Source organism: Bufo gargarizans, chromosome 3 (genome assembly GCF_014858855.1).
Source record: "Bufo gargarizans isolate SCDJY-AF-19 chromosome 3, ASM1485885v1, whole genome shotgun sequence".
Lineage (NCBI taxonomy): Eukaryota > Metazoa > Chordata > Amphibia > Anura > Bufonidae > Bufo > Bufo gargarizans.
Window position 1 is genome coordinate 166,510,562 of NC_058082.1, and position 144,179 is coordinate 166,654,740.

A 144,179-nucleotide genomic window follows, 5' to 3' on the forward strand; every position below is an offset into this window, starting at 1 on the left:
AACAAATTCTGCAAGGCCCCAGATGTAGGGTATTGCCAAAAATGGGTGTTTTTTTTTAAAACACAGAATATTATTGCAGTATTTCAAGCTTGTATTTCACACTGACAAATGCTGAAAAGGCCCCTGATGTAGGGTATTGCCAAAAATGGGTGTTTTCTTAATAACATAATATTATTGCAGTATTTTAAACTTGTATTTAACACTAAAAAATGCAGCATAGGCCCCAGATGTAGGGTATCGCCAAAAATGGCATTTTTTTTCAACCCAGAAAATTATTGAAGTATTTTAAGCTTCTATTTCGCACTGACAAATGCTGCAAATGCACAGGATGTAGGATATTGCCAAAAATGGGTGTTTTTTTAAACCCAGAATATTATTGCAATATTTTAAGCTTGTATTTCACACTAACAAATGCAGCATAGGCCTCAGATGTATTGTATTGCCAGAAATGGGTGTATTTTTAAACCCAGAAAATTATTGAAGTATTTCAAGATTGTATTTCACACTGACAAATGCTGCAAAGGCCCCAGATGTAGGGTCTTGCAAAAAATCTTGCAAAAAATCTTGCAAAAAATGGGTGATTTTTTTCTAACCCAGAATATAATTGCAGTATTTTAAGCTTGTTTTTGACTGTCACAAATGCAGATATGCTGTGCTGGTGCACTGAACTTGGATAAAATGGCCGCCGAAGCCCACCTAACTAACAGACCGATAAAAGTTATTTTTCTATGTAGATTGCTGAGTTAACAAGCACTTCTGATTAATGATTCTTTCCTATTCTCTCCCTCAGAGCAGCAGCATCCTATCCCTACTCTAGTAACAGCATAGTGACGTGCAGCGCTACGTGACTGCACTGGCCAATCACAGCCATGCCATTAGTAGGCAAGGCTGTGATGGCTTCTAAGGGCACACAAGTTAAATGCTTGTTGATTGGCTGCTCTGCAGCCTTTCAAAAAGTGCCATTAACTCGCCGAACACCGAACCCGAACCCAAACTTTTACTGAAAGGTTTGGGTTCGGGTCCGGGGTCCAAAAATCCTAAAGTTCGGTATGTACTTTATAGTTTGGATTCGCTCAACCCTAGTCATAGACACAATGGACAGGAGGGTACCTGATTGACGTTTCTTGGTATTGTGACCTGTGAAAGAGGTCAAGAGTAGTAGCTAAGCTGTGATATCACCTATTGTGAATGGAGGATCCTGTGTTATTTACTGTATATACAGTTGTGTTCAAAATAATAGCAGCTTTTATTTCTATACACACAAATGCATTAGGAACACTACACATTCTATTCCAAATCAAAACATAAAAAAAAATAAGAAAAGTGAATAATAAACTGTTCCCAAAAAATTGCAGTGTTTGTATTCTTCTTTACAAACTCAAACATTCACTATATAAACTGAAAAATGTTTGAAGATTTTGATTTCCTTTGAATCACTTAATATTTAGTTGTATAACCACTGTTTTTGAGAACTGCTGTACATCTGTGTTGCATGGAGTCAACCAACTTCTGGCCCCTGTGAACAGGTATTCCAGCCCAGGATGATTGGACTAGATTCCACAGTTCTTCTCTATTTCTTGGTTTTGCCTCAGAAACTGAATTTTTGATGTCACCCCACAAGTTTTCTATTGGATTAAGATCTGGGGATTGGGCTGGCCACTCCATAACGTCAATCTTGTTGGTCTGGAACCAAGATGTTGCACGTTTAATGGTGTGTTTGGGTCGTTTCAAGGGCATTTCCTCTTCAGCATAAGGCAGCATGACCTCTTCAAGTATTCTGATGTATTCTAACTGATCCATGATCCCTGGTATGCGATAAATAGGCCCAACACCTTAGTATGAGAAACATCCCCATGTCATGATGCTAGCGCCACCATGCTTCACTGTCTTTACAGTGTACTGTGGGTTGAATTCAGTGTTTGGGGGTCAGCTGACAAACTGTCTCCAGCCACTAGACCCAAAAAGAACAATCTTACTTTCATTAGTCCACAAAATGTCTCTTTAGGCCAGTCAATGTGCTCTTTGGCAAATTGTAGCCTCTTCAGCACATGTCTTTTTTTCAACAGTGGCACTTTGCGGGGGCTTCTTGCAGATAGCTTGGCTTCACATAGACGTCTTCTAATTGTAACAGTACTCACAGGTAACTTTAGACCTTCTTTGATCTTCCTGGAGCTGATTGTTGGCTGAGTCCTTACCATTTTGGCTATTCTTCTATCCATTTGAAGGGTAGTTTTTCGCTTTCTTCCATGTATTTCAGGTTTTGGTTGCCATTTTAAAGCATTTGCGATCATTTTAGCTGAGCAGCCTATTATTTTCTGCACTTGTTTATATGTTTTCCCCTCTCCAATCAACTTTTTAATCAAGCTACGCTGTTCTTCTGAACAATCTCTGGAACGACCCAATTTCCTCCGAATTTCTGAGAGAAATGCACTGTAACCAGCATGTACAACGTTTGCTGCCTTCCTTCCTTAAATAAGGGCAATAATTGCCACCTGTTTTTCAAAGAATGAATGACCTCACTCATTGAACTCCACACTGCTATTATTTTGAACATGCCCCTTTCAATAAGTGATTGAATTACAGAGAATCAGCAGCATGCATGTCATGACTGCTGGGTTTCGATTACTCTACTACACCTGCTAGTAAATTATTTGCCATGTAGAAATATAATTTCTACCAAAAACAGTGATTGATCAGGTTAGTGATGTCTGACTGCTATTATTTTCAGCACAACTGTATATAGGTGAAAACTGTCAATGTAATCCTGTCTGTAATGATTAGGAGATGACTGCAATAAAGTTATCTGTATAGACCAAGAAGTGACACCTATTATTAGGCCTACCGGCCACTGCATTTTTTCCAATATAGATGCTGACATGGGAAATTAAAAATAATATCACAAAAAATTCTTTAAATTATGTTTAACCTAAAAACATGATTAAAGCAATAGGTGATTTTCTGATGACACGTTCCCTTTTACTTACCCACACATACATGCATATATACTTACATACTCCCCTCAGCAATAACACAATGGAGTCCTTGTCTCAATGAGAAAAGCCATGTAAAGTTGCAAATGCTACCCTGAACCCTCTATGCCCCAGCCTACAACATCTGAACATCAGAAAAGGGCATGCCCACAGGGTATAGTAACCCCTTGCTGCCATTTGCTCACATTTGTGTGGCCAGGAAATATGCTTTACAAAAATGTAATATGAAATATCTAAGTGCATTTACCAATCTACTTGCCTTTTGTGAGTGCTCCCCTGTGCCATGCAGCCAAACAAATATTTTCTTATTTTAGCATATGAAATGCAGCGTGCTTGTGTAATTTCCTGAGTAAGGTAAGAAGCTTGCTCTCTTGATGGAAAATACTTGTCTTTATACCGTATGTTTGCCACTGGGAGATTAAATTGGATATTTTGTACAGAAAAAGATACAATGCGGAAATAATAATTGACATTCCATTATCTTCCATGAATACTTTGATTTACTTATAATGTTTACTTTGTAGCAGTAACGACTTTACTGCTAGATTATTGAATGTAATTGAGACTGCAATTAACCAACATTTTGACATGATAATGCTATGTTGTCACAGTGCTTGAAGCATCACACAAGTGGTAGTTGGAATACTTAAAAAATATGAATGCTGATAAACTGTAATTGCTATTGTATTATCAAATCAGTGCATAGTACACACTATTCTATCATTGCATGTAATCCCTAGATGACAGTTGTACATGTACAGCAGATGTCTCTTTAAAAATGCATTTTATGCAACAAAATCTGCTGAGAGTAAAGGCACCTTAAGCTGTAGTCTTATGGAGGTATGTCTGAACTATTAAAATATAAACGTATTTATTCCGTAAGGTGCAGATTGTAAAGGAAAAAACTTAAATAGGATGATTTACAGTTTTTTCATTGCTTCATCCTCCCAAAAAATTTAATAAAAAGTGATCAAAAAGTCCAACACCCCAAATGTTATCAATAAAAACCCCCAATTTTTTTTTTTACCCTCACACAGCTCTGTAAATGAAAATATAAAAACGTTATGGGGTCAGAATATGGTGATGCAAAACCATATTAAAACACAATAAAAACTATATAAATCTGGTATCGCTATAATTGTACTGACCCATTTTTACTGCATAGGGAACACCATAAAAATGAAACCCATAAAACTATGGCACAATTGCATTTATTTTCCCAATTTCACTCTATTTTGCAGTTTTTTTCCAGCTTCCCACTGCATCATATGCAATATTAAATGGTGACATTAGAAAATGCAACTTGTCTCCCAAAAAACAACAACTTTCAAATGTATTTCTGAATGTAAAAATTAAAAAGGGCATAGAGTAGAAAACGGAATCTGTCACCAGTGTTATAGTGTCCTAACTAAGAACAACTTAAACTAGTGACAGATCCCCCTAGGAAAATGCAGGATTACTTTCTTTAATTGGCTAAAATCTTGCACTAAACAGCTCCAGCGCATGCACCCTGCTGCTAATTCAGTTGGAAAAAATAAACTGTCAGCCAGTGGCAAGGGGCAGAGAAAGACAGAAGTTCATGAATATCAGGACTCGGCATTTGCTGACACTGTTAGAACCTAGGAGCTTAAACAGCTGACAGATTCTCTTTAAAGTTTAGGCAGGATTGACTGCAGCTAGCTAGAACTGTATCTTTTTAACGTTAGCTGTATGTGGGTGATTTGGAACAGATTTATTTGCCTATGTTTATATAGATCTGGTGTATTGCATGGCACTTTATCAGAGTATGCACTTGTGTATGGAAAGCAACCAGAATACAACGAGTCGTGGAGGTGTTGCCTTGGGTTTGATTCAATTCACAAGTCTGAATACTAACCACTAAGCCACTATTTAAATTCACACAAACTTTATTTTTTGTTGCTTCTAAGTGGTTGCTGATTTTGAAGTCAGTTTTTTTTAAGTTTTGCTATTAAAATGAGTAATATTTATGCAAATAAAAACATAATAAGAAATATTTACTTATTATTTACTGATATTGTTCTACTAAGACAATAAATATGTAAACTCTTAATTTACTTTTATAATATTTCATCATTGATAAGTTTATCCAGGACGTACCATGATGTATGCTACAGTGTTCTTCAGTGGCATTCTTTATTCACTGTTACATAAGTAATCGACATTCAGATGCAAATGAAGCAAAAGAGCAAACAGAAAGCCCAAGATTTATTAAATAATTCTTAATTCTGCAGTCTTGTTTGGAAATCTAATTTTAGTGGAAGTGGAAACAGGAATGAAAGTAATAATAAGCAGAAGTCCTTATAAAGATTTACACTAATATTTATATACACACACTTTACTCTGCACTATTTGTCAGTATTCCATTTTTGCAACTTCTAAGATTTTGCCACACAGTGTGAACTATATATTCCTGAGAGAAATGACTGACCTGATGATTTTTGTAACAGTTTGTACTATTTCTACAAATAACACTTGAACATTAGCAGAAAAACCCTAAGCTAAACCTAACTAAATACATCAGTCTGTCACTGCCAATAATGAGGTTAAACAGATGTATACAAGTGGGAATGCCGGTTCTGCACTTATGCCCTCTTTCTATGCCTTAATCTCTTAATCCTTGGATTGTTTTCATGGTTTCATGGTCAGACCAATATTCTTGTCATTTTAGAATGTCACAAATGCATATATAAATTATATGTTTCTATCTATCTATCTATCTATCTATCTATCTATCTATCTATCTATCTATCTAGCTATCTATCTATCGCTATCTACACTGAGCAAAAATATAAACTCAGCACTTTCGGTTTTGCTTCTATTTTGCATGAGCTGAACACAAATCTGTCTAAATCTGTGTTAGTGGGAACTTCTCCTTTGCCGAGATAATCCATGCCACCTCACAGGTGTGGCATATCGAAGTGCTGATTAGACAGCAGGAATATTGCACAGGTGTGCCTTAGACTGCCCACAATGAAAGGCCACTCTAAAATGTGCAGTTTGATCACACAGCACAATGCCACAGATGTCGCAACATTTGAGGGAGAGTGCAATTGGCATGCTGACTGCAGGAATGTCTACCAGAGCTGTTGCCTGTGCAATAAATGTTCATTTCTCTACCATAAGCCGTCTCCAAAGGCTCATGCAAAATAGGAGCAAAATCGAAAGTGTTGTGTTTATATTTTTGTTCAGTGTATTTATATCTATCTATCTATCTATCTCACATCTATCTATTTATCTATCTATCTCTCTCTCTCATGTCTATCTATCTATCTTCTATCTGTCTATTTGTCTTTCTATCTATCTATCTATCTATCTATCTATCTATCTATCTATCTCATATCTATCTATATATTTATCTATCTAGCTCATATTTATTTATCTATCTCATATTTATCTATCTATCAAATCAGCTTTATTGGCAGGACTAAATACATTTTAGCATTGCCAAAGCAAGTGGGAAATAATTGGGTAGGATTGAGGGATGGGGACACATCCAGGGTGGGGATAGGAGTCCATGGTATATCAGGCTCCTCTCAGTCTATGGCAGGCAGTAATATAGTATGCTGCTATGGCCACTGTGTTCTCCTCTTCCCCCAGCAGTATGGAGCATCTCTCTTCCTCCTCATTGGATGTGAAGTCTGGGCAAAGATCATACAGTATCCTGAAGTGAGAATCCCTCACTGCTGAGTATTTGGGGCACCGCAGCAGGAACTCTATCTATCTATATCTGTATCTATCTATCTATCTATCTATCTATCTATCTATCTATCTATCTATCGTCTGTCTATGTGTTTAACCCAACATGTTTAAATTTACTTACCGTTGCCTTTCTTTGTACTAGACTACCCAACTACTTGGGAATGCAGTTAAATTTTTTCAAAGCTGAAGGGAAACTACAATCACATTTTTTTATTTATCACATATTAACATGTATGTGAATATTCTATGCCATTTGTTTTACAAATAGCAGGTGGATGATTGCCTTCATTTTTTAGAATTTTTAGCATTGCAGCCTTGCTTGACTTTCATTCATTGTGAACAGAGGGAAGGGAATGGCAGACTCAATAAGGGCATCACACATTACAAAGTGCAATGCTCTTCTGTGAGCATCTTTATCAAGTCCTATCAAGAGAACAATAGAGTTGTCACCCTGTCATCCCAATTCTGAAATCTACTATTGTACTAAAAGATAACATTTCCCCCCACAGCAGCAATATACTGACATGGATTACCTTTCTATGTAGGATTTTTATCTCTCTTGATGACTGTTATAGAAAGAGATAATGGTGTATTTAATTTTCAATGGTATAGTTCTGCTGAAAATAAAAAAATCTGAAAAAATGTTTATTTTTATATGAATATTTATTTAAAACAATAAACCTTTCTTTTTTATGTAATCTATTTTTATTGAGTATTCGGTGAACATAAAATTAGACAAGTAAACACATCACATAATTTAAAGGGTACAACCCCTGTAGGCGATTTGACAATCTTGACTAAAGATAAGGTGTTTTTAACTATACAGCAATTTAAGAATAAGTGCTTTTTCTTACAATAGCAGCTGCACACGTCTGACTCCCCAAACTTGGGGAGGGAAAAGCATGCAGTCTCTAGGTTCAGGTGAGTTGCTGTTGTTCCTAGATAAGTATACTGTCCACTTTGAGCAGATAAAGCTAGTGATCCACATAAACTGAGTATATGAGAAGCAAACATGTAAAATAAAAACAAATAGACCCAAAAGAAAACTCAGATTCCACGACCCGTGGCAGGACCCCCCAGGCACTACAATTAGTTTAAAGGCCACATATTCCGATACTAAATTTTTTTTTTATATTCCTTATGTAGGCCAAGCCTTGTGAACGGTATTATAAAGTTAGAGAAAGAAACAGAAAAAAGAAAGAAAAAGTCCCTACAATGCAGGGGTGGACTGACAACTCATGGGGCCCCTGGGCAATAGGAGATTATGGGGCCCCTGTGTCCCTGCCCACCCTTAAGTCACACCCACACACAGCCCCACATCGCATATCGCGCCGCCCACATCACCTACACTAGTACTGAATTTCTCTTCACTATGTTTCTAGGGAATTTTGCCAACAGGGCGAACAATACAAAAGTGCCCCCCCCCCCCATCACATTTAAAGTGACCTTACTTTCTAATGAAGAGAATAAAACACATTTTAAAAGAATCAGTTACGCAACGTAAACCCAGTGACTTACAGGCGACGTCTCCACAGATTTCAGTTTGCTCACTTTCCTTTTCTTTTGAGTTTGTTTCCAGAAGCTCATGCGCAGACATCTTCGTCCAGGGGTGCACAGCCCCCTCTGTCACATAAAAAGACACCAAAATTAATAAATTACACAGAGTAGATGAGGTCTGTTACAGATTTTGCATTAGGGACCAGGGAATTCAGCTGATACCTTTGACTTTGGCTTGTTGTTTTTGCAGTCCACCCTGACCATGTATAGCAAATAACCCCCTATATAGCTGCCCCCTTTAACACTGCTGTCCTGTAGTGTCCACCAATACTATGCCCGGTGCTGCCCCATGTGCCTACATTAGTTCACTTTCAAACTGCTGAGAACATGATAACATAATAAGTCGTGAAACTTTTTTGATCCCACCGCTCACTGCACTGCAGTGGTCTCATGTCTCTGTGGAGGGGGACATAGAAGTACATAGACCAGCGAGGATACGGGAAGTAGTGGAAGAAGTGCGGCAGGGATCAGAGATGTATCCCAACTTTTTATTTTTTCACATTCAAATCAGTTTCCAAAAATGAATTCTACACGGCTAGATAAATCCTTTTTAACACAGAGCCCACATTAGATCCCAAAATTAATGCAGACCTCCAGACCAGATCTCAAAATTAATCCAGATTCCAGATCAGCCCTCAAATTCATACAGACCCCAAGTCAGCCCCAACTCCATTTAGACCCCAGAACAACCCCCAAATTCATATAGATCATACACTGAGCACCCCCATCCTCCACAGTATCTCCCCTCATACACTGAGCACCCCCCATCCTCCACAGTATCTCCCCTCATACACTGAGCACCCCCATTCTCCGCAGCATCTCCCCTCATACACTGAGCACCCCATCCTCCACACAGTATCTCCCCTCATACATTGAGCACCCCCATCCTCCACACAGTATCTCCCCTCATACATTGAGCACCCCCATCCTCCACAGTATCTGCCCTTATACACTGAGACCCCCATCCTCCACAGCATCTCCCCTCATACACTGAGCACCCCCATCCTCCACAGTATCTCCCCTCATACACTGAGCACCCCCATCCTCCACAGCATCTCCCCTCATACACTGAGCACCCCCATCCTCCACAGTATCTCGCCTCATACACTGAGCACCCCATCCTCCACAGTATCTCCCCTCATACACTGAGCACCCCCATCCTCCACAGTATCTCCCCTCATACACTGAGCACCCCCATCCTCCACAGCATCTCCCCTCATACACTGAGCACCTCCATCCTCCACACAGTATCTCCCCTCATACATTGAGCACCCCCCCATCCTCCACAGTATCGCCCCTCATACACTGAGCACCCCCATCCTCCACAGTATCTCCCCTCATACACCACGCACCCCATCCTCCACAGTATCTCCCCTCATACACTGTGCACCCCCATCCTCCACAGTATCTCCCCTCATACACCGAGCACCCCCATCCTCCACAGTTTTGCTATAGTTGTCTGTTATTATTTTCTCAGCTTACAAGCTCCTCTAGTCTATTAATTTGTTGTACTTTGTTCTTCCAGAGGTCAATAGTTGGGGGTTTGGGATCTCTCCATTTTATAGGGATGAGGAGTTTGGCTGCAGCTACTGTAGCATGCTGAGTGAGGCAGCCATAGAAAAACCAACTCCAGTGTCAGTGATTTATTCAAAGAATATAGCTTTCTCCACATCCTTCAAAACTGTATTATCAACGGGCATGTCCACCATATGTGTAACATAGTACCTTTTTCTTTCCCACACCTTCAACACCAGTCGTTAGGTGAGAAACCTAACGTGAATAGAAAATCTGGTGTTTTATACCATCTCATGATACCCTTAAAATAATTTTCTTGGAGTCTTATACAGCTAGAATAGCCACAGGCATGGCAAGAATATACTCAGTGTCTTCTTTTGGAAAGGTCCTACCCAACTCTTCCTCCCATTGCAAAATATAGTAAGGCTTGGAAGGAGCTTTTAGGAGTTTTCTAGCAAATTCTTGTATATTAAGGAGACCAGTTTCTTTGGAGGCGTGGGAAACAATGTTAGGTTTTCCAACCACGAAGGATCAGAAAGAGGCAAGGAAACTACACCCCTCACCTTACAGCAAGTTTGTGTGTAATCTAAATTATGTAAGGAGAGAGGTAGGGAGACCAGTTTCTTTAAGGCTAGGTCTACACGACGACATTTGTCGCGCAACATTTTGTTGCACCAATGTTGCGCGACAATTTTTATAATGGCAGTCTATGGTGTCGCACTGCAACATGCGACATGCTGCGACTGCGACGCGACAGTCGCAGAAAATCCATTCAAGATGGATTTTTCTGCGACTGTCGCGTCGCAGTCGCAACATGTCGCATGTTGCAGTGCGACACCATAGACTGCCATTATAAAAATTGTCGCGCGACATTAGTGCAACAAAATGTCGCGCAACAACTGTTGCGCCCTATCTGTCGCGCGACAAATGTCGTCGTGTAGACCTAGCCTAAAGGCGTGGGAAACAATGTTACGTTTTCCAACCACAAAGGATCAGAAAGAGGCAAGGAAGCGACACCCCTCACCTTACGGCAAGTTTGTGTGTAATCTAAATTATGTAAGGAGAGAGGTGTGCCCAAATTAAATGTATTAAATAACTCTAATAGGGATAGAGAAGTCTTGTTATCTAGTAAGGAGGCAATCCTTCTTTCCTTCAATTTCAGCCATCAGCTTCCCTCTGGATTCCATCTGTGATCTAGAAAACTAGGAAGAACTGTCAAAGGGGCCAGTTTAGAAAGACCTTTGGTAGACTGAGGTAGGAGGGAGGTGAGACGACAGACTTTTATAATTCCCTTGATCATATCATTGATCCCTATGTTAGATTGTACAGGTAATACATTCAGCCTTAAAGGGCTTCTGTCACCCCACTAAACAGTTTTTTATTTTTTTTTGTACTTATAATTCCTATCCTGCGATATTGCTATACCTTATGCTATTAATAATTTTCGTTCAGTAGATTTAGCAAAAAACATACTTTTATGATATGCTAATTACCTTTCTATCAGCAAGTAGGGCGTCTACTTGCTGGTAGCAGCTGCAGAAAACCACCCCTCCTCTTGTTGATTGACAGGGCCAGCAGTGATCCCCTCCTCCAGAAAGGTAATTAGCATATCATAAAAGTAAGTTTTTTGCAACATCTACTGAATGAAAATTATTAATAACATAAGGTATAGCAATATCGCAGGATAGGGATTATAAGTACACAAAAAATAATAATCTGTTTAGTGGGGTGACAGAAGCCCTTTAAAAAGCTGTGTAAATGGGGACCCATCAAGTACCTTTCAGTATCTAGGTAAGGTGTAACCAAGCTGTTATTCGCCAATAGTGTTAAGCGCGAATATTCGAATTACAAATATTTATCTTGAATATCGCAACTTGGAGAATTCGAGAATATTCACCATTTTTAACATCTGAAAACATGATTCTTCCCTGCTTCTTGCTTGTGGGCCAATGAGTCATTGGCCCAAAAGCAACTTAACCAGGGAGGAATCATAACTTTAGATGGGAAAAATGACGAATATTCTAATAAACGAATATATAGCACTATATCGAATATATTTGTTTTTTAGAATATTCGTCTTTTTTTTTTTTTCAAGCTGTACAGTTGGTCCACTTCAGCATACTCCTCCCCGAAAAATGTCCCCGTCACTATGGGAACGCCTGTGGGTTAGAATATATAATCGGATCTGAGTTTTCACGATCTCAGTGAGATCGTGAAAACTCAGATCCGATGGTATATTCTAACCCACAGGTGTTCCCATGGTGACGGATCGGATATTGCGAATTCGAATATGACCCCTGCCGCTCATCACTATTTGCCAATAGTGCCCATCTAGCAAGTTGTATGAATCTATAATATAATGTTGGATCGGGTATAGCGATACCTCCCTGTTTCTTCTTTTGTGTCAGGTAACAGTGGGCCAATCTCAGTCTTTTACTACTCCACAAAAAGGTAGTAAACACTCTTCTAAAATTAATAAAAAATGTGTTAGGTATTTTTATTGGGAGAGACTGCAAGATATTTAAAATCTGGGGAAGAACATATGTGGAGAGTAGGTTTTTCCTTCCAAACCAAGAGACATAAGAAATCTGTAGAAAGCTCAGGTACGTCTTGATTTTTAGAAGGAGCAGTTAATAGTTTAAGTTAAAAAGACGTGAGGGATCCGACGGTATCATGAGTCCTAAGTACTTAATGGCAGATAGAGGCCATTTAAATGGGGATGAGATTTTCAGGTTGGCAAGAGATTTAGGGTCTACTTATATGTTCAAGGCTACAGATTTAGAGTCATTCATTTTGATGTTAGATACTTTGCCATAGGTGTCAAAGATCTGCAATATTTTTGGAAACAACTCAGCTGGATTAGAAACCATCATCAATAAATCATCCGCAAAGGCTGCGATTTTGTGTGCGTGAACTGTTTGTGTCCTTTAATGTGTTCTGTTTGTCGTATTTTGAGCAGAAAGGTTTCAATACATAGGATAAAGAGTGACAGGGATAATGGGCAGCCCTGATGCGTTCTGTTTGTAATTTGGAATGAGTCAGAAAGTGTTCCATTTATCAATACTTGGGTGGACAGTTGAGAATAAAAAGAAAAAATAGCTTCTATAAATGATGGGGGAGAATCAAATTTATTTAACGTCTCCCTCATGAACTCCCACTTCAACCTGTCGAAAGCCTTTTCGGCATCTGTACCCAGAAGGAGAAGTGGCAATTTCCTATATTTTGCTGCATATATTGCTTTGTTACCCTCCAAACTTTATGCTTCCCCTCCCTCCCCGTCACAAACCCAACTTGTTCAGGATCTATCAATTTGGATATAAATGGGGCTATTCTGTGGGTAAGAAGTTTTGACCACCATTTAAGATCACAGTTTAAGAGAGATATGGGTCTATAATTACCACAATATTCTGGATCTTTACCGTCCTTATGCAGGATAGTGATATGTGCTCTCAGAGCCTGTGCTGGTAGGGGTGTTCCAAGAAGGAAAGAGTTACATACCTCAAGAGAGCGGGGGAATAGGTGTTTTCTAAACTTTTTGTAGTAAATGATCGGCAGACCATCGGGGCCTGGACTTTTGCCTGAAGGAATGGAGTTCAATACATTCTCTAGTTCTGCAGCGGTAAATGGGAGCAAGAGGGAATCTTTCTCTTCAGTAGTCAACCTGGGGGAACTAATGGAATCAAGAAATAAAGAGATTAAAAACGAAGTTGACTCAGATGTTTTATTAGTGGATGCTGGGTTGTTGGCAATATTGTATAGATTAGTATAGTATTCCTGAAAGGCCTTGGCAATCAATGGGGTGGTAGTGGCTTTGTGAGGCCCTGCTGTACAGACAGAGGAAATTAATGCTTTCTCCCTTCTTTTTTTTATAAGTTGCGACATTATCATGTTGCCTTTATCTCCATGGGCAAAGTATTTGTACAGTCCTGATCAAAAGTTTAAGACCACTTGAAAAATGGCAAAAAAAAAAATCATATTTAGCATGGCTGGATCTTAACAAGGTTCCAAGTAGAGCTTCAACATGCAACAAGAATAAATGGGAGTGAGACGAATCATTTATTGAGCATTCAATTTAATGAAAAGCAGGAATAAACTGAAACAGGCTGTTTTTCAGCTGATCAAAAGTATCTTAGCACTTCTCAGACCGTTGTTCACACTCCGTAGGTAGCTTAGTGGTAGTTTTTTTCCCGTGCCACGCTGAGATACCTTGCCGGTGGTGCAAAAGGGCTCTGATGTGTTCCTGACTGGAATACATTGGCTAAAGTCTCAGTTCTTAACATCAGCTTGAGGGGTTAGCCAGTGTTGTCAGTTGCATATGATTGTGGTGCACCTTTCGCAGTGATTTATGTATTTTTATATTTGCATCCACACATTATCCCATCTTGAATAGGATGCCATTGTGGTGCATGTGGTCCGCTGCCTACGTCCTCCATTGTATGCATTTTTGCTGGAGATTGCCGTTAGCAACGGATCACATGCGGAGGAATTACTCCCCTGGTTATAAACAAGCTACCGTAGCTACATGGCCACTTTATTTCAGTTATTTTTCTTGAATTGTTTAGAACGTGCCATTGCGTACTGCTGGTAGCAGGTGCGCAGGTCCACCTAAGTCATCCAATAGATCTGAAGTAACTTTGAGGATTACTGGCTCTCAGTTAGATGTTTAATGTCTCATAGTGCACAAGGCTGCCATTGTAAGGTATGCTGACTAAGCCTGTCATCTGTCTCATGGATATATTGATGGCTTGCATATACCTGGCTTTTGGCAAATAGCCTTTGTGTGGTTGTTTATTGTGTGTCATAGATATTAGGAGTCCAAGAAACATCCAGCTATCCTCTTAATGCTGTTTCCAAACCATTTTGATGGGGTTTCCATCAATTTCTAACTTTTTTTTGTGAACCAGACACCCTCCTCTCTTCCGAGCAGGGGGTGCCTGGGGTTCTCCCATTGTGCTCTGTAGAACACACGAGCATACCAATGTGTTCGGCCAGAGCACACAAGCACTTTGGTGCTCGATCAACACTGCACCCTAAGTCCTGAAACACTTGTATCTTAGTGTCCTTATATAGCAGCTCTTTTTAAACTCTGGCTGCTTGCAGCAATGCTGCAGAAATAGTTCAAGATGCCACAAATAACATCCCTTGGTGGATTTCCTGGGAGAAGATAGCGGTTACCGCCTGAGGGAGCGTGTCTGAAGGGGTCTCTTCCGGAATACCCCTGAGGCGGACATTTTTCCATCTACTTCTGTTCTCCTGGTCCTCTAACTGTAATAGGGCCATATTTAGGTGCATTTGGTGAGAGTGTAAGAGTTTACATAGACTCACTGTGGTGGATGACTTGTTGCTGTGTGTCCTCCAGGGCCACGACTTTCTGCCCAACCTGCTTTATCTTTGTCTTGATATCCACAATGTCTCTGCAGAGGGGACAATACCTTATAGAGAACTTTCTTGAAGAAGGAGCGAGAGAGTGGTAGTTCTTCAGCTTCCCCAGGCCCTTTCTGACATAGTGCAGGAACTTTTTCCATCTGAGTCATCCCTCGTGGCTGTGAGTCTCACAGCGCCCTGCGCCATCTAGCTTCTGCACACGGGAGAGGATCTTCTTTTCTTCAGGAATTTCTCCATGTCAGGTTTGTTTTTATCACTTCTAGGTATTCCCTGACAAATTTGGGATCTGTCTCGAGCTGTTGTCACCATGGTGCATGCGATGTAGGATCGTCAGTGCTGTGGAAGCAGCAGCGTTAGTGAGGAGCTCTGGGTTCAGACAGCCATCACAACACGCGGCTAGCTCCGCCCCTAAAACAATAACCCTTTCTGACAGAGGTTTCCCTTTAAAGAGTTTGTCCCATCTGGACAACTCCTTATGTAAATGTTATTGTTTATTTGTAGAAATGCTCTTCTTTTTTATGTCCAAAGCTGAACAAACACATATTAATCTTGGAAGATCCAGCTCATCTTAGTAGATTCTACTCTCAATCTAATGTACATGACTACCACAAACATGAGATTCTCAGCAGGTCTCACTAATGGCCTGCCTCCACCTTCGGCACATCCTGGCATACACTTAGAGCAGCCTTGAGGCCTTCATTAGATGGCTGCCATGTGCAGACACTGACACCCCACAATCTTATTTGTGGTGATGCCGATGGCTGAGAGAAGGAGCCCCCTGACTCTAAAGCCACTTAGATACTGCATTTGCTATTGACTAAGGCATCTAAGGTGTTAAATGGTGATTCTGCCAATCCAGCTCATTATAGCAGGAGCTTGGCTGTCATGTGAGAGCTGAGCTACTGCTCTTTGCTGCATGCGAGACCTGCGCGGCACTTAGACTAGGTCGCCATAAAAAGGCAGCACATTAACATAAGGCCCCCTAGTGACAGCCGTAAAAAGTCATATTGGTGGTCAGTAAAGGACTAACTGCAGTGAATCTCACCCCCTCAAACAAAAATAGCTCATTATCAAAATAGATCATCTTCAATTATAAGATTTGTCCAAACGATGCGTTACCCTTGTTGATTCATTCATGTTATTTAAAACTTTGAAAAGGAAATGGAAAAAACTATTCATGTTTTATACTTTTTATTCTATCTTAAAGAGGACCTTTCACTAGTTTAAAAAGTAAAAACGAACTATATCAGTGGGCAGAGCTGCGCCCAGGCTATGAGCTGTGCACTGCGATTGGCCAGCGCTGCAGCAAGGGACAACCCTAATACAAAAACTCCGCCCAGTACAACAGAGGGAGCTGCAGACACCGGAGCCTATACCGGGCGAACGGAGCGGCGCCCAGACATACTAGTAAGTGCAGGGGGACCCCTGGGCGCCGCTCTGCCCACTGATATAGTTCGTTTTTACTTTTTAAACTAGTGAAAGGTCCTCTTTAAGTGCTGTACTATGATTTTCATGCATTTATTTGTACAGCACTTAGTGTATATTTTACATCCATTTTCAGGCAGTACTTATTGATTCGCTAGATTCCACGTACATCATTTCATGCTGGAACATAACTAATATATTTCAGATGGTTACGCTCTCGCATAAAGTTACAGCCTAAGGGCTCATGTACACAAACTTATTTTATTTCCATGCCCATTCTGTTATGTTTTTTTTGGAACCAGTCGTTTTATTGGGTCCGCAAAAAAAACTGAAGTTACTCCGTGTGCATTCCATTTCCGTATGTCCGTATTTCCGTTCCGCCAAAAAAAAGAACTTGTCCTATTATTGTCCGCATTACGGACAAGGATAGTACTGTTCTGCTAGGGGCCAGCTGTTCCATTCTGCAAAATATGGAATGCACACAGACGTTATCCAAATTTTTTGCGGATCCGTTTTTTCCGGACCGCAAAATACATACGGTCGTGTGTATGAGGCCTAAGTTATTTGTTGTCTTCCAATATTCCTATTTCCAGAGGTCTTGACTCTGTTACTGAATTGAGAGTATGGCTTTCTAGACAAGTATTCACCTTGGAATGGATCAGCATACTGCTTGAGTGGAGGGGGGTTAACATGTTATTACAGATTCTAAAGCTGGACCTGCATGGTGAACATCGCCTCAATGGATTTTCTATACTCTGCATTATCTTGTATGGTTGCATTTGACACAGTCCCTGTACTGCAGACGGCTAGCAATTCATTCATAACTTCTAGTAGAAATAATAAAGGGATGGCACAACATGGAGCCATAAGCATAGAGGCTCCAGAATTGTTATTACATGGGGAATGCATGAACCTATTAAACCGGGCATGTCAGGAGCGATGAAAGGTCCTCTTTAAGCTGTACTACAGTAAATATGGTCACTGATCGTATCATCTAAGTTTCTGTTGAAATATTAATCTTGTTACAGCTTAGTGATTCTACATTACAATGTCAGCAAAAGTAAAGCAAATTTCATAATAATTAACAGAGGGTAAATTTGCTCATTTGCTGGAGGACAGCGAATCATTATGGCATATAATATATATTCAGCATGCATGTGCATATACTGCCCTACAACTACTATTATGATGATTCCGTTTTGAATATGCATTTCAGCAGTCGCCTGATTAAGTAAAGGTTGCTTTGTGATTTCAGTTATTAACATAGATTATTCTGCTATGAAATGATTGACAGAAAAAGCTAGAATGATTTGCATTTTATTTTTACAGGCCATACAAAGGCAGACGAACTCCTGTGTGATTGGCGTGGCACAGACCTGATACTGTACATGGTAGAGAGATGCAGCAGGTAGCTAAAACATATAAAACTGCATGAGATACTATGTTTCCAATATTTAGAGAAAGGGATGGTTCTTCTAGAGCAGGGATGCCCAACCTGCAGGCCTCCAGCTGTTGCAAAACTACAATTCCCAGCATGCCTGAACAGCATACAACTATCAGCCTACAGCAGGGCATTATGGGAGTTGTAGTTTTACAACAGCTGGAAGGCCACAGGTTGGGCATCCCTGTTCTAGAGCAGGCATCCTCAAACTGCGGCCCTCCAGCTGTTGCAAAACTACAACTCCCAGCATGCCCGAACAGCCTACAGGTATCAGCCTACAGCAGGGCATTGTGGGAGTTGTAGTTTTAAAACAGCTAGAGGGCCGCAGTTTGAGGACACCTGTTCTAGAGGGTTCAGAGAGTTTTAGGAAGACTTCAGGTCATGTCTTGTTATACAGGTGCAAGAAAAAGTATGTGAACCCTTTGGAATGATATGGATTTCTGCACAAATTGGTCATAAAATGTGATCTGATCTTTATCTAAGTCACAACAATAGACAATCACAGTCTGCTTAAACTAATAACACACAGAGAATTAAATGTTATCATGTTTTTATTGAACACACCATGTAAACATTCACCGTGCAGGTGGAAAAAGTATGTGAACCCTTGGATTTAATAACTGGTTGAACCTTCTTTGGCAGCAATAACTTCAACCAAACGTTTCCTGTAGTTTCAGATCAGACGTGCACAACAGTCAGGGGTAATTCTTGACCATTCCTCTTTACAGAACTGTTTCGGTTCAGCAATATTCTTGGGATGTCTGGTGTGAATCGCTTTCTTGAGGTCATGCCACAGCATCTCAATCGGGTTGAGGTCAGGACTCTGACTGGGCCACTCAAGAAGGCGTATTTTCTTCTGTTTAAGCCATTCTGTTGTTGATTTACTTCTTTGCTTTGGGTCGTTGTCCTGTTACAACACCCATCTTCTGTTGAGCTTCAGCTGGAGGACAGATGGCCTTAAGTTCTCCTGCAAAATGTCTTGATAAACTTGGGAATGCATTTTTCCTTCAATGATAGCAATCCATCCAGGCCCTGACACAGCAAAGCAGCCCCAAACCATGATGCCCCCACCACCATACTTCACAGTAGGGATGAGGTTTTGATGTTGTTGTGCTGTGCCTCTTTTTCTCCACATACAGGTCCTTCTAAAAAAAATTAGCATATTGTGATAAAGTTCATTATTTTCTGTAATGTACTGATAAACATTAGACTTTCATATATTTTAGATTCATTACACACAACTGAAGTAGTTCAAGCCTTTTATTGTTTTAATATTGATGATTTTGGCATACAGCTCATGAAAACCCAAAATTCCTATCTAAAAAAATTAGCATATCATGAAAAGGTTCTCTAAACGAGCTATTAACCTAATCATCTGAATCAACTAATTAACTCTAAACACCTACAAAAGATTCCTGAATCCTGAGGCTTTTAAAAACTCCCAGCCTGGTTCATTACTTAAAACCGCAATCGTGGGTAAGACTGCCGACCTGACTGCTGTCCAGAAGGCCATCATTGACACCCTCAAGCAAGAGGGTAAGACACAGAAAGAAATTTCTGAACGAATAGGCTGTTCCCAGAGTTCTGTATCAAGGCACCTCAGTGGGAAGTCTGTGGGAAGGAAAAGTGTGGCAGAAAATGCTGCACAACGAGAAGAGGTGACCGGACCCTGAGGAAGATTGTGGAGAAGGACCGATTCCAGACCTTGGGGGACCTGCGGAAGCAGAGTCTGGAGTAGAAACATCCAGAGCCACCGTGTACAGGCGTGTGCAGGAAATGGGCTACAGGTGCCGCATTCCACTTTTGAACCAGAAAGAGCGGCAGAAGCGCCTGACCTGGGCTACAGAGAAGCAGCACTGGACTGTTGCTCAGTGGTCCAAAGTACTTTTTTCGGATGAAAGCAAATTTTGCATGTCATTTGGAAATCAAGGTGCCAGAGTCTGGAGGAAGACTGGGGAGAGGGAAATGCCAAAATGCCTGAAGTCCAGTGTCAAGTACCCACAGTCAGTGATGGTCTGGGGTGCCATGTCAGCTGCTGGTGTTGGTCCACTGTGTTTTATCAAGGGCAGGGTCAATGCAGCTAGGTATCAGGAGATTTTGGAGTACTTCATGCTTCCATCTGCTGAAAAGCTTTATGGAGATGAAGATTTCATTTTTCAGCACGACCTGGCACCTGCTCACAGTGCCAAAACCACTGGTAAATGGTTTACTGACCATGGTAGTACTGTGCTCAATTGGCCTGCCAACTCTCCTGACCTGAACCCCATAGAGAATCTGTGGGATATTGGGAAGAGAAAGTTGAGAGACACAAGACCAAACACTCTGGATGAGCTTAAGGTCACTATCGAAGCATCCTGGGCCTCCATAACACCTCAGCAGTGCCACAGGCTGATTGCCTCCATGCCACGCCGCATTGAAGCAGTCATTTCTGCAAAAGGATTCCCGACCAAGTTTCGAGTGCATAACTGAACATAATTATTTGAAGGTTGACTTTTTTTGTATTAAAAACACTTTTCTTTTATTGGTCGGATGAAATATGCTAATTTTTTTTGATAGGAATTTTGGGTTTTCGTGAGCTGTATGCCAAAATCATCAATATTAAAACAATAAAAGGCTTGAACTACTTCAGTTGTGTGTAATGAATCTAAAATATATGAAAGTCTAATGTTTATCAGTACATTACAGAAAATAATGAACTTTATCACAATATGCAATTTTTTTTAGAAGGACCTGTATAGTGTTGTGTGTTTCTTCCAAACAACTCAACTTTGGTTTCATCTGTCCACAGAATATTTTGCCAGTACTGCTGTAGAACATCCAGGTGCTCTTGTGCAAACTGTAAACGTGCAGCAATGTTTTTTTTGGACAGCAGTGGGCTTCCTCTGTGGTATCCTCCCATGAAATCCATTCTTGTTTAGTGTTTTATGTATCGTAGATTCGCTAACAGGGATGTTAGCATATGCTAAGTCTTTAGCTGACACTCTAGGATTCTTCTTCACCTCATTGAGCAGTCTGCGCTGTGCTCTTGCAGTCATCTTTACAGGACGGCCACTCCTAGGGAGAGTAGCAGCAGTGCTGAACTTTCTCCATTTATAGACAATTTGTCTTAACGTGGACTGATGACCAGCAAGGCTTTTGGAGATACTTTTATAACCCTTTCCAGCTTTATGCAAGTCAACAATTCTTAATTGTAGGTCTTCTGAGAGCTCTTTTGTGCGAGGCATTATTCACATCAGGCAATGCTTCTTGTGAAAAGCAAACCCAGAACTAGTGTGTGTTTTTTATAGGGCAGGGCAGCTGTAACCAACACCTCCAATCTCATCTCATTGATTGGACTCCAGTTGGCTGACCCCTCACTCCAATTAGCTCTTCAAGATGTCATTAGTCTAGGGGTTCACATACTTTTTTCCACCTGCACTGTGAATGTTTACATGGTGTGTTCAATAAAAACATGGTAACATTTAATTCTTTGTGTGTTATTAGTTTAAGCAGACTGTGATTGTCTATTGTTGTGAATTAGATGAAGATCAGATCACATTTTATGACCAATTTGTGCAGAAATCCATATCATTCCAAAGGGTTCACATACTTTTTCTTGCAACTGTATGTCTACTTCTGGAGACAAGGCAGAGTCCTTGAGACTCATTATTTGATGATCCCTTTAGGGTTGAGAGACTGATGGAGTCACAGAGATACACTATCCTGGGGGTGTTGGTGATTCAGACAATGTGGGGGCTAATTTAGTAAGATAAAAAAAGGAACCTATGGGCTACCATCCCTGATGATATGGTTAAAGGCAGGCTGATAATAGGGATGGGTAAGATTTGCCAGCTTTATTATAAATGAGACATAACACTGTTCTAATCTCTAACCCCAACCTGCTTTTCACACCACTTTTGAAAGTAGTGAAGCTCAGGAAATGTCGCAAAATTACATCAAAAGTTGCAAAAAAATGAACAAATTTTGCATGCTTGAAATATTTTTACACTACAAAACTGGTGCAGCAGATTTGCTAAATGTTCCCCATAATGGGGGACCAGCAAGACAGCTACAGTTTCATGTACGTTTTGCCTTTGCTTCCTCCCTGGATAAAGCAAAGAGACTTATGGGGTCATTTATCAAACTGGTGTAAAGTAGAACTAGCTTAGTTGCCCATAGCAACCAATCAGATTTCACCTTTCATGTTTCACAGCTCCTTAGCAAAATAAAAAGTGTAATCTGATTGGTTGCTAGGGGCAACTAAGCCAGTTCTACTTTACACCAGTTTGATAAATGACCCCATTAGTTAACTAGGACAGTTTTAACTAAGGATTTTTAATGTTCAATAGATATCTGCTAAAAATGAAACACAAACAGGCAGACCCTCTTTCTTTTGCTAATTTCTTTTTTTTTTCATTCACCAAGTTACAAATGTGACCAGATGCCTGATTGTAAATAACCTTTATGTACTACTTAGTATTTTGGGTACAGTGGTTTCATGATGCTTTGCATGTGTCACGATAAATTTGCATACATCATTACAATTACTTACACTATATAGCCACAAATATGTGGACACCTGATCATCTCGCATATATGATTACAGTAAAAAAAGAAAAATATATATGCATTTCACTGGTGCACTTATTTGTGGCAAAAGCGTTCAGTGGCCTTTTTCAGTACCGTAATAAAAATATATACGCACTTTACTGGTGCATTTATTTCTGCTGAAAGCATTTACTGGCCTATTTCAGTACAAAAATAAAAATATATTCTAAGTTCACGTCGGCGGTTATTTGTGTTGAAAGCATGGCTAGGAGTCAGCAGGGTGATAGCAGTGGGAGGTCGGGAGCCAAACAGTGCCTGGGGTAGAGCACCTGCTTCCCAGCAGCCTACCTACCTGGGAAGTAGCAGGGGTTCATAGAAGTAGTGGCTGTAGCAGTCAGTCAGTGCGGTGGTTATATGTGGTAAAATCTTTATTGAAGTATTTCGGACGAAAAACAAAATGTATTCAGCTTTCAGCGCTGCGGTTATATGCGGTTAAATCTCCATGATGTCTCCATAATAAATCTGCAGCGTGGGGGCCCCGTGTGGCTTCTACACACTTTCAAAATAATCCTTTAGCGGAGTGAATAGATGCCAGGTGACCGGGATGCTCCATGACCTTCCCGGGAGCAGCTGTTCATTTCTGAGACATCCGTATAGTGCGGGGGGGAATCCGAAGACCCTTTCCATCTCCGTGTTCCGTTATGTGCGTTAAAATCTTTTGTGACTTATTTCAGTGGAAAAAAATAATTGTATTCATGTTAAGCGCTGCACTTATATGTGGTAAAATCTTTTGTGAATTATTTTGGTGGAAAGACAAATTGTATTCAGCGTTAAAGAGCTTCTGTCACCCCCCAAAAGTCATTATTTTTTTTTAGGCTAATTACAATCCTTATACTGCAATTTTTCAATATATAGGGGTCTTACTCTTTTCTGTTGGCTAGTTTCTTTAAAAACGACACTTTTATAATATGTAAATTACCTCTCTACCAGCAAGTAGGGCGGTTACTTGCTGGTAGCCGCTGCATCCTCCTTTAAAAAAAATTGCATATTATAAAAGTGCCGCTTTTAAAGAAACTATCTAACAGAAAAGCGTAAGAGCACTATATATTGAAAAATCACAGTATAAGGATTTTAATTAGCCCCCCCCCCCCAAAAAAAAAATGACTTTTGGGGGGGTGACAGAAGCCCTTTAAGCTCAGCACTTATATGTGGTAAAACCTTTTGTGAATTATTTCGGTGGAAAAACAAATTGTATTCATGTTAAGCACTGCACTTATATGCGGTAAAATATTTTGTGAATCTTTTCGGTGGAAAAATAAATTGTATTCAGCGTTAAGCTCCGCACTTATATGCGGTAAAATCTTTTGTGAATAATTTTGGTGGAAAAACAAATTTCATGCAGCGTTCAGGCATGCAGCTATATGGTAAAAGTCAGTTGGCCGCTGCCTATCTGCGCCATCGTCCATCCTCTTGCAGGTCTGACTGGGGGGGGGCCCTCTGCGCTCACGTTCCACTGCCATAGCTGCTGGGGAGGGGAGGGGTGGCAGGAGCAGTACCAGCTCCATCAGCAGCAGCCTGAGTCTACAGTCGCTGATGAGTAGCTTTCTTCACCCACATTGTGAAGAAACTACGTTACCAGCAGCAGCATCAGGTAGAGCTAGAGCAGGACCTGAACCACTCTGTGGTCTTCTCATGCTTCTGCCATCTCCACACTGTCACCTTGCCACTCTATGGCCTCCTGATGCTGCCACCACCTCTAAACAAATGTCACCTTGCCACTCTGTGGCCTCCTTATGCTGCTGCCGCCATCTCCACACTATGTCACCTTGCCACTCTGTGGTCTTCTCATGCTGCTGCCATCTCCACACTATGTCACCTTGCCACTCTGGTATCCTGCTGCTGCTACCATATCCACACTATGTCACCTTGCCACTCTGTGGCCTCCTCATGCTGCTGCCATCTCCACACTGTCACCTTTCCACTCGGTGGTATCCTGTTGCTGCTAGTGCCATCTCCACACTATTTCTGTGAAGGTTCTCATTTATCCAGGTCATGGTATATCTGTAAAGAATAAATCAAGGCAACTGGACGTACTGTAGATTTCTTGAAAACGTTTCACTTGTTCTTCCAACGAGCTTTCTCAATTCTGAGTGACTGTACAAGAATTCTCTGGGAATAAATATGTAACTGAATCAACATCTGGTAATTATACCCAGCATGGGGTCAGAGGTCATTATACCCAGCATGGGGTCAAATGTGTAGATTCCATTATCCTAATTGGAGTCAGTAGGTGACAATGACCTCCCAGAAAAAGGTGTCAAGACTTGTATGTGGCAGACAATAGATGTCTAACCCCCTGCCTCTATTCATGTCTGCCACATACAATGCTGTCTTGACACCTTTTTCTGGGAGGTCATTATCACCTACTGACTCCAATTAGGATAATGATTCAACACCTTTGACCCCATGCTGGGTATAATGACCTCTGACCTCATGCTGGGTATAATTACCAGATGTTGATTCAATTACATATTTATTCCCAGAGAATTGTTGTACAGTCACTCAGAATTGAGAAAGCTCGTTGGAAGAACGAGTGAAATGTTTTCAAGAGATCTACAGTAAGTCCAGTTGCCTTGATTTATTCTTTACAGATATTTCCACACTATGTTACCTTGCCACTCTGTGGCCTCCTGATGCTGCCGCCACCTCCAAACTATGTCACCTTGCCACTCTGTGGTCTCCTGATGCTGCTGCTGCCGCCGCCATTTCCACACTGTGACCTTGCCACTCTGTGGTCTCCTCATGCTGCTGCCATCTACAGACTCTGTCATTGTGCCATTCGGTGGCCTCCTTATGATGCTGCTGCATCAGCCACCTCCAGACTCTGTCATTGTGCCACTCGGTGGCTTTCTCCTGATGCTGCCACCTCCAGACTCTGTCATTGTGCTGCTCGATGGCCTCCTCATACTGCTGCCAAATCCAGACCCTGTCATTGGGCCACTCTGTGGTCTCCTCATGCTTCTTCCTCCTCACCACTATGTCATAGGTCCACTCTGTGGACTTCTCATGCTGTTCCCACCCTCCCCACTTCATGACTGGTCCACTATTTTGGCTGTCGGCCTGGCTGACATTTATTTGACCTTTCTTCTGATCTGTCAGAAGGAAGGAAAAATGAGACGCACAACGGAACCTATCTGTGTAGCAGCTGTAAGGCCTGTATGGTCCCATCAGAATTGGCTTATGATTTGGTAGCCAAAAGCAGGCGTGGGTAGAAAACACAGAAGACATGCAAATATTCCATTCACGTGTCATCTCTGTTTTACATCCACTCCTGTTTTGTTTGGCATTAGCAATACTGATGGATTATTTAGCAAATGCTGACCGAGTGAAGGCGTATGCTTCATATACAGGATCTGTTTTTTGGGGGTTATTGTTCTGATGGATCAAATTAATCAGTGACTCTGTCCTGGGGGCTCTACTTGTATATGCGTTTAATAGAACAGGTTCTGATAACATCTATGTGGAATCAGCTGTCAACGGTGTAAAAGGAGTGCGTTTCTTCTTGGCAGTAACATCGACCTGTAAGGCTGAGTTCAAACTGCAGTTATTTTGTCAGTTTTGGCCATGTGACTGCCCTAATAAGTGAAGTGTGCAGTGATTCTAAGAGCGACGCCTGTTGTCTGAATGTCATACGGACTCGCAGTATTATTTCACTACCAAAACAGACTCCCTATGCGTGTTACTACAAGGCACAGTGTTCTACACCACTATAAAGGCTCTCAGCAGCCAGGAAATAGCAGTTTTTAACGTAATTTGCAGCAAATTTATTCGGATCAAACCAAATTTTTCCAAAAAAAAGTCGGTGAACCAGTGAATCAAATTTTTGAAAAATTCGCTCATCTCTACTGGTGGCAGTTGAAGACTGGAACTGAGTATGTGCGTCCACGCAGCAAGGTGGACAGAGAACCAAGGAAAAGAACAAACAGCAGATGGCGCTATGCATATATTTTGTTGAATAGCTCAGTGGCTATACAACATTTTTTATTGGATGCAATTACAAAAGTATTCAGATCCAGGTGCTGGTTTGAAAAATTTAGAATATTTTTCATTGGACAACCCCTTTACAGACCTTACATCCGCCATACATATATACGACGGTCTGAACAGGGTTAATTGTCACGGCAAGTGGGGATAAGAGGAACACCAACAAAACAAACAGCAACAGGTAAACAGACTAGGCCCCAAAGCTAGGGAGGAGGGAATGGTAAACTCCTAACAATCCCTGATCCTCTCTCTGACTGCTGACAGTATGAGCAAGTCCTGATGGTGAACAAACTCATACGCTGCAACCTAACCCCCGCTGACACTGTAGCAAACCCTAACTTAGGGAGAGGGGAATGAAACAGCCGGTACCTTCCACCGTGAAGGGACCAGCATCTCCCTGAGACCTAGCAGCAACACACACACAATAAAGAAAACAGGAGGACTTAGCTTGAGAGGAGGTAGAGGATCCACAAACAACCAGTATAGAACTCCAGAAGGAAAATATCAACCGCAAAGTCAGCAGTAAGAGGCGGACTTAAATAGAGCCTCTTAAACAGCTAACGAGCAAAACCTGTGGAGAGGTGGGATCCAGCCCACAACAACAAACAGAAAGGAAACACAGAAAAACCTGTCAGATAGACTCACGTGCTGCAAGTCTATCTGATCTTTTCTGATCTCTCAAAGGGCAGGCAGTGACAGTACCCCCCCCTTCTACGGGTGACCTCCGGGTGCGCCCTGTGAAAAGCCTTCAGAAGGCGACTAGCACTGACATCAGTCGCCGGAACCCACATTCTTTCTTCTGGCTCGTAACCCTTCCAATGTACGAGGTACTGAAGGGAACCACGAAGAATACGCAAGTTAATTATTCTGGAGATCTGAAACTCCAGATTACCATCTACCAAGAGGAGGTGGCAAGGGAGATGGTTCAGCAGGTTCCACATAGTTTTTCAGCAACTGGATTAATGGCAGAGATCTTGCAAGGACCAATAAATCTTGGGCCCAACTTCCAAGAGGGTACCTTCAACTTAATGTTCTTAGTTGACAACCACACCAAATCACCCACACAAAGGTTCGGACCAGTCATACGTCTCTTGTCAGCCATACGTTTATATCTGTCGCCCATTTTTTTTTAAAATTCATTTGAATCTTCCGCCAGATAGATAGTTATACTAGAGGACTCAGTCCTAGAAAAGGTACCAAACTGAGGGTCAAACCCATATGCACCTAAAAATTGTGACTTATCAGTGGACTCCTGTCTACGGTTATTTAATGCAAACTCAGCCAAAGACAAAAATGAAGACCACCATTCCTGATTCTCGGAGACAAAACACCTCAAATAAGTTTCCAGATGCTGATTAGTGCGCTCAGTTTGTCCAATCGACTGAGGGTGGAAAGCTGAAGAGAAGGACACAAATTGCAGAACCTGGACACAAATTGCATCCCCCTATCAGACACCACATCAGAGGGAATGCCGTGTAATTTCACGATGTTATCAATAAATACCTGAGCGAGAGTTTTGGCATTGGGCAAACCAGATAATGGTACAAAGTGAGCCATCTTACTGAAGCGGTCCACCACCACCAAAATCACAGTCTTCCCAGAGGAACTTGGTAAATCAGTGATGAAGTCCATGGACAAATGCATCCACGGACGAGATGGAATGGACAAAGGAAGAAGAGATCATGATGGCCGAGTGTGAGCCACCTTAGCGCGTGCACAGGTCTCACAAGCTGCTACATAGCCCTCAACACATTTACGCAAACCTGGCCACCAGAATCTCCTGGGAAATAAGATCCACTGTGGATCTACCCCCAGGGTGTCCCGCAAGGACAGTATCATGCTGTTCTTTGAACACCTTGTGTCGCAGTTCTGAAGAAACAAACCACTTCCCTGGAGGACAGGAATCAGGTGCCTCACCTTGAGCCCCCAACACTCCTGCCTCCAGCTCAGGATAAAGAGTGGATACCACCACCCCATCAGCCAAAATCGGAGTGGAATCCTCCAAATCTCCCCCCTAGGAAAGCTATGTGACAAAGCATCCGCTTTGACGTTTTTGACCCCAGGACGATAAATGACCACAAAATTAAATCTGGTAAAAAAACTATGATCACCTGGCCTGCCTAGGGTTCAGACACTTTTCTGATTGCAGGTAAGCCAGATTCTTATGGTCAGTAATTACTGTAATGAATAGCTCCTTCTAGCCAATGATGCCATTCCTCAAAGGCCAATTTGATGGCCAGCAACTCTCTATTCCCAACATAATAATTTCTTTCGGTAGCAGAAAGTTTCTTTGAGAAAAAAACACACAGGCGCCATTTGCTAGGAGAGGGACCCTGCGACAAAATTGCTCTGACTCCCACTTCTGACGCGTCAACCTCCACAATGAAGGCTTGAGACACATCGGGTTGCATCAAAATGGGAGCGGAAGCAAAACATTCCTTTGTGGCAGAAAAAGCCTGTAATGCCTCTTCCGACCAGAGAAGTCAGCACCCTTCCTAGTCATATCAGTCAAAGGTTTGACAACCATGGAATAATTCAGGATGAACTTTCTGTAGTAATTAGTAAATCCCAAAAACCGCATCAGAGCTTTCTGATTCTCTGGCCGGTCCCATTCCAGTACCGCACTGGCCTTTTCGGGTTCCATGCGAAAACCTGAGGCAGAAAGTAAGTAACCCAGAAACTGCAGCTTCTGGACAGCAAACACTCATTTCTCCAACTTAGAATACAATTTATTCTCCCGAAGGATCGATAATACTTGTCTTAAATGATCCTGATGAGTCTCCATGTGAGTAAATTAGTATGTCATCGAGGTAAAAAACAACAAACCTCTCCACCAAATGATGAAAAATGTCATTGATAAAGTGCTGGAAGACTGCCGGGGCATTGGTCAAACCAAAGGGCATAACCAGGTACCCTCAGGGGTATTGAAGGCCGTCTTCCATTTATCCCCTTCCTTGATTCTGATCAGATTATAAGCCGCTCTTAAATCCAACTTATAAAACACCTAGGCACCGAGAATCGGATCAAATAGATCCAGAATCAAGGGAAGAGGATAAGGGTCCCGGACAGTAATGAGATTCAGTTCCCGGAAATCTAAACACTGTCTATGGGACACGTCTTTTTTCTTTACAAAAAAGAAGCCCGCTGCCATAGGTGATTTAGATGGTCTAATATGACCTTTTGTCAAACTCTCGGCAATATACTTTTGCATAGCTACTCATTTGGGTTGGCAAAGATTATATAACCGAGATTTTGGCAATTTAGCTCCGGGAATAAAATTGATCGGACAATCATACTCTTGGTGGGGGGGCAACTCTTAATCTCCACCATCCGTGAATATGTTCGAAAAATTATATAGAAACGGAGGTAACACCTTAGTGGATACCACAAAAATAGATGCGCCGAGACAGTTGTCCATACAAAAATCACTCCTGATTTGTCTAGTTTGCCAATCAATGATAGGATTATGTTTGATCAACCATGGTAAACCCAGAACCATAGGAGCAGGCAAACCCTTCAGAACAAAACAAGAAATGGATTCAACATGATAATCACCCACCCTCAAATAAATATCCTGCACAATATGAGTTAGACATTTTTGCGAGAGAGGAGCGGAATCAATAGCAAACACTGATATCTCTTTGTTTAATGCACTAGTTATAAAACCATTATTTCAATAAGATTAACCCCTGCTCCACTTTCAACAAATACTTCTAACTCAATATTTTCAGAGTCTAGCGCCACCATGGCAGGCAGGAAAAAATGGGAACTGCAGGTAGAATACAAATATACCTGTTCTGACTCCCCATTCACACTACAAAGAGTAAGGGAACTTGTTTTTTTCCTTTGAAAGAACCCCCCTGAAATGTCCTTCTTAACCACAGAAATAACAGTCTTTTCTGCACTCTAGAGTTCCTATAACCAGGGTAAGAAGAGATCTGACCTAACTGCATAGGCTCATCTCCAGTCCCTGGTTCCAGTGTCACTGTACCCCGAGGGACAGGAGGGACAGATTCCCCATATTACAAAGCCTCCTGCCTGAGAGGAACCTTGCACCTCTCCCTCAGACGTCCATCAATCCTTAGGGCTAGGGACATGGCCGCCTCCAATGAATTAGGGTTTTCATGAAATGCAAGGGCGTCTTTTAGTCTCTCAGACAGCCCCTGACAGAACTGACTACGGAGTGCAGGATAATTCCACTCCGAGTCAGTCGCCCATCTTCTGAATTCAGCACAATATGACTCAGCAGAACGTTCTCCCTGACACAAGCTACACAGCTTAGATTCGGCCAGAGAGACCCGGTTAGGGTCAACATAAATCAGCCCAAGGGCTCTGAAAAATTTGTCCACCGATCGGCGGGACTGAGAACCGATCGGCAGAGAAATACCCCAAGACTGAGCATCACGTTTTAGCAGAGAAATGATAATCCCCACTCTTTGATTTTCAGCATCAGATGAAATCGGACATAAACGAAAATATAATTTACAAGATTCCCTGAACAGGACAAAGTTATCACTTCCCCCAGAAAACCTATCTAGGAGAGCGACCTTTGGTTCAAGGCTGACCTGGTTCGCACCGGTGTTGTCAGATGCCACAGATCTCGACACAGTGGAACCGAATTGCGGAGGTCGGCAACCTCCAAAGACAATCCCTGCATGCAATCAACCAAAGCATCAACAGCATTCATTTTGCACAGAGCAAGGGAAAAAAATGACGGTATAGGCGGTTTATAATGTCACGGAAGGTGAGGGAAGGAAAGCAAACCAAACACAACTAACAGGTAACAAAAGACCAAGTTAGGCCCCACAGCTAAGGAACAGGGAAAGGTTATAGTGAGAGGCGGAGATAAATAGCATCACTAACTAATGAGCAGAACCTGTGAGGAGGTGGGATCCTGCCCAAAACCACAACAAAGCAATCTGTCAGAAGGGCTCACGTGCCGCAAGTCTGACAGATCTTCTCAGATCACTCACAGGGCAGGGCATGACAGGAAGTGACACGCCGGGACAGTTGTCTATACAGAAATCACTCCAATTACTGATCTGTCTTGGTTGCCAATCTATGGTAGGATTATGTATGGTCTACCATGGTAAACCTAGCACTAGAGGGGCAGGCAAACCCTTCAGTACACAACAAGAAATGGACTCAACATGGGAATCACCCACCCTCAAATGTATATCATGCACCATATGAGTTAGACACTTTTGTGAGAGAGGGACGGAATCAATAGCAAACACAGATATCCCCTTGTTTAATGCGCTTGTTTTAAAACCATGACTCTGAACGAACTGATAGTCGACAAGATTAACCCCTGCCCAACTGTCAACAAATACATCCAATTCAATATTTTCGGAGTCTAGCACCACCATGGCAGGCAGGATATATCGGGTACTACCGGTAAAAGACAAAAATACCTTCTCTGACTCCTCACCCACACTGCCAAGAGAACTAGACCCATTAGTTACAACCTTTTTTTTTTTCTTTTTTCACCTTGAGGTTTATTATAAGGACATACGTTAATAAAATGTCCTTCTTTACCACAGAAGAAACAAAGTCTTCTCTGAACCCTGAAGTTCCTATTACCAGGGCATGAAGAGAATTGTTCCAATTGAATAGGCTCATCACTAGAGTTGAGCGAACACCTGGATGTTCGGGTTCGAGAAGTTCGGCCGAACATCCCGGAAATGTTCGGGTTCGGGATCCGAACCCGATCCGAACTTCGTCCCGAACCCGAACCCCATTGAAGTCAATGGGGACCCGAACTTTTCGGCACTAAAACGGCTGTAAAACAGCCCAGGAAAGGGCTAGAGGGCTGCAAAAGGCAGCAACATGTAGGTAAATCCCCTGCAAACAAATGTGGATAGGGAAATTAATTAAAATAAAAATTAAATAAATAAAAATTAACCAAAATCAATTGGAGAGAGGTTCCATAGCAGAGAATCTGGCTTCCCGTCACCCACCACTGGAACAGTCCATTCTCAGATATTTAGGCCCCGGCACCCAGGCAGAGGAGAGAGGTCCCGTAACAGACAATCTGGCTTCATGTCAGCAGAGAATCAGTCTTCATGTCATAGCAGAGAATCAGGCTTCACGTCACCCACCACTGTAATAGTCCATTTTCATAAATTTAGGCCCAGCACCCAGGCAGAGGAGAGAGGTCCCGTAACAGACAATCTGGCTTCATGTCAGCAGAGAATCAGTCTTCATATCATAGCAGAGAATCTGGCTTCCCGTTACCCACCACTGGAACAGTCCATTCTCAGATATTTAGGCCCCGGCACCCAGGCAGAGGAGAGAGGTCCCGTAACAGACAATCTGGCTTCATGTCAGCAGAGAATCAGTCTTCATATCATAGCAGAGAATCAGGCTTCACGTCAGCCACCACTGCAACAGTCCATTGTCATAAATTCAGGCCCAGCACCCAGGCAGAGGAGAGAGGTCCCGTAACAGACAATCTGGCTTCATGTCAGCAGAGAATCAGTCTGCATGTCATAGCAGAGAATGAGGCTTCACGTCACCCACCACTGCAACAGTCCATTTTCATAAATTTAGGCCCAGCACCCAGGCAGAGGAGAGAGGTCCCGTAACAGAGGATCTGGCTTCATGTCACCAGAGAATCAGTCTGCATGTCATAGCAGAGAATCAGGCTTCACGTCAGCCACCACTGCAACAATCCATTGGCATATATTTAGGCCTAGCACACAGGCAGAGGAGAGAGGTCCCGTAACAGACAATCTGGCTTCATGTCAGCAGAGAATCAGTCTTCATATCATAGCAGAGAATCAGGCTTCACGTCAGCCACCAATGCAACAGTCCATTGTCAGATATTTAGGCCCAGCACCCAGGCAGAGGAGAGAGGTCCCGTAACAGAGGATCTGGCTTCATGTCACCAGAGAATCAGTCTGCATGTCATAGCAGAGAATCAGGCTTCACGTCAGCCACCACTGCAACAATCCATTGGCATATATTTAGGCCTAGCACACAGGCAGAGGAGAGAGGTCCCGTAACAGACAATCTGGCTTCATGTCAGCAGAGAATCAGTCTGCATGTCATAGCAGAGAATGAGGCTTCACGTCACCCACCACTGCAACAGTCCATTTTCATAAATTTAGGCCCAGCACCCAGGCAGAGGAGAGAGGTCCCGTAACAGAGGATCTGGCTTCATGTCACCAGAGAATCAGTCTGCATGTCATAGCAGAGAATCAGGCTTCACGTCACCCACCACTGCAACAGTCCATTTTCATATATTTAGGCCCAGCACCCAGGCAGAGGAGAGAGGTCCCGTAACAGAGGATCTGGCTTCATGTCACCAGAGAATCAGTCTGCATGTCATAGCAGAGAATCAGGCTTCACGTCAGCCACCACTGCAACAATCCATTGGCATATATTTAGGCCTAGCACACAGGCAGAGGAGAGAGGTCCCGTAACAGACAATCTGGCTTCATGTCAGCAGAGAATCAGTCTTCATATCATAGCAGAGAATCAGGCTTCACGTCAGCCACCAATGCAACAGTCCATTGTCAGATATTTAGGCCCAGCACCCAGGCAGAGGAGAGAGGTCCCGTAACAGAGGATCTGGCTTCATGTCAGCAGAGAATCAGTCTTCATGTCATAGCAGAGAATCAGGCTTCACGTCACCCACCACTGCAACAGTCCATTTTCATAAATTTAGGCCCAGCACCCAGGCAGAGGAGAGAGGTCCCGTAACAGAGGATCTGGCTTCATGTCACCAGAGAATCAGTCTGCATGTCATAGCAGAGAATCAGGCTTCACGTCACCCACCACTGCAACAGTCCATTTTCATATATTTAGGCCCAGCACCCAGGCAGAGGAGAGAGGTCCCGTAACAGAGGATCTGGCTTCATGTCACCAGAGAATCAGTCTGCATGTCATAGCAGAGAATCAGGCTTCACGTCAGCCACCACTGCAACAATCCATTGGCATATATTTAGGCCTAGCACACAGGCAGAGGAGAGAGGTCCCGTAACAGACAATCTGGCTTCATGTCAGCAGAGAATCAGTCTTCATATCATAGCAGAGAATCAGGCTTCACGTCAGCCACCAATGCAACAGTCCATTGTCAGATATTTAGGCCCAGCACCCAGGCAGAGGAGAGAGGTCCCGTAACAGATGTTCTGGCTTCATGTCAGCAGAGAATCAGTCTTCATGTCATAGCAGAGAATCAGGCTTCACGTCACCCACCACTGCAACAGTCCATTTTCATAAATTTAGGCCCAGCACCCAGGCAGAGGAGAGAGGTCCCGTAACAGAGGATCTGGCTTCATGTCACCAGAGAATCAGTCTGCATGTCATAGCAGAGAATCAGGCTTCACGTCAGCCACCACTGCAACAATCCATTGGCATATATTTAGGCCTAGCACACAGGCAGAGGAGAGAGGTCCCGTAACAGACAATCTGGCTTCATGTCAGCAGAGAATCAGTCTTCATATCATAGCAGAGAATCAGGCTTCACGTCAGCCACCAATGCAACAGTCCATTGTCAGATATTTAGGCCCAGCACCCAGGCAGAGGAGAGAGGTCCCGTAACAGAGGATCTGGCTTCATGTCAGCAGAGAATCAGTCTTCATGTCATAGCAGAGAATCAGGCTTCACGTCACCCACCACTGTAAGAGTCCATTTTCATAAATTTAGGCCCAGCACCCAGGCAGAGGAGAGAGGTCCCGTAACAGACGATCTGGCTTCATGTCAGCAGAGAATCAGTCTGCATGTCATAGCAGAGAATGAGGCTTCACGTCACCCACCACTGCAACAGTCCATTTTCATAAATTTAGGCCCAGCACCCAGGCAGAGGAGAGAGGTCCCGTAACAGAGGATCTGGCTTCATGTCACCAGAGAATCAGTCTGCATGTCATAGCAGAGAATCAGGCTTCACGTCACCCACCACTGCAACAGTCCATTGTCATAAATTTAGGCCCAGCACCCAGGCAGAGGAGAGAGGTCCCGTAACAGACAATCTGGCTTCATGTCACCAGAGAATCAGTCTGCATGTCATAGCAGAGAATGAGGCTTCACGTCAGCCACCACTGCAACAATCCATTGGCATAAATTTAGGCCCAGCACCCAGGCAGAGGAGAGAGGTCCCGTAACAGAGGATCTGGCTTCATGTCACCAGAGAATCAGTCTGCATGTCATAGCAGAGAATCAGGCTTCACGTCAGCCACCACTGCAACAATCCATTGGCATATATTTAGGCCTAGCACACAGGCAGAGGAGAGAGGTCCCGTAACAGACAATCTGGCTTCATGTCAGCAGAGAATCAGTCTTCATATCATAGCAGAGAATCAGGCTTCACGTCAGCCACCAATGCAACAGTCCATTGTCAGATATTTAGGCCCAGCACCCAGGCAGAGGAGAGAGGTCCCGTAACAGAGGATCTGGCTTCATGTCACCAGAGAATCAGTCTGCATGTCATAGCAGAGAATCAGGCTTCACGTCAGCCACCACTGCAACAATCCATTGGCATATATTTAGGCCTAGCACACAGGCAGAGGAGAGAGGTCCCGTAACAGACAATCTGGCTTCATGTCAGCAGAGAATCAGTCTGCATGTCATAGCAGAGAATGAGGCTTCACGTCACCCACCACTGCAACAGTCCATTTTCATAAATTTAGGCCCAGCACCCAGGCAGAGGAGAGAGGTCCCGTAACAGAGGATCTGGCTTCATGTCACCAGAGAATCAGTCTGCATGTCATAGCAGAGAATCAGGCTTCACGTCACCCACCACTGCAACAGTCCATTTTCATATATTTAGGCCCAGCACCCAGGCAGAGGAGAGAGGTCCCGTAACAGAGGATCTGGCTTCATGTCACCAGAGAATCAGTCTGCATGTCATAGCAGAGAATCAGGCTTCACGTCAGCCACCACTGCAACAATCCATTGGCATATATTTAGGCCTAGCACACAGGCAGAGGAGAGAGGTCCCGTAACAGACAATCTGGCTTCATGTCAGCAGAGAATCAGTCTTCATATCATAGCAGAGAATCAGGCTTCACGTCAGCCACCAATGCAACAGTCCATTGTCAGATATTTAGGCCCAGCACCCAGGCAGAGGAGAGAGGTCCCGTAACAGAGGATCTGGCTTCATGTCAGCAGAGAATCAGTCTTCATGTCATAGCAGAGAATCAGGCTTCACGTCACCCACCACTGCAACAGTCCATTTTCATAAATTTAGGCCCAGCACCCAGGCAGAGGAGAGAGGTCCCGTAACAGAGGATCTGGCTTCATGTCACCAGAGAATCAGTCTGCATGTCATAGCAGAGAATCAGGCTTCACGTCACCCACCACTGCAACAGTCCATTTTCATATATTTAGGCCCAGCACCCAGGCAGAGGAGAGAGGTCCCGTAACAGAGGATCTGGCTTCATGTCACCAGAGAATCAGTCTGCATGTCATAGCAGAGAATCAGGCTTCACGTCAGCCACCACTGCAACAATCCATTGGCATATATTTAGGCCTAGCACACAGGCAGAGGAGAGAGGTCCCGTAACAGACAATCTGGCTTCATGTCAGCAGAGAATCAGTCTTCATATCATAGCAGAGAATCAGGCTTCACGTCAGCCACCAATGCAACAGTCCATTGTCAGATATTTAGGCCCAGCACCCAGGCAGAGGAGAGAGGTCCCGTAACAGATGTTCTGGCTTCATGTCAGCAGAGAATCAGTCTTCATGTCATAGCAGAGAATCAGGCTTCACGTCACCCACCACTGCAACAGTCCATTTTCATAAATTTAGGCCCAGCACCCAGGCAGAGGAGAGAGGTCCCGTAACAGAGGATCTGGCTTCATGTCACCAGAGAATCAGTCTGCATGTCATAGCAGAGAATCAGGCTTCACGTCAGCCACCACTGCAACAATCCATTGGCATATATTTAGGCCTAGCACACAGGCAGAGGAGAGAGGTCCCGTAACAGACAATCTGGCTTCATGTCAGCAGAGAATCAGTCTTCATATCATAGCAGAGAATCAGGCTTCACGTCAGCCACCAATGCAACAGTCCATTGTCAGATATTTAGGCCCAGCACCCAGGCAGAGGAGAGAGGTCCCGTAACAGAGGATCTGGCTTCATGTCAGCAGAGAATCAGTCTTCATGTCATAGCAGAGAATCAGGCTTCACGTCACCCACCACTGTAAGAGTCCATTTTCATAAATTTAGGCCCAGCACCCAGGCAGAGGAGAGAGGTCCCGTAACAGACGATCTGGCTTCATGTCAGCAGAGAATCAGTCTGCATGTCATAGCAGAGAATGAGGCTTCACGTCACCCACCACTGCAACAGTCCATTTTCATAAATTTAGGCCCAGCACCCAGGCAGAGGAGAGAGGTCCCGTAACAGAGGATCTGGCTTCATGTCACCAGAGAATCAGTCTGCATGTCATAGCAGAGAATCAGGCTTCACGTCACCCACCACTGCAACAGTCCATTGTCATAAATTCAGGCCCAGCACCCAGGCAGAGGAGAGAGGTCCCGTAACAGACAATCTGGCTTCATGTCACCAGAGAATCAGTCTGCATGTCATAGCAGAGAATGAGGCTTCACGTCAGCCACCACTGCAACAATCCATTGGCATATATTTAGGCCTAGCACACAGGCAGAGGAGAGGTTCATTCAACTTTGGGTAGCCTTGCAATATAATGGTAAAATGAAAATAAAAATAGGATTGAATGAGGAAGTGCCCTGGAGTCCAATAATATATGGTTATGGGGAGGTAGTTAATGTCTAATCTGGACAAGGGACGGACAGGTCCTGTGGGATCCATGCCTGGTTCATTTTTATGAACGTCAGCTTGTCCACATTGGCTGTAGACAGGCGGCTGCGTTTGTCTGTAATGACGCCCCCTGCCGTGCTGAATACACGTTCAGACAAAACGCTGGCTGCCGGGCAGGCCAGCACCTCCAAGGCATAAAAGGCTAGCTCTGGCCACGTGGACAATTTAGAGACCCAGAAGTTGAATGGGGCCGAACCATCAGTCAGTACGTGGAGGGGTGTGCACACGTACTGTTCCACCATGTTAGTGAAATGTTGCCTCCTGCTAACACGTTGCGTATCAGGTGGTGGTGCAGTTAGCTGTGGCGTGTTGACAAAAGTTTTCCACATCTCTGCCATGCTAACCCTGCCCTCAGAGGAGCTGGCCGTGACACAGCTGCCTTGGCGACCTCTTGCTCCTCCTCTGCCTTGGCCTTGGGCTTCCACTTGTTCCCCTGTGACATTTGGGAATGCTCTCAGTAGCGCGTCTACCAACGTGCGCTTGTACTCGCGCATCTTCCTATCACGCTCCAGTGCAGGAAGTAAGGTGGGCACATTGTCTTTGTAGCGTGGATCCAGCAGGGTGGCAACCCAGTAGTCCGCACAGGTTAAAATGTGGGCAACTCTGCTGTCGTTGCGCAGGCACTGCAGCATGTAGTCGCTCATGTGTGCCAGGCTGCCCAGGGGTAAGGACAAGCTGTCCTCTGTGGGAGGCGTATCGTCATCGTCCTGCCTTTCCCCCCAGCCACGCACCAGTGATGGACCCGAGCTGCGTTGGGTGCCACCCCGCTGTGACCATGCTTCATCCTCATCCTCCTCCACCTCCTCCTCATCCTCGTCCTCCTCGTCCTCCAGTAGTGGGCCCTGGCTGGCCACATTTGTACCTGGCCTCTGCTGTTGCCAAAAACCTCCCTCTGAGTCACTTCGAAGAGACTGGCCTGAAAGTGCTAAAAATGACCCCTCTTCCTCCTCCTCCTCCTCCTCCTCCTGGGCCACCTCCTCTTCCATCATCGCCCTAAGTGTTTTCTCAAGGAGACATAGAAGTGGTATTGTAACGCTGATAACGGTGTCATCGCCACTGGCCATGTTGGTGGAGTACTCGAAACAGCGCAACAGGGCACACAGGTCTCGCATGGAGGCCCAGTCATTGGTGGTGAAGTGGTGCTGTTCTGTAGTGCGACTGACCCGTGCGTGCTGCAGCTGAAACTCCACTATGGCCTGCTGCTGCTCGCACAGTCTGTCCAGCATGTGCAAGGTGGAGTTCCACCTGGTGGGCACGTCGCATATGAGGCGGTGAGCGGGAAGGCCGAAGTTACGCTGTAGCGCAGACAGGCGAGCAGCGGCAGGATGTGAACGCCGGAAGCGCGAACAGACGGCCCGCACTTTATGCAGCAGCTCTGACATGTCGGGGTAGTTGTGAATGAACTTCTGCACCACCAAATTCAGCACATGCGCCAAGCAAGGGATGTGCGTCAAATTGGCTAGTCCCAGAGCTGCAACGAGATTTCGCCCATTATCACACACCACCAGGCCGGGCTTGAGGCTCACCGGCAGCAACCACTCGTCGGTCTGTTGTTCAATACCCCGCCACAACTCCTGTGCGGTGTGGGGCCTGTCCCCCAAACATATGAGTTTCAGAATGGCCTGCTGACGTTTACCCCGGGCTGTGCTGAAGTTGGTGGTGAAGGTGTGTGGCTGACTGGATGAGCAGGTGGAAGAAGAGGAGGAGGAAGCCGAGAAGGAGGAGGTGGCAACAGGAGGCAAAGAATGTTGCCCTGCGATCCTTGGCGGCGGAAGGACGTGCGCCAAACAGCTCTCCGCCTGGGGCCCAGCTGCCACTACATTTACCCAGTGTGCAGTTAGGGAGATATAGCGTCCCTGGCAGTGCTTACTGGTCCACGTATCTGTGGTTAGGTGGACCTTGCTACAGATGGCGTTGCGCAGTGCACACTTGATTTTATCGGATACTTGGTTGTGCAGGGAAGGCACGGCTCTCTTGGAGAAGTAGTGCCGGCTGGGAACAACATACTGTGGGACAGCAAGCGACATGAGCTGTTTGAAGCTGTCTGTGTCCACCAGCCTAAATGACAGCATTTCATAGGCCAGTAGTTTAGAAATGCTGGCATTCAGGGCCAGGGATCGAGGGTGGCTAGGTGGGAATTTACGCTTTCTATCAAATGTTTGTGAGATGGAGAGCTGAACGCTGGCGTGTGACATGGTTGAGACGCTTGGTGACGGAGGTGGTGGTGGTGGTGTTGGTGGTACATCCCCTGTTTGCTGGGCGGCAGGTGCCAACGTTCCTCCAGAGGCGGAGGAAGAGGCCGAGGCGGCAGCAGCAGAATAGGCCGAGGCGGCAGCAGCAGAAGAGGTAGCAGGGGGAGCCTGAGTGACTTCCTTGGTTTTAAGGTGTTTACTCCACTGCAGTTCATGCTTTGCATGCAGGTGCCTGGTCATGCAGGTTGTGCTCAGGTTCAGAACGTTAATGCCTCGCTTCAGGCTCTGATGGCACAGCGTGCAAACCACTCGGGTCTTGTCGTCAGCACATTGTTTGAAGAAGTGCCATGCCAGGGAACTCCTTGAAGCTGCCTTTGGGGTGCTCGGTCCCAGATGGCGGCGGTCAGTAGCAGGCGGAGTCTCTTGGCGGCGGGTGTTCTGCTTTTGCCCACTGCTCCCTCTTTTGCTACGCTGTTGGCTCGGTCTCACCACTGCCTCTTCCTCCGAACTGTGAAAGTCAGTGGCACGACCTTCATTCCATGTGGGGTCTAGGACCTCATCGTCCCCTGCATCGTCTTCCACCCAGTCTTGATCCCTGACCTCCTGTTCAGTCTGCACACTGCAGAAAGACGCAGCAGTTGGCACCTGTGTTTCGTCATCATCAGAGACATGCTGAGGTGGTATTCCCATGTCCTCATCATCAGGAAACATAAGTGGTTGTGCGTCAGTGCATTCTATGTCTTTCACCGCTGGGGAAGGGCTAGGTGGATGCCCTTGGGAAACCCTGCCAGCGGAGTCTTCAAACAGCATAAGAGACTGCTGCATAACTTGAGGCTGAGACAGTTTCCCTGGTATGCATGGGGGTGATGTGACAGACTGATGGGGTTGGTTTTCAGGCGCCATCTGTGCGCTTTCTGCAGAAGACTGGGTGGGAGATAATGTGAACGTGCTGGATCCACTGTCGGCCACCCAATTGACTAATGCCTGTACCTGCTCAGGCCTTACCATCCTTAGAACGGCATTGGGCCCCACCATATATCGCTGTAAATTCTGGCGGCTACTGGGACCTGAGGTAGTTGGTACACTAGGACGTGTGGATGTGGCAGAACGGCCACGTCCTCTCCCAGCACCAGAGGGTCCACTAACACCACCACGACCATGTCCACGTCCGCGTCCCTTACTAGATGTTTTTCTCATTGTTATGGTTCACCACAACAACAAATATATTATTTGGCCCAATGTATTGTATTCAAATTCAGCGGGATATAAATTTGAGGCCTAGTATTTAGGCGCTGGGTGACCGGTATGGATTTAGTGACAGAATTAGACTTGGAAATGCACAGAAGCGTGTGTGTGAAGTTATTCTGAATGACCCTATGTGCACCTTCAATATGATCTACCCTTTTAGGGATAGATTTCAAATAGCTCTGATATAGCAGAAACGACTAAATTATGAAATTGCTAAATTGGGAATTGTATTTCAACCCAGAACAAAAAATGTGCTTTGACGGACACTAAATATCTTGCCCAGCAACAACAGTACAGCGGTAACGAGAGATTTAGCAGGATATAAATTTGAGGCCTAGTATTTAGGCGCTGGGTGACAGGTATGGGTTTAGTGACAGAATTAGACTTGGAAATACACAGTAGCGGGTGTGTGTGAAGTTATTCTGAATGACCCAATGTGCACCTTGAATATTATATACCCTTTTAGGGATAGATTTCAAATAGCTCTGATATAGCAGAAACCACTAAATTATGAAATTGCTAAATTGGGAATTGTATTTCAACCCAGAACAAAAAATGTGCTTTGACGGACACTAAATAACTTTCCCAGCCACAACAGGACAGCGGTAACGAGAGATTTAGCGGGATATAAATTTGAGGCCTAGTATTTAGGCGCTGGGTGACAGGTATGGGTTTAGTGACAGAATTAGACTTGGAAATGCACAGTAGCGGGTGTGTGTGAAGTTATTCTGAATGACCCTATGTGCACCTTGAATATTATATACCCTTTTAGGGATAGATTTCAAATAGCTCTGATATAGCAGAAACCACTAAATTATGAAATTGCTAAATTGGGAATTGTATTTCAACCCAGAACAAAAAATGTGCTTTGAACGGACACTAAATAACTCTGCCCAGCTACAAGCAGTACAGCGGTAACGAGAGATTTAGCAGGATATAAATTTGAGGCCTAGTATTTAGGCGCTGGGTGACAGGTATGGGTTTAGTGACAGAATTAGACTTGGAAATACACAGTAGCGGGTGTGTGTGAAGTTATTCTGAATGACCCAATGTGCACCTTGAATATTATATACCCTTTTAGGGATAGATTTCAAATAGCTCTGATATAGCAGAAACCACTAAATTATGAAATTGCTAAATTGGGAATTGTACTTCAACCCAGAACAAGAAATGTGCTTTGACGGACACTAAATAACTTCCCAGCTACACAGGACAGCGGTAACGAGAGATTTAGCGGGATATAAATTTGAGGCCTAGTATTTAGGCGCTGGGTGACAGGTATGGGTTTAGTGACAGAATTAGACTTGGAAATACACAGTAGCGGGTGTGTGTGAAGTTATTCTGAATGACCCTATGTGCACCTTCAATATGATCTACCCTTTTAGGGATAGATTTCAAATAGCTCTGATATAGCAGAAACCACTAAATTATGAAATTGCTAAATTGGGAATTGTATTTCAACCCAGAAGAAAAAATGTGCTTTGACGGACACTAAATAACTTTCCCAGCTACAACAGGACAGCGGTAACGAGAGATTTAGCAGGATATAAATTTGAGGCCTAGTATTTAGGCGCTGGGTGACAGGTATGGGTTTAGTGACAGAATTAGACTTGAAAATACACAGTAGCGGGTGTGTGTGAAGTTATTCTGAATGACCCAATGTGCACCTTGAATATTATATACCCTTTTAGGGATAGATTTCAAATAGCTCTGATATAGCAGAAACCACTAAATTATGAAATTGCTAAATTGGGAATTGTACTTCAACCCAGAACAAAAAATGTGCTTTGACGGACACTAAATATCTTTCCAAGCAACAACAGTACAGCGGTAACGAGAGATTTAGCAGGATATAAATTTGAGGCCTAGTATTTAGGCGCTGGGTGACAGGTATGGGTTTAGTGACAGAATTAGACTTGGAAATACACAGTAGCGGGTGTGTGTGAAGTTATTCTGAATGACCCAATGTGCACCTTGAATATTATATACCCTTTTAGGGATAGATTTCAAATAGCTCTGATATAGCAGAAACCACTAAATTATGAAATTGCTAAATTGGGAATTGTACTTCAACCCAGAACAAAAAATGTGCTTTGACGGACACTAAATAACTTTCCCAGCTACAACAGGACAGCGGTAACGAGAGATTTAGCGGGATATAAATTTGAGGCCTAGTATTTAGGCGCTGGGTGACAGGTATGGGTTTAGTGACAGAATTAGACTTGGAAATACACAGTAGCGGGTGTGTGTGAAGTTATTCTGAATGACCCTATGTGCACCTTCAATATGATCTACCCTTTTAGGGATAGATTTCAAATAGCTCTGATATAGCAGAAACCACTAAATTATGAAATTGCTAAATTGGGAATTGTATTTCAACCCAGAAGAAAAAATGTGCTTTGACGGACACTAAATAACTTTCCCAGCTACAACAGGACAGCGGTAACGAGAGATTTAGCAGGATATAAATTTGAGGCCTAGTATTTAGGCGCTGGGTGACAGGTATGGGTTTAGTGACAGAATTAGACTTGAAAATACACAGTAGCGGGTGTGTGTGAAGTTATTCTGAATGACCCAATGTGCACCTTGAATATTATATACCCTTTTAGGGATAGATTTCAAATAGCTCTGATATAGCAGAAACCACTAAATTATGAAATTGCTAAATTGGGAATTGTACTTCAACCCAGAACAAAAAATGTGCTTTGACGGACACTAAATAACTTTCCCAGCTACAACAGGACAGCGGTAACGAGAGATTTAGCAGGATATAAATTTGAGGCCTAGTATTTAGGCGCTGGGTGACAGGTATGGGTTTAGTGACAGAATTAGACTTGAAAATACACAGTAGCGGGTGTGTGTGAAGTTATTCTGAATGACCCAATGTGCACCTTGAATATTATATACCCTTTTAGGGATAGATTTCAAATAGCTCTGATATAGCAGAAACCACTAAATTATGAAATTGCTAAATTGGGAATTGTACTTCAACCCAGAACAAAAAATGTGCTTTGACGGACACTAAATAACTTTCCCAGCTACAACAGGACAGCGGTAACGAGAGATTTAGCGGGATATAAATTTGAGGCCTAGTATTTAGGCGCTGGGTGACCGGTATGGATTTAGTGACAGAATTAGACTGGGATATGGCCAAAAAATAACCACACTATTGCTGGTTAAATGCACTTGGTGACGGGCGCAGCTTGCCCCTGATGTAGTATATTGCCAAAAAATGAACAGACTATTGCTGGTTAAATGCACTTGGTGTCACAGCTTGACCAACCACACTACTGAGGGTTAAATGCACTTGGTGACGGGCGCAGCTTGCCCCTGATGTAGTATATGGCCAAAAAATAAACAGACTATTGCTGGTTAAATGCACTTGGTGTGACAGCTTCACCCTGATGTAGGCTTTAGCCAGAAAACAACCACACCATTGAGGGTTAAATGCACTTGGTGACAGGCGCAGCTTGCCCCTGATTTTGTATATGGCCAAAAAATGAACAGACTATTGCTGGTTAAATGCACTTGGTGTGACAGCTTCACCCTGATGTAGGCTTTAGCCAAAAAACAACCACACCATTGAGGGTTAAATGCACTTGGTGACAGGCGCAGCTTGCCCCTGATTTTGTATATGGCCAAAAAATGAACAGACTATTGCTGGTTAAATGCACTTGGTGTGACAGCTTCACCCTGATGTAGGCTTTAGCCAAAAAACAACCACACCATTGAGGGTTAAATGCACTTGGTGACAGGCGCAGCTTGCCCCTGATTTTGTATATGGCCAAAAAATGAACAGACTATTGCTGGTTAAATGCACTTGGTGTGACAGCTTCACCCTGATGTAGGCTTTAGCCAAAAAACAACCACACCATTGAGGGTTAAATGCACTTGGTGACAGGCGCAGCTTGCCCCTGATTTTGTATATGGCCAAAAAATGAACAGACTATTGCTGGTTAAATGCACTTGGTGTGACAGCTTCACCCTGATGTAGGCTTTAGCCAAAAAACAACCACACCATTGAGGGTTAAATGCACTTGGTCGCAGCTTGTGCTGGCGCACCACAAGACACAAAATGGCCGCCGATCACCCCAGAAAAATGTGCCTGACAAACGGTCTGGGCAGCCTAAAAACAGTGAGCAATTGAGGATCAGCAGCTCAATGATCCACAGCTGCAGATCGATCAGTTAATCAAGTCCTTTGGAGGAGTTAATCTGCCTAATCTCGCCCTACTGTCGCAGCCGCAACCTCTCCCTACGCTAATCAGAGCAGAGTGACGGGCGGCGCTATGTGACTCCAGCTTAAATAGAGGCTGGGTCACATGGTGCTCTGGCCAATCACAGCCATGCCAATAGTAGGCATGGCTGTGATGGCCTCTTGGGGCAAGTAGTATGACGCTTGTTGATTGGCTGCTTTGCAGCCTTTCAAAAAGCGCCAAGAAAGCGTCACAAAAGCGCGAAGAAAGCGACGAACACCGAACCCGAACCCGGACTTTTACGAAAATGTCCGGGTTCGGGTCCGTGTCACGGACACCCCAAAATTCGGTACGAACCCGAACTATACAGTTCGAGTTCGCTCATCCCTACTCATCACCCGACAAGCTCGAGTGTCTCTGTACCCCGTGGGACAGAACAGGCTGTTTCCCATATGGTAGTGCATCCTGAGTGAGGGGAACCTTGCACCTCTCTCACAGGCGTCTATCAATCCGTACGGCCAGGGACATAGCCACCTCCAAAGAATCAGGGTTTTTGTGGAATTCCAGGGCGTCTTCATCTCTCAGACAGCCCTTGACAGAATTGATTAGGGAGTGTTGGGTCATTCCACTCCGAATCAGTCAGCCATCTCCTAAATTCAGAGCAATATGACTCTGCAGAACATTCTCCCTGACTCAAACTACGCAGCTTAGATTCGGCCAGAGAAACTCAGTCTGGGTCATCGTAAATAAGGCCCAGGGCTCTGAAAAATCCATCCACCGATCGGAGGGATTAGAAACCATATCTGTACAAAGCAAGGAAAATAATGACGGTATTCCTTGAGCCATAACTTTTTTATTTTTCCGTTCGCATATCTATATGAGGGCTTATTTTTTGCAGAAGTTGTACTTTCTAATGATAAATTTATTATGGCATACAATGTAGTGGGAAGCGGGAAAATTCCAAATGGGGTGGAATTGGAAAAAACACGATTCCTCCACCGTTTTACAGGTTTTGTCCCTACGGTGTCCCTACTTTGCAGCAAAACTGACCTATGCCCGTTTTTTTGTCCAAATAGTGTAAAAATAAATTAAAATGTATACATTTTTATTTATATATTTTTTTACATCGGCATATTCTGACCCCCATAACTTTTTTATAGTTATATCTGCTGAGCTGTGTAGGGGATCATTTTTTGTGGGACATTCTGTAGTTTTTATTGATACCATTTGGGAATGTGTGTGACTTTTGATCACATTTTATTAAAAAAATAATTGTAAGAGAGGCGATGAAAAAATGGTGAATTGGCCATTTTGACCCTTTTTTCTGTTACGCCATTCGGGGTATTGGAAAAATATTTGTATATTTTATATTTTAATAGAACGGGCATTTTTGAACATAGTGATGCACATGGTGTTTACATTTTTTGTCATTTATGAGTTTATATTTTTTTCTTCTATGGAAAGGGAGTGATTTCAATTTTAATATTTAAAAAATAAAATGTAATTTAATTTTTTTTTAAATTTTTACTTTATGGTTTTGTAGCTGATGACAATTTTTTTTTATTCTGTACCATCATGTTTCTTATAGATCCATGGTGGTATTAGAATTGCTCATTTCTGCTGGCCAAAATAAGAATTGCAGCTCCAATACCCTTGGTCTCTTCTGCCAAGAATGTAGAAGAAACTATTTTTTTTTTTTTAACATGTTCATAGAGGAACTCTGATGCAGACTTCAAGAAGGGTAAGTTCTGTAGGATCTCTCCCCTAGACACCCCTCTTACACATTTTGGCATAATTGTCTCAGAAAGATTCACAGTGCCTTTATAATAGAAATAGATGCCAGGGATGTTTTATATGCTACTGGCTTTTCCATTCATGGGTCCCTTCAGACGCGATTACTCATTTGAAGGAAACACAGCCTCTGTCTTGCATTGCTGAATCAGCTTTTGGGACAGCATCCTACACTCTGGAGGTGATAACAACATAGCCAGAACAGAGACATCTCTCAGAAACCAGCAGCCATAGAGTGCCAGGTAGCATACAGCAGAGTGATAGCAGTAGAGGAAACATAGCTATGATAAAAGCACTGACAATGTCTGCCTTACTTACGGTATGTGGGTAAGTGGAGGGGGCAATTTGCTGGGGGTATGCAGTATCACACTGAACTGGAAGCCTTATTGTCATCACAAACACCAGGTAGCACACAGTTCTAAAGAGTGCACTGACAATGTCTGAATTATTTGGGTAAGTAGAGGGCCCCATTTGCTGGGTAAATGCAGCATCATACTGAACTGGAAGTCATATCACATCACAAACATCCGGTAGCATACATCAACAGAGTAAAACACAGCTATAATAAGTGGACTGACATGGTTTGCCTTACTTACGGTACCTCTATAAGCAGAGGGCACCATTTGTTGGCTGAGCATGCCATCAGTTCATATGCAACCAGAAGTTACACACCATCATACTCCATGCATGCAATGTATAATTGGCTCCTCTCGGCCTAACGGCACATGCTCAGTTAAGCCACATAGACTTGTATAGGCTTCAACAAAACACCTAACACTAACTCTAAGAGAATGGAGGTGGCAAATGAAGAACCCTGTTGATTGGACAAATTGATTGTAAGAGCTCTACTGATTGGACAAATCGAATCTGTGGAATCTTTTCATTCATCTCTAGATCCTTCTTCCTGATCAGCTTTATTAATTTTTTTTGTCTAAAGGTGGACTCAATTCTGGTCTCAACCTTAATCAAAACTCACATTTCTCCTATCCCTAGTTTGTCCACTCCCATTGGTGACATCAAAGGTATTTTAGCTGCAGTTAATCAAATCAGAACTTTTTTCTTCTTTTGCTGCAGCTGAGGGGCCCTTCAAAATGTAGAGAACTGTGTTTTTTACAGTCTTCTTCATGTTCTGAATGATCATTCAGCCTCCTCTCCTGCCTGAACTGATCACATAGTTTGGTGAGGGAGAGAGTAGTGTGTCTTATTCATCGATCTATTCAAGTAGAGAGTTGAACGGCACTCCTCTTTAAAGAAGGCTGTCCTCAGTGGTAAGTATGATATTCATAAAGTGAAAGAGACCACTGCTCTCGGATTTTAGATATACAAATTGCTTGTTTATTCTAATTCATCCAAATGAAGTTATAGCCTCTGGTCAACGTTTCGGTCTAGACAAAGACCTTGTTCATGGCACTAGTAGTTGTAGTCATAGTCTTGACACCATCCATTCAAGACTATGACTACAACTATCTAAAATCTGAGTGCCGTGCTCTCTCTAACTTTGTTCATCGATCTAGCAGAGCGCTGTGTGAGCCCTCTGCCGGATCATTAAAGAGTAACTAAACCTTTGACTAATATTTTAATAAGATGTCCCTAATGCCCTAATAAAACTTTTTTCTATATACTTTATTAATAAATTTTGTATTTTTATGACACTTTCCCCTACCTAAAGCGCACCATTTGCTGTGCGCTTAAAATTCAGTTCTCTGTACACTGCTCCTGCTCATGCCCCCGGAGGTTTACTAACTCCTGGCATAGCACATGGGCACAGGGTACATGTGCTATGCCAGGATTAGCTGAGAGAGCGGGCTCCTGCTTCTGCCTGCTTCGCTAAGCTAAGAGAACTGCATGTCAGCTCTTAGCTTAGCGGAGCAGGCAGAAGCAGGAGTCGGCTCCACTTAGCTTGTAGATAGATAGATATAATGTATCTATGAATATTTCTGTAAAGTCTTAAGTTTTGCTGCACTGGACTTTTTGGTTTCTACCTGCCATTATTCTATGCAATTCCACATCTTGACAGCCACTGAAAGGGAAATGCCTGGCTGGCCGTGGTATCCCCTGGTGAAATCAGCTGATGACAACCCCTTTAAGTTTAGAAGAGTTAATAGTCCTTCTTGTTAGGCCTCCTATGAAATGTAAATGCACTATGGACTTTTTAGGGTACTTCATAGATAACCTAACTGGGTACACATCTAGACAGTCAGTCTTTAAAGGGTTTTTCCAAGATTTTGATATTGATGACCTATCCTTAGGATAATAATAATGACAAATAACAAATTGTCAGGAGTGTGACACACGTAATCCTCACTGAATGGCTGTTTGAGGAGGTCACATGAATTATCACCAGTGGCATAGCTATAGGGGTTGTAGCGGTTGCGATTACGACCAGGCCCTTAATCCAGGGGGGGGGGCAACAGGGCCCACCTTGCCAGTGGAGCACCACAGTATAGTATTTAGGAGCACAGTGAGCACAATATTAGGGGTGGCAGGATGGGGTTTTGAGAAGGTGGGGAGGATGATGGAAAAGTAGGAAACTAAGATGTCTGTTTTTCAAACTGCAGAGACAAGAGATAGCTGAAAGAATTCATCATGGCGGTCTGGTCTGAAAGGAGAAGATGAATGTATTTCACTGTATTCCTATGATGGAAGGGTCAGATATGATGCAAACAGAGCCTAAATTAATTTAGGGTCAATAATATCTGAAAATTACCATTTTGGATTATCTGGATTAACTGTATTACATGATAGTAATAGAATTATGAGGGTACGACCACACCGTCAGATTTCCTGATGCAGTTTTGGAAGCCAAAACGAGGATTAAAAAAAAAAAAGAAGAGAAGTCATACCTATTCTTTATACTTTCTTTCCTTTTATGATCCATCAGGAAACCTGGCCGTGTGGCCTAATGTATCTATCTTTCTATCTACATATTTGCCCTCCACTGATTATTCTTATGTAAAAAAAAAAGCATTGAAAACTGTATCTAGTTTAAAAAAAATTAGCATACTCCGGTTGAGGCTCTCCGTAAACCGTTCTGCTCTATTTATGTGAATACAGTATATGACAAAATATAGCTGTATTTTTAATTATGTTATCAGGTCCAAGCAAACAGGATACAGAAAGATCTATATATCGCTCAAAGTCTGACTAGAATACTAAGCAAATGCTGCCTCGGTAATCATGCCTGGAATATCACCAGTATGGCGCTACTATATAATACTTTCAGAGTATAGCCAGATTAAAAGATTAATCGACTTTGTGGTCCAGCTGTCATCAGATCCTCAACCATCTGCAAGAAAATGAACTAAACCATCCCTACTCCCTTATTTCCTGCTGGGGTATTTCAGATTGCTTCTAATGTAAGGAAAAAATATCTGTTAAAGTTAATTGTCCTCACGTATTAACTTCACACAAACTTTACTAAATGAACGCTTACATTTCTGAGACTGTCCCGTTTGTAGAATTCCATGCACATGTTGCACAAACATCCCCTTTGACGTGTATGGAATGGATTTTCAGTTGCAGAAATTTCTACAACAAATCTACCCTGTGTCCTGGGACCCCTGCCTGTCAGACATATCATGTGGAAGATATGGACAAACATTGACATCTGCATGACAAAATATGGAATATACATTTCATGGCACTCCCCTGCTGTGTTATCAGAATGCTTCTGTCTATAAAGAAAGTGAACTGTAGAGCTTCCTGGATTGTGAAGCACTCTTCTAATCTCGCCCCTTCTCTGGTAACACACACATAAACCCGGGGTCATAAAGATGGGTTTGAGGGGCGAAAAAAAACCAGTACTACCCAAAGTGTCCTCAACAGTGACAGTCATGTTGTAACTGTGATAGTCTACTGTAACAGTCAGATTACTCCCAAAACGATCACATCCAGCAACAGTGCTCCTGAGTGCCCTTGTAATAGTGCCAGGACAGAACTGTCCCTATACCTATTCCTTGCCAGACAATTTCGTCATGTACAGTGCTCTTGGTGAATGAGTCGGATCTACTTGAGATTGGCATGACTACTGCATGTAATGGCTCATCTTATGGCCTTGGGTACAAAACCTTCACAAATGATTTCTGTCCAATAGCTTAGTCAACTATGGTAGGAAGTCCACAAGAAGTGAAAGGAGAGAGCTGTGCATGCACATTGAACTTTCCATTCATAGCAGCTGCAAGATGGGGGTCAAGGACCCCCCAGAGGTGGGAGCTACACCTATTGAACGTTTATGCCATATCCTGTGGAATTGCTATAAATGTCCAGATGACAATACCCCTTTTAAGGGAACATGTCATCACCTTGGTGACAAAGTGTAGTGACAGTGGTCTGTCACTCGTGCTAATATTAAGTGGTTAAAAACATGCAATATAATCGTCACAGCCTGTGCCAAATAAAAGTAAGTTATTCATGAGCTCCTGCTCTCCCCGGCCACTGACTGATGATAGACAATTTTCTAATAAAGTGCAAACAAAGGAAAAAACTGCCAATGATCAGTGGGTAGGCAGGTAGAGCAGGGGCTCTTCTCAGGAAGCCCCTGACACTCTTCTCTAGCACAGGCTGTGATATTTATATAGCAGGTTCTCGGCAACCACTGCAAATATATTGATTATGTATCCTCAGGATAGGTCATCAATATCAGACTGGCAAGGGTCTGACTCACAGTACTGCAGCCAATCAGCTGTTTGAAGGGGTAGTGATTCTGAAGTGAATGGGATGAGCAGCTGTAATTACACTGCACAGGCCCTGCAAATGGCATGGCACACAGGTAATCTTCAAGCAGATATAGCACTCAAAAAATAAATGGTAGGGAGATAGATCAGGAAAAACAGCGGCACTGCTCCTTAAATGTAATCACCCAGACAGCTCCTGAAATCCAGGAAATCCTTAACCTATGGCTGCACAAGCGGACCCAGACAGTGCGGTGCTCAGCGTGGGAAGAGTAATGTATCACAAGGAGTGTAGATAAAAGATACGCGGCACTCACCAGGGTCAGATCTTCATGAAGACTTTATTGCTGGCTAACACAGTAGCATCAGCTGCACAGGCTGGGGAGCGGGAGGGCCCAGGTGTGATTAGGCGGTGACGGCCGTTTCGCGCTGGATCGCGCTTCCTCGGACCGCTACTGACGTACAGGCGCACAGACGTGCATTTAAGGGAAACCCTGGGTCATCACCATGACAACCATAGACGCTCCCCAGGTGCGCACTGTGAAAGATACAAAGAGGGATCATTGCGTTGTTACATACACACTGTAGGATACTGCAGGAAGCATTAAGCAACACTCCATCAGATCATGGAGGAGACAAATTGCAATTGCATGCAGGGAGGCACTGGAGAAACAGGTACAGCGATGGGCACCCCAGTGTCGTGCACCTTCGCTAACCTGTATCTGGCGGTATTTGAAGAGACTTATGTCTTCTCCATGCAAAACCCCTTTCTCAGGTATGTCCATCTCTACCTGCGGTATGTGGACGATGTGTTCCTGGTCTGGTCGGGCAGCGAAGATTTGTGTAGGCAGTTTGTGCAATATATGAATGAAGTAAATGAAATGAACATGAAGTTCACCCTCAACTTCGGTGGCAATAGCCAAGATTTTCTGGACGTAAAGGTCACCGTGGTTGATGGCACCTTGCAAACCACCGGATTTCGTAAGCCCACCGCAACCAATTCGCTGCTCCACCAGACCAGCTTCCATCCTCCCACCGTCAAGGAGGCCATTCCCTTTGGGCAGTTTATACACCTTCGCAGGATCAACAGTACTGAGGAAGACTACTTTAGGCAGGCCCACCAACTCAAGGACAGGCTACTTGAAAGGGGTTACCCTAAAAGGGACGTAATCGACGCGTTACACTGAGCAGCTCTTCGTCATCGGCATAGTCTCCTTAGTGATCAGGCTCAGAATGACAATAAAAATAGGTTTACTTTCATCTTTAAATTCAGTCCAGCTGCAGACATTGCTAAACGAGCAGTGCTTAGCAACTGGGACCTTTTGAAAGGTGATCCAGCTTTGGGGGAGTTGGTCTCTCAGCGACCCTTAGTCACCTTCAGAAAATGTCACACCTTAAGGGACAGGTTAGTTCATAGCATGTTAAGGCAGACTAAACAGCCCAATTGGCTCCAGAGTAGGAGACCTCAGGGCAACTTTAAATGCGGAACGTGTTCCTTTTGTTCCCACAAATCGCAGGGGAAGTTCTTGTCTTTAGGGGGTGTCACGCATAGGGTTAATGACTTCATCACGTGTCGCACCTCTCATGTGGTCTATGTCGAATCATGTACCTGTAGCAGGTTCTACATTGGTAAAACTATCAGGCCCCTGTTTGAGCGGATACAGGAGCATCTTGGTTCAATAAGGACAGGACGAGGTTCGCCTCGCCTGATTGACCATGTCCGCTCTACCCACAACGGTCATCCATCCAGCCTCTCCTTTGCTGGGATTGAGGCGGTGGGACCCATCCCAAGGGGTGGGGATCCCCACCGCCTTTTGTTGCAGCGGGAGGCTCGATGGATCATCAGAACGGGTGCGATGGGACCACACGGCCTGAACGATAAAAATGACATGGCTGTTTTTCTTTAAGGCCCCTTCTTTCTCTCACGCCAATATACTTAGGGATTTGCTAGTCCTTACTGTCTGTGCCACAACATGTTTATCTGTTGCCCTTGTTAATTACTTTCCACCCTTCTCCCTGTGCCTTATTTCCCCAAAGCATCATATAATGTAAGGGAAGCAGCATTTATGTATTTACCTCACTGTATACTCCATTGTTTCTCCAGTGCCTCCCTGCATGCAATTGCAATTTGTCTCCTCCATGATCTGATAGAGTGTTGCTTAATGCTTCCTGCAGTGTGTATGTAACAACGCAATGATCCCTCTTTGTATCTTTCACAGTGCGTACCTGGGGAGCGTCTATGGTTGTCATGGTGATGAGCAGGGCCTGGATTTCAGGTAGTACAGGAAGTCCAGGGAGTGGTGAGTATGGTGCTCCTAGTCCTAGAGGTAGTATTACTCCCTTCTCCTTGGTCTTGTTCTTTGGGCGCACCTGCTGAACTAGGTTTTGGCATTGCACAGTGTCAGGACATAGGTAAAAGCACACTATGACCTGACACTGTGCGATGTAAGGTCACATTATTGTGTGGGCACCCAATCACAGTGCTGAATGAAGAGTGGCAGCACCCATAAGAGGAGAAAGGTAAGTATTTTTTTTATTTTGATCAGTCTGAGGTCTGCATTTAGGGGAGAGAGTAAGGTGGGGTTATAGGGGGCGACAATGGCCTGATCTGGGGTCTATATAAATTTGAGATCTGATCTGGGGTATGTATAAATTTGGAGTCTGATTTGGGGTCTGATTAAACTTGGGGTCTGATTTAGGGTCTGCATAAATTTAGGGTCTGATCTGGGGTCTGCATGCATTTGGAGGCTGATCTGGGGTCTGTACAAACTTGCGGTCTGATCTGGGATCTATAAATTTGGGGACTGAACTGGTGTCTATATAAGTTTGAGGGCTAATCTGGGGTCTGTACACGATTGGGGGCTGATCTGGGGTCTCTATAAATTTTATAGCTGATTTGGGGTTTCTGCATTAATTTGGTGGCTGATCAGGTGTCTATAAATTTGAAGGCTGATCTGGCATCTATAAATGTGGGGGCTGATTTGGAGTCTGTATAAGTTTGGGGGCTGGACTGCAAAATCTACAGTCCCCCATCTATCATGTGCCATTAATTAACCACTTCAACCCCGCTAGCTGAAACCCCCTTAATGACCAGGCATCTTTTTACACTTCTGCACTACACTACTTTCACCGTTTATTGCTCGGTCATGCAACTTACCACCCAAATTAATTTTACCTCCCTTTCTTCTCACTAATAGAGCTTTCATTTGGTGGCATTTCATTGCTGCTGACATTTTTACTTTTTTTGTTATTAATCGAAATTTAACTATTTTTTTGCAAAAAAATGACATTTTTCACTTTCAGCTGTAAAATTTTGCAAAAAAAACGACATCCATATATAAATTTTTTGCTAAATTTATTGTTCTACATGTCTTTGATAAAAAAAAAATGTTTGGGCAAAAAAAAATGGTTTGGGTAAAAGTTATAGCGTTTACAAACTATGGTACAAAAATGTGAATTTCCGCTTTTTGAAGCAGCTCTGACTTTCTGAGCACCTGTCATGTTTCCTGAGGTTCTACAATGCCCAGACAGTAGAAAACCCCCACAAATGACCCCATTTCCGAAAGTAGACACCCTAAGGTATTCGCTGATGGGCATAGTGAGTTCATAGAACTTTTTATTTTTTGTCACAAGTTAGCGGAAAATGATGATTTTTATTTTTTTCTTACAAAGTCTCATATTCTACTAACTTGTGACAAAAAATAAAAACTTCCATGAACTCCCTATGCCCATCACAAAATACCTTGGGGTGTCTTCTTTCCAAAATGGGGTCACTTGTGGCGTAGTTATGCTGCCCTGGCATTCTAGGGGCCCATATGTGTGAGAAGTAGTTTGCAATCAAAATCTGTAAAAAATGACCGGTGAAATCTGAAAGGTGCACTTTGGAATGTGGGTCCCTTTGCCCACCTAGGCTGCAAAAAAGTGTCACACATCTGGTATCGCCGTACTCAGGAGAAGTTGGGGAATGTGTTTTGGGGTGTCATTTTACATATACCCATGCTGGGTGAGAGAAATATCTTGGGTGGGGCGGGTGTGGGCGAAAGCACGTGTGGGCGACCGATCAGGCCTGATCGGGCAAACACTGCGTTTTGGGTGGAGGGCGAACTAAAGTGACACTAATACTATTATAGATCTGACCGTGATCAGTTTTGATCACTTCCAGATACTATAAAAGTATAAATGCTGATTAGCGATACGCTAATCAGCGAATCAGTGACTGCGGTGCGGTGGGCTGGACGCTAACTGATCCCTAAACTACCTAACCAAGGGGCCTAAACTATCCTAAAACCTAACAGTCAATACCAGTGGGAAAAAAAAGTGACAGTTTACACTGATCACTTTTTTCCTTTCACTAGTGATTGACAGGGGCGATCAAAGGGGTGATCAAAGGGTTAATTGGGGTGCAGGGGGTGATCTGGGGCTAGTGTGTGGTGTTTGGTGTACTCATGTGAAGCCTGCTCCTCTGCTGGATCTAACCGACGAAAAGGACCAGCAGAGGAGCAGGGCAGCCATATAACAGATCATATTTACTAATATGATCTGCTATGTGGCTTCTGATTGGATTTTTAAAAATCATCAGCTTGCCAGCCGCGATCATTGGCTGGCAAGCTGATGACGCGACCCCCCTTGACGAAATGCCGGCCCGCACTGCGCATGCGCGGGCCGGCTAAGTGCGCCATCTCGCGTCTCGCGAGATGACGCGCCAATGCGTGATTGTGCGCAGCACTGCCACCTCCGGACCGCAGATCCGTTAGGCGGTCCGGAGGCGGTTAATACTGGTGTCTTTGTATGTGGCAGAGGGGGCTGCACACCCCTAACCAGAGATGTCTGTGTGTGATGGTCTGGACCAAATGGAGAAGAAAAGGAAAGTGAACAACTCAAATCCATGGAGACATGTAAAGGAGGATTTAGATGGAGCAATATTTGGGTAGATTATCGGAAACGAACATTCTTGCGAATGCTCATTCCCATCAATCTGCTCATATAAAAGTGCAGCTGGTTGAAACAGCGATCTGCTGCCCAGAAACAATGCAGCGATCGCTTGTTCTCATACTGGTGATCTCTAATGCGGTGCTTAACCCCCACTGACCAAGCAACCAGCTACCGGGAAGGAACACTTCCATCCTGCCAATCGGCTTTACTCGGCCTATCTAAATGCACCTTAAGTCACTGGATCTGTCCTTGACTGCTCTCTTTGACTGCGCAACTATATTCTGCAGCGCTTTACAGACATTAGCATCAAGCTGTCCCCAATGGGAATCACAAAATTTCCTATCATTATGTCTTTGGAGTGTGGAAGGAAATCGGAGTACACGGAGGAAACCACGCAAAAACGGGGAGAACATAAAAATGTCATGCTGAACTTGTCCTAGGTTGGAATTACAACCTAAAATGTGTTTTAATAATATAAAAATACCTTATCTGTGCCCTGGGGTTGAGCATATGTGTTGGCCATATCTCTGACCATGCACACTGAATATAGTCTGAACACTGCCTTGCTGTGATTATAATTCTCATCATTTTACAGTTCACAGTAAATTCTGCTTCTGTTCCTATTTGTATCTGAACTATGCATGTATATTACTTGCATATATGTATATTATCATCTTTATTATACATTTAGATTTTCCAGTTTGTCTATGAAGAAAAATTATACCTGTGATTAAGCTGTACAAGAAAAAAAATTAAAAAAAGAGGTTGGCGACTCGGCTTCATTGTATAACAATGCTGAAGTAATGATTAGTCAATGATATCTTCAGTGTGACCCATTCTACTACTTATAATAGTCTACAGCATGGGTGTCAAACATGCGGCCCGCGGGCCGCATGCGGCCCGCAATGAATATTTTTGCGGCCCGGCAAGTATTTCTGAACATGAGCGCGCTGCTATCGGCACGCTCATGTTCTCTCAGCAGCACGGGGAGAAGGAAGCTGTCCTCCCTCCCCCTGTGCTGCTGCCGCTGCCACCAATGAGAAGAGAGGGGGGGGGGGAGGAGGGGCGGGCGCACTGCGCCACCAATGAGAATAGAGGGGGGAGGAGGGGCGGGCGCACTGCGCCACCAATGAGAATAGAGGGGGGGGGAGGAGGGGGGGCGCACTGCGCCACCAATGATTGGACTATTTCCACACAGAGCGGCGCCCAGCACTCACCATTAGTCCTGGGTGCCGCTCCGTTCGCCCGCAGTGCCCCATTACTGTCTCCTCTCCTGCTCCACATGCTGCTTACTATCGGAGCGATGGGAGGAGACATCAGCTTCACTAGTGGGCGTTCCTTCTCCCTGCGCTGCGATTGGACAGCGCTACAGCCAGGAAGAAGGAACGCCCACTAGTGAAGCTGATGTCTCCTCCCATCGCTCCGATAGTAATCAGCAGCATGTGGAGCAGGAGAGGAGACAGTAATGGAGCACTGCAGTCGAACGAGCGGCGCCCAGGACTAATGGTGAGTGCTGGGACATCGCTGGGCGCCGCTCTGTGTGGCCTGATAGTGAAAGTAGTTTAACACAATACAGGAGGCGGGTGCCGGCAGCAGAATCGCATTGCCGGCACCCTGCCCCTGACAGGGAGCTGCGATCAGAGGCAGTTAACCCCTTAGGTGCCGCACCTGAGGGGTTAACTGCTGATCTGCCAGTACCCGCCTCCTGTATAAAGGGGTAATTTATCATTGGTGGTGCAGTGTGCCCCCCCCCCTCAACCCCCCCATCCCATTAAAATCATTGGTGGCACAGTGCGCCAGCCCCTCTCAACCCCCCCAGTATTGAAATCATTGGTGGCAGTGGCCACAGGGACCTCTCCCCTCCCCGTCATTGGTGGTGCAGTGGCAGCTTCTGATCGGAGCCCCAGCTGTGTAAGCCTGGGGCTCCGATCAGTTACCATGGCAGCCAGGACGCTACAGAAGCCCTGGTTGCCATGGTAACATCCCTGATGCTGTGTGCACAAGGCACAGAGCAGCAGGGACAGTGTGAAGTCCTATTCACCCTGATAGAGCTGAATAGGACAAGGGATGAAAGATCCCAGGTTCTCGCCCCTAAGGCTACTTTCACACTTGCGTTTAGAGCGGATCCGTCTGAGACGGATCCGCTCATATAATGCAGACGGTGGATCCGTTCAGAAAGGATCCGTCTGCATTATATTGTAAAAAAAATTCTAACTGTGAAAGTAGCCTCAGACGGATCCGTCCAGACTTTTACATTGAAAGTCAATGGGGGACGGATCCGTTTGAAGATTGAGCCATATTGTGTCATCTTCAAACGGATCCGTCCCCATTGACTTCCATTGTAAGTCTGGACGGATCCGCACGCCTCCGCACGGCCAGGCGTTTTTTTTTTATGCGGCCCACATAAACTTAAATTTAGTTTTTTTGGCCCATGTTAGCCTTTGAGTTTGACATGCTTGGTCTACAGCTAATTAAAAGCTGGGACCACATACTTGTGTATTGTACAAAGGTACAATACATATATTTTGCAAACCAATAATACTAATTAGAGATGAGCGAATTTTATATTTTGAAACTCGTTCACGCTTTGTTTGGTGGTAAAAGCAGAATTGCGTTATTGATTCCATTACCATGGATTCTATGACGGAATGAATAACGGAATGCCTTCTACTTTTATATAGTTTCGTCTCTATTTTATTTATTTCTGCATTAGATTTTTTTTTGTACAAAACAAATAAATCTAACAATATTAATATATCATAATATTTAATATTTTGTGCATTTGTCTTTTCTAAAGCTCCTGTATACGTTGCAATAGCCTGTGTTCAGGGTAGGTACTTTCGGTATGATGTTTTGTATAAAAGAGTATCAAGATGAAAACTATGACACATAGTCCATGTGCGCGTGGGTTGTGACTTATTGCTGAGAACAAAACGTAGACATATCCACTCATAAATCAAAATGTATCTTCTGCAGGCTGCCACTGTAAAAATCCATCATGCGTTGGACATCTAATCCATCCAAGGCCATTATATATTTTTTCTACATACTATATTTCAAGAGAATGATTCAATGGAATCATAAATTCTTTTGTATTCATATTCTCAGCAGAACTGACGCTGTAACAAATGTATTTTGCCAAGGAAGAGAAATTAGCTTTGAAGCATCTTTCTATAATTCCATATGATCCCCAGCATGAATAATTATTATGAAGTATTGTCTACAGTGCCTTTAATATGATTATTACAATTCTTATTGTTGAGAGTTATGTTATGTTTAATTATTGACCGAAACACGACTAGGCTATTTGGACGCCTAGTCTATTATTTTTCGCTATTATGCGAAGATTTGCTTGTTTGGAAATCCTTCTTATTTTTGTAACCGAATGTTATTAGCTACTGAGCACAATGTACTTAAAATTGTATTGTGTCCTCTTCTGCTGTTTACTGCTTTGTACTAAGTGCTTAGCTCAGATTTTTCCAAACAATGTACTTAATTTATTTGGATTAAGGTCAATCAAAATGGCGCTGACAAAGGTGAATACATTTAGGGAAAATAAAAGCAATACTTGCATTCAAGGGGAGACCAAATAATGTTCTCCTTAGGCTAAATAGGAATATGTACAAAAATTAAGGCACTTTTAACATGGAATAAGGAATTTTCAGTTAAACTGCAATTCCACTGCTTAAAGGGGTTGTAATCTCAATAGAACCTGTTAAAATGGTTTATTAGGGCAAATAGACATCACAATGGAGAGTCCCCTACTCTGGACTCCACTCTAAAAGCCAGAGCAGCAAGCTGCTATGGAGGAGTGGCTCCCAGTCAGATGGACCTGACTCATCTATGTATTACATGGATAGCCACCACAAAGGAAATATATTGGTAAATAAAAATAATAATAACAAAAACTTAAAGGTTTCTTCAGGACCCAGCAGGCTCAGTGAAGCCATCTTAATTACACATACACCCGTAGGAGAAAGTCGACACTGTAATATGCTTACATTCCAGGATTACATGGATCGGCCTCCCGGGAACCCAGTTACGTGACCTCCACCATTGTCATGTCTATTACCAGGTTTCTGGCCTGGGCTATGGATGGGATGGTACTTCTACTCTGGGCAGGATCAGAACTATTCCTCCCTCTGATGCATTTGCAGACTCCTGAATCTACCTCATCTGTGCATGAAAGAGTAAGGCCTCTTCCACACGGGCAAGATTTCCACAAGGGTGCAATGCGTGAGGTGAACGCATTGCACCCGCACTGAATCCAGACCCATTCATTTCTATAGGGCTGTGCACATGAGCGATGATTTTCACGCATCACTTGTGCGTTGCATGGAAATCGCAGCATGCTCTATTTTGTGCGTTTTTCACGCAACGCAGGCCCCATAGAAGTGAATGGGGCTGCGTAAAAATCACAAGCATTCGCAAGCAAGTGCGGATGCGGTGCGATTTTCACGCATGGTTACTAGGAGATGATCGGGATGGGGACCCGATCATTATTATTACTACAGAATGCTAAGTAAAATAGTGATGGAGGGGTTAAAAAAATAAAATAATTTAACTCAGTGACGTCACCACAGGTCCTTTTCCTCACAGATCATCAAAGAAGAAGGCAGAAGAGAAGCCGGGCTGCGCGAACAAGTGGATTAAGGTGAGTAAAATTTAACCCCTCCATCACTATTTTACTAAGCATTCTGCATTAAGAATGCTATTATTTTCCCTTATATCCTTGTTATAAGGGAAATAAATAAAATCTACACAACACCTAACCCAAACCCGAACTTCTGTGAAGAAGTCCGGGTTCGGATTTGGGTACCAAACATGGCGATTTTTCTCATGCGCATGCAAAACGCATTAAAATGTTTTGCACTCGCGTGGACGCACCTGCATCTTATCCGGCCCAAATCCATGACGCCTATGTGAAAGAGGCCTAAGAGTGAGATAGTTCTGGTCCTGTCCATAGCAGACGTAATGTTCCATCTATAGCTCTGGCTGGCAAGAGTGTAATGTTGGCAAAAGCTGGATTTTCAGATGAGGAGTATAATATGACTGGCTTCCTAGGAGACTTATGCATGCAATTTTGAAACAGTAAGTGCAGTACCCCAGACCTGTGGGGGTAGCAGCAAAGTTTGGTTTATTATATAATGTTTGTAATGCTAAGGCTATGTACTGCACACTAGTGATGGACGAACATCGGCCGTGATGATTCGCAAACGCAATCAAATGTTCGCGAACCACAAGTTCGCGGCGGGTCCCATTCACTTTAGTGGCAGGCGAAACTGAAAAACCCTCAGGTAATATTTGCAGCCACCAAATACTTACTAGAAGTGCACAAATCGTCCCACAACATGGACAGTGACATACCAGATCAATGGCAAAAATTCCCACAAAAAATATGTATTTTAATCAGGGTCCATTTTTATGCGTCTTAAAGGGAAACCGTCAAAAATGTGGCCTGCTGGAGCCTAGAAAATTTTTATTTTAGGCCACGGGAGTACAGGCTTCAAACATTAGGCATTTACTGGACAGAAAACATCAAGTGATTATGTGGCTGGAGGTATATTAGACGGTCATTGGATATCAATTTTACTGCAGGCCAGTACAAATACATGTCAAATACATAGGTTTAAAAGAACTAAAAATATAAAATTGGATTGAAAACATGGCTAACAAAATCCCCCCTCTTGAATAAACCCCAAATGATAATAGGTGAAATTCGATAACACGTGGTCGTCACAGGTGTCACAGGTGTTGAATTCCTCCGAGGCCCCAACAATTAGGCATTCATCGTACAGAAAAGATCAAGTGATTATGTGGCTGGAGGTATATTAGACGGTCAATGGATATCAATTTTACTGCAGGCCAGTGGACTACAGGCCCCCTCTGTTTTCTATCACTTACCCACATGCAGACATTTTCTCCCAGTCCAAGCATTCTCATTTTATATACTAACCTTTTATGTGGTACAGTGTCAAATGCTTTGGAAAAAGTCCAGATATACGACATCCATTGATTCGCCACTGTCAAGTCTAGAACTTACCCCCTCATAGAAACTAATTAAATTAGTTTGACATGACTGATCCCTCATGAAGCCATTTCATTGAGGTGCTCCAAGATAGCATTTCTTAAAAAACCTTCAAACAGTTTATCCACGACAGATGTTAAACTTACCGGCCTACAGTTTCCGGGCTCTGTTTTTGGACCCTTTTTGAATATTGGCACCACATTTGCCATGCACCACATTTGGAACAATCCCTGTCAGTATAGAGTCCTTAAATAAGGGTCTGGCTATGACATTACTTAATTCTCTTAGGTCCTGGCGATTTGTCTATTTTAATCTTTTTAAGACGCCACTGTACTTCTTACTGGGTCAGACAGGACACTTTTAAAGGGGAATTTACTTTTACATTCTGCATATCATCTGACAGTTTATTTTCCCTAGTGAATACAGTGGAGAAAAAAATATTTAGTAGCTTTGCTTTCTCCTCATCGCTCTCAACAACTCCCCCCTCATTACTCTGTAAAGGGCCGACACCTTCAGATTTATACTTTTTACCATTTATATAATTGAGGAACATTTTAGGGTTAGTTTTGCTCTCTTTGGCAATTAATCTCTCGGTCTCTTGTTTGGCTGCTTTCATTTGTTTTTTTACATATTTTATTTTTTCCTTATAGTTTTTTAGTGCTTCCTCGCTACCTTCCTGTTTTAGTGGTTTAAATGCTTTCTTTTTGTCATTTATTGCTTTCTTTACATTTCTTTTTATCCATATATTTTTTTTCCCTTAATGTTTTATTCCCATAAGGTATATACCTCTCACAATTAGATTTTAGGATGCTTTTAAAAATGTCCCATTTTGTGGCTGTATCTTTATTTTTGAGGACTTTGTCCCGGTTAGTTAGGCCTATGGCCTCTCTTAGTTGGCTAAATTTAGCTGTCTTGAAGCTTGGTATTTTTGTTCCTCCCTGAAGAAACACTCTTTTAATGACAATTGGAAGGTTATTACTTTATGGTCACTATTTCCCAGGTGTCCCCACGACCTGCAGATCTATTGTTCTGTCAGGTCTATTATTAATACTAAGTCCAGTATGGCCGTCCCTCTAGTCAGGTCCTGAACCAGTTGGGAACAGTAATTGTCTTTGGTTATTGCCAAGAACCTTTTTCTTTTATGAGATGTACAGGTTTCATATTCCCAGTCTTTATCTGGGTAGTTGAAGTCCCCCATAATAACAACCTCATTATGATCTGCCGCCTCATCTATCTCTTTTAGTAGTAGATTTTCTGTGTACTCTGGTATATTAGGTGGTTTATAATAAACTCCTATTAGTATTTTATTATTGTTTTTGCCTCAATGTATTTCTACCCAGAGTGACTCCACATGTTCACGTCCCTCACTTATATCTTCTCGGACTGTGGGCTTTAGACAGGACTTTACATAAAGGCAGACCCCTCCCCCACTCAAGTTTTGGCCATCCTTTCTAAACAGACTGTAACCCTGTATGTTAACTGCCCAGTCATAGCTATCATCCAGCCATGTCTCAGCTATTCCCACTATGTCACATTCCTCCTCACACATCACTAATTCCAGTTCACCAGTTTTATTAGTCAGGCTTCTGGTATTAGTATACATATAATTAAGAGGTTTATGTATATTTTTTACCCTACACCTTTCCTTCTGAACTGTTCTAGTCCCTTCTTCCATTCCTGCCCCAGTTCCATTAACTTGCCCCCGGTATCTATCTGCACTATCTTCCCATCCTGTAATGTAATTTCCCTCCCCTCAGTTCTTGTTTAAACACTCTCCCAACCTTCTAGCTATCTTCTCCCCAACAGAGCTGCCCCTTCCCCATTGAGCTGCAGCCCATCCCTGCGATAGAGCCTGTAGGCGACAGAGAAGTCGGCCTAGTTCTCCAGGAACCCAAACCCCTCTTTTCTACATGTAACATCCCAGAGTATGTCACTAAACTCTGTCTCCCTGCTACAACATGTCAGGTGTATATGTATTGTCATCTTGTGTAGTCTAACATTGCATTTTCCTGTATATACAATTTCTAGGCCTGTTTTATGTATTTTGCTGTAATTTCCATGTGCACCAGCAGGTGGCAGCAATATGTTCAGCAGACCATAGCTAGTTTAGTATACCTAGACTGGAATAGTTAATTCCAATCTAGTCTCCCCTGTGTGAGCAGAAGTGGGCTGTTCCCATGTCCTGTCTCATGAGGAGGAGAAGGAAGTTAAGTTAGTGTACCAGCCACCCCTGCCAGGGGCAGGCTGTGTTTGTAGGAGCTCCCATTTACAGGGATCCCAACCTAGGATCCAGCCTCGGCTGAGGCCAATGATCACTCTTCCCAGCCTGAGTCATCTACCTCAGCTGGTGACAAGCAAGCAACACCTCCAGAACTACAGATCTCCAGGAAGACATCATTCCCTGCGAGCAGTCCTGTGAGTACTTATCCAGAGTCCAGGAGAAGCCAAATTCCTCCTCAGCTAGTCAGGCCCATACTAAGCAGAAGACAGACAGAGCAGAAGATAGATACCTGCCAGATTCTCTAGGCAAATGACAAGAAGCAGAATATATATAGATTCCTGCCCATATTGCCAATACCTGCTGGGACCCAAGACTAAAGCTGTAACTCGTATGGATTTCTGTTGCCATTCAGTAAAGATAAGTTGGATTATATCTCCTGTCTGGATCTCAAACATTCCTCAATTACTCCTACTGACATCCCCCTCATCTGCCAAACTTGCAAACTTGTTTGGGTGTGTCAGACCCAGCTAGCTACCTCAGTTTTCTGAGCCTCCTCGCTACCACCCTCCCCCACATCTACCCCATAGAGTGCTTGCTCAGTGAGCAGCAAACTCTTTTCCAAATTGTCAATTCTCAGTGTTGAAACTCGCCCGGTTAGATACTCGATGTGCGATTTAAAACGGGCAATTTGCTCACATTTTGAACAAATATATGCACCCTCAAACGGCTGTTCCAGGACTGCATACATTAGACAAGATGTGCACTGGACTGCATTATCAATAATGGAACTCATACTAAACGGGGATTACGCAAGAAAAGAGAAAAAAAAAATCAATACAGTGCAGTGGTAAGAATGTAACTTACTGTAGTCCCCTCCTACTCCCTGAATCACAAGTCACGTAATCTAAAGTCACGCACTTAATACAAACACATACTGGAAATCAAACACGCGAACGCTCACAAACTCGCGTTGTTTGGCTGCTTGTATAAGTGCAGGTCTCAAACCAGTCAGCTTTTTTTAATCTGGATTCAAAGGACTGAGCTGCTCTCAAGAGAGTTTTTTTTAACTTCTCCCAATTAGATAGTCACACCCTAATTACTCACCTGTGCAACACCCTGTGCAACACCGTTGTTTGGCTGCTTGTACAGGTGAAACTTGAAAAATTAGAATATCGTGCAAAGTTGATTTATTTCAGTAATGCGATTAAAGGGATTCTGTCACCTGGATTTTAGTGACAGAGCTTTTAACATCATCACATCAGTCTGCTCGTTTTGTATTAAAATATACTAGTATTACAACCCTAAATGTTGTCGTTTGTCTAGAAAATCGCTTTTATTATTTGGTAATTACCTGAAAAAGGAGCCCAAGGGGCTGTCCCTTCAGCCGTTGGAGCCCAGACACGCCCCTTCTCCTGGAGCCCAGCACAGCCCCACTGCTAATTTATTCACTCCTCATTGCCAGCTGGCCCATGTGCAGTGCGTCCTATGAGGCCGATTTCAGGCGCTGACATGTGTATCCACGGCACATGCGCGAGCTTATGGTTCAGCGAACGCATTCCGTGGATACACATGTCAGCGCCCGGTTCAGTACCGGGATTTGCCTTTTATCGATACTAGGCTGCGCTACTGAATATGGAGCGCGCTGCTGTTAGCGCATTCCATGTTCCCTCAGCAGCACAAGGGAGAAGGAGTCACTCTCTACGTTCCCCTGTGCTGCCGTTGCCAATGAGGACAGAGGGGCGGAGGATGGGCGGGCGCACTGTGCCACCAATGAAAATTAACATCTGATACAGATACAGGAGGCGGGTGCGGTGGCAGAATCACATAGCCTGCACACGACCTCTGTGACAGGGAGCTGGGTGCCGCACCTGAGGGGTTAACTGCAGCAGATCGCAGGGCCCTGTCATAGAGGTCGGGTGCCGGCTCTGTGATTCTGCCACCACACCCGCCTCCTATATCTGTATTAGACGTTAATTATCATTGGTGGCGCAGTGCACCCCCCCTCCCCAGTATTATACACATTGGTGGCGCAGTGCACCCTCAACCCCCCCAGTATTAGAGTAATTGGTGGGGCAGTGCGCCCACCTCTCGGTATTAAAATCATTGGTGGCGCAGTGCGCCCCCAAGCCCCCTAGTATTAAAATCATTGGTAGCAGAGGCCACAGGGTCCCCTTCCCTCCTCTTCATTGGTGGTACAGTGCAGTTGTGATTGGAGCCCCAGCAGTGTAATCGCGGGGCTCCGATCGGTTACCATGGCAGCCAGTACACTACTAAAGCCCTTGCTGCCATGGCAATCTCCCTGCTGCTGTGTGTACTATGCACAGGGCAGCAGGGAGAGTGTGAAGTCCTATTCACCCTAATAGAACTCTATTAGGGTAAATAGGACAAGGGATGAAAATATCCCAGGTTCTAGCCCCTAAGGGGGAGATAATTATTAAATAAAAAGTTAAAAAATAATTTTTTAACACCAAAATATGAAAGTATAAATCACCCCTTTTCCTAATTTTACATATAAAATATATAAACAATAAATAAATAAACATATCACATATCACCACGTCCAAAAAGTCCAAACTATGCTGTGAACGCCATAACAGAAAAGAAAAAAAAACGTGCGTGATTCCCCATTTTTTTTTGTCACCTTGTCCCGCCAAAAAATAGGATAGGACTGTTTGATTATGGGCTGGATATTACATAAAATGCGGAATGCACACAGCTTTTTGGGGTATTTTATTTTTTTTGCGTGGTATCGAATGGTATAGAGTATGGCAATACTTTTTTATAGTATCGAAACCGAATCAAAGATTTGGTATCGCAACAACCCTAAATAGAGTACCCACTGCACTGACCCCAGGGAGCGACGGCCTAAGGGAGTACATCGTGACACATCATTATCAGGGTCACTACCACTCCCATCTTCTGTTCTGGCTCCTCAGGGGCTTGCTGCATAAGTAAATTAAAAACTTTCTCGTACAGGTGTAATATGTGTAACTAAGGTGGCTTTGGGGGACCTAGTGGGTCCCAGAAAACTCCTTGAAATTGCCATTAAATGGGTTGACTAACTTGAGCAAATAATATTTATTATGTAAACAAAGTTAATACAAGGTGCGATGGACTCGCCTTCAAAATATATAAGACCTTTGTGCAGGTGTTAATACCAGAATTGAGAGCCACATTGTGTAAAGGCCCAAAAAATAGTCGATTTACCAGACTAAATGAAAGAAGCAATTATTACATTGATTCCAAAAAAGGGTTAAGAACAACTAGACCCTGGTTCATATAGACCAATATCTTTGTTAAACACAGATGTTAAAATTCTGGAAAAGGTTTGGTAGGTAGGCTTTCCAAGGTGATTAAAGGCATAATTCACGAAGATCAGACAGGTTTTATACCCGGAAGAACTATATATTCAAATATAAGAAGGCTGTACCTTAATATTGAAGGTAATAAAACAGAAACTGGTGAGAAAGCTATACTTTCACTGGATGCCCAAAAGGCATTTGACTGTATTGAGTGTGAGTATCTATGGGCAGTTCTGAAAAGAGTTGGTATAGGGGAGGGATTTATAAGATGGATTCAACTTATATACTCCAATCCGAGGTCTAGTTTAATGGTGGATGGGAGCTTGTCCCTGCCTTTTGCCCTTTTCAGGGGCACCAGGCAGGGATGCCCTCTCTCCCAATTACTATTTGCTATTGCAATAGAACCCTTGGCATGTATAATAAGAAATGATAGGGAGTTTAAGGGTTTTCAATATGGGGAAGGAAATTAAAAATTTTCTATGTATGCCGATATTTATGCACAACACTGGGGATGAGTTCAATAGAGTAATAGATATAATAGATACGTTTTTTTTTTCCGGTTTAAACATTAATTGGGGGAAATCCCATGTGATGTGATGGCTGCCCATTACCCCTGAGGAAGCCAGTGTAACTGGCGAAACATGTCGGGGGGCAGAGCTAGGTTTTAATGTGCAGTCACCTCTCCACTGTGTAGCTTCCATGAGTAGTCCGGATGGATTACAGGCTCACCACAGATAATAGTTGGTAGCTTTAGGAGAAATAATAGTGTCATCCAGGCCTGGATTAATAGGCAGGAGATAGACAGTATCTATATCTGCCTGGGTGTGCTGATGGTACAGGTCGCACACCAGTACACATATGTAGCAGATGCGTAAGCAAGGCAATTAGATCTACTGCAGTTATTAAGTATTAACGTGGGAGGGCAATTAAGTCCCCCTCACGTATTTAGGGGTAGGGATTGTGCACATTCCCCCCCCCCCTCTTTTCTCCTAAGTTACTAAGCCAATGTCAACCACAGTGGTTTGGTGGCTGTGGTTTTAATATCCTATTTACTTTTTTGTTTCAATGGTCGGTATCACAACGTTCTATGTCCTTATTTAGGTTTTAACGCATATCGAATAAAAGTGATATATTAATTTGACTTGGGCCAAGATAGGTTTATTTGCCTACTTAGGCATCTGTAAATAAAGTGATTAATTAACCTTGCCCTAGTCTGGTCCTAGAGTTATCTAGTTACTAGGGAAGGGGCAACTACAGAATGGCTTAAGGTTGCATGTGCTTGAGAAACACGAGAGTTTTAAATATTTAGGTATACAAATTTTTAGAAATATAGAAGAATACGAAAAGTTAAATGTACTCCCCTTAATAAAAGAACTTAGAACTAAAATACATATTTGGAAAAGATTACCGTTGTCAATGCAGGGTCGGGTGAATTTAATAAAAATTATTTTTCTCCCAAAAATACTGTATGTTTTACAAAATGCCCCAATGAGGTTGCCGAAGAAAATTTTTAGGTTATTAGACAGCTTAATGGGGGATTTTATTTGGAAAGGTGCCATTCCTAGGTTAAAGAGAGAAGTGCTTCAGCTCCCAGTACGAGAGGGTGGATCAGCAGTTCCTAATAGTTTTTTTTTAAAATTATTTAATAACACAATATAGCCAGATAAAGGGAAGTTTAAATGGTTTAGTGGGAAGGGAGGAATTAATTAAAATGGGGTGGAGAGGGGAAATGAATCACTTAGAGGTTTTGGAGTCAGGAACACTGGGGAAAAATATCACAGAAAATCGATTGAATTTAATGGAATATATATGGGTGGAAGTCAAAAAAATATTAGATGTTAAAGGTTATTTGCAGTATACACCTATTTGGAAAAATATTAATTTAAAGGAATTGCAAAATATTAGGTCTTATATAGACTGGGATAAAAAGGGGATGAAATATCTAGGTCAAGTATTTGAGGAAGATAAACTGAAGGATTTTGGCACCTTGGTAAGGGAGTTTGGGATCCCTAAAAGTATACCTATAAATATTTTCAGCTCAAAAATGCTATAAAGACATCGGCGAGTTTAGATAAATATAGAAAGGAACAATCAGATAGAATAGATAAATTTACTAATGGAGGAGAAAAAAGAGGAACAACTAGTGATGAGCGGCAGGTGCCATATTAGATTTCGACGAAATTCGCGAATATTCGATAGAATATTCGTTTTATATTCGTCGAAGTCGAATATTCGTCATTATTCTTGTTATCGCGATTAATATGCGATTTAAATAATCGCGTATTGCGATTTTTAACTTAAAGGCTACTCTCCTATTGAAATAGCAATGCGATTATTTCAAGTTATAATAATCGAATTTCGATTTTAACTTAGCACTGCTATATTCCATATTTGTTAATTCTAGCCTAATATGGAATATAACAGTGCTAAGTTAAAATCGAAATTCGATTATTATAACTTGAATTAATCGAATTGCGATTTCAACTTGGACCTGGTTTACTATGGTTGGCTTGGTAGAATTAGCGAATATGACGAATATATTCGTTATATTCCACAAAACGAATATGGCGAATGTATTCGTTATATTCCACAAAACGAAGATAACGAAATATTCTCCATCTTCGTTTTAGCTACCTATTCATCAACTTCGCTAATTCTAGCAATCATATAGGAAAGTTTACTATAGAGACAGCTAAGTTTAATTCGCTATGCGATTATTTGACTGCTTTTAAAAAAAATAAAATAATAGAATAATTATAATACCTGATAATTATTATAATTATTCTATTTATAAAAAAACATAATCGCATAGGGAATTAAACTTAGCTGTCTCTATAGTAAACTTTCCTATATGATTGCTAGAATTAGCGAAGTTGATGAATAGGTAGCTAAAACGAAGATGCAGAATACTTCGTTATCTTCGTTTTGTGGAATATGACGAATACTTCGTTATCTTCGTTTTGTGGAATATAACAAATATATTCGTCATATTCGCTAATTCTACCAAGCCAACCATAGTAAACCAGGTCCAAGTTGAAATCGCCATGCGATTAATATAACTCGAAGTAATCGCATGGCGATTTCAACTTAGTAATGCTATACAGTTGTGTCATCGCTAGCGCTCCCTCTTTTCGCATATCGTTACTGCCGAAGCGCGAGTTCTCATCCTTCGCTATGAATGAAACGAACACTGTACCTACAATACACAACAAAGCCAGCAGTGTTAACCTAAACTAGGTAATTACATTCCTCCGCTCTCACACTCCTTCATCCAGCATACGGCTGCTTCCCCAGGCTGTCAATCCAAGTCACCTCCCCCTCCTAACCCTACTATCCACAGCAAAGACAAAGACTTATATACTACCGGCACATACTGCAGCGCAGTGTCCTGCTCCACGTCTCGCTCTGCCGATTCGGCTGTGTGCAGAGCAGTAGTTATGATTGCGATATTATGTCCCAGTTGTATATTCAGATTGTTACACCAGGGTGGAGGGGGGGGGGGGGAGCTTAGACATAATATCGCTATCATAACTACTGCTCTGCACGCAGCCAAATCGGCAGAGTGAGACAAAAATTTGCATAGAAAGATAGCCTAATCCCTAATTAAATAAATAAAAATACATACAGTACAAATATATATTACTGCATATGGTGTTACTTTACTTTATGAATAAAAATTTATAATTTATATACATGTATATGTGCGTGTATATAAATATATATTATAATTATTATTATTTATATTATAATATAACTTGTAATACATATTTATATTTGTAAAAAATGCATTGCTAGTTATCAATAATATCAGTATTTACATTTCTATGCAGTCATGCATTGCGATTGGTAGTGGAACTATGTATATACACAATATACTGCCGCACTGGATATAAATATAACATAAAAAACTTCTGGGGACTTAAGCTTATATTAGCAAATGTATATCAAATGAACTTTACTGAGGCTCTGAATAAGGTTGCACCCCATACCCCCTCCCCCTACAGGCAGTCTGTGAATTAGATCGCACGCTATCTCTCTACACACTGATACCCTGCCCTCCCATTCACTGAAAGCACGTAGACAAAAGGAACTCCCTGTTTGGGGGAAGGGGGGTATTGTCTGCAGGCTGAAAGTGCAGGTTATTTTCTGGCTGGAGACCTTTTCACTGCGCTTCTGGTGGAGTACGTGTAGCTAAAATAATGACTAGCAATAAAAAATAGCAATACATATAAATAAGTGATAGATCCAGGAGCATACACAAACAAATAAATTAATATCCCATAAATACTGTAGGTCCTTCACTAACTGCCTGCTGTCTCTGTTATATGGCAAATTCCATTAAAAGATCGAAGCGCTGACATTGATAGTTACTTACCAACTACTGCCACCTTGTCTATACTGCAACAAATTGATGTGAACTTTGATATATATATATATATATATATATATATATATATATATTCTCTATTCTCCTATTCTATACTGCTACAATTATATTATAATATGGAAGTGTCTTATTCCCCTCTGTGAATTGGAACACTATCTAACTCTGCTACATAAACTATGATATTTATGGGATATTAATTTATTTGTTTGTGTATGCTCCTGGATCTATCACTATTTTAAATCTATTGCTATTTTTTATTCATTGCTATATTGTATTGCTGGTCATTATTTTAGCTGCTATATTGATTTATTATATGTAAATATATTTTATATATTTATATTATATATACATTTACATATAGTATAATTAGTGTAATATTGTATAATTATTTTTTTAATACAGAGGTTATCTATATATGTCCATTATACTGTACAATACATTATATCTAAATCACCATACCTCATATGGATCATGGAATAAATAATTATACAATATTACACTAATTATACTATATGTAAATTTACATATAATATAAATACTGTATTAACATTCAGCCACTGTAGGAACATAGCTAATAAATACACTGTATCCACTACTTCAGAGAAAAACAAATAAATAAAAATAAATATGGAAAACTCCATCAAGATACAAAACAATATACACTTGAAGGATTAAAAAAAAAACAGATGAATGCAATAATATTGATTGTGTATCTGACATACTTGAAGCAAACTATCTTATTACTTGAAATTGGGACATTCTCTAATAACTTTCTTATCCCCTAAACACTGAAGGTATTTACATGCAAATCGCGATTCATATGCTAATGCCGCCCTTCATTAAGGTTGCAAGTACATACAAAGGGATCGACTAATGGTGTACATTGCAGTATTATACCTCAGTATCGCTGACTACACTGCCTGCGCCTGACTTGAAGCAAACTATCTTATTACTTGAAATTGGGACATTCTCTAATAACTTTTCTACCCCCCACTCTCAGTATGGCTACAATAGGATCTAAGGCCCCTTTCACATGGGCGAGGAGGGGCTGGAAGGGTTAAAAATAGGGCTCGAGGGGTTAAGAATAAATAAAAAATAATAAACTACTGTACAATGGACAAACTATACATTCATATATTTATGTATCGATTACAATTATGATTCAGTACATCTAGAATATTAGACTATATATTTGCATATGCAGCTCTATAATATATCTGTATACACCGCTCCATTATGTCTTTAGATCTGTGATACAAGTGGATTAGATTTGGATAACACCTGGTGATACATTGTACCGGATTTTGTGCGGTCTACTGCATACAGATATATAATAGAGCGGTGTGTACAGATATATAACGGAGTGTTGTATACAGATATGTAATGGAGCAGTGTACAGTATACAGATATATAATGTAGTGGATATAGAGTGTATTTATTAGCTATGTTCCTATAGTGGCTGAATGTTATTACAGTATCGAAAAACAACATGTACAGTATGGATACATTTGTATTTAGCAAAGCCTTTTGAACATTTCCTCCTTGAGGGCAGCCCCCCCCCCCCCCTTCTGCCAGGACAATTCCCACACCTATTCTTGCTATTCTTAATGTTGGATCTCTTTCTCCACAATTGCGCAATGGAAACCTAATATGAATTATGATGCTAACACTGACACCATTAAAACTAATAATAATATTGTTACATGAAAAACAAAAATAAATAAATTAATACAGCTCCAGCGCTGGGTAAGTTTTAAAATACACCAAAAGTTTACAGGCAAAAATAGACCAATATATACAGCATTGCTGCTATATTGATTTATTATATATAAATATATTTTATATATTTATATTATATATAAATTTACATATAGTATAATTAGTGTAATATTGTATAATTATTTTTTAATACAGAGGTTATCTATCTTACTATCTATCTATCTATATCTATATATGTCCATTATACTGTACAATACACTATATCTAAATCACCATACCTCATATGGATCATGGAATAAATAATTATACAATATTACACTAATTATACTATATGTAAATTTATATATAATATAAATACTGTATTAACATTCAGCCACTATAGGAACATAGCTAATAAATACACTCTGTATCCACTACTTCAGAGAAAAACAAATAAATTAAAATAAATATGGAAAACTCCATCAAGATGCAAACCAATATACACTTAAAGGATAAAAAAAACAGATGAATGCAATAATATAGATTGTGTATCTGACATACTTGAAGAAAACTATCTTATTACTTGAAATTGTGACATTCTCTAATAACTTTCCTACCCCCCACTCTCAGTATGGCTACAATAGGATCTAAGGCCCCTTTCACACGGGCGAGGAGTGAAAAGGTCTCCAGCCAGAAAATAACCTGCACTTTCAGCCTGCAGACAATACCCCCCTTCCCCCAAACAGGGAGTTCCTTTTGTCTACCGGCTTTCAGTGAATGGGAGGGCAGGGTATCAGTGTGTAGAGAGATAGCGTGCGATCTAATTCACAGACTGCCTGTAGGGGGAGGGGGTATGGGGTGCAACCTTATTCAGAGCCTCAGTAAAGTTCATTTGATATACATTTGCTAATATAAGCTTAAGTCCCGAGAAGTTTTTTATGTTATATTTATATCCAGTGCGGCAGTATATTGTGTATATACATAGTTCCACTACCAATCGCAATGCATGACTGCATAGAAATGTAAATACTGATATTATTGATAACTAGCAATGCATTTTTTACAAATATAAAAATGTATTACAAGTTATATTATAATATAAATAATAATAATTATAATATATATTTATATACACGCACATATACATGTATATAAATTATTAATTTTTATTCATAAAGTAAAGTAACACCATATGCAGTAATATATATTTGTACTGTATGTATTTTTATTTATTTAATTAGGGATTAGGCTATCTTTCTATGCAAATTTTTGTCTCACTCTGCCGATTTGGCTGCGTGCAGAGCAGTAGTTATGATAGCGATATTATGTCTAAGCTCTCCCCCCCCCCCCCCCTCCACCCTGGTGTAACAATCTGAATATACAACTGGGACATAATATCGCAATCATAACTACTGCTCTGCACACAGCCGAATCGGCAGAGCGAGACGTGGAGCAGGACACTGCGCTGCAGTATGTGCCGGTAGTATATAAGTCTTTGTCTTTGCTGTGGATAGTAGGGTTAGGAGGGGGAGGTGACTTGGATTGACAGCCTGGGGAAGCAGCCGTATGCTGGATGAAGGAGTGTGAGAGCGGAGGAATGTAATTACCTAGTTTAGGTTAACACTGCTGGCTTTGTTGTGTATTGTAGGTACAGTGTTCGTTTCATTCATAGCGAAGGATGAGAACTCGCGCTTCGGCAGTAACGATATGCAAAAAGAGGGAGCGCTAGCGATGACACAACTGTATAGCATTACTAAGTTGAAATCGCCATGCGATTATTTCGAGTTATATTAATCGCATGGCGATTTCAACTTGGACCTGGTTTACTATGGTTGGCTTGGTAGAATTAGCGAATATGACGAATATATTCGTTATATTCCACAAAACGAAGTATTTGGGGTAAATCGTTATTATAGTACTGATTTATGTAATACAGATCTTTGGATTTTTCAGATTTTGTATATGTTTCTTATATAACTGAAATAAAAAGTAAAAAATAAAAAATAAGTTAACATAAGGTACTTACTAATGTATTGTTATTGATCATATTGCCTCCTTTGCTGGCTTGATTAATTTTTCAGTCGCATTATACACTGCTTGTTTCCAGGGCTTACAATCACCTTGCAATCCAGCAGCATGGTGGTTATGCTTGCACACTATAGGAAAAAGTGCTGGCCTCTCCTGTGGCCGGGACCATGGGAGTGCACATAGGCACACAATGGGCAGTAGCTCCCATCCTGGCCAGCTTGTATCTGTGCTGCAGTGGTGGCCATAACTCCTGTGAATGAGCAGTGTATAATGCAATGGAAAAACAAATCAATCCAGCAAAGGAGGCAATATGGACAATCACAATACATTATAGAAACATAGAAACATAGAATGTGTCGGCAGATAAGAACCATTTGGCCCATCTAGTCTGCCCAATATATCTGAATCCTATGAATAGCCCCGGCCCTATCTTATATGAAGGATGGCCTTATGCCTATCCCATGCATGCTTAAACTCCTTCACTGTATTTGCAGCTACCACTTCTGCAGGAAGGCTATTCCATGCATCCACTACCCTCTCAGTAAAGTAATACTTCCTTATATTACTTTTAAACCTTTGCCCCTCTAATTTAAAACTGTGTCCTCTTGTGGTAGTTTTTCTTCTTTTAAATATGCTTTCCTCCTTTACCGAGTTGATTCCCTTTATGTATTTAAAAGTTTCTATCATATCCCCTCGGTCTCTTCTTTCTTCCAAGCTATACATATTAAGGTCTTTTAACCTTTCCTGGTAAGTTTTATCCTGCAATCCATGGACCAGTTTAGTAGCTCTTCTCTGAACTCTCTCTAGAGTATCTATATCCTTCTGGAGATATGGCCTCCAGTACTGCGCACAATACTCCAAGTGAGGTCTCACCAGTGTTCTGTACAGCGGCATAAGCACTTCACTCTTTCTACTGCTTATACCTCTCCCTATACATCCAAGCATTCTGCTTGCATTTCGTGCTGCTTTATTACATTGTCTTCCCACCTTTAAGTCTTCTGAAATAATTACTCCTAAATCCCTTTCCTCAGATACTGAGGTCAGGACTGTGTCGAATATTCTATATTCTGCCCTTGGGTTTTTACGCCCCAGGTGCATTATCTTGCACTTATCCACATTAAATTTCAGTTGCCAGAGTTCTGACCATTCTTCTAGTTTTCCTAAGTCCTTTTCCATTTGGCGTTTCCCTCCAGGAACATCAACCCTGTTACATATCTTTGTGTCATCAGCAAAAAGACAAACCTTACCATCGAGGCCTTTTGCAATATCACTTATGAAGATATTAAACAAAATTGGTCCCAGTACAGATCCCTGTGGAACCCCACTGGTAACATGACCTTGTTTTGAATGTTCTCCATTGACTACAACCCTCTGTTGCCTGTCACTCAGCCACTGCCTAATCCACTCAACAATATGGGAGTCCATGCTCAATGACTGCAGTTTATTGATAAGTCTTCTATGTGGGACAGTGTCAAAAGCCTTACTAAAATCTAGATATGCGATGTCTACTGCACCTCCACCGTCTATTATTTTAGTCACCCAGTCAAAAAAATCTATAAGATTTGTTTGACATGATCTCCCTGAAGTAAACCCATGCTGTTTTTCATCTTGCAATCCATGGGATTTTAGATGTTCCACAATCCTATCCTTTAATAGGGTTTCCATTAATTTGCCTACTATTGATGTCAGACTCACTGGTCTATAGTTGCTCGATTCCTCCCTACTACCTTTCTTGTGAATGGGCACGACATTTGCCAATTTCCAATCTTCCGGGATGACTCCTGTTACTAATGATTGGTTAAATAAATCTGTTAACGGTTTTGCCAGCTCACCACTAAGCTCTTTTAATAATTTTGGGTGTATCTCATCAGGCCCCTGTGATTTATTTGTCTTCACTTTAGACAGCAAACTTAGAACATCTTCCTCTGTAAAGACACATGCATCAAACGATTTATTAGTCATCCTTTCTAGTGGAGGTCCTTCTCCTTCTTTTTCTTTTGTAAAAACTGAACAGAAGTATTCATTAAGGCAGTCGGCTAGCCCTTTATTCTCTTCTACATACCTTCCGTCCTTTGTTTTTAATTTAGTTATTACTTGTTTTAATTTCCTTTTTTCATTTATATATCTGAAGAATGTCTTATCCCCTTTTTTCATAGACTGAGCTAGTTTTTCTTCTGCCTGCGCTTTAGAAGTTCTTATAACTTGCTTGGCCTCTTTCTGCCTAATCTTGTAGATTTCCTTATCTTCATTGCTCTGGGTTTTTTTATAATTACAAAATGCTAGCTTTTTATTTTTAATGATTTGGGCCACTTCTGCCGAGTACCACAGTGGTCTCTTCCTTTTTTTGCTTTTACTGACTAAATCCATTAGTAGGTGTCTTGTATAAAATCATGGAAGTGAATGGGGCTGCGTGAAAATCGCAAGCATCTGCAAGCAAGTGTGGATGCGGCGCGATTTTCACGCACGGTTGCTAGGAGACGATCGGGATGGAGACCCGATCAGTATTATTTTCCCTTATAACATGGTTATAAGGGAAAATAATAGCATTCTTAATACAGAATGCATAGTACAATAGGGCTGGAGGGGTTAAAAAAAAAAAAGTAACTCACCTTAATCCACTTGTTTGCGCAGCCCGGCTTTTCTTCTGTCTTCATCTTTGCTGTGCACAGGAAAAGGACCTGTGGTGACGTCACTATGCTCATCACATGGTCCGTCACCATGGTAAAAGATCATGTGATGGACCATGTGATGAGCGCAGTGACGTCATCAAAGGTCCTATTCCTCAAAGAAGAAGACAGAAGAGAAGCCGGGCTGCGCAAAAAAGTGGATTAAGGTGAGCTAAAATTTTTTTTATTTTTTTTAACCCCTCCAGCCCTATTGTACTATGCATTCTGTAATAAGAATGCTATTATTTTCCCTTATATCCATGTTATAAGGGAAAATAATACAATCTACACAACACCTAACCAAAACCCGAACTTCTGTGAAGAAGTTCGGGTTTGGGTACCAAACATTTCCCGATTTTTCTCACGCGCGTGCAAAACGCATTACAAAGCACCCGCATCTTTTTCCGCAACGTGTGCAAGATAGTTTTTTATAATAAATGTGGTAATCCATACCTTACATCAGTGTTCCCAGATAATTGAGTGCCCTCCAGCCGTATATAGATTCATTCTTCCATTACATTATACACTGCTCATATCCATGGTTACGACCACTCTGCAATCCATTCGGAACGCACATTGCCGTGTCCGTGTTTTGCAGATCCGTGGATCCGCAAAACACGCTACGGACGTGTGAATGGGGCCTTACTGATATGCTATTGATGACCTATCATGAAGATAGGTCATCAATATTTAACCAGTTCACAACCCCTTTAATTCTGAAGAATTCACTGTAAAGTAGACAGTCTTTCAAGCTGTATTTTATCAAAGTAGCTCCAAAAGAGAAAGGTATAGAATACCAGTACAAAGCATACTAATAATGATATTATACTATTATTACTGGCTATATCATCTCAGCTACCACATTATTAGTCTTTCCTGAATCAAATTGTTACTGAAACCTAGAATCCAAAGGTCAATGATGAACACGGCTTTAACTGCTCTTGAATACTTTCGATGTTCAAACACTTGTGTGGTGCAGATTGTTTGCCATCCTTAATAGAGTCCTGTACATGTTGATTGAGCATGCACGGCCGAACACCAGTTGCCGAATACCCATGTGCTCGAGCGCAATGCTCGAGTCTCCTCCCTGCACGTTTGTTGGCTGCTATGCAGCCAATAAACGTGCGGGTAAATACTGCCCTTCACTGTAATGCCTTGTTGGTTACTGGCATTACAGTGATTGGCTGGCAGGAACGCGTCATCGGGTGCTATATAGCACCCGATGACACGTGTTCAGCTCAGTGTTAGTCAAGGAGAGCTGTGCTGAGCAGTGGCGTAGCTAGAAATGACTGGGCCCCACAGCAAATTTTTGAATGGGGTCCCCCTCCCTCAGTAATTTTTTCACAACCCCTTCCTTTCATGCTGCCCCCATTCCTGTGGCTAGTAAAGATTGCTCACTCAGACCAAGCCCGGCAGCTGTTTTATCCATTTTCTACACTGTCTATACTGTCACTGTATATAATTTCATTGTGTAATACTGTTGAGAGGGCCCTGACAAAATCTTTTAGTCCTCCTCCTCCTGGATGGGCCCCTTCTGGGTCAGGGCCCCAAAGCAGCCTCTTCCCCTGTTTCCCCTATAGTTACGCCCCTGGTGCTGAGGTAGGGAAAGATAGTGTAGAGAGTGAATTTTTTTTTTCAGTAGAAAAACTTGTCAGAGACCCAAAAGTTATTTTAAGGACTATTGTGGTGTGTGGCAGCAGATATTTTTAATGCAGATATTTTTAATGCAACCTGCGCTAAATTGCTAAAACTTTACAGACCCCAAAGTCCTTTTAAGGACTTTGTTGTGTGTGGCAGCAGCAATATATATTTTTAGCACAACCTGCACTAAATTGCTAAAACTTTACAGACCAAAAAGTCCTTTTAGGGACTATTGTGTGTGGCAGCAATATCTATTTTTAGCGCATCTTGCGCTAAATAGCGTGCAATAGTTAGGCCGCTGCAGACAGCCACATTATCTGCGCTACATCTCCTGTGTAACGTGTGCACATCCCAAAAATATCTGTAACATCCAGTGTACTTTTTCTACAGACGGTGTTCGCTGCGGACAGTGACATTATCTGCGGTATTTCTCCTGCGTAACGTGTGTGCATCCCAAAAATATCAGTGACATCCAGTGTACTTTTTCCATAGACGGTGTCCGCTGCGGACAGTGACATTACCTGGGGCACATCTCCTGTGTAACATTTCCGTATCCAAAATACCTGTGACATTCCCTGTAATTTTATATTAGCTGCTGCTGACATCATTGACATTATCTGCGGTATTTCTCCTGTGTAACGTTTCCACATCCAAAATACCTGTGACATTACCTGTAATTTTATATTAGCCACTGCTGACATCAGCAACATTCAACATTATCTGCGGTATTTCTCCTGTGTAACGTGTGCGCATCCCAAAAATATCAGTGACATCCAGTGTACTTTTTCCGTACACGGTGTCCGCTGTGGACAGTGACATTACCTGGGGTACATCTCTTGTGTAACATTTCCACATCCAAAATTCCTGTGACATACCCTGTAATTTTATATTAGCCGCTGATGACATAAGCGACATTATCTGCGGTATTTCTCCTGTACTCCCACTCCAAAAAATATCAGTGACATTCAGTGTACTTTTTCCATAGACGGTGTCCGCTGCGGACAGTGACATTACCTGGGGTACATCTCCTGTGTAACGTTTCCACATCCAAAATACCTGTGACATTCCCTGTAATGTTATATTAGCAGCTGCTGATATCAGCGACATTATCTGCGGTATTTCTCCTGTGTAACATTTCCGCATCCAAAATACCTGTGACATTCCCTGTAATTTTATATTAGCCGCTGCTGACATCATAGACATTATCTGTAGTATTTCTCCTGTGTAACGTTTCCACATCCAAAATACTTGTGACATTACCTGTAATTTTATATTAGCCACTGGTGACATCAGCAACATTATCTGCGGTATTTCTCCTGTGTAACGTGTGTGCATCCCAAAAATATCAGTAACACCCAGTGTATTTTTTCCCTAGATGGTGTCCGCTGCGGACAGTGACATTACCTGGGGCACATCTCCTGTGTAACATTTCCACATCCAAAATACCTGTGACATTTCCTGTAATTTTATATTAGCCGCTGTTGACATCAGCGACATTATCTGTGGTATTTCTCCTGTGTAACGTTTTCATATCCAAAAATACCTGTGACATCCCCTGTATTTTTATATTAGCCGCTGCTGACATCAGCGACATTATGTACGGTATGGTATGTCTCCTGTGAAACGTGTGCGCATCCCAAATACCATTTTATATATAATTTATTTTTTTGCGCACACACTTACAAATCCTATGCTACTGTACGTGTGACATACTTTCAAGCATATACAGCCAGGTCCATAAATATTGGGACATCGACACAATTCTAACATTTTTCACTCTATACACCACCACAATGGATTTGAAATGAAACGAACAAGATGTGCTTTACCTGCAGACTCTCAGCTTTAATTTGAGGGTATTTACATCCAAATCAGGTGAACGGTGTAGGAATTACAACAGTTTGCATATGTGCCTCCCACTTGTTAAGGAACCAAAAGTAAAGGACAGATTAATAATCATAAATCAAACTTTCACTTTTTAATACTTGCTTGCAAATCCTTTGCAGTCAATTACAGCCTGAAGTCTGGAACGCATAGACAACACCAGACGCTGGGTTTCATCCCTGGTGATTCTCTTCCAGGCCTCTACTGCAACTGTCTTCAGTTCCTGCTTGTTCTTGGGGCATTTTCCCTTCAGTTTTGTCTTCAGCAAGTGAAATGCATGCTCAATCGCATTCAGGTCAGGTAATTGACTTGGCCATTGCATAACATTCCACTTCTTTCCCTTAAAAAACTCTTTGGTTGCTTTTGCAGTATGTTGTGGGTCATTGTCCATCTGCACTGTGAAGCGCAGTCCAATAAGTTCTGAAGCATTTGGCTGAATATGAGCAGATAATATTGCCCAAAACACTTCAGAATTCATTCTGCTGTTTTTTTCAGCAGTCACATCATCAATAAATACAAGAGAAGCAGTTCCATTGGCAGCTATACATGCCCACGCCATGACAATACCACAACCATGCTTCACTGATGAGGTGGTATGCTTAGGATCATGAGCAGTTCCTTTCCTTCTCCATACTCTCTCTTCCCATCACTCTGGTACAAGTTGATCTTGGTCTCATCTGTCCATAGGATGTTGTTCCAGAACTGTGAAGGCTTTTTTAGATGTTGTTTGGCAAACTCTAATCTGGCCTTCCTGTTCACCAATGGTTTACATCTTGTGGTGAACCCTCTGTATTCACCCTGGTGAAGTCTTCTCTTGATTGTTGACTTTGACACACATACACCTACCTCCTGGAGAGTGTTCTTGATCTGGCCAACTGTTGTGAAGGGTGTTTTCTTCACAAGGGAAAGAATTCTTCGGTCATCCACCACAGTTGTTTTCTGTGGTATTCCGGGTCTTTTGGTGTTGCTGAGCTCACCGGTGCATTCCTTCTTTTTAAGAATGTTCCAAACAGTTGTTTTGGCCACGCCTAATGTTTTTGCTATCTGTCTGATGGGTTTGTTGTGTTTTTTTAGCCTAATGATGGCTTGCTTCACTGATAGTGACAGCTCTTTGGATCTAATCTTGAGAGTTAACAGCAACAGATTCCAAATGCAAATAGCACACTTGAACTCTGGACCTTTTATCTGCTCATTGTAATTGGGATAATTTGGGAATTACACATACCTGGCCATGGAACAGCTGAGAAGCCAATTGTCCCATTACTTTTGGTCCCTTAACAAGTAGGAGGCACATATGCAAACTGTTGTAATTCATACACCGTTCACCTGATTTGTATGTAGATACCCTCACATTAAAGCTGACAGTCTGCAGTTAAAGCACATCTTGTTTGTTTCATTTCACATCCATTGTGGTGGTGTATAGAGCCAAAAATGTTACAACTGTGTTGATGTCCTGATATTTATGGACCTGACTGTATAACATTTAATATAAAGAAGGCGAGCAGTAAGGCACAGGGACATGGCTGTGATGCTGATGGTGCATGCAGAAACTGTGCCTGCTGCCAGAGCACAAGAAAAACAATCATCCACGATACCTAGCTTCATGTCCCATTCTTCAGGGCCGCGCAGGACAACGCTCTCGAAGTCAGACCAGTGCGACCAGGTGGTCGGTTGGATTGCAGCAGATAATGCTTCCAGTTGGTTAAGCACCTCCCTGCCTTCCACCAAGTCTGGTCTTAGTAGCCAAGAGTCTGGTCAACACAATCCTCACCCTGATCCTCCTTCCTGCCACCATGGAGAGTCTTGCCAAACAAGTGATCCCACACTCGGATATTCCGAAGAGCTCTTTTCAGCGCTATTCCTTTATTTTGGCCTCTCAACCAGCCCCCTTGAAGAGGGACATGAGATCTTGTGCCCTGATTCCCAAACTCTTGAGCATCCACAGTCACAAGAAGATGACGGTGGAGAACTGCAATTAGTGTTTCACGAGGTGGATGATGATGATGAGACACAGTTGCCAATAAGTCAATGGCAATTAGTGTCTCAAGTGGATGATGATGAGGATGAGACACAGTTTTCAACAACTGAGGTTGCTGTTAGGTCAACAAGTCAGGAGGATGAGCAGAGTGAGGAAGTGCAAGAGGAGGTCCTAGACGATGAAGTCAGTGACCCAACCTGGGAAGGTGGCAAGCCGAGTGAGGACAGCAGTACAGAGGGGGAGAGATCCGCAGCACCGCAACAGGCTGGAAGAGGCAGTGGGGTGGCAAAAGGGAGAAGGCGGGACAAACCAAACAGGCCCGCAACTGTTCCCTGGAGCACCCCCTTGCGGAAATCTCCCTTACCAAGGGGTAGGTGCTCTGCTGTCTGGCACTTTTTTGAAGAAAGTGCGGACGATAAAAGAATTGTAATTTGCAACCTGTGCCATACATAAATGAGCAGGGGCGTAAACACTAGCAACCTCACCACCACCAGCATGATCCGCCACATGGCATCAAAGCACCGTAATAGGTGGGCCGAATGCCTGTGTCCGCATTCTGTCACACCACTGCCTCCTCTTCCCCTGTGTTATGTGCTGGCCAATCCCCTGTCGAAGGCGCAGGCCTTGATGCCTCCCGCCATGCACCTTCGCAAGCACCATCAGCGACCACATCCACTTCCATGTCCCAGCGCAGCCTACAAATGTCCTTACCCCAGGCATTTGAATGCAAGCGCAAATACCCAGCCACCCACCCACAGGCCATAGCACTAAATGTGCTACTTTCCAAATTACTGGCCCTGGAAATGTTGCCATTTAGTCTTGTCAACACTGAGGCCGTCCGCAGCCTGATGTTGGCGGCCGTCCCTCTTTACGCAGTCCCCAGCCACCACAATTTTTCATGGTGTGACGTGCCTGGCTTACACCAGCATGTGTCCTGTAACATGAACCGTGCCCGACCAACGCAGTTACTGGGAAGGTCCACTTAACCACTGACATATGGACAAGTGCTTGTGGCCAGGAACGCTACATTTCCCTGGGTGAACGTTGTGGAGGCCAGGAGCGAGTCACACCCTGGGATGGCACAGGTGCTACCGACGCCAAGGATTGAGGGCCCTAATTCCATCAGGGTTTCCGGAACCACCTACGTTAGTGGCTCCAACCCCCACTTCTCCTCCTCAGCCTTCTCCTCCACTTCCACCTCAGAATTATCCTCTTGCAGCACCAGTCACCATCAGGGGGTAGCTGAAAGCAGTATAGTACTGCAGTGGTGAAGCGTCAACAGGCCGTGCTTAAGCTGATCTGCTTAGGTGACAAACAGCACATTGCCGCAGAGCTGTGGCAGGGGATAAGAGACCAGACTGAGCTGTGTCTCTGGCCACTCGACCTAGAACCAGGCATGGTTGTGTCTGATAATGGCCGTAACTTGGTGGTGGCTTTGGAGCTCGGCAAGCCCACACACATCCCATGCCTAGCCCATGTCTTCAACGTAATGGTTCAGCGGTTTCTGAAAACCTACCCCAATTTGCCTGAGCTACTGGTGAAGGTGGGCCGTGTGTGTGCCCATTTCCGCAAGTCATCAACAGCTTTCGCTGGTCTGTCAACGCTGCAGCAGCACCACAATTGCCAGCTCACCAACTGTTGTGCGACGTGAGCACGCGCTGTTAGGCTGTGAGCAGCAGAGGGCAGTAGTGGAATACCAGATGCAACATGGTCGTCGCCTTTCCAGTCAACTTCCGCTCTTCACAAGAGAGGAGTGGGCATGGATGTCTGACCTCTGTGAGGTTTTAAGAAACTTTGAGGAATCAGCACAGATGGTGAGCCGCAATAATGCTATTATCAGCGTCACCATAACTCTTATGTGTCTACTCAAACGCTCGCTGCTCACAATTAAGACCGACGCTTTGCATGTGGAAGAGGTGGAAATGGGGGAAGACATTACACAGGGTGTTAGCCAGACCACCATCAGTTCGTCTTCTCAGCACAAATTGTATGATGATGAGGAGGAGGAGGAGGAGCAGGAGACGGTTGCCTCTACTACAGAGGGTAGTACCCATGGAAGTTTAATTCCATCTGTTCAGTGTGGATGGGCAGAAGAGGAGGAAAAGGATGAGGAGATTGAGAGTCATCCTCCTCATGACGACATCAAAGTCTTGCCTGTTGGGACTCTGGCACACATGGCTGACTTCATGTTAGGCTGCCTTTCCCGTGATCCACGCGTTTTTTCGCATTCTGGACAACACCGATTACTGGTTGTTCACCCTTAGCGACCTCCACTACAAAGAGAACTTCTCATCTCTCATTCCTGTGGTGGATAGGACGAACAAATTGGTGCAATACTAGAAGGTCCTTGTGGAAAAATTGCTCCAAAAATTTCCAGCTGGCAGCATAGTACGTAGTTCCTTGGGCAACCGAGGAGGGGAGACGAGAGGAACACACAGCAGTTCCAACAGAGGCAAGGCAAAACTCTCCAAGGCCTAGGACAGTTTCATGACACCCCGCCAGCACCCTCACCCACGGCCTAGTGTCACAAGGAGAGAAAAGTTTTGGAAGATGGTGAAGGAGTACATAGCAGACCGTGTCAGCATCCTCAATGATCCCTCTGTGCCTTACAACTACTGAGTGTCCAAGCTGGACACGTGGCACAAAATGGCGCTCTACGCCTTGGAGGTGCTGGCCTGCCCTGCCGCCAGTGTTTTGTCAGAGCAGGTATTTAGTGCTGCTTGGGGCATAATTACTGATAAGCGCATCCGCCTGTCAACTGAAAATGCAGACAGGTTCACTAATAAAAATGAACAAGGCCTGGATTGCCCCTGACTTCTCTACTCCACCAGAGGAAAGCGGTTGAACATAAAGGCACTTTAAATGTGTTTTTTATAATGTACTGAATACACTGTATTCCCATGCACTTCCACAACAAAAAAGAGTATTTGGTTCTATCTTCCTTTTCTCGTCCTCCTCCTCTTCCATTATATCAACATGCTTATTAGTCTGCCTTCACTCCTAATGTTGTAGAGGGTCAGCTCACCTGCAGGCCCTCACCTACAATCTTTTAGAGGGACAGCTCACCAGCAGGCCCTTGCATATAATGTTTTAGAGGGTCAGCTCACCAGCAGGCCCTCGCATGTAATGTTTTAGAGGGTCAGCTCACTATAGTAGTACAGCGTGTACAGATCAGACTGACATGGGGAGGTCAAGTGGACAGCCTATGCAATTTCAGTAGACATCATAGTACTATAGCTTTGGGATATTTCCTATGATCCTTTATCTTTCTGTTTATAGGACATTAACATTTTGATTGTAAACCTCTTTTGGACAAAAATGCTTTCTCCACCAATTTCCTGAATTATGCCCCTGCCAAGAGTTCACAACTTGTTTCAAATTCTATCAATTTTATGTTGTAGATTCTTCAACTTCTGTTATCTGCAATGGAGACAGAGATCCATTTTCAAAGCACTTACCATCTCTGTTGTTTTAAAGAGCACTGTGAGAATAAATGAGGTCTACGACATCCTATGCACAAAAGTTTACCAATGTTAAATAGCTTTCTATAAAAGTTATCATTTGTTTTACTGTCCGCATTTGAAATCACTATCTTTCTAAGCAAAGTGGGAACAATCTGTCTGTTTCATTACATGCATCTGGTAGATAGCCTTTCTGCTTTTGTGATAAGGGCTCATTTTCATGTGAGAAACAGTATTTATTGCTTAGTGCTCATTATGCAACAGCACCAGGAGATAAAACATTGCCTCCGCTTTTCTTGAAATGTATGTTAAAGAATAATAGCATTTGAACACTTTAAATCATCAAGTGCTCTTTTTGTCACACTTAAAAAGAAATGTAAAAGCTAAGATTTTGTGGAACACCTACTATGCATCTTGTGAATTATTTCTAGTGTAATTAGGAGGCAAGAATCATGCAAGATCAAAATGCAATCTTACTGAGTGTGTATATATATATATATATCTATACAGGGGCGTAGATAGAAATCATTAGGCCCCATAGCAAGAATTTGAATTATGCCCCCTAACTACCCACCCCTGGCCCATCCCACCACCTGCCATGGCTCCTCCCCTGCTACACCCCCCGTTGTATTCCTACTGACACAGAGAATGAAGGGCACAGGTCAGTTTTTCCGCAAAAGGAATGCCGTAGGAACAAAACCTGTAAAACGGTGGAGGAATAGCTTTTTTTTCCAATTCCACCCCATATTATGCCCCCCAAAATGCCTAGCGCCGCATACAGGTAATACTTATGCCTGAGGAAAGGGGTGCAGCCAATAGCAAGCCGCGAAGGATATGAGCCATCCTAGCGTCACCCGCGATACTAGGGAGGCTCGTTCCCAGCGTGGCCTGCTATTGACTGCCCCCCACATCCCCGGATGTTTTCATTTGCGCGATGGGGGGGATGCAGTGACGGCCGTGTGGGCATCAGCGATGCAGGTGCCTGGGAGCAGACTAAGTATTACCTGTATGAGGTGCCCGGGCATTTTGGGAGGCATTATAGGGGTTCGATAACCCCTTTAAATCCTTGCTGCCTATCCACCACCAAACCTCCCCAACCCCCTCCCAAACACAACAAGGTGACTGAGTGGGTATGTGCTGCTGGGCACACTGTCGTCTATCATTAACCGGAGTTCATGAGGGAAAGCACACTGTCCTGAGTCCTCATGAGCCTACAACCCCGCAGGCAGAAACTCTGCTTGCTGCTGCCCTCACCCCCATCAAGAATCCAATCATGAACTTTTTTTTAACTCAAGTCACTGGCACTGCTCGGGCGGCTCGGTTATGGACAGGTGTAGCATACAACAGGGGCAGCCGGCAAGTAGTGTTTCTGGGCCGGCGGCGGTGATGCTGTGGGCGGCCTGGCTAGCTGTGTTCAGTCAGTGACCTACCCGACCATTCTCCAACTTCTCCTGTCCGTTCCCGGTGGGTGGCTGAGATGAGGCAGACAGGCAGTGCATGAGCAGAGCGTGGTATACAACTACCGCACCCTCAAAGTTCTGCTAGAGCCTGCTGCACTGCTCCTGCTGCCAGAAATACACTGGACAATCAGCAGCAGAAGCTTTGCACTGCTGATTGGCCAATATGCAGCGCAGCAGTGCCAAAGCCAAGAAGAGAGACAGCTAATCGCTATGCTGCCTGTGCCTGGGAGGTCAGACAGAGAGGGTTGGGACATCGGTGGCATGTGCTGCCTATGTGCATACAATGGGGGGACGGGGTTCGAAGGGGGGCCCTGACTGAGCATAGGGGAAGCAAGTAGGGTCTGGCCGGGATGGAACGGAAGACAAGTGGGCGGACCGTCTCAATGCCCGATAAGGATAACTTTACAGCAACTATGTACTATAAACGGACTGAGCCTGCAGATGTAGGGGGCGGGGCCTTCCATGCGCTCGGCCCCCCTGTGCCACTGGCCCCAGAGCAGCTGCGTGGTCTGCCTATACTGGCGGTATGCCACTGTGTATATATATATATATATATATATATATATATACAGTACAGACTAAAAGTTTGGACACACCATCTCATTCAAAGAGTTTTCTTTATTTTCATGACTATGAAAATTGTAGATTCACACTGAAGGCATCAAAACTATGAATTAACACATGTTGAATTATATACATAACAAAAAAGTGTGAAACAACTGAAAATATGTCATATTCTAGGTTCCTCAAAGTAGCCACCTTTTGCTTTGATTACTGCTTTGCACACTCCTGGCATTTTCTTGATGAGCTTCAAGAGGTAGTCACCTGAAATGGTTTTCACTTCACAGGTGTGCCCTGTCAGGTTTAAGAAGTGGGATTTCTTGCCTTATAAATGGGGTTGGGACCATCAGTTGCCTTGTGGAGAAGTCAGGTGGATAGTGCTAAGCATCTCTGGGAACTCCTTCAAGACTGTTGGAAGACCATTTCAAATGACTACCTCTTGAAGTTCATCAAGAGAATGCCAAGAGTGTGCAAAGCAGTAATCAAAGCAAAAGGTGGCTACTTTGAAGAACCTAGAGTATGACATATTTTCAGTTGTTTCACACTTTTTTGTTATGGATATAATTCCACATGTGTTAATTCATAGTTTTGATGCCTTCAGTGTGAATCTACAATTTTCATAGTCATGAAAATAAAGAAAACTCTTTGAATGAGAAGGTGTGTCCAAACTTTTAGTCTGTACTGTATATATACTTATACAGTATATACAGTCCTGATCAAAAGTTTAAGACCACTTGAAAAATGGCAAAAAAATCATATTTAGCATGGCTGGATCGTAACAAGGTTCCAAGTAGAGCTTCAACATGCAACAAGAAGAAATGGGAGTGAGACAAAACATTTTTAGAGCATTCAATTTAATTAAAACAACAAAAAGACTGAAACAGGCTGTTTTTCAGCTGATCAAAAGTTTAGGACCACACCTCCCCAAAAAAACTAAACCCCCCCAAAACAGAAATCCAACTTCCAAACATAAACTCAGTAATGAGTAGCTCCGCTGTTATTGTTTATCACTTAAAAAAATCGTTTCGGCATGCTTGATGCAAGTGTTTCCATGAGGTGAGTGGGAACATTTCTCCAAGTGGTGAAGACGGCCGCACGAAGGCATCTACTGTCTGGAACTGTTTTTGTAAACTTCCCTTGCCATCCATCCTCAAAGGTTCTCAATTGGATTTAGATCAGGGGAACACGCAGGATGGGCCAAAAGAGTGAAGTTATTCTCCTGGAAGAAGTCCCTTGTCCTGCGGGCATTGTGTACTGTAGCGTTTTCCTGTTGAAAAACCCAGTCGTTACCACACAGACAAGGGCTCTCAGTCATGAGGAATGCTCTCTGCAACATCTGGACATAGCCAGCGGCCGTTTGACGCCCCTGCACTTCCTGAAGCTCCATTGTTCCACTTTATGAAAAAGCACCCCAGACCATTATGGCGCCCCCTCCACTGTGACGCGTAGAAAACATCTCAGGTGGGATCTGCTTGTCATGCCAGTAACGTTGGAAACCATCAAGGTTAAATTTTTTCTCATCAGAGAATACAACTTTCTTCCACCTTTGATTGTCCCGTGTTTGGTGCTCTCTTGCAAAGTCCAAACGAGCAGTTCTGTGCCGTTCAAGGAAACGAGGTCCTTGAAGATGTTTTTTGTTTTTGAAGCCCTTCAGTCTCAGATGCCGTCTGATGGTTATGGGGCTGCAGTCAGCACCAGTAAGGGCCTTAATTTGGGTCGAGGATCGTCCAGTGTCTTGACGGACAACCAATTAGATCCTCCGGCTCAGTGCAAATTAATTTTTTTCCATAACCCTCAGGATCATTTAAGAAATTCCAAATGACTGTTTCACTGCTTTCCACCTCAGCAGCGATGGCGCGCTGTGAGAGACCCTGCTTATGCAGTTCAACAACCCGACCACGTTCAAAAAGTGAGAGTTTTCTTGCCTTTGCCATCACAACGTGTGACTACCTGACAGAAAATGACAATAAAGCCACATCTTTGCACAGATTTAGCCTTTTAAAGGCATGTGGTCCTAAAATTTGGATCAGCTGAAAAACAACCTGTTTCAGTTTAATCGTTATTTTCAATTAATTGAATGCTCAAAAAATGTTTTGTCTCACTCTCATTTCTTCTTGTTGCATGTTGAAGCTCTACTTGGAACCTTGTTAAGATCCAACAATGTAAAATATGATTTTTTGCCATTTTTCAAGTGGTCTTAAACTTTTGACCGTATCCTATATAATAAAATCTCTCTGTGCCTTCGATATGTCCATGCGTGTGTGCCGAAGTTAAACACACAACAAGATAACCCATTATTAAAATTGTCAGAGTTCAGTGAGGTAATGGATGGACTGTACTTTATGACTCCTGGTTGCTGAAAGCAACCTTATATTTGTATATTTATGTCTGTAAGGTGCATTACTATTGCCACTTTCCAGGGCCACCTTTAGCAATTATGGTAATCGTCCTTCAGATTCCTAACACTGCAATGCACCCACCATGTATATCTGACTGTTACAGCACACACTGTATCAATTTTGTCAGCGCCTGGGAGGCAGTTCCCAATTGGCAACTATTCGCTACTCCTCAGGCTTGTGCTAGTGAGGCTGATACGTAGCACAGCGGCGTGCATCAGTCACCTCCTGGTAACTGCTGTTGTAATCTCCTTCAATATTGATGTATAAGTGTGGAGTACAAACCGGATTCCCAAAAAGTTGGGACACTATACAAATCGTGAATAAAAACTGAATGCAATGATGTGGAGGTGCCAACTTCTAATAATTTATGCAGAATAGAACATAAATCACGGAACAAAAGTTTAAACTGAGAAAATGTACCATTTTAAGGGAAAAATATGTTGAATCAGAATTTCATGGTGTCAACAAATCCCCAAAAAGTTGGGACAAGGCCATTTTCACCACTGTGTGGCATCTCCCCTTCTTCTTACAACACTCAACAGACGTCTGGGGACCGAGGAGACCAGTTTCTCAAGTTTAGAAATAGGAATGCTCTTTCATTCTTGTCTAATACAGGCCTCTAACTGTTCAATCGTCTTGGGCCTTCTTTGTTGCACCTTCCTCTTTATGATGCACCAAATGTTCTCTATAGGTGAAAGATCTGGACTGCAGACTGGCCATTTCAGTACCCGGATCCTTCTCCTACGCAGCCATGATGTTGTGATTGATGCAGAATGTGGTCCGGCATTATCTTGTTGTAAAATGCAGGGTCTTCCCTGAAAGAGATGACGTCTGGATGGGAGCATATGTTGTTCTAGAACCTGAATATATTTTTCTGCATTGATGGTGCCTTTCCTGGCATGCAAGCTGCCCATGCCACACGCACTCATGCAACCCCATACCATCAGAGCTGCAGGCTTCTGAACTGATCGTTGATAACAACTTGGGTTGTCCTTGTCCTCTTTGGTCCGGATGAAATGGCGTCCCAGATTTCCAAAAAGAACTTTGAATCGTGACTTGTCTGACCACAGAACAGTCTTCCATTTTGCCACACTCCATTTTAAATGATCCCTGGCCCAGTGAAAACGCCTGAGCTTGTGGATCTTGCTTAGAAATGGCTTCTTCTTTGCACTGTAGAGTTTCAACTGGCAACGGCCGATGGCACGGTGGATTGTGTTCACTGACAATGGTTTCTGGAAGTATTCCTGAGCCCATTCTGTGATTTCCTTTACAGTAGCATTCCTGTTTGTGGTGCAGTGTCGTTTAAGGGCCCGGAGATCACGGGCATCCAGTATGGTTTTACGGCCTTGACCCTTACGCACAGAGATTGTTCCAGATTCTCTGAATCTTTGGATGATGTTATGCACAGTTGATGATGATAGATGCAAAGTCTTTGCAATTTTTCGCTGGGTAACACCTTTCTAATATTGCTCCACTATCTTTCTGCGCAACATTGTGGGAATTGGTGATCCTTTACCCATCTTGGCTTCTGAGAGACACTGCCACTCTGAGAAGCTCTTTTTATACCCAATCATGTTGCCAATTGACCTAATTAGTGTTAATTGGTCTTCCAGCTCTTCGTTATGCTCAAATTTACTTTTTCCAGCCTCTTATTGCTACTTGTCCCAACTTTTTGGGGATTTTTTGACACAGTGAAAATTTGAATCAACGTATTTTTCCTTTAAAATGATACATTTACTCGGATTAAACGTTTGATCTGTCATCTACGTTCTATTACAAATAAAATATTGACATTTGCCATCTCCACATCATTGCATTCAGTTTTTATTCACAATTTGTTTAGTGTCCCAACTTTTTGGGAATCCGGTTTGTATATCGGGCATTATGTCCCTCACTTAATGCTATCTGCGGCTACCTATATCGCTCGTAACGCTCCTACATTTCCTCACTGGCTCTGTCTAAAAATAGACGCTACACTTGTATACCCCTCCCGACATGTTTCGCCACTCGCGTGACTTCCCTTGACGAAGCACAAGCCTGAGGAGTAGCGAATAGTTGCCAATTGGGAACTGCCTCCCAGGCGCTGACAAAATTGATACAGTGTGTGCTGTAACAGGCAGATATACATGGTGGGTGCATTGCAGTGTTAGGAATCTGAAGGACGATTACCATAATTGCTAAAGGTGGCCCTGTAAAGTGGCAATAGTAATGCACCTTACAGACATAAATATACAAATATAAGGTTGCTTTCAGCTCACTGAACTCTGACAATTTTAATAATGGGTTTTCTTGTTGTGTGTTTGTTTTAAAGGAATTAAATAAAGATAAGATTTTACTACTAGTTAGGGACCCCTAAAGGGATTTTGGTCCTATAGACCGCATCCAAATTACAAATAATATCCCGAGGGTCTCTAAAAGGGACTTAGGTTATTTTCTTGCCGAAGTTAAATGCGCATGTGCTGAGTTAAATGCACATGCGCGGTGCACTGGCCAATAGAATCGCAGTGCACCACACAGTCGCCCAGACCTCCCACAAGCGCCTCCATTACAGTCCTGTCAGATACAGCAGCTGCTGCGAGCAGTATTAGCCACCAGTTGCTGCCAATGGTCTCAGCACCACCAGTCAGTGCCAGCCATCACAGCCATCAGTGATTGCCACAAGTCACAATGCCAGCAGTCTCAGCACCACCAGTCAGTGCCAGCCGTCTCAGCCACCAGTCGCAGTGCCTGCAGTCTCAGCCACCAGTCAGTGCCAGCCATCTCAGCCATCATTCAGTACCACAAGCCACAGCTACCAGTCACAGAGCCAGCAGTCTCAGCGCCACAGTCAGTGACAGCTGTCTTAGCAAATAGCCGCAGTCAACAGTCTGAGGCACAGCCGCAGTCTCATCACCATCAGTCAGTGCCAGCTGTCTCAGCCACCAGTCAGTGCCAGTCATTTCAGCCACCAGTCATTGCTAGCCATCTCAGCCACCAGTCAGTGCCAGTTGTCTCAGCCACCAGTCAGTGCCAGCAGTCTCTGCTACCAGTCATTTCTAGCCATCTCAGCCACCAGTCACAGTGCCCACAGTCTCAGCCACCAGTCACAGTGCCAGTCGTCTCAGCCACCAGTCACAGTGCCAGCATTCTCACCAATTAGCCCCAGTCAATAGTCTCAGCACCACCAGTCAGTTCCAGCCGTCTCAAACACCAGTCACAGTGCCTGCAGTCTAAGCCACCAGTGAGTGCCAGCCGTCTCAGCCACCAGTCAGTGTCAGCCGTCTCAGCCATCAGTCAGTGCCACCAGCCACCAGTCACAGTGCTAGCAGTCTCAGCACCACCAGTCAGGGCCAGCCGTCTCAACCACCAGTCAGTGCCTGCAGTCTCAGCCACCAGTCAGTGCCAGCCGTCTCAGCCACCAGTCAGTGCCAGCCGTCTCAGCCATCAGTCAGTGCCAGCTGTCTCAGCCATCAGTCAGTGCCACAAGCCACAGCTACCAGACAGTGCCAGTCATATCAGCCATCAGTCAGTGCCACTAGCTACGAGTCACAGTGCCAGCCGTATCTGCCATTAGCTGCAGTCTACAGTCTCAGCCACAGCCACAGTCTCAGCACCACCAGTCAGTGCCAGCCGTCTCAGCCATCAGTCAGTACCATAAGCCACAGCTACCAGACAGTGCCAGTCATATCAGCCATAAGTCAGTGCCACTAGCTACTAGTCACAGTGCCAGCCGTCTCCGCCAATAGCCGCAGTCAACAGTCTCAGCCACAGCTGCAGTCTCAGCACCACCAGTCAGTGCCAGTAGTCAGTGCCAGCTGTCTCAGCCACCAATCAGTGCCAGCCATCTCAGCCACCAGTCAGTGCCAGCCATCTAAGCCAAAAGTTTGGACACACCTTCTCATTCAAAGAGTTTTCTTTATTTTCATGACTATGAAAATTGTAGATTCACACTGAAGGCATCAAAACTATGAATTAACACATTTGGAATTATATACATAACAAAAAAGTGTGAAACAACTGAAAATATGTCATATTCTAGGTTCTTCAAAGTAGCCACCTTTTGCTTTGATTACTGCTTTGCACACTCTTGGCATTCTCTTGATGAGCTTCAAGCGGTAGTCACCTGAAATGGTCTTCCAACAGTCTTGAAGGAGTTCCCAGAGATGCTTAGCACTTGTTGGCCCTTTTGCCTTCACTCTGCGGTCCAGCTTACCCCAAACCATCTCGATTGGGTTCAGGTCCGGTGACTGTGGAGGGCAGGTCATCTGGCGCAGCACCCCATCACTCTCCTTCATGGTCAAATAGCCCTTACACAGCCTGGAGGTGTGTTTGGGGTCATTGTCCTGTTGAAAAATAAATGATGGTCCAACTAAACGCAAACTGGATGGAATAGCATGCCGCTGCAAGATGCTGTGGTAGCCATGCTGGTTCAGTATGCCTTCAATTTTGAATAAATCCCCAACAGTGTCACCAGCAAAGCACCCCCACATCATCACACCTCCTCCTCCACGCTTCACGGTGGGAACCAGGCATGTATAGTCCATCCGTTCACCTTTTCTGCGTCGCACAAAGACACGGTGGTTGGAACCAAAGATCTCAAATTTGGACTCATCAACCAAAGCACAGATTTCCACTGGTCTAATGTCCATTCCTTGTGTTCTTTAGCCCAAACAAGTCTCTTCTGCTTGTTGCCTGTCCTTAGCAGTGGTTTCCTAGCAGATATTCTACCATGAAGGCCTGATTCACAGGTTCTAGAGATGTGTTTGCTGCTAGAACTCTGTGTGGCATTGACTTGGTCTCTAATCTTAGCTGCTGTTAACGTGCGATTTCTGAGGCTGGTGACTCGGGTGAACTTATCCTCTGCAGCAGAGGTGACTCTTGGTCTTCCTTTCCTGGGGCGGTCCGCATGTGAGCCAGTTTCTTTGTAGCGCTTGATGGTTTTTGTGACTGCACTTGGGGACACTTTCAAAGTTTTCCCAATTTTTCGGACTGACTGACCTTCATTTCTTAAAGTAATGATGGCCACTCGTTTTTCTTTACTTAGCTGCTTTTTTCTTGCCATAATACAAATTCTAACAGTCTATTCAGTAGGACTATCAGCTGTGTATCCACCTGACTTCTCCCAACCCTATTTATAAGGCAAGAAATCCCACTTATTAAACCTGACAGTGCACACCTGTGAAGTGAAAACCATTTCAGGTGACTACCTCTTGAAGCTCATCAAGAGAATGCCAAGAGTGTGCAAAGCAGTAATCAAAGCAAAAGGTGGCTACTTTGAGGAACCTAGAATATGACATATTTTCAGTTGTTTCACACTTTTTTGTTATGTATATAATTCCACATGTGTTAATTCATAGTTTTGATGCCTTCAGTGTGAATCTACAATTTTCATAGTCATGAAAATAAAGAAAACTCTTTGAATGAGGTGTGTCCAAACTTTTGGTCTGTACTGTATATATATATATATATATATATATATATATATATACATATATATAATACACACACAATATAACAGTTAAATAATTTCAATATATATGATGTAGAAAATAATAACTATAGAAAAACATAATATTATTGTTACGACTGTAGGTAGGGACAGACAAGGACAGTGGGATCTAAGGCTAGAACCCAGCCAACTTTCCCTACCTACTTGCAGTACAAGGCCTAGATAGCTAGACGGCAACTAGTCGACAGTCCCTATGCTATTTAAGTGCAGAGATAAACAAACAACAAAAGACAGACAAACACAATGCCAGAGTTAATGGATCAGAACCAAACAAACAACGCAGTACCAAACAAGAGACAGAGAGTTGTCAGAAGACAAGCCAGGGTCAGAGGAAAGAGCAATCCAATAAGCACAGGAGCAAGGAACCAAAAACACAGTTAGATAGTCAGGGACTATTACTGGCAATGGTGTATGACTAGGAAGGGATTTAAATAGAGCACTAAATAGAGTCTTTAGATCAGAACCTGACAGGTCCATGACTCGGCGCTTGATTAGTCAGAAACACTAGCACACAGGAATAGAGCAGCTGAGCAATCAGCTCACTGCTAATCTCCCCCATCACACGCCTTCTGCAGGGAGAAACAGAGCATTGCATCCTGTTACTAAGGATTCTGTTGTGTCACCAGGGGTCACCTTATCATGGCATGGCTGTGATTGGCCGGTGCATCATGTGACCCAGCCTCTATGCAAGTTGGATCACGTGTAGCACCGCCCATCAGCTCTGAGTAGTACAGGGACAGGAAGCAGGCAGGTGAAGCGAGGGAGAGTGTTAGGAATCTTGCTATTTGTTTTGTGGATGACCTATAATGATTTTTTGTGGGTGCAATACACCAGCTTTGCACCCTTGACACAGAAATATAATAATAAATCTGGCTGTTAATTCCGTGGGTGTTTTTTGTGAGTGCAATGCACCATTTTTGTACCCCTGACGCAAAAATATAATAGTTAGTCTGTTAGTTCGATGGGTGACATATACCCATTTTTGGTGTGAGATACACATGCACTTTATACGTGACACAGAAATTATTATAGTTAATCTGACTGTTAGTTCGCCCAGTGACCTATACTCATTTTTGGTGTGAGATACACGTGCAATGCATATGGGATAGGGAAATTAATATAGTTAATCTGTCTGTTAGTTCAGTGGGGGACATATACACGTACACTTTACACATGACAGGCAAATTAAAGGGATTTTGTCACCACATTTTACCCCCTACAGTAAAACATAGCCATTACCTGTAGTCCGCACGGGCGCAGACTACAGTGTGTAGTGCGCACGCGCTGGATTTCAAACAGGCTCAGGGATTACGTCAGCGCGCCGGCTCTTGAATATATTATATTAGAGGCGGCGCTGGACTCAGAAAGGCGGCGCTGGACACCGGACCGAGGTGTGTGGCTGGGCACCAAGCTAGGAAAGGACATACCCTTGGCCACCTTATGTAAGTCATTAGCATATCACTAAAATCGATTTTATAAAGAAATAATTCAAGACTATTAGTTAATAAGGGCATCATTTAATACAGCTCAGGGAGACCTACAAGTAGCTATGTTTTACTGTAGGGGGTAAAATGTGGTGACAGAATCCCTTTAATATAGTTAATCTGACTGTTAGTTCGGCCGGTGACATATACCCATTTTTGGTGTGAGGTACACCTGCACTGCATATGTGACTGAGGAATTAATATACCATATTTTTCACCCTATAAGACGCATCGGCCCATAAGACGCACCTAGGTTTTTGAGGAGGAAAATAAGAGAAAAATTTTTTTTTAACCAAAAGGTGTGCTTTCGGTGGGTTTTGAAATAATGGTGGTCTGTGGATGACACTATTATGGGGGATCTGTGGATGGTGCACTGTTATGGGGGATCTGTGGGTGACACTGTTATGGGGATCTGTGGGTGACACTGTTATGGGGATCTGTGGATGGCACTGTTATCGGGGATCTGTGGGTGACACTGTTATGGGGATCTCTGGATGGCTCTTATTGGGGTCTCTGGATGGCACTGTTATGGGTATCTGTGGATGACACTATTATGGGGGGATCTGTGGATGACACATATATAGCATCTTATGCTATGTGTCATCCACAGATCCCCTCCATAACAGTGTCCCTGTAGTGTGAATGACCCCCAATACAGGGGGTGGGGGTCGCATCTGCTTTTATAATGACAGCGTGGCCCGTGCAGTGATTGTATTCTACTACACGAGCCCCGCTCACTGTATATATCATATCTGTAATTGTTAATTGTTATGTATATAATTGGGTAATCAGCGCCTGTATACTTACAATCGCTTGGTAGCAGAAAGGAGGGAGGAGGCAGGCCGGGAGGACGGGAGCTAGCAGCGTGAGTCACTACGTCACGCGCCTGCGCCGCCCACTTTATGAATGAAGCAGGCGCTTGAAAATTCGTTAAAATGCAGCATTCACCCCATAAGATGCACACCTACCACCCCCACTTTTGGAGGGGGGAAGTGCGTCTTATAGGGCGAAAAATACGGTAGTTAATCCATCTGTTAGTTCAGTGTGTGACATATTCCCATTTTTGGTGTCAGGTTCACCTGCACTGCATACGTGACAGGGAAATTAATATAATTAATCCGTCTGTTAGTTTGGTGGGTGACATATACCCATATTTGGTGTGAGATACACGTGCACTTTATACGTGACAGGGAAATTAATATAGTTAATCTGACTGTTAGTTCAACTGGTGACATATACCCATTCTTAGTGAGAGATAGACGGATTAACTAAATTAATTTCCCTATCATATATGCAGTGCATGTGTATCTCACACTAAGAATGGGTATAAGTCACCGGCTGAACTAACAGTCATATTAACTATAATAATTTCCCTGTCATGTGTAAAGTGCACATGTATCTCACACCAAAAATGGGAATATGCCACCCACCGAACTAACAGACGGATTAACTAAATTAATCTCCCTGTCATATATGCAGTGCACGTGTGTTAGTTCGGTGGGTGACATATTCCCATTTTTGGTGTGAGATACATGTGCACTTTACACATGACAGGGAAATTATTATACAGGGTGGGCCATTTATATGGATACACCTTAACAAAATGGGAATGGTTGGTGATATTAACTTCCTGTTTGTGGCACATTAGTATATGTGAGGGGGGAAACTTTTCAAGATGGGTGGTGACCATGGCGGCCATTTTGAAGTCGGCCATTTTGAATCCAACTTTAGTTTTTTCAATAGGAAGAGGGTCATGTGACACATCAAACTTATTGGAAATTTCACAAGAAAAACAATGGTGTGCTTGGCTTTAACGTAACTTTATTCTTTCATGAGTTATTTACAAGTTTCTCTTTGTTTACAGCCATTGACATGTCGCCGAGGTTAACACGTGCAGAGCGGATAGAAATTGTGTTGATGTCTGGTGAATGCAGTAACCGGGTCATTGCAGCAGATTTCAATGCAAGACAGCTTACGAGACAACCCATCTCCCATGCTACAGTTAGCAAACTGCTTGCTAAGTTTCGTGAAACTGGTTCAGTGTTGGATTTGCCAAAATGTGAATGCATGAAATCTGTCACTAATGAAGAAACATCAGTGGCTGTCCTAGCTTCATTCAGCAAGAGCCCACAGCGTAGCACTCGCCGCATGTCACTGGAGAGTGGCATTAGTCGAACATCCCTTCGGCGGATATTAGCTACTCACAAATGGCACCCTTACAAACTTCAGCTGCTGCAGCATCTCAACGAGGATGACCCAGATCGGCGCACTGAATTTGCAGAATGGGCAAAACAAAAATTGTAACAGGACCCTCAGTTTACGCAGAAGATTTTGTTCAGTGATGAGGCAAACTTTTATGTGAATGGTGAAGTTAACAAACAAAACCACTGCTATTGGTCTGACACTAACCCACATTGGATAGATCCCTCCAAGACTGTTGGAACCAAAAAATTGATGGTATGGTGTGGTATATGGGGTACAAAGATAGTGGGGCCATTCTTCATCAATGGAAACCTCAAGGCCACTGGATGTGCAAAATTGCTACACGATGATGTGTTTCCCTCTTTATGCACTGAAGCTGGCACGTTCCCTGAGTTTTTCCAGCAAGATGGTGCACCACCACATTATGGGTGTCAGGTCCGAGCATTCCTAGATGAACAGTTTCCCGGAAAGTGGATTGGTCGTCGTGGGCCAGTTGAATGACCCCCAAGGTCTCCCGATCTGACCCCCTTAGACTTTTATCTTTGGGGTCATCTGAAGGCAATTGTCTATGCCGTGAAGATACGAGATGTGCAGCACCTGAAACTATGGATACTGGAAGCCTGTGCTAGAATTTCTCCTGCGGTGTTGCTATCAGTGTGTGAAGAGTGGGAGAAGAGGGTTGCATTGACAATCCAACACAATGGGCAGCACATTGAACACATTTTATAAGTGGTTAGAAACTTGTAAATAACTCATGAAAGAATAAAGTTACGTGTCACATGACCCTCTTCCTATTGAAAAAACAAAAGTTGGATTCAAAATGTCCGACTTCAAAATGGCCGCCATGGTCACAACCCATCTTGAAAAGTTTCCCCCCTCACATATACTAATGTGCCACAAACAGGAAGTTAATATCACCAACCATTCCAATTTTATTAAGGTGTATTCATATAAATGGCCCACCCTGTAGTTAATCTGACTGTTAGTTCGGCCGGTAACATATACCCATTTTTGGTGTGAGATACATCTGCACTGCATATGTGACAGGGAAAATAATATAGTTAATAGTGTTGATCGCGAATATTCTAATCACAAATTTTTATCGCGAATATCGGCACTTCGAGAATTCGCAAAGATGTAGAATATAGTGCTATATATTCGTAATCACTAATATTCTAGATATATTTTTCATCAGTAACCTTTCTTCTTGCTTGTGGGCCAATGAGAAGGTTGCAATATCTTTGTCAGAGCTAAGCAACATCCCTAGCAATCAATAGGAACGATGCCTACCCCTTACTATATAGGAATCCCCAGCAACCATTTTCAGCTATTTTATTGAAGTTCTAAGAGAGAGCAGTGACATTGCTGTGCTCTGTGCTTTCATCTGGATCATATTCCTTATCCAATTACATTAGATAGTTAGTTAGCTCATACAGTAAATTTAATACAGATAGATAGTGGGAGATAGTCAGTGTAGGTTAGATAGTGATATAGTGTAGCTGATAGGTTCCAGTGTTAGGTAGTGTGATAGAAATTACTGTTTCTCTGCTGTCCATAAATACATGCTACAGACATAGTGCTGTGATGTCACAACAATACTTAGTGCACCAATCAGTAATATCTACTCAGACCTGATTAAATGTGAAGTTGCATGTATTGCGCAAAAATATGCACATTTGTCAAGGCTGTTGCAGCCTGTGATTGTGGGAGGGGCGTAGGCTTTATAAACTCCCCTCCCACGGTCATCCAACGCCGGCGTCATCTCGTGCAATCCACTTTGTTGCGCCAGTCCTGCACGAACACGGCTCCGGCCAGGTAAGTATGTTTGGCCTCCTCCACGCCATCGAGGCCAATCCTGCAGGCCGTCCGTGCACGCGCCACCCATGCTCCCCACAACCTTGCCGGCGTTCCGCTACCTCCTGCCGGCCACGGACATCGCAGTCCCACCCCCAACCTCGTTGCCACTGCCGCTCCACAGTCACCAGGGAAGAGTGGTCAGGCACCGGCCTCCGCTTCCGCCCAGCTCCCGCCCTCCTTCACCCAGCGCCTCCCCGTCCTCGCACCCAGCCACCCCAAGTCCGGCGCCCCTCCATATTTCCGCGCTCACCTCGCCCGCTGCGCTCCAGGGGCTGCCCGGCAAACCACGCGGTCGGCCCCTACACTGTCCAGCTTCCTCGCAGTCCCGGTGGGGGTGGGGGCGGGGCCAGCTTCTTCTCGTCCACGCCCCTTATCTCCGCCCCCCTTCTCCCAGCGCCCGTCTTCACCACTCAGCCTCCCAGCGCCCGTCTTCACCACCAGTCCGGCGCCCCTCCATTTCCTTCCTCACCTCGCCCGGTGCGCTCCTGGGGCTGCCCGGCAGACCACGTCGTCGTCCCCTCCACTGTCCGGCCTCCTCGCAATCCCGGCGGGGGGGCGTGGCCGGCTCCTCCTCATCCACACCCCTCTCCGGCGATGACTCCCTGCACATGCTCCCCGGCAGGCTGCTGGAGGGAGTCACAGCAGCAGTCCTTCTCACCCCACAAACACCTACCCACGCACGTCAGGGGGCCAGCCAGGACAATCAGCACCAATAAACACTACCAAATGTGAAATAAAAGTAAATAAATCACCATAAACCCGCCACATGCTTGCAAAAAAAAAAAAAAAAAAAAAAAAAAGAAAGTTACTGTGTCACCAGTTTTCATTCCAGAGGCCGGCGTTATTCCGTGGATTCTCTAGTCCTGCATGTACGAGGTTCCTGCCAGGTAAGTACGTACAGCCTCCGCCACGCCTCTTCCTCACCACCTCGTCTGATCCAGCAGGCCGTCCGGCCTCAATTGGATCACGTCCCCCAATTTTCCCCCAAACATTGCTGGCAACTTAACCTACCTACGGCACCCGTCGGCCAGGCTCGTGGTCCCAGCCGTATGTCTCGTTACCAGACCCGTCCCGGTTGCCACGGTCGCTTCCACGTTGCCAAGGGAAGGGTGGTTCGGCGCCACCCCGCGTCCCTCCTACTGTCCGCCCCCCATTCACCCAGCACCTCCCACCTTCACCACCCGGTCGCCACTCCGCACCATCCCAAGCCCGGCGCCCCTCTCTAAATCTCACCTCGCCCTGATGCGCTCCAGGGGCCGGCCCGGCAGACGGCGTGCCCCGCCCCTCCACCACTGTTCCAGCATCCTCGCAATCCCCGACGCGGCCGGCTCCTCCCTGTACACGCCCCCTTCTCTCCGACACCTGCCTCAAACCAGGCGGCGCCGCTCTGCACATGCTCTCCGGCAGGCATACAGGATCAAGCCACAAGAGCACATTCAGTGTGCACAGTAATTCAAATCCATCCATGTCAGGGGCCAGCAAAAAAAAAAAAAAAAAAAAAAAAAAAAAAATTCCGCCATTTAACTGATCTTCGCATAAACACCTCAATGTCCCCCGTTCTACGTCACAGACCCGCCTTCACGGTTCCTTTCTGACAGAGCCGTGGTACGCCAATCGTTTTATCACTAGGTTTACCTGACCCTTTTTGTCACACAACTTCATCAGCAGGTTGGTATATTCGTTGCATCACTCTCACCAGTCTCCTGCGCACTCCACGCCTGTTCTAATTACCACAACATTGGGTTGTCAGTCACGTCTCCCTACATTTGTGTCATCCAGCCACGGTTGTTCACGTTGCCACGCCAAATTTCTCATTCCACTATTCACGTCTGTTGTCATGTCTCCTGTGTCTCCACGTCCCAGCCTGTTTTGTTTTAAGACCACGTCTGTTTTTCTATGTCTCACGCCTGTTTTCGTTATTCAGGCCTCGTCTGTCATTCACGTCTCACGCCTGTTTTCATTATTCAGGCCACGTCTGTCATTCATGTCTCACGCCTGTTTCGTTTTTCAGGCCTCGTCTGTCATTTACGTCTCACGCCTGTTTTCGTTTATTTAGGCCACGTCTGTTATTAACGTCTCATGCCTGTTTTCGTTATTCAGGCCACGTCTGTCATTTACGTCTCACGCCTGTTTTCGTTATTCAGGCCACGTCTGTCATTTACGTCTCACGCCTGTTTCCGTTATTCAGGCCACGTCTGTCATTCACGTCCCAGCCTGTTTCATTTCAGACCACGTCTATCTTTTACGTCTCACGCCTGTTTTCTTCATTCTGGCCACGTCTGTCATTCACGTCCCACACCGGTTTTCATTATTCAGGCCACGTCTGTCATTCATGTCTCACGCCTGTTTCGTTTTTCAGGCCTCGTCTGTCATTTACGTCTCACGCCTGTTTTCGTTTATTCAGGCCACGTCTGTCATTAACGTCTCATGCCTGTTTTCGTTATTCAGGCCACGTCTGTCATTTACGTCTCACGCCTGTTTTCGTTATTCAGGCCACGTCTGTCATTTACGTCCCAGCCTGTTTCATTTCAGACCACGTCTGTCTTCTACGTCTCACGCCTGTTTTTCGTCATTCAGGCCACGTCTGTCATTCACGTCCCAGCATGTTTCCGTTGTTCAGGCCTCGCCTGTCATTCACGTCTCCTGATTGTTCTCATCATTCTACGCCCCGCGCTGGTTCACATAAAAAATAAAAATATAAAATTAATTATAATTCTTCCCTTATCATGCCTGTCCACATCTTTCAGCCTCATCTGTCTTCCATGTCTCACGTCTGTCAGTCATGTATGACGCCTGTTTTTCTTCATCTAACCAGCTGTCAGTCACGTCTTTCGCCTGTTTCATTATTCAGGCCTCATCTGTCATCCACGTCTCACACCTGTTTTCGTTATCTAGGCCACGTCTGTCATCCATGTCTCATGCCTGTTTCGCCATTCAGGCCACGTCTGTCATCCATGTCTTATGCCTGTTTTCGTCATTCAGGTCACGTCTGTCATCTATGTCTTATGCCTGTTTCGTTATTCAGGCCACGTCTGTCATCTACATCTCACGCCTGTTTTCGTTATTCAGGCCACGTCTGTCATTTACGTCTCACGCCTGTTTTCGTTATTCAGGCCACGTCTGTCATTTACGTCTCACGCCTGTTTTCGCTATTCAGGCCACGTCTGTCATTTACGTCTCACGCCTGTTTTCGCTATTCAGGCCATGTCTGTCATTTACGTCTCACGCCTGTTTTCGTTATTCAGGCCACGTCTGTCATTTACGTCTCATGCCTGTTTCGCTATTCAGGCCATGTCTTGTCTTCTCGCTTCCTCCTCCTGTTCACGTGCCAAGCCACATCTCTTCTTCTCGTTCCATCCATATATTCCATCCTCGCCTTCCGTCAGGCCACTCCGTTTCACACACACGCCCTGGTTTCATCTTTTCGCCCTGTCACTCTTGGTCTCACACCTGCCACGACAGGCAGGTCATTTCGGTCCCTCATCCATGTTCATCTGTCTCCACGGCGGCCCACCCAGACTTCAGGTTAAATTAATTCGCAATCTTGCTCACTGGCCATAGGCCCCTCCGCTAAAACTTTTACTTTTATCTCAAAGACCCGATCTCGTCTACGCCGCCATGAACCTTCAGGACCCGAGGCTTCGTTAGACCAGATCGTTCCAGAAACGTTCATCTGAGGGGCAGAAAACGCAACGCACCCCCTCGGATCCAGGGCCCTAATGATTCCGAGGCTACGTCTCGGCCAACCCCAAAAGAACACTAATTCTGCTCTCTCTTTTCAGCTTCCAACATGTCACATCGTTCTGCAATCGACGACTCCGCTTCCTTTCCAGATTCCCTGACATCCAGCCACGCCAGCGTAGGGTCACTTCGGAGCTGGACGATCCCCAAAATCATAGCTGAGTCAACCAAAAGAAGGATTCGTTACCCAGCTTGGCCACAACTCCATCAGATTGCACATGGCAGGGGTGCAATACTACTTCACTCTCAATCATCCAGGTAGCAAGGCCATATTTGCGTCCCCCGCCATTGGGGCAGTCCCTAGGGGGATTCAAAAACAGCCTGCCATGCACTCACTCCAGGCAACCAGTCTCAGGGGATCTGTTGGGAAGCTTCCAATTTCCTAGACAGCAACCTTCGGGCTCCATCCCAGCACCATCTAAAAGCGGCCATGTATCCAGGTTTCCATGAGTCCTGCGGCCAGGGGAATTCACAGGTTCTCCCCAAATCCAAGGGTCCGACCAAGAGCCAGTTAGCTTGGAGTCACGACTATTTCATCCTGCTACTACCTTCCACCAAATGTCGCAATCAGTGCCCCCAGTCCAGGTCAAGTATTTCAGGTCCGTCAACAAATGATGTCCAGTCCCGGGTTTCAACCAATCAACAAGCTCCTTGGGTCATTCCTCCCCAGACAGGCCGCGGCTGCCCTTCAATCCACGACCGCACAAACCATTTCCCACATTCACCTTCTAGTCGCCAGCCTAGGTTCGATCTCAAAACCATTTCAGGTCACTCGTGTTCGGATCGGGGCGGCTTCCGCAGCCTCTAAGCACAACGTTCCCAGCCATAACATCCGCAAGATGGGACGTCGAGAGTCATCTTGCCTTTCCAGGTACCTTCCCAATCGGCATCAGGAATCATCAGCCGTTTTCCGCAAAACGGGCATCGCAAACCATGTACCCTTCAATTAAATACCAAATCTACCTTACCTTGCTTTTTGGCCCCTTATAGGCTACCCACGTTTCACGGCTATGGGCACAATCCAGGCCTACTTAGTTCAATGGTATGTCTAGGTTCCTGGGCTCACCACGCTAGCACCAGTATCCGTAGCCACGACCATAATTATTAATGTCGATTCACGCAATCGCGAAAATAATGACTGAAGATCACGAATTCTAGAATTCGCGAATTTATTGTTAATATTATGCAAAATATTGCGAAAACGAATATTGCCTATGACGCTCATCACTAATAGTTAATCCGTTTGTTAGTTCGGTGGGTGACATATTCCCATTTTTGGTGTGAGGTACACCTGCACTGCATATGTGACAGGGAAATTAATATAGTTAATCAGTCTGTTAGTTCGGCGGGTGACATATACCCATGTTTCGCGTGAGGTACACCTGCACTGCATACTTGACAGGAATATTTATATAGTTAATCATCAGTTCAGTTAGTTCGGTGGGTGACATATTCCCATTTTTGGTGTAAGGTACACCTGCACTGCATACGTGACAGGGAAATTAATAGAGTTAATCCGTCTGTTAGTTCAGAGGGTTACATATTCCCATTTTTGGTGTGAGATACACGTGCACTTTATACGTGACAGGGAAATTAATATAGTTAATCTGACTGTTAGTTTGGCCGGTAACATATATAGTTAATCTGTCTGAGGGTGACCTCATAGACTGAGGAGAGCATCAAAAAAGGGACGTGGCCCGGGTCGTGGTGCTGCTGGTGCTGGTGGAGCTCCTGTTGCAGGGAGAGGACGTGGTCGATCTGTGCCAGCTACACGCCAAAATGAAGCAGGACGTTCAGTGTCATTTTGTAGGCCTGAATATCGGTTTACGAATGGTGAGGCCAGAACAAGTGGAGGCGGTAGTAGATTGGATGTCTGACAGTGCCTCCAGTTCCTCCACATTGTCTCCCACCCGGTCCCCTGCTGAAACCGCAGAGTTGGCACCTGCAACCCATGGGCATCTGTCTTTCACCTCACCCCCTTGTAAATCAGCCAAGCAGTCTGAGCCCCAAGTCATGCAGCAGTCTCTTATGCTTTTTGATGACTCTGCTGGCGGGGTTTCCGTGGGCCATCCAACTAGCCCTGCCCCAGAAGTGAAAGAGATTGAGTGCACTGATGCCCAACCACTTATGTTTCAGGATGTGGACATGGGTGGACCACTGCATCAAGTCTCTGATGATGAAACACAAGTGCCAACTGCTGTGGCTTTCTGCCGTGTGCAGACTGACAAGAAGGGCAGGGGACGATGAGATCCTAGACCCCACATGGAATCAAGGTCATGCGAGTGACGTGTGCAGTTCGGAGGAAGAGGTGGTGGTCACACAGCGCCAGCCGCAGAGCAAAAGAGGGAGCAGGGTGCAAAAGCAGAGTGGCCGTCCCCTAGCCAGTATGCCTGCTACTGCCCACCGCACCCAGGGACTGAGCACACCAAAGCCAGCTCCAAGGAGCTCCCTTGCGTGGCAGTTCTTCAGATAATGTGCTGACGATAAGATGCAAGTGGTTTGCACGCTGTGCAATCGGAGCCTGAAGAGAGGCATAAAAGTTCTAAACCTGAGCACCACCTGCATGACCAGGTATCTAAATGCAAAGTACAAGCTGCAGTGGAGTACACACCTGAAAAACCACAAAATATCTCAGTCTCCTCTTGCTCCCTCTTCTGCTGTGCTCTCGGCCTCTTCCTTCCCCTCTGGAGTGACAGTGGCAGCTGCCACCCAGTAAACAGAGGATGTGGCAGCAACACCACCACCTCCACCACTATCACCCAGCATGTCCACACTGTCTCATTGAAGCGTTCAGCTGTCCATCCCCCAAACACTGGAGAGAAAGAGGAAGTGTCCCCCTACTCACCCACGATCACTGGCCCTGAATGCCAGGGTTTTAAAATTCTTGGCCTTTGAAATGCTGTCATTCCGTTTGGTGGAGACAGAGACTTTTAAAAACCTTATGGCAGTGGCTGTCCCACAGTACGGGGTTCCCAGCTGCAACTACTTTTCCAGGCCATCCCTGCACTGCACAACCAAGTGGCCGACAAAATCAAGTGTGCACTGCGCAATGCCATCTGTGGTAAGGTCCTCATAACTACTGATATGTAGATTAGTAAGCACGGGAAGGGACCTTATATCTCCCTAACTGCACACTGGGTAAATGCAGTGGCGGCTGGGCCTGAAGTGGAAAGCAGTTTGGTGCATGTCCTACCGACACCAAGAATTGCAGGACATTTCTGGTTGCCTCCTCCTCCTACTCTGCTTTCTCCTCTACCGCCTCCTCATCCAGTCAGTGTAATACCTTCACCACTAACTTCAGCACAGCCATGGGGAAACGACAGCAGGTTGTTTTGAAACTCATCTGTTTGGGGGAAAACCCCCACACCGTGCAGGAGCTGTGGACGAGCATGAAACAACAGACTGATGAGTAGTTGGTGCCACTGAGCCTCAAGCCTGACCTGGTGGTCTGCGATAATGGGCAAAGAGGTTCCTGCAGAGGTTCCTGAAAAATTACCCTAATATGTCAGAGCTGCTGCAGAAAGTGCGGGCCATCTGTGCGCGCTTTCGGTGTTCTCACACTGCTGGTGCTCGCCTGTCTGCACTGCAGCATAACTTCGGCCTTCCCGCTCACTGCCTCATATGCGACGTACCCACAAAGTTGGAACTCAACCTTGCACATGCTGGAGAGACTGTGCGAGCAGGTGATAGTGGAGTTTCAGCTGCAGCATGCACGGGTGAGTCACCCTGCGGAACAGCACCACTTCACCGCCAACGAGTGGGCCTCCATGCGGGTGTGTGCTGTATTGCGCTGTTTCGAGTACTCCACCAACATGGCCAGTGCCGATAACGAAGTCCTCAACGTTACTACCCCACTTCTATGTCTCCTTGAAAAAACACTTTCGGGTGATTATGGAAGAGGATGTGGCGGAGGAGGAAGAAAGATCATTTCCATGGTTATCAGGCCAGTCATTCACAAGTGGCTTGGAGGGTGGGTTCCTGCACCAACAGAGGCCAGGTACACAACTGTCCAGCCAGGGCACCGTTCTGCAGGATGAGGAGGAGGAGGATGAGAAGGAGGAAGATGAGGAGGAGGAACCGTGTTCACAGCAGGGTGGCACTCAAAGCAGCTTATGGGCATCAATGGAACGTGGCTGGGGGGATACAGAGGACAGCTTGTCATTGCCTCTGGGCAGCCTGGCACACATGCCTGTGACTACATGCATCAGTGCCTGTGCAACGACCACCGAGTTGCCCACATTCTAACCAGTGCTGATTACTGGGTGGCCACTCTACTGGATCCCCGCTACAAGGACAACGTGCTGTCCTTAATTCCGTCACTGGAGCTTAATTGGAAGATGCGCAAGTACAAGCGCACGCTGGTAGACGCGCTGATGATGGCATTCACACCTGACAGCGGGGGCTCAGTGGAAGCACAAGGCGAAGGCAGAGGAGGAGGAGGAAGAAGTCACCAACGCAGCTGGGGCACAGCCAGCACCTCAGAAGGGAGGGTTAGCATGGCCGAAATGTGGAAAAGCTTTGTCAGCATGCAACAACAACCAGCACCACCAGCTGATATCGAACGCCTTAGCAGGAGGCAGCATTTCAGCAACATGGTGGAACAGTACGTGTGTACATGCCTACATGTACTGACTGATGGGTCTGCCCCATTTAAATTCTGGGTCTCTAAATTGGGCACATGGCCTGAGCTTGCCCTTTACGCCTTGGAGGTGCAGGCCCTGCAGCAAGTGTATTGTCCAAACATGTGTTTAGCATGGCAGGTGGGGTAATCACAGACAAGCACAGCCGCATGTCCACATCCAACATGGACAAGCTCACGTTCATTAAAATGAACCAGGCATGGATCCCACAGGACTTGTCCATACCTTGTGCTGAGTAGACAAGTATATCGGCCGCACCCAGCCATTGTTGTACTCCAGCGCACTTTCTCTTTGCATTCTCTTTTCTATTTCCCAATGTTTTGGGGTCTTCCCAAATTTCTAAAAAAATAAAATTAAAAAATAAAATAAAGGAAAAAACTAATAAAAAAACAAACATAAACAGTGTTGGCTACTTTCTCCTCCTCCACCGCCGCTTGCACCTACACCACCACATTCACCGCCTCCTCAACCCCCTACTCCACTTTAACCTCCGCCTCCTAGTTCCTATTTTTGTGTGTATCACGAAGAGCATTGACACATAAACATAATCAGGGTCATATACACTCACCTAAAGAATTATTAGGAACACCATACTAATAAGGTGTTGGACCCCCTTTTGCCTTCAGAACTGCCTTAATTCTACGTGGCATTGATTCAGCAAGGTGCTGATAGCATTCTTTAGAAATGTTGGCCCATATTGATAGGATAGCATCTTGCAGTTGATGGAGATTTGAGGGATCCACATCCAGGTCACGAAGCTGCCGTTCTACCACATCCCAAAGATGCTCTATTGGGTTGAGATCTGGTGACTGTGGGGGCCATTTTAGTACAGTGAACTCATTGTCATGTTCAAGAAACCAATTTGAAATGATTCAAGCTTTGTGACATGGTGCATTATCCTGCTGGAAGTAGCCATCAGAGGATGGGTACATGGTGGTCATGAAGGGATGGACATGGTCAGAAACAATGCTCAGGTAGCCCGTGACATTTAAACGATGGCCAATTGGCACTAAGGGGCCTAAAGTGTGCCCAGAAAACATCCCCCACACCATTACACCACCACCACCAGCCTGCACAGTGGTAACAAGGCATGATGGATACATGTTCTCATTCTGTTTACGCCAAATTCGGACTCGACCATTTGAATGTCTCAACAGAAATCGAGACTCATCGGACCAGGCAACATTTTTCCAGTCTTCAACAGTCCAATTTTGGTGAGCTCGTGCAAATTGTAGCCTCTTTTTCCTATTTGTAGTGGAGATGAGTGGTACCCGGTGGGGTCTTCTGCTGTTGTAGCCCATCCGCCTCAAGGTTGTGCGTGTTGTGGCTTCACAAATGCTTTGCTGCATACCTCGGTTGTAACGAGTGGTTATTTCAGTCAACGTTGCTCTTTTATCAGCTTGAATCAGTCAGCCCATTCTCCTCTGACCTCTAGCATCAAGAAGGCATTTTCGCCCACAGGACTGCTGCATACTGGATGTTTTTCCCTTTTCACACCATTCTTTGTAAACCCTAGAAATGGTTCTGCGTGAAAATACCAGTAACTGAGCAGATTGTGAATTACTCAGACCGGCCCGTCTGGCACCAACAACCATGCCACGCTCAAAATTGCTTAAATCACCTTTCTTTCCCATTCTGACATTCAGTTTGGAGTTCAGGAGATTGTCTTGACCAGGACCACAACCCTAAATGCATTGAAGCAACTGCCATGTGATTGGTTGACTAGATAATCGCATTAATGAGAAAAAGAACAGGTGTTCCTAATAATTCTTTAGGTGTGTGTATAGTTTTCTAATAATCAATTGCTAATATTTTATAACCGTGCCCATGTGTGAATGTAACTTTAGCCTACTTAAAGAGGGGTTTACTTTGTATCTAGATGTGCTAGAATGTACCGTAATTTGTGGTAGAACCTTGGTACTCCCATTTCGATATAACCCTTTCCCAACCGCCCAATGTAAAGCTACGTAGACAGCCTTGCATTTAAAAAGGTGCCCGCTGGCAAATGCAGTGTGCGCCATAGCTGCCGGGTGTATGCTGTTTTAAATGGACTCTTAGACCTTCAGATGCTGTGGTCCAAAGTGACCATGGTATCTGGATGCCCTAAAACCTGGAAGCACATGCTCCCAGGTGTGCTCCGGCTCACCCTGGTGGGGAGCCGGAGCAGGTATGCCGCAGCCCCTGTCCTCCTGTGTGACAGGAGGCTGGTGCAATAGTTTCTATGGATCCCCTGCCTGTGACTCCGATGCTTCCCTATGGGAACTATAAAAAAAAAAGTCTTAAAAAACGAAAATGAAAAAATAGAAAATTCCCCAGTAATTAAAGGGTTAGGGAGGATGAGGCCTCATGCAGATAAGATAGCTGGGATGGTTGGAGACAAAGGAAGCACACTATAGAGTTTAATCCTTTTACACTAATGATGCTTTAACTATTGTGCAAAAGGTTCAGAACATGAAAAATTGTAAGGTCACTCAATTGGTCCTGATTTATTAACAGAGGACAATTTGAAGCTTGTCTTCAAATTTGTCTATTTGTGTGTAAAAGTAATGTTTTCGGTGCTAAATTTATGAAAGAAAAAATAACTATCTTGCTAGGGCCACCTTGTGGAAGTGGCTTTAGAAGATCCCACTGTGCATGTTGTCTTCCCATGGATCATTATTATTATTATTTATTATTAAAGTGCAATTCATTCCATAGCGCTGTACATATAAATTAATAAGCAGAGGCGTAACTAGAACTGACTGGGCCCCACAGCAAATTTTTGTACGGGGCCCCCCACACACACACTTCTTCACAAACTGCCTCCTCCTGTGCAAACCCTTCTTATATGGCTATTTTGTGGTTTTTATTTACTGTATTTACTGTCATTTTTAACACGACTTTGTTTTTTAACATTTACAGTTGCTGGCGGAGTTTATATTCAACTCAACCCCCATTAAAACCTGCGCTGCAATTGTAATAGACCCGTCTGTTTTACCTTTACATATCCACAAGTATTTTAGCCTCTGTACCTTTCATACTGCAGCCATGGACACAGTCATACGCGCACTCTCCACGTACATGGACGCAGTCATACACGCACTCTCCACGTACATGGACGCAGTCATACACGCACTCTCCACGTACATGGATGCAGTCATACACGCACTCTCCACGTACATGGACGCAGTCATACACGCACTCTCCATGTACATGGATGCCATCATACACGCACTCTCCACATACATGGACCCAGTCATACACGCACTCTCCACGTACATGGACGCAGTCATACACGCACTCTCCACATACATGGACGCAGTCATACACGCACTCTCCACATACATGGACGCAGTCATACACGCACTCTCCACATACATGGACGCAGTCATACACGCACTCTCCACATACATGGACGCAGTCATACACGCACTCTCCACGTACATGGACGCAGTCATACGCGCACTCTCCACATACATGGAGGCAGTCATACACGCACTCTCCACGTACATGGACGCAGTCATACACGCACTCTCCACGTACATGGACGCAGTCATACGTGCACTCTCCACGTACATGGACGCAGTCATACACGCACTCTCCACGTACATGGACGCAGTCATACACGCACTCTCCACGTACATGGACGCAGTCATACGCGCACTCTCCACATACATGGAGGCAGTCATACACGCACTCTCCACATACATGGACGCAGTCATACACGCACTCTCCACGTACATGGACGCAGTCATACGTGCACTCTCCACATACATGGACGCAGTCATACACGCACTCTCCACATACATGGAGGCACTCATACACAAACTCTCCACATACATGGACGCAGTCATACACGAACTCTCCACATACATGGACGCAGTCATACACGAACTCTCCACATACATGGACGCAGTCATACACGAACTCTCCACATACATGGACGCAGTCATACACGAACTCTCCACATACATGGACGCAGTCATACAGGAACTCTCCACATACATGGACGCAGAACTCTCCATAGGGCACTATAGGGAACATTACTGGTGGCAGTGGGGGCATTTTAATACTGGGGCAATGTAGGGGCATTTTTGTACTGGGGAATTATTATAACTAGGGGCAAAATAAGGGGGCTTTATTATTGCTGGAGGCACCATAAGGACATTATTACTGGGGACACTATACAGGCATTATTACTGGGAGCAAAATGGGGTTTTTATTGTTACTTGAGTCATTTTAGGAGACATTATTATTACTGGGGAGCACTATAGGGGGCATTTTTATTGCTGGAGGCACTACAGGGGCATAACTACCATTGGATCAATGGAGGACTATTTATCAATGGAGGCATTTGGGGCGTTATTATTACTAGGTACACTCACCAGACACTACAATATCGGCGCTCTGCCTGCCCACTACCAAAAGGCTTCAAGGTAAATATAAGAAAATATACTTGGCTGTCTCACAGTAAAAAATTACATTTAGGCCTCATGCACACGACCGTATGTGTTTTGTGGTCCGCAAATCACGGATCCGCCCAAAAAAAAAAACTCTTAGACCTTCAGATGCTGTGGTCCAAAGTGACCATGGTATCTGGATGCCCTAAAACCTGGAAGCACATGCTCCCAGGTGTGCTCCGGCTCACCCTGGTGGGGAGCCGGAGCAGGTATGCCGCAGCCCCTGTCCTCCTGTGTGACAGGAGGCTGGTGCAATAGTTTCTATGGATCCCCTGCCTGTGACTCCGGTGCTTCCCTATGGGAACTATAAAAAAAAAAGTCTTAAAAAACGAAAATGAAAAAATAGAAAATTCCCCAGTAATTAAAGGGTTAGGGAGGATGAGGCCTCATGCAGATAAGATAGCTGGGATGGTTGGAGACAAAGGAAGCACCCTATAGAGTTTAATCCTTTTACACTAATGATGCTTTAACTATTGTGCAAAAGGTTCAGAACATGAAAAATTGTAAGGTCACTCAATTGGTCCTGATTTATTAACAGAGGACAATTTGAAGCTTGTCTTCAAATTTGTCTATTTGTGTGTAAAAGTAATGTTTTCGGTGCTAAATTTATGAAAGAAAAAATAACTATCTTGCTAGGGCCACCTTGTGGAAGTGGCTTTAGAAGATCCCACTGTGCATGTTGTCTTCCCATGGATCATTATTATTATTATTTATTATTAAAGTGCAATTCATTCCATAGCGCTGTACATATAAATTAATAAGCAGAGGCGTAACTAGAACTGACTGGGCCCCACAGCAAATTTTTGTACGGGGCCCCCCACACACACACTTCTTCACAAACTGCCTCCTCCTGTGCAAACCCTTCTTATATGGCTATTTTGTGGTTTTTATTTACTGTATTTACTGTCATTTTTAACACGACTTTGTTTTTTAACATTTACAGTTGCTGGCGGAGTTTATATTCAACTCAACCCCATTAAAACCTGCGCTGCAATTGTAATAGACCCGTCTGTTTTACCTTTACATATCCACAAGTATTTTAGCCTCTGTACCTTTCATACTGCAGCCATGGACACAGTCATACGCGCACTCTCCACGTACATGGACGCAGTCATACACGCACTCTCCACGTACATGGACGCAGTCATACACGCACTCTCCACGTACATGGACGCAGTCATACACGCACTCTCCACGTACATGGATGCAGTCATACACGCACTCTCCACGTACATGGACGCAGTCATACACGCACTCTCCATGTACATGGATGCAGTCATACACGCACTCTCCACATACATGGACGCAGTCATACACGCACTCTCCACGTACATGGACGCAGTCATACACGCACTCTCCACATACATGGACGCAGTCATACACGCACTCTCCACATACATGGACGCAGTCATACACGCACTCTCCACGTACATGGACGCAGTCATACGCGCACTCTCCACATACATGGAGGCAGTCATACACGCACTCTCCACGTACATGGACGCAGTCATACACGCACTCTCCACGTACATGGACGCAGTCATACGTGCACTCTCCACGTACATGGACGCAGTCATACACGCACTCTCCACGTACATGGACGCAGTCATACACGCACTCTCCACGTACATGGACGCAGTCATACGCGCACTCTCCACATACATGGAGGCAGTCATACACGCACTCTCCACATACATGGACGCAGTCATACACGCACTCTCCACGTACATGGACGCAGTCATACGTGCACTCTCCACATACATGGACGCAGTCATACACGCACTCTCCACATACATGGAGGCACTCATACACAAACTCTCCACATACATGGACACAGTCATACACGAACTCTCCACATACATGGACGCAGTCATACACGAACTCTCCACATACATGGACGCAGTCATACACGAACTCTCCACATACATGGACGCAGTCATACACGAACTCTCCACATACATGGACGCAGTCATACAGGAACTCTCCACATACATGGACGCAGAACTCTCCATAGGGCACTATAGGGAACATTACTGGTGGCAGTGGGGGCATTTTAATACTGGGGCAATGTAGGGGCATTTTTGTACTGGGGAATTATTATAACTAGGGGCAAAATAAGGGGGCTTTATTATTGCTGGAGGCACCATAAGGACATTATTACTGGGGACACTATACAGGCATTATTACTGGGAGCAAAATGGGGTTTTTATTGTTACTTGAGTCATTTTAGGAGACATTATTATTACTGGGGAGCACTATAGGGGGCATTTTTATTGCTGGAGGCACTACAGGGGCATAACTACCATTGGATCAATGGAGGACTATTTATCAATGGAGGCATTTGGGGCGTTATTATTACTAGGTACACTCACCAGACACTACAATATCGGCGCTCTGCCTGCCCACTACCAAAAGGCTTCAAGGTAAATATAAGAAAATATACTTGGCTGTCTCACAGTAAAAAATTACATTTAGGCCTCATGCACACGACCGTATGTGTTTTGTGGTCCGCAAATCACGGATCCGCCCAAAAAAAAAAACTGGATGATGTCCGTATGGCATCCGTTTTATTTTTAGCGGATCCATTGTTATAATGCCTATCCTTGTCCGCAAACTAGAAAAAAAATAGGACATGCACTATTTTTTTTTGCGGGCCATGGAATGGACATACTGATGCGGACAGCACACAGCGTTTTTTGCGGACCCATTGCAATGAATAGGTCCGCATTCTATCCGCAGAAAAAACGGAACGGACACCGAAACAAAATACGTTTGTGTGCATGAGGCCTTAATGTACAACTAAAGACATATAACATTACAATAATATAGTTAAAATATATTGAGATCTCATAAAATATACACCCCAAATAATAATTTATCGGTCTTAGTCCCTTTTAGTTTCGTGTCCACACATGCGGAGCTCACGCATGTGTGATTAAAAGGACGGCTTCCTGATTAAGAACTTGATCACATTCATTGATATATAGTCTGTGTCACTTTCCACCTTTGTTAGTGTAGTTCATATGTTCTATACAGTATATTCTTAATACTCATATTTTGTTATGTTCACCTTACTGTTGTTGTATGGGTTATTGGTGTGAGTTATACACTTGTGTTGTTACTGCAGCAGTACCACAATGTTGTTATGGCTCTGAGCTGGGCGCTGGACCGCTGGTGCTGGTCTGCTGGACGGTGGACCTGACGTGGTGCTGGCTGCTGCTCTCCCGCTCTCTCAGTCAGTGCTCTGCCTCTGCCGTCTGCAGCTCCTGTCCTCCTGCTCCCGGCTGTTTTGTCCCGCCTCCTGTGACCTAGCTGTCACCTCTGCTCCCTGCTCTGAATCACAGTATGTGGGCGTGCTCAATACAGCCTGCGCGCTGCGCTGACTTCAGGACAGGACACAGTAAGAAAACAAAACATTGAATCCGATTAACACAATAGCGTGGGGGGGGGGGGGGGGGGCGCCGCCGCCTCCTCCTCCTGCTGTGAATCCAGGGGGGGCCCTGGGCCGCCCTGATGAGAATTAACTATTCAAGTTGATGAAAATAAACTTTAACACAAGCTGGGCGCCGGGCCCCTTGGCAGCCCGGGCCCCGAAGCAGCCGCTTCCCCTGCTTCCCCAGTAGTTACGCCACTGTTAATAAGTCTACATCCCATAGAACCAGTGGCGTAACTACTATAGCGGCTGACCATGCGACTGCTATGGGGCCGAGGTTAAGAGGGGGTCCACTCTTAGTTGGGATCATCTCCTCTTCTACTTGAGGTGAAAACTTGGTCCAGACTCTACCCTCTAAAGGAACAACTTTTATCAAATGAGGCAGTGGAAAATTGGCCCAAGGGTAATTGAAAAGGGTTTAGGAAAAAACCCTTCTGTCCTGTGGGGGGGCCTGGTTTGATCCTTGCTATGGGGCCCTTTTCTCTTTGTACGCCACTGCATAGAACAGTTCCAGTAAATCTCTATACGGGGCTGGACTCTTTAAGGACAACCAGTTTCCTGCCTAAGCTGTATCATTGGCATTGCACCCACCCAGCCAGAATTCAAATTTGTACTAATAAGGGGCAAGCACCCTGAAACAGCTGTCTACGGATGGATATTTGGTTTGGCTATTTTCCCTTGTCATATCCCATGGCTTGTTGAAAAGTCAGATTTTTACTGATAGGAAGCCACTTCCACAAGGTGGATGTCTCTCTTAAATTTTATAACCCAAATACAGTTCGTCCAGGGGTTGCTGATGCACAGAGTATACTCCAGGCCCAGCCCCAGTGAAATCTATATGCCTCGGTATTACAGGGGAGCTCAGTCTAATGGAGTTAACGTCCTATTCGCATTCATATTGTGAAACCATTTAGATCGACTATTTCTGTGGTAGGAGTTGTTACCTCCTTATACAATGGGAAATTATACAACTTTAATTGAATGAATGGGGTAAAACAGTGCAAAATAGTTCTTCCCCCTACCATTGAGATGTAAACCATTAATTTCATACATATACATGGAAAGGGATTGTTTCAACATATCGAACTGCTTTTTGTTATCACGCCTAACTAAAATGGATTTTAGAAAATGGACAACACTTTAATCAAGGTATAATCTAAGCAGGTGGGGTCTATGGCTATAGAAAGGAGCCATCTCTAAGATCCTAAAAGTAAATTCACAATGTCATTTTTCATAAGGGGCCAATAAACAAGGGAGGTTTGCTGTACATTTTTATTGCGTAGTTTGTTCATTAGATAGAGCAGGACATATGGTATACAATATATGTATTACATACTATGTAGCTATAGAGCAAGATTGGAAGGGCACCGATTCAGTATTCAGTGTCACTAGTAATTCCCAATTCAACATTTGAAATCCCATTATCCTTGCCCTGTAAATGGTCCTTCAGAAATCCTGTGTTTGGTTCTGCTATGAGCTTATTGATTAATATTTCGCTCCTTATGCTACCATGGACTATTGATCCTAATGTACATTGCAATGTGATACATTATAATGGGTGTAGGTTTCCTGTATTAGCAAAACACAAATGTTATTCTATAATATATACTGCTACAGTATGTACAGGTCCATCAAGAGGCACATTGCAAGGATTCTTCGTAAATTGTTATTGCTCATACAGGGATAACAGGCTAGATTCCAAACCTGCAGGACCCTCTATTGTTCTTACAGTTGTCATTATTGCACATTCATATTACATACATTGCTGTGTTTGATTTTTATGAAATACTGAAATACTGTATATTTAAATCAGTGAAATGGTTTTACAAAAGTAATAAAGTCTATAGCCCAGATTTACTAACATTAATACAGTCTTAAACCGTGCTAGATTTATTACAGTAGCTGATGCTTGATGTTAAATCTGGCACACCTTTAGGGCTTATGCACACAAATGTATTTTTGGTCCGCATCTCATCTGCATTTTTTGTTGGTCGGATGTGGACCCATTTACTTCAGTGGGGCCGCAAAAGATGCGGAGAGCAGATACAGTATGTGTGCTACTGTACGGCCACACAGCGGGGCGTAGAGTGAAAGGTGCGCCGTATGGTTTTTGGAAGCCAGATTTTGCTGGACAGTTTTTTTTGACTCCATGTCCCATTTGAAGCCCCCTGATGCACCCCTAGAGTAGAAACTCCCTAAAAGTGACCACATCTAAGAAACTACACCCCTCAAGGTATTCAAAAATGATTTTACAAACTTCGTTAACTCTTCAGGTGTTGCACAAGAGTTATTGGCAAATGGGGATGAAATTTGAGAATTTCATTTTTTTGCCTAATTTTCCATTTTAACCCATTTTTTCCACTAACAAAGCAAGGGTTAACAGCCAAACAAGACTGTATCTTTATTGCCCTGACTCTGCTGTTTACAGAAACGCCCCATATGTGGCCGTAAACTACTGTACGGCCACACAGCGGGGCGTAGAGTGAAAGGTGCGCCGTATGGTTTTTGGAAGGCAGATTTTGCTGGACAGTTTTTTTGACACCATGTCCCATTTGAAGCCCCCTGATGCACCCCTAGAGTAGAAACTCCCTAAAAGTGACCCCATCTAAGAAACTACACCCCTCAAGGTATTCAAAACTGATTTTACAAACTTCGTTAACTCTTCAGGTGTTGCACAAGAGTTATTGGCAAATGGGGATGAAATTTGAGAATTTCATTTTTTTGCCTAATTTTCCATTTTAACCCATTTTTTCCACTAACAAAGCAAGGGTTAACAGCCAAACAAGACTGTATATTTATTGCCCTGACTCTGCTGTTTACAGAAACGCCCCATATGTGGCCGTAAACTACTGTACGGCCACACAGCGGGGCGTAGAGTGAAAGGTGCGCCGTATGGTTTTTGGAAGCCAGATTTTGCTGGACAGTTTTTTTTTACTCCATGTCCCATTTGAAGCCCCCTGATGCACCCCTAGAGTAGAAACTCCCTAAAAGTGACCACATCTAAGAAACTACACCCCTCAAGGTATTCAAAAATGATTTTACAAACTTCGTTAACCCTTCAGGTGTTGCACAAGAGTTATTGGCAAATGGGGATGAAATTTGAGAATTTCATTTTTTTGCCTAATTTTCCATTTTAACCCATTTTTTCCACTAACAAAGCAAGGGTTAACAGCCAAACAAGACTGTATATTTATTGCCCTGACTCTGCTGTTTACAGAAACGCCCCATATGTGGCCGTAAACTACTGTACGGCCACACAGCGGGGCGTAGAGTGAAAGGTGCGCCGTATGGTTTTTGGAAGGCAGATTTTGCTGGACAGTTTTTTTGACACCATGTCCCATTTGAAGCCCCCTGATGCACCCCTAGAGTAGAAACTCCCTAAAAGTGACCCCATATAAGAAACTACACCCCTCAAGGTATTCAAAACTGATTTTACAAACTTCGTTAACCCTTCAGGTGTTGCACAAGAGTTATTGGCAAATGGGGATGAAATTTGAGAATTTCATTTTTTTGCCTAATTTTCCATTTTAACCCATTTTTTCCACTAACAAAGCAAGGGTTAACAGCCAAACAAGACTGTATCTTTATTGCCCTGACTCTGCTGTTTACAGAAACGCCCCATATGTGGCCGTAAACTACTGTACGGCCACACAGCGGGGCGTAGAGTGAAAGGTGCGCCGTATGGTTTTTGGAAGCCAGATTTTGCTGGACAGTTTTTTTGACACTATGTCCCATTTGAAGCCCCCCTGATGCACCCCTAGAGTAGAAACTCCAAAAAAGTGACCCCATTTTGGAAACTACGGGATAAGGTGGCAGTTTTGTTGGTACTAGTTTAGGGTACATATGATTTTTGGTTGCTCTATATTACACTTTTTGTGCGGCAAGGTAACAAGAAATAGCTGTTTTGGCATCGTTTTTTTTAATTGTTATTTACAACATTCATCTGACAGGTTAGATCATGTGGTAATTTTATAGAGCAGGTTGTCACGGACACGGTGATACCTAAAATGTATACATTTTTTTTTATTTATGTAGGTTTTACACAATGATTTCATTTTTAAAACAAAATTTTTTTTTAGTTTCTCCATAGTCTAAGAGCCATAGTTTTTACAGTTTTGGGGCGATTATCTTAAGTAGGGTCTCATTTTTTGCTGGATGAGATGACGGTTTGATTGGCACTATGTTGGGGTGCATATGACTTTTTGATCGCTTGCTATTACACTTTTTGTGATGTAAGATGACAAAAAATTGCTTTTTCTACACCGTTTTTATTTTTATTTTTTTACGGTGGTCACCTGAGGGGTTAGGTCATGTGATATTTTTATAGAGCCGGTCGATACGGACGCGGCAATACCTAATATGTATACTTTTTTTATTTATATAAGTTTTACACAATGATTTCATTTTTGAAACAAAAAAAATGATGTTTTAGTGTTTCCATAGTCTAAGAGCCATAGTTTTTTCAGTTTTTGGGCGATTATCTTAAGTAGGGTCTCATTTTTTGCGGGATGAGATGACGGTTTGATTGTTACAATTTTGGAGTACATGCAACTTTTTTGATCACTTTTGTTATCTTTTTTGGGGAAGTAAGGTGGGCAAAATTTCAATTTCATCATATTTTTTTATTTTTTATTTTTATGGCGTTCACCGTTCGGGAAAAGTAACATGACCGTTTTATAGATCAGGTCGTTACGGACGCGGCGATACCAAACATGTGTAGGGAATTTTATTTTTCTCATGTTTAATCAGTGATAAATGTGTTTTTTGATTTTTACTTTTTTCACTCTTTTTTTTGACCCAGACCCACTTGGTTCTTGAAGATCCAGTGGGTCTGATGTCTGTATAATACAGTACAGTACAATATATATTGCACTGTGCTATATTATACTTACACTGAACAGATCTATGCTTTCAGAATAGATCTGTTCAGCACCATGGACAGCAGGACGCCTGAGAGGCTTCCTGTTGCCATGGGAACCTTCCCCGTCTGCTCAGTTATGTTCAGAACTGCGCAGACGGGGAAGGGTAAGGACGGGGCTCTGGGGGGGCTGTCTGGGGGCTCTCTCCCTCTCCCAACCGGGGGCTGCAAAGGTACAGCAGCCCTCCGATGGGAGAGGGAGGGAGCTCCCTGAGCTGTTAACCTTTTCCATACCGCGGTCCGTACGGACCGCGGTATGGAAAGGGTTAAACGGCTGACATCGCATCACCGATGTCAGCCGTTTATACCAGGGTGCCAGCAATGTGCTGGCACCCTGGTATAACCCACTAGACGCCAACGATGATTATAATGGGAGGCGGGCGGGGGATCCAGCAACTGCCGCACCGCCCCGCACCGCCCACATACCGCCCCCCTGCACCCCGCCACATAAATGAATTCAGGGGTGCAGGGGGGTTAAAAAAAATCGGTTTGGGGCAATTTTTAGGTTTCTGATCCCTGCAGTCAGGGACCGCAGGGATCAGAAACTACATAAAGCGATCGCCCATAGGGGGGGTGCCTAACTACCCGATCGCCGATACGGGGGGTCACAGGACCCCCCTCGGCATTGAGCCTGAGTGCCTGGCTGTGTGTAACAGCCGGCACTCAGCGCTGTCACCATGTCTGCAGACATGGTGACAGTTAAATGCGATGAGGAGTATACTAGTCAAGGAGCGCTAAGTAGCAGTGCTCCATGACTAGTATACATATGTCAGGTACAGCAGAATGTCACTCTCTCCTTCTCTGATCGCTTCCCTGACAGGAATGGGGACGATCAGAGAAGGAGAAGCACACAGTCCCTCCCTAACCCCCCTTACCTGCCCCGATGCGCTGCGATTGGTCCCTCTGCAGTATTGGACCAATCACAGCGATCGTCGGCGGGTCAGGGGGCCAATACATCTTCTTCCGGCTTCTCTGGTTGCCTAGCAACCCCAGCACGCCGGCTTCACTGAATCTTCAGCGCTTCGGTCCCTGCGCTGACAGTGAAAGCCGATCACGTACATGCACGTGGGGATGCGGTGAGGCACCACATTCCCCCACGTACATGTACGTGATATTGCGTGAAGGGGTTAAGATTCATTTTGTAGTGTAAGGTAAGCTCAGCGACACAGCAGAAACAACAGAAAGCATAGTATTGGTCTGTTGTTGCTGGGCAGAGGTCTGGACCAGTCACAGCCAGCTTCTCATACAGCAAGAGTTTTCACCAATCACAGCCAGCCTCACACACAGCCTGTCTGGGAATTCCCCCAGCTCCTGCTGCTAGAATAATTATTCACCAGAGACAGGAGCTGAAAAGACATTCAATCCACTGATAGCTGAGTTGTATGGGAACAAGAGGCCAAAATAGGTAGTTAAAACAGTTATATAATGTTCATATTGTTAGTATTGTGTTTAGAACTGTATACTGAACTAGATATATATATGTGTTTACTTACAGTTCCACCAAATTCAATTGCAACCATGCAATTGCAAGCTTTCAGATTCCATATTGCAATCCGAATTGCATACAGCCATACCAGACCATACTCCACCAATCTGCAAATAGTCACTGCTAACTGCATACTGCAAGTAAACTATTAGTTAGACCCCAGATATACCTCTCAGAGAGATCATAAAGTGTTTAAACAACTTAAAGTGACAGTACAGATACTGAAGAGAGAAATATATCCACCATTTTATGTTGAATGACAAGATTGAACAGTTAAACCACCATCTTATGCATACCGCCATTATGTGATATCTTTTCAACATGTGTTATGTACATGGACTATCTGCTGCTGCGGAGGCGGCAGTGTTATATATGAAGAAAAGTTGAAGTTAATAAAGAAGTTATTTAAAGCATTTGGTGTGCTCTTTTAACCTACTGTTTCCATAGAACGACTCTAGAGGAATTACAGAGCTATAGACAGTCAGGTTAGACTAAAAGTCAGAGATATCAAAATTCTTCTAATGCCACAGCGCAAAAGGCACTTCATAGTGCTGCGCCTGCCACAATTTATCTCCTAAGTGTGGATTTACACATTTTAGTGGCGTCTTTTAGCACTTTCACACGTTTTTGGAGTTTTTTTTCATATATGGTTTTTGGTGACTTTTTTACTGTAAAAAATACTAGAGCAGATGTGTGTGTGAAGTAAGACTAAAGGTCCCTTAAAGGGGTTGTCCAGGTTCAGAGCTGAACCCGGACATACCCTTATTTTCACCCCGGCAGCCCCCCTGAGCCTAGCATCGGAGCATCTCATGCTTCGATGCGCTCCCGTGCCCTGCGCTAGATCGCGCAGGGCACAGGCTCTTGTGTTTTCATTAACACACTGCCGGGTGGTAACTTCCGCCCAGCAGTGTGTTCGGTGACGTCACCGGCTCTGAGGGGCGGGCTTTAGCTCTGCCCTAGCCGTTTTACTGGCTAGGGCAGAGCCAAATCCCGCCCATAAGTGCCGGTGACGTCACCGGGGTTCCTGTCAGCCCCATAGAGAGCCCCGGTACGTCACCGGAACTCAGAAAAATACCTTTGCCCTGTGCAATTTAGCGCAGGGCAAAGGAGAGCATCGGAGCATGAACTGCTCCGATGCTCATGTCAGGGGGGCTGCCTGGGTGAAAATGGAGGGCTGTCCAGGTTCAGCTCTGAACCTGGACAACCCCTTTAACACAGGACAATTTTACTGACAATCTGCCGATCGCTAGCTGAGGAGAACTAAAGCCATCTCTTCTCCCCATACTTTCTCGTTGCTTCCTGGCAGCAGATCTTGTTCACACAGCACAATCTGCCACTGGGAAATGATGATCTTTTGTACTGCACAAAAGATCCAATTGCCCGATGAACGAGAATTTCGCTTGTTCACTGGGTAATTGACGGTGTATTTACACTGCAAAATCATCGCTAACATTGGTTTTGACCCAGGCTTGGTATGGTATCTGATTTGTTTACTTCTTGTTTTCCCGATCCACTCTTCTGATATTAACTTTGGCATGGTTCTGGCTCTAATTTGTGGTTCTTGATTCGGTTTAGTTTTGTCTCTCTTGATCTGACCTGGCTGTCTAGACTAAATTTACACTGTCTAAATCTTACACAGTATTTCTCTCAAACTAGAAAATGAATAGGGACACTGCTTCTCATCTTCTTAAATGTAAAATAGTTTTTCTTGTTCTTTCTAATGAATACTTCTTTTCTGAACCAAATGAAGACAGAATACATTTTCTATTTCTACACTCAGAATAATAACTTCAAACATCAACCTCTTTCTGACAGCTTTATTCTCAGAAGACAGAGACTCACAAGTGATTATAGTTCATAGTTTAATGTTAAAAGACACCAGCACATTACTGAATCTTAATTATTGCTGCAAACAGGAAGAATGTCACATTACCCAAAGTCTGACATAAATTAAGCTTGAAATATTCAATTTTATTTATAAAAATATTCAATATGTACATACTGTACATCGATCATCTATAACATTGAAGTACCTATGAAGTGGAAGAATATATTAGGCACTGATTATTCAGTTCTTTAAGTTATGTGTTGGAAGCAGGAAAAATAGCTATGTATGAAAATAGCTATGTATTATCTGAGTGACTCTGACAAGGGCCAAATTGGCTTGGATGACTTGGTCAAACAATCACTAGAATGACAAGTCTTATTGGATGTTCCAAGTATCTAGTGATTAGGATCTATCAAAAGTGGTCTGTTCAAGGAAGCACGACTGGTGGACTGGTGCTCATGCTGACCCTTTTCACCACCAACAGTATCTATTTTGGACATGTGAGCAATAGAACTAGACCATGAAACAATGAGAGAAGGTGCCCTGGTCTGATGAATCATGTTTTCTTTTACATTATATGGATGGCTGGTTGTGTTACCTACATAATATATGGCAGAAGGTTGCACTGTGTCCATTCATATGGATATTACTTTGACATGTACCACCTACCTATACATTGTTTCAGGCCAAGTAACCCCTTTTTGATGGTATTCCCTAATGAGATGATGGCCTCTTTCAGCAGAATAATTCATTTTACCACATTCCAAACATTATTCAGGAATGGATTAAGGAACATGACAAAGAGTTCAAGATGTTGACGTGGAATATGCTAGAATGGCAAACTAATCCATGGAGGCCTCAACTTGAAGCTTACGGGACTTAAAAATGTGTTACTAATGTCTTGGTGCCATATACCACAGGATACCTCCATTAGTCTTCTGGAGCCCATGACTAGATGTATCAGAGCTGTTTTTGTTTGACAAGAGGGAGCTACATATATCTACCCTATAATATGCAATTTTTTTTTTTTGCATCCGATGTATATGCAATGGGCAGGCCTCCAGGGTGATCGGATCCCATGTTTAGGAATGCCGATTGGTATGTTGTGGCCCAAATAGTTGGTGTTGCGGTGCTTCTACCTTGAATCTGTAGTTCCCAGGGGTTAGGCTGCAGAGCAGAAAAGGATTTATAGTTGGTGGAATAAGTAGAGTCCAGCCTTGGTGAAGTTAACGGGTTTACTTGAACAAGCTTGCAATAAACTGGTGTCATCTAAATGATATTTGATCTTTCTCTTGGCTCCAGCAGGCTAAGGATAAACTTTCAGGTGAACTTGAATACTTTGCTTTCTCTCTCTCTGTTGTGCTGTTCTCTGGCTTCATTATTATGACCCCCTCATAATACTCAGTCTATGAACTGCAAGGTTTTGAGGTGCTTTACAAGCTGCTTCCCCTGAAAGACCCCTGCTGCAGGAGGGGAGAACATCCCCTCACTGTGCAATGTTTTTCTGGTCTCCTTGTAACTCTCAACTAACAACTAACTACAGCTTCCTGTAACCCCTCCCTTGGTAGAAAGCAGGACTAGCCCACTGCTGCCCAAAGGGGAAGGGGGGGGGGGATGGTAATTTCTGACTAAAGAGCTCTGAAAAGTACACTGCTGGACAACCAGGTACATTGCATGAACAGTTTTTGCGTATAATAAAATGACACTTTGCTGGTAGTTGTACAGTTGGTGGTGCAAACCAATACAATGGCAGCAAACATACATGCTAGCAGTATAGCCAAACATGGTGTGAATGGAGACTTATTGATAATCAAGCAGAAATTGTGTGATCACTTGTCCCAGTAGTCTTTTATTGAGGATGGAAAAATGAAATTTCCATAGATGCTTCAAATTTTTCTTTATTCTGAGAATATGCAGAATATTTAGTGTGTAAAACATGTTTTGTGCATACTATGAATTAGAGGCAGAGCTTGTTAACAGCTCATTTGCATTTCTTCCCTCCCAGAATTCCAGAGGAGCATGTATGGCCTATAAGTCTCCTCACACTGATTAAGGTGCTCTCTCCCTAAGGAGAGTTAGTTCCCCCCTTGCATGATGTGAATTGAATTTTTTTTGTTCGCTTAGAGTGCATTTACACGACTGGATGTATTTTGTGGACTGCAAAATGCATATCTGCAGAAAATACGGATGATGTCTATTTGACGTCTGTGTTGTATTTGTTTTTTTGCAGAATTATTGTAACAATGTCTATTCTTATATTCAAAACGGTCAAGAATAGGACATGTTCTATCTTTTTTGTGTCGCTGCGGAACAGTGCTGTCCACATTTTTAGCTGCCCCAATTAAATGAATGCAAAAAAATGCTGATCAGATGTAGAACAAACATAAGGTCCTGTGAATGGGGTCCTGTGAATGTCCGCATCTGTACGTCCATTCTGCGGCACCCACAAAAAAAAATAGAACATCTTATTCCTTTTGACGGACAAGAATAGGACAGCTCTAGGGCCTGATAGGATGCGGGTGCGTTGTGGAAAAATGCGCGATTTTTTTCAGCTCGAGTGCAAAGCGTTTTAATGCGTTTTTCACGCGCGTGAGAAAAATCTGCATGTTTGGTATCCAAACCCAAAACCGTTCTTCTTAACAGAAGTTTGGTTTAGGTGTTGTGTAGATTTTATTATTTTCCCTTATAACATGATTATAAGGGAAAATAATAGCATTCTTAATACGGAATGCTTAGTAAAATAAGGATGTAAAAAAGATAAAATAAAAAATTCAACTTACCTCATCCACTTTTTCGTGCAGCCCGGCTTCTCTTCTTTCTTCTTCTTTGATGACCTAGGAGGAAAAGGACCTTTCGTGACGTCACTGCGCTCCTCACATGGTCCGTCAAATGGTCCATCACCATGGTGATGGATCATGTGATGGACCATGTGATGAGCGCAATGACATCACCAAAGGTCCTTTTCCTCCCAGGTCATCAAAGAAGAAAGAAGACGAGCCGGGCAGCACGTACAAGTGGATGAGGTGAGTTTAATAATTTATTTTTTATTTTTTAACCCCTCCATCCCTAATTTACTTAGCATTCTGTATTAAGAATGCTACTATTTTCCCCATCCCGATCGTCTCCTAGCATCCATGCGTGAAAATCGCACTGCATCCCCACTTGCTTGCTGATGCTTGCGATTTTCACGCAGCCCCATTCACTTCTATGGGGCCTACGTTGAGTGAAAAACGCACAATATAGAGCTTGCTGCGATTTTCACGCAACGCACAAGTGATGCGTGAAAATCATGTGCACAGCCCCATAGAAATGAATGGGTCCGGATTCAGTGCGGGTGCAATGCGTTCACCTCACCCATTGCCCCCACGCGGAAAATTCGCCCGTGTGAAAGGGCCTATAGGACAGGACGTTCTGTTTTGCAAATTTGCAGACCACAACAACACCAATGTTGTGTGCATGAGCCAAAACCAGGTGCGACTCTAAACACAGAACAGGTGCAGATCTTTCCATTATACCTTATGTTTTTGGAGGCTCCAATCCTGGTTTTGGCTCACAATCACTGATGGAAATCACTGACCAAAACACTGATGTGTGAATGAGGCATAAGGCTCCATTTATATGTCCACAACGTGTTTTGCAGATCCACGGATCTACGTATCCGCAAAACACGGACAGCGTCAATGTGCGTTCCGCATTTTGCGGACCGCACATTGCCGGCACTAATAGAATATGCCTGTTCTTGTCCGCAATTCCGGACAAGAATAGGACTATTTTTTTCGTCAACGGAATTGCGGACCCGGAAGTGCGGACCCATAGAAGTGAATAGGTCCGCAATTCCGTTCTGCAAAATGCGGAACGAAATTGCGGATGTGTGAATGGACCCTTAGGTCTCATGCACACGGCCGTTGTTTGGGTCCGCATCCGTGCCGCCATTTTGGCGGCTCGGATGCGGACCCATTCCCTTCCGTTCCGCGGCCCCGCAAAAAAAATATAACTGTCCTATTCTTGTCTGCAAAATGGACAAGAATAGGCAGTTATATCAATGGCAGCCCGTTCCGCAAATTGTGGAAGGCACACGGACTGCTTCCGTTTTTTGCGGATCTGCGGTTTGCGGACCACAAAAAACGGCACGGTCGTGTGCATGTAGCCTTAGTCTGTGAAAGCCATCCAGTGCTGTAAGGTCATGGGAGAAATGGAACATGGGTTTCATTAAAGGGTCATTTTGGATTCTATACAAAGCTTAAAACTGTGACACTTATCAAAAGAATTTTATAGCTGCTAATATTCACAAACATTCTTGTAAATGTAATTCGGCTAGATTTTATTGCAATTATATAATGAGGCTCTGTAAGGAGTGCATTCACATGCGGCAGATTTTGTTGCAGATATTGTCTGCGACTGCAAATCTGTTACATATATTTATCAAATCTCTTTCAATTTAATGGTACTGTATTAGGGCTCATGCAGACAAACGTATTTTCTTTCCGTGTCAATTCAGTTTTTTTGTGGACCATATGCGGAACCATTCATTTCAATGGGTCCACAAAAAAACTGAAATTATTTTGTGTGCATTACATTTCCCTATGTCCGTTCCGCAGAAAAATAGAACATGTCTTATTATTGTCCGCATCACAGACAAGCATAGTACCGTTCTATTAGGGGCCAGCTGTTCCATTCCGCAAAATACGTAATGCAATGTCATCCATATTTTTTTTGTGGATCTGTTGCAAAATACATACAGTTATGTAAAGTCTTGTCTAAAGGCCACACTCCGTGAAGATATAAGTGAGGGACATGAACATGTGGAGTCACTGTGGGTAGAGATACATGGAGCTAAAAACAACAATAAATTACTAATAGGAGTTTACTATAAACCACCTAATATACCAGAGTCCACAGAAAATCTACTACTAAACGAGATAGACGAGGCGGCAAATCATAATGAGGTGGTTATTATGGGGGACTTCAACTACCCAGATATAGACTGGGAAACTGAAACTTGTATATCTCATAAGGGAAACAGGTTCTTGGCAATAACCTAAGACAATTACCTGTCTCAATTGGTTCAGGACCCGACTAGAGGGACGGCCATACTGGACTTAGCATTAACCAATAGGCCTGACAGAACAACAGACGTGCAGGTTGGGGGACACCTGGGAAACAGTGACCATAAAGTAATAACCTTCCAATTATCATTCAAAAGAGCGTTTCTACAGGGAGGAACAAAAATACCAAACTTCAAAAAAGCTAAATTTAGCCAACTAGGAGAGGCCATAGGCCTAACTAACTGGGACAAAGTCCTCAAAAATAAAAATACTGCCACAAAATGGGATATCTTTAAAAAACATCCTAAAATCTCATTGTGAGAGGTACATACCGTATGGGAATAAAAGGTTAAGGAACAAAAAGAAACCAATGTGGATAAATAGAACTGTAAAGAAAGCAATAAATGACAAAAAGAAAGCATATAAATCACTAAAACAGGAGGGTAGCATGGAAGCACTGAAAAAATTTAAGGAAAAAATAGAACATGTAAAAAACAAATAAAAGCGGCCAAACTAGAGACTGAGAGATTAATTGCCAAAGAGAGTAAAACTAACCCTAAAATGTTATTTAATTATATAAATGTTAAAAAGTATAAATCTGAAGGTGTCGGCCCTTTAAAGAGTAATGAGGGGGGAGTCGCAGAGAGTGACAAGGAGAAAGCAAAGCTGTTAAATATTTTTTTCTCCAATGTATTCACTGAGGAAAATAAACTGTCAGATGACATGCAGAATGTAAAAATAAATTCCCCATTAAAAATGTCCTGTCTGACCCAGGAAGAAGTACATCAGCGACTTAAAAAGATTAAAATAGACAAATCGCCAGGACCGGATGGCATACACCCCCGTATCCTAAGGGAATTAAGTAATGTCATAGCCAGACCCTTATTTCTGATATTTGCGGATTCTATACGGACAGGGAATGTCCCACAGGATTGGCGCCTGGCAAATGTGGTGCCAATATTCAAAAAGGGTCCAAAAACAGAGCCCGGAAACTATAGGCCGGTAAGTTTAAAATCTGTTGTGGGTAAACTGTTTGAAGGTTTTCTGAGAGATGCTATGTTAGATCATCTCAACGGAAATAAGCAAATAACGCCATATCAGCATGGCTTTGTGAGGGATCGGTCATGCCAAACTAATTTAATCAGTTTCTATGAGGAGGTAAGTTCTAGACTTGACAGCAGCGAATCAATGGATGTCGTATATCTGGACTTCTCCAAAGCGTTTGACACTGTATCGCATAAAAGGTTAGTATATAAAATGAGAATGCTCGGACTGGGAGAAAACGTCTGTATGTGGATAAGTAACTGGCTCAATGATAGAAAACAGAGGGTGGTTATTAACGGTACCTACTCAGATTGGGTCACTGTCACTAGTGGGGTACCTCAGGGGTCAGTATTGGGCCCTATTCTCTTCAATATATTTATTAATGATCTTGTAGAAGGCTTGCATAGTAAAGTATTAATTTTCGCAGATGACACTAAACTGTGTAAAGTTATTGACACGGAAGAGGACAGTATACTACTACAGAGGGATCTGGATAGATTGGAGGCTTGGGCAGATAAGTGGCAGATGAGATTTAACACTGACAAATGTAAACTTATGCACATGGGAAGGAATAATGCAAGTCACCCGTACATACTAAATGATAAAACACTCGGTAACACTGACATGGAAAAATATCTAGGAATTTTGATAAACAGCAAACTAAGCTGCAAAAACCAGTGTCAGGCAGCTGCTGCCAAGGCCAATAAGATAATGGGTTGCATCAGAAGGGGCATATATACCCGTGATAAGAACATAGTCCTACCACTTTACAAATCACTAGTCAGACCACCCATGGAGTACTGTGTACAGTTCTGGGCTCCTGTAAACAAGTCAGACATAGCAGACCTGGAGAAGGTCCAAAGGAGGGCAACTAAAGTAATAACTGGAATGGGGCAACTAGAGTACCCTGAAAGATTATCAAAATTAGGGTTATTCACTTTAGAAAAAAGACGACTGAGGGGATATCTAATTACTATGTATAAATATATCAGGGGTCAGTACAGAGATGTCTCCCATCATCTATTTATCCCCCAGGACTGTGACTGTGACGAGGGGACATCCTCTGCGTCTAGAGGAAAGAAGGTTTGTGCACAAACATAGAAGAGGATTCTTTACGGTAAGAGCAGTGAGACTATGGAACTCTCTGCCTGAGGAGGTGGTGATGGTGAGTACAATAAAGGAATTCAAGAGGGGCCTGGATGTATTTCTGGAGCGTAATAATATTACAGGCTATAGCTACTAGAGATCCAGGGAGTTATTCTGATTGCCTGATTGGAGTCGGGAAGGAATTTTTTATTCCCCTAAAGTGAGGAAAATTGGCTTCTACCTCACAGTTTTTTTTTGCCTTCCTCTGGATCAACTGGCAGGATGACAGGCCGAACTGGATGGACAAATGTCTTTTGCGGCCTTATATACTATGTTACTATGTTACTATGTTACATAAGGCCTTATACTGTGGTGTTTCTTCATGAATATCTGTGTGGAAAAACAGGTGCGTGTTTAAAAACTAAAATCTGTGTTGTTTTTTGTGCTGATTTCTGCACATCTCCAGGGAACAGCTAATTGTGTGGATGCAGAGTTTCAGACCTCACTGATCAGATATTAAAGTCAGACTCAGTATAATGAAGAAAGGTCATCAATATAAGGAGCCTGGAAACCTCCATAAGTTGCCAGTAGATGAGTGTAAATATAAATTAGTTGTAGATATATGTACACACTGGAATTACCACTTTTTGCTGCTAGTTATCAATTATGTACAGGAATAGAAGTGAATAGGGCTGCATGAAAATCGCAAGCATCCGCAATAATGCATGCTATGGTTGTAAATACAAGAGAACACACACATATATATATATATGAGAGGTAAGGAAGGGGTGGATAGTGCGGTCCACACCTCTATTCCACCACAGGTGAGACCAGCTGGAGGTGCTCGGGCTGGCATAAAGCACCTCCAAGGGTGTCAGTTTGGGGGAAGGAGATTCGTTGTGCAATAGGGTCCTGCTGGAGGCTCTGTATTAGTGGTCTCAGCCGGGCAAAAGATAAAAAAGATAAAACCGTAGCGTGCTACGGTTTTTATCTCCGGCGAAAAAAACTGAAGACATGCCTGAATGGCATTTTTTCCTATAGGAATGTATTAGTGCCGGATCCGGCATTCAAAATACTGGAATGCCGGATGCGTCCTTCTGGCCTGTGCATGCGCAGACCGGTAAAAATGGGAAAAAATATACAAGACGGATCCGTCTGTCCGAATGACAAGCGGAGAGATGGATCCGTCCTTGCAATGCATTTGTGAGACGGATCCGCATCCGGATCAGTCTCACAAATGCTTCCAGTCAGCGGCAGATCGGCGGATCCGGCGGGCAGTTCTGACGACGGAACTGCCCGCCGTATCAGACTGCCGCAGGTGTGAAAGTAGCCTAAGTAAGGTAGGAAGATACCTTGTTTAGTTAATGCCCAGCCGGGCAGGTGTTTATTTTGTATGATTTATGTTTATTTTGCTGAGGTGCCAAATAAAAGCGATGTTTGGATCCTAAACTTGGTGTCTGGTTAAGATACTTGTGTGAATGACCCCCGGAGAAGAGCTAATCCCCCACAATCTATATATATATATATATATATATATATATATATATATAATGTGTGTGTGTGTTCTTTTGTATTTACAACCATAGCATGCATTCTTGGTACACACAATATACTATATTAGTATATTATATATAGGTATTGTGCTGCACATCATAGAAAAATAGCCATGCTCTGATACAGGCGGCTAATGCATTTAATTGCAATAAAATGTTACAAAGAGGGAAAAAAGTAAAAAGCCTTCCATACTCTGGAGAAGTGATTTAATTTTAATGAAACCCCTTGATCTCCCTTGTCTGCTTTCGCTTAAGTTTCACTTGTTCTAAATCAAACATGCAATCTTAACCCATAGGATACCAGCGCCGTAGTTGTTCAGCGCTGAGGGACATGACAGCTATGGCGCAATGGACACACATAATTGCTAGTTGCCTGGGTCGCAATGGTTGCTCTGCATGGCAGGCAGCCATCTTGACTATGGGCTTAGGGTGTTATATGTGCGCCCCTGCAGCCCCCATCTCTGTTATTGTCCGTTCTGTGTAGACCGGCCCATCGCAGCTCCAGCTGGTTTTTAACCATTTATAGAGCTGCAGGGGGTTTGTACTGGGGTGACCGGTGCTGAGCGAGTCAGCACCAGTCTCTCCCCAAGGTCAGGCAGGGGACAACAGTGTTTGGCGACCCTTGCCTGCGCTGTGATTGGCTGGAACAACTCTCCAGCCAATGGCAGCACTATAGCAGCACAAGGAAATTGAAGAATCCCTCTGCAAGCAGCCATTCTAGCTGGTGACTGCGTGCAGAGAGGTTCTGTGCTTCTCTGTGTTGCTCATTGTCGTGCTAGTACTTGTGGTGCACCACCACAGCAATCAGAGCTTTCCTATGAAAAGAAGAAAGAAAAAGAACATCTGGAACTGCTGCAGTTTATATTTTTCATTTGCAGAAGTTTCCTAATCCACCCCCCTAAACCCCAATCCCTGTCCCTTCCCCATCCCAACGCCGTTTCGCCAGTAAATCTGGCTTCTTCCGGGGATACGTATCCCCGGAAGAAGCCAGATTTACTGGCGAAACGGCGTTGGGTCAGGAGTTGGCAGAGAGATCTTTGCACCATTCAGGGTATGTTTAATTGTGTTCCTTTGTGTTCCTTCCATCTTAACCTCAGTCTCTACAATTGCCTCTTTTGCATTGTGTTTGGGGCGTTGCTGCCATGAGGATCTGAGGTATGCTCTTTCAGCTAGTATTCTTTTTCCCTGTATTTTCGTGCACTGATCTCCCGGCCTCTCCTTGGGTCCTGCTCCTCATTTGTGTGTCCCGCCTTGTGCTGCCTGTTTTATAATACATGTATGTACTGTTCATTTATATTTACAATAAAGCTTTTTGGATTTTCAATAACACGAAAGTCAGCTTCATTTTTTGGTGATCAATACAAGATGTTGGCAGATTGACTGGGTCAATTAAAGAAAGTGACCCAGCATTTTGCTAAGCGAATCAGTCACTTATTTATGTTGCCCTTAGTTAGGACACCATAAAACGGGTGACAGGTTCCCTTTAAGTACAGTACATGACACTTGAAAGGGATGGAGCTGCAGAACCACACACTGCCACTACAGAATGTATGGCACTGTGTCTGGTAAAAATGAATCCACAGCACCCCTACAGGAGAACTGCACCCACTTCGAAGAGCTGATCGGTAGGGGCAGGGGCGTAGCTATAGGGGGTGCAGCGGTAGCAGTCGCTACCGGGCCCAGGAGCCTGAGGGGCCCAAAGACCCTTGTGCCACATAAGACACTGGCATTCTAGAAAGTGCATACTGGTCAATTTACACCTCTGGCTGGAGGGAAGGAGTTAGGTTAAGAATTTGACATGAGGGGGTGCCCTTTCAATGTTTGCCTCAGGCAGCAGGAAGGATATGTGCTCCCCTGCCCCTTGCCAACAAGCACTGAGGGACGGGGGCCCAAGCTGAACTCTTGCACCAGGGCCCATGAGCTTTTAGCTACGCCCCTGGGTAGGGGTGCTGGGATTGGGACCCAATCCAATCTAATACTATCCTAAAAGATAGGTCATGGACAACCTCAGATTTTCTGTGCATTTTCTGTGCAGCAATCCTGCAGCATAATACAAATGCATTAAGGTCAAAATTCTCATATCTATGTTGCAGAATATTTGAGTGCATAAATCGACCTGCAGTGTGGACGGATCTGATCGATGGAGAAATTTCCCAATGACTTTAATGGGGAGCTTTTCTTCTGCACCAAATCCACATGAATCAGTGTTGATGTAGATTTTGATGCAGATTTGATGTGGTTCCACATCAAAATCTGCAAGCGAGTATGGACCAAGTCAACATTCTCTGCATTACTTTGCTTTTCTTATCAATTCCTCAAGTCTTCATTTTCTGGACATCTTCATTTACTCATGTGCTTCAGAAAACTCCACCTTTCTATATAAAACCTAATCCTCTTACAAAAGTGCACAGTTCTCTGTAGTGTCTTCTAATTAGCAAACTAATTTCTATTTTCATGCTGAGAGCATATTCTACATGACTCAGTCACCCACAGTAAACCCCATCATGCCATCAGTGAGCTAGAATTATTTCTTTGATATGCCAGGCTGATCAAGCTACCCGCCATGTCCCTGTAATGTCTGTCATAATCTTCAAGCGTCTTATAAAATGTTCATTTGATTTACAATCATTTGCTGTTGAAATGGAGCTACTGTCTCTTCTTGCCTGCCATTCAGTGATACAATACTGATTTGATTTATCTTTTCTGGCAGTTCAATGATAACATGCAGTCCCCATCAGCGAGCATCATGTTTCAGACCATTTCCTATATAAATAAAATTTGCCGTACCATAATTCGGTGTCAAAAAATTTCCAAATCAATGATTTGAAGTTCACATTTAGAAAGGTAATTTTTAATTAGGCTGAACAACATTATTTACAGGTAACTCGTGCTCATCTAATATGTTCCATGGTAATTGTCATTGATCTGTGCAGTCTATCTATTCCCCACTTGCATAAATGCTGGTCACTGTATTTAACATTGGGCATTGATGACAATAGAAGATGATATGTTTACATGTAGGCAGTGATTTTCAATATTACTTATTAGAGGTCAGGAGAATCTAGACTTTCTTTTCTCTTCTTGCCAATCCTATACTGAGATTTATGTCCCTTAAGGCCTCATGCACACGACCGTTGTGTGCATCCGTGGCCGTTGTGCCGTTTTCCGTTTTTTTCGCGGACCCATTGACTTTCAATGGGTCCGTGAAAAAATCGGAAAATGCACCATTTTGCCGCCGAGACCGTGATCCGTGTATCCTGTCCGTCAAAAAAATATGACCTGTCCTATTTTTTTGACGGACAACGGTTCACGGACCCATTCAAGTCAATGGGTCCGTGAAAGAACACGGATGCACACAAGATTTGCATCCGTGGCCGTAGGTTACTTTCATACAGACGGATCCGAAGATCGGTCTGCATAAAAGCTTTTTCAAAGCTGAGTTTTCACCTTGTGAAAACTCAGATCCGACAGTATATTCTAGCACAGAGGCGTTCCCATGGTGATGGGGATGCTTCAGGTTAGAATATACTAAAAGAACTGTGTACATGATTGCCCCCTGCTGCCTGGCAGGTGCTGCCAGGCAGCAGGGGGCAGATCCCCCCCTCCCCCCCTCCACCCCCCTGTAGTTAACACATTGGTGGCCAGTGCGGCCAGCCCCCCCTCCCTCCCCTGTAGTTAACTCATTGGTAGCCAGTGGGGCCCCCCCTCCCTCCCCTGTAGTTAACTCGTTGGTAGCCAGCCCCCCTCCCTCCCCTGTAGTTAACTCGTTGGTAGCCAGTGGGCCCTCCCCTCCCTTCTCTGTTGTTAACTCGTTGGTGGCCAGCCCCCCCCCTCCCCTGTAGTTAACTCATTGGTGTCCAGTGGGCTCCCCCTCCCTCCGCTGTAGTTATCTCGTTAGTGGCCAGTGGGCCCTCTCCCCTCCCTCCACCTCCTAATTAAAATCTCCCCCCCCTATCATTGGTGGCAGTGGAGAGTCCCAGTTTAATCGCTGGGGCTCCGATCGGTAACCATGGCAACTGGGACGCTACTGCAGTCCCGGTTGCCTTGGTTACTTAGCAATTTGTAGAAGCATCATACTTACCTGCGAGCAGCGATGTCTGTGTCCGGCCGGGAGCTCCTCCTACTGGTAAGTGACAGGTCTGTCCAGTGCATTGCATAATGATCTGTCACTTACCAGTAGGAGGAGGGGGGGGGGGGGCTGGCTACCAATGAGTTAACTACAGGGGATGGAGGGGGGGGGCCCCACTGGCCACCAATGAGTTAAATATAGGGGAGGGGGTGGGGCTGGCTACCAAAGAGCAGGGGGCAGTCATGTACACAGTTTTTCAGTATATTCTAACCTGAAGCGTCCCCATCACTATGGGAACGCCTCTGTGTTAGAATATACTGTTGGATCTGAGTTTCACGATCTAGCTCATATCCGACAGTATATTCTAACATAGAGGTGTTACCATGGCGATGGGGACGCTTCAAGTTAAAATATACCATCGTATTGGAGAAAACTCAGATCCGATGGTATAAAAGGGACTCCTGACTTTACATTAAAAGTCAATGGGGGACGGATCCGTTTGCAATTGCACCTTATTGTGTCAACGTCAAACGGATCCGTCCCCATTGACTTGCATTGTAATTCAGGACGGATCCGTTTGGCTCCGCACGGCCAGGCGGACACCAAAACGACTTTTTTTTCATGTACGTGGATCCTCCAAAAATCAAGGAAGACCCACGGACGAAAAAAACGGTCACGGATCACGGACCTACGGACCCCATTTTTGCGGACCGTGAAAAAATACTGTCGTGTGCATGAGGCCTTAGGGTGCCTTCACACCTGGTAGAGAAATCCACCAGAAAACATACCACATAAAAACTTCCCCAATGATATCATATGAAGTAAAAAAAAAAAGTGTCTATCCCTGCCCTGCAATGTTTCATCCCAAAACAATGAGGCTTTTTGAGGCTTTTCTCAGGCTTCTTGCAGAGGGAGTGATTAAAAATTGGTCCACCACCCTGCACTATACTTGTAGTGCTGCCTTAGTGTTCATTAGGGAAGATCTATGAAATGTAACTACAGTTTACCTACAGTGACAACAAGAAGTCTAAAGTAGTCTGAAACACTTCCCTCGCCGGAGGCTTACAGGGGTCTAATATGGGTCAATGTCAAGGTACTGTATTTATGCCATATTATGGATTCTAATAAAATAGATCTGTGATACAGCCATGTCTATGAGTTCTTTATTTAATATAAAGTTGATGTTTAAGCATTTTTGGTGTCCTGGCATGACTGGAAATTTTTGGCTTTATGTGATTTCAGGCCCTTCGGCCGATGTGGTGGGGCCTTAACTGCCTGAAATCGGGTGCATGCCACTGGGTGATGCAGCGGTTGACCACCCAATCGGAGCCACAGTTCTCCCAGGCCACTTTATGGTGACACTGCATATGTGACGCAGCCTCCTCCGGCGGCTTAACAAAAAACTGCCACACCGTCGAGTAGGTAATTTTACCCCCAACACTCTGCACTGAATGACTGCTGCTGCCACTGCTTCCGTGAACCCCTGCACCACTACTTTTCAGGCAGGTAGGCATTTGCGAAGCGTGTGGTATACCTTGGGCACATTTGGCTCCCGACCTCCCACTGCTGTCACCCTGCTGACTCCCTGCCATGCTAGCGACTTGCTGGCTTTGCCGCTACCACACGGGTGCTTCCCACATTCAGAGACATCATTATTATTATTTTTTATGTGTTTGTTTCATGTTGCACCAGGCCTTTTTGCCATACACATAAGATTTTCATTTCTATCAACTTTTATTTTGGGTTAAATTTTATCTGTACAAGTCTTTGTTGGGATATAATTAGTATACAAAATACTTTGCTATAAGCATGCCATCTTTAGAAAAACATTTTCTGTGCTTAGAAAGCTAATATATATTGCTGGTTTCTTCACAAGCATTATATTAAAAGAAATCTGTCAGCTCAAAAACACCATCCAAAATAAAGTAAGCAGTATATAGTGGAAGTGATGCAGAGTCTGGTTATGTCATTTTTATTTTCATACTCTCATTTCGACGCTGTGCTCCCACAAACCAGCAGTAAAATGCATTGAGAGGACTCCTGTGCTCACACATATAATGGAGATGACTCGAAAAGCAGTCCTCTCAATGCATTTTACTGTTGGCTTGTGGGAGCACAAGTGAGTATGACGATAAAAAATTAGGTGAGCTATGTGGCCAGCGACCTCACGTCATATGGCCTATGTGCAGCATCAAGTGAATGGGCCTGCACTTCAATACTAAGCACAGACAGTGCACAAAGCATGGCACTGTGTTTGGTAAGCTGTGAGGAGGTCGCAGTGCTCATCCAATCTGACACTGATGACCTATCCTGAGGAGAGGTCAGTATTGGACTGCCAAGAAACCCCTTTAATTTCAATCAGGCAACCCTTTAAAAATTTAAAGTTAGAGAAAAAGTAAATGAATGAAAAGATACAAAAATATCAATACTTATGACACACTTTATTATATAACAAGAAGAGAGTTTGCAGAGAGATAGCTGATTAAGCGAGAGTAGACAAGACGTTCCAGGAGTTTAGAGATGAAGGGGAGGTTAGAAACGGGTGGGTAGTAAGCAGCTCAGTTTGGGTCAAGAGCTGTGTTAAGTGACCAACACTCTGATCTCCAGCTGACACAGGACAGGAAGTCAGTAACTTCTCTACTAATTCCTATGACACTGACATTGAGCCTTCTATAGGTATACATAGAGAAACTGACTTCCTGTCCACACATAAGATGCTCTGCTTTTTGGAAAGTCTG